Source organism: Nomascus leucogenys, chromosome 6 (genome assembly GCF_006542625.1).
Source record: "Nomascus leucogenys isolate Asia chromosome 6, Asia_NLE_v1, whole genome shotgun sequence".
Taxonomy (NCBI): domain Eukaryota; kingdom Metazoa; phylum Chordata; class Mammalia; order Primates; family Hylobatidae; genus Nomascus; species Nomascus leucogenys.
The window spans coordinates 68,683,764-68,827,942 of NC_044386.1; the positions used below are offsets into that span (position 1 = coordinate 68,683,764).

Genomic DNA, 144,179 nt, shown 5'->3' on the forward strand with positions numbered 1-144,179 from the left:
ATGTAGCTGATACCTGATTCCTCAGGAGACAGGCTTTTGGAAGCAAACTGGAACACCAAATAGATGCAGTCCCACAGATGTTGAAGTTAGAAGAGAAAGAAAAGCATCTATTTTTCTGCTGCTATTTCTGCTATGAGAGATGGTAGCTGCAGGCAGACTCACCATTCTTGTGTCAAGACAATGACTTTGGGAGTGCCACACATCAGTGGTAGTGGTGGCAGTGACACCAACCACTCTTTCCTGACCTCTGGATTCCAGCTATGTGGGTGACCTCGAACTGGTTAAGCCCAACTGTGGATCCCTGCCTCATGCTCCTCCACATCTTTAAATAATTTTGTAAGCACATAATTCCTTGCATTAAATCCCTTTCGTATGGAAATATCCAGAGTAAAGAGTTTGTTTCTTGCACTGAAATCTGATGAATCTGAATTTGGCGTCTAAATCGAGGTTTAACACAGGTATTGTATTGCAGGGAATTTATCTTCACATCAATATGATAAGGTAAGTATTACCTTTCCCATTGGTTACATGAAAGAACTAAGGTTTAGTGAGGAGGAATTATTTGCTCAAGGCCACACAACTTGTAAGTCACAGAACCCAGAGTCAAATGCAATTCTAATTACAAAGTTTTTGTATCGAACTACTCTGTTCAACTGTGATGCCATGGGATCAAGTGTGTAATAATAGTGGACAAATAGCTGAATATTTATGGTTGCAAATGTGCTTTAAACTCCATGAAGGAAGAGCCTATATCTTATACCTCTTTGATAAGACTCCCCAGTCCCAGAATATAGCTCAGTATTTGGCACATAGAATAGATCCTTGATAAGTTACTGCTGAATGAATAAATGAATGGTATTGTGATGAGTCCTGTCAAGGAAGGTGACAACATATGATGGCCACCTTGTGGAGAAGTCACTGTAGTTTCCAAATGGCCTTTATTAAGATGCTTCTCACTCCTCAGGTGTTCAGTTGCCACTGCTAAAAGCATTACAAATATTTTTGTTTCCTGTGTATATAGTTATGGTTTCTGTTGGGAAGAATGGCTTATCAACAAGTTCTACTGGCACATAACATTCGTCAAACAATAGAACATTCAGTCTATTAGGATGGGCTGTTAGGTCTTTCTAACTCAGCCCATCTTATAGCAGCTCTTTTCTTTTCTTTTTTTTTTTTTTTGAGACGGAGTCTCTCTCTGTCGCCCAGGCTGGAGTGCAGTGGCGCAATCTCGGCTTACTGCAAGCTCCGCCTCCCAGGTTCACGCCATTGTCCTGCCTCAGCCTCTCCGGGTAGCTGGGACTACAGGCGCCCGCCACCACGCCCGGCTAATTTTTTGTATTTTTAGTAGAGACGGGGTTTCACCGTGGTCTCGATCTCCTGACCTCGTGATCCGCCCGCCTCGGCCTCCCAAAGTGCTGGGATTACAAGCGTGAGCCACCGCGCCTGGCCTATAGCAGCTCTTTTCTAAAAGAGTCTTTCTTTTGCAACTTATAAGTTAATAAGTTTTTAAACCCAAATTCAAGGACGTGGTTCTACAAGAATGTTTGCAAACACCCTGCCTTTGCCTGTGGACTTGGGAAGCCGATGTGTGACACCCATAAATTTCTTACCAACTTTCTCCATGGATTCCTCTGTGCCCATTTGGAATCAAGTTTTCTTTTACTATATAGTTATGATAATTTTCAGTGGCCCTTGCCTTCTCACGGGGCTTTCTGGCCACCAAATCTGCTATATTCTACACATTTTCTTTTAGTTGCCAAACCCATGTGTATTTTAGCAGGAAATTTGATCCGCCTGTTTCTGATTCACCTACAGTTAAGTCACCAGACAATTTTGGAAGAGCAGCCCGATGGCCAAAAAGTCTTGGTAGAGTCTCTCTTTCCCTTTAGAAACAGGAAGTTAAGTATGTGAAGTACAAGCTCCCCGAATCCTGCCAGGCCTAGGCTGTTGGTAAAACCCAGGCTTCAGGAGGCTTCAAAGAATACTACTTTCTCAAGATATACTCCTGGCTAGGTATGCCCACTGACTTTCTAAATTATGTCCCGGAGCACTTTGAAAGTTGATGGCCTGGATACTTCCCGGACTTTCCTCCTACCCTCCAAGCTTGCTCCTCATTGAGTGGCCAGTGTTTCCCCAGGTTTCTCTGTTCTAATCCCCAAGGCTGTTGCCACAGCACATGATACCAGTGAAGGGCTGGGATATGCCTTCTGCACTGCCCATGTGGCTATCCCATGGTCAGAGAGGGAACACTGGTTGATGAAAACCCACAGCAGAACCCAATGCTCTGTCTGCCCACAGATCTGCCTTGATGGTGAGCAGGGCCATCCCACCCATTTGGTCTGTCTCCCTAATAAATGAATCATGCACAACCATCATGGTGTGCAGCAAATTGAGATATTTGGCAGGAACTCTGTGCCTTGACACTTCCTGAACAACCAACATTTGGGCAGTGACTCAGAAAAGAAGTGGGTAGTTCTACTGGCTGATTCTATGAAAGACTTGAGGGCCGGGCGCGGTGGCTCACTCCTGTAATCCCAGCACTTTGGAAGGCCGGGGCAGGTGGATCACAAGGTTGGGAGTTCGAGACCATCCTGCCAAACACGGTGAAACCCCGTCTCTATTAAAAATACAAAAAAATTAGCCAGGTGTGGTGGTGGGCGCCTGTAGTCCCAGCTACTCAGGAGGCTGAGGCAGGAGAATGGCGTGAACCCAGGAGGCAGAGCTTGCAGTGAGCCAAGATCGCGCCACTGCACTCCAGCCTGGGTGACAGAGTGAGACTCTGTCTCAAAAAAAAAAAAAAGAAAGAAAAACTTGAGAACCATGTACACAACTTCACATCAATCTGTAAATCCCACCAAAGTGAGAGGTAATTCCACCTTTCGCTCTGTACACAGTCTAAGATGATTTACCTTTTATGACTTCTTTAAAACATTCCATCATGCTCATTCATTCAGCAGTTATTCTTGCCTTTGTTAGGCCGCGTGCAAGATATCAAGATAAAAAGAAAAACGAGACACAGCCTATGGCTTCAAGGAGCTTATAACCCAGTTGAATGAGGCACATACATAATAAGTAAACAAGTATTGGGTGTGCTAAATTAAGTTCAGCCCAAAGCTGCCTCCTTACATAGTGAAAGCTCGGCCTAAAGTTTTCCCTGTACGTAGCAAACTGTAACCTAGCTGGATGTGTAAACAGGCTATAACCTACTCTTGTGCCAATCACTGAGATTCGGCCAAAGGTGGCCAACTGTTCAAACCACGTTCAGATAAGGCAAACACTGAAATGTAACCAATCCGGCTGTGGCTGTCCCTCGCTTTTGTTTGGCATACCTCACTTTCCTTTTGTTGTCCATCACTTGTCTTCAACCACACGGCAGTGCAGAGTCTCTCTGAACCTATTTTGCAAATTGTTCTTTACTCAGTTAAAGTCTGTTCAATTTAATTTGTCTAAGGTTCCTCTTTTAACAGGTGGTGGTGTGGTACAGGGGAGAGTATCTACTGTGGAGTCCCAGAGACCTAAATTCAAGTTCTAATTCTGCCATTTACTAGTTGAGGAGTTTTGGTTAAAGTCATGGAATCCCTCTGCCTCAATTGCTTCATCTATAAAATGTAGGGAGGGATGTTTAAATGAACAATGTATACGAGCTTGTTATGTATATAGAGTAACTCTTATCATTATGCCCTGTTACAGGGACTATGTGAAAGTATGCATGGGGTCCCACAGGAACACAAAAAGGGATCATAAGAGAGAAGTAATTAACCATGTCCTCCCCTCCCCACTCTCAGCTAGAAGAATGAGTTCCTCTAGCTGACAATCTATTTTATTTATTTATTTATTTATTTATTTATTTATTTATTTATTTATTTTTGAGATGGAGTTTTGCTCTTATTGCCCAGGCTGGAGTGCAATGGTGCGATCATGGCTCACTGCAACTTCCACCTTCCGGGTTCAAGTGATTCTCCTGACTCAGCCTCCCAAGTAGCTGGGATTACAGGCATGCGCCACCATGCCTGGATAATTTTTTTTTTTTTTTTTTTTTTGTATTTTTAGTAGAGACAGAGTTTCACCATGTTGGTCAGGCTGGTCTTCAACTCCTGACCTCAGGTGATCCGCCCACTTTGGCTGGATCACAAAAGTGCTGGGATTATAGGCGTGAGCCACTGTGCCTGGCCGATAATTTACTTTTAATAAATGTTCCCATTTTCCTGGCTGTCCTGTCCCCCTGGCCAAGGCAGTGGCAGCTTAGTGATCACCATGTGATCCTGTGGCAGATAGGGGACTTGGAGGGTTTCTTTCTCCAGGCCCTAACCCTGTGGCTGGTATCCGTGAGATTTATCTGTGAAGCTTGGTATCTCTAAAAGATTTCAAAGGAAAGAGGAGGAGAAAAGATGTTTCTGCTGTTCCTTTGTGCCTAGCTGAATAAACAGGAAAGGTCCTCCTCGCAGGCTTGCCAAAGAAATAGAATTCTGTTCCAGGAGTCTTGGGAAGTGTGGAGTGGGGGTCATGCTGCTTCTCATTGTGTGGCAGTGACCGTAGAACTGTGGATCAAGTGGATGACTCAGTTTTCCAAGGTCATATCACCCCCAGGTAGCTGCCCAACCCAGCAGACAGACCCCCAACTCACTGGCAGAAACACTTTCAACTCTGAATTGCTCCCTTCAGGAATCTCCAGGTGTGTTCTGGAACACTGCATCATTGGGTGTAAATACATTTGGAAGAGCCATCCCTAGAAGACTCAGCCTGGTGACCTGGCACGTGACTCACTTTGAAGGCAGTGGGAGGGGAGGGTGGCTTTGCACAAACGCTGTAGGAAACACTCAACAATCTATTTTCTCTCTCTCAGTAGCAAGAAGAGAGGAAATTCTCTTCTAGAATGACCCCATTGTAAACCCCTCCTCATGCTGTGTGACTGCTCTGAGGCTCCAGCTGGCTGTGTCCACAGTGGGAGTTCAATCAGGATGAATGGCTGTGGTGCTAGCACCATCCTCTTCTTTTGTTCTCCACATGTCCCTGGGGTGACTACAATCACCTTCCTGGTTTCAAAGATCCTCAGCTGGAGCATTGTGGAAAGACTGAGACAGGAGGTAATGACCCTTTCCAGCCCCCAGGCAAAGCCCTCTGTCTCTGCTGCAGATGCCCAGCTGACTCCATTCAGAAAGAAAGGGCCTTTCTGAGGCTGTCTAATGGAGGTTCTCCTTGTCTCCTGCCTCTAAGTTTCCTACTGTTTTTTCCAGGAAAATCCCTTCTTCTCCCAGCCACTCTGACTTCACTATCTAGTTCATCACCACTAGCCCCAGCCAGATTTTCTCTCCCGTGGATCCCTCTGCTACTTTCCTAGCACCCTGGGACAACTCTTCATTCATCTTCCTTTTTCGCTTCCTCACATTGTCCACAGCCTTATGTAGCCTTATTCTACCTTGTCCAACATTGCTATTTCCAGGCCAGTTTTTTTTTTTTTGAGACGGAGTCTCACTCTTGTCACCCAGGCTGCAGTGCAGGGATGCCATCTCAGCTCACGGCAACCTCCACCTCCTGGGTTCAAGCAATTCTCCTACCTCAGCCTCCTGAGTAGCTGGGATTACAGGAGCCTGCCACCACACCTGGCTAATTTTTGTATTTTTAGTATTGACAGGGTTTCACCATGTTGACCATGCTGGTCTTGAACCCCTGACCTCAGGTGATCCACTTGCCTCGGCCTCCCAAAGTGCTGGGATTACGGGCGTGAGCCACCACACCCGACCCAGGCACTTCTTTTTTTTTTTTTTTTTTTTTGAGACAGAGTTTTGCTCTTGTTGCCCAGGCTGGAATGCAATAGCATGATCTCAGCTCACCGCAACTTCCACCTCCTGGGTTCAAGCAATTCTCCTGCCTCAGCCTCCCAAGTAGCTGGGATTACAGGCATGTGCCACCACACCCAGCTAATTTTGTATTTTTAGTAGAGACAGGGTTTCTCCATGTTGGTCAGGCTGGTCTCGAACTCTCGACCTCAGGTGATCTGCCTGCTGTGGCCTCCCAAAGTGCTGGAATTATAGGCGTGAGGCACCACACCCGGACTCCAGGCCAGTTCTTACCATGATCTACTCTTACTTTTTAACCATTAACTGTGGTTCTATTGTTGAAATTTTCAAATACATACAAACATAGAAATAAGAAGTGCAAGCCAGGTGTGGGGGCTCATGCCTGTAATCCCAGCACTTTGGGAGGCCGAGGTGGGCAGATCACTTGAGGTCAGGAGTTTTGAGAGCAGCCTGGCCAACATGATGACACCAAGTCGCTACTAAAAATACAAAAATTAGAGGGCGTGGTGGTGGGTACCTGTAATCCTAGCTATTCTGGAGGCTGAGGCAGGAGAATCGCTTGAACACGGGGCAGAGGTTGCAGTGAGCTGAGATCATGCCAGTGCACTCCAGTCTGGGTGATACATCAAGACTCTGTCTCAAAAACAAAAAAACAAAGCAACAAAAAAAGATATAAGAAGTACAAGTAACTCCCAAGTACCGTTGACCCAGCTTCAACAGTTATCAGTGTATGGCCAGTCTTGATTATCTATATCCCCATTCCCTCCTGGCCCTCCACCTCATCACTACCACTGGATTATTTTAAAGCAAATCCAAGACATCATATTATCTGTAAATAATTCAATATTTGTCCCTAAGATGTAAGGGCTCTTTTAAAAAAATAGCCATAATATAATACTATGTAACACTTAAATCATACCAAAATATTCAGTCACTACTCAAATTTCCCTGACTGTCTGATCAATGCTTTTCTTAATTTGATTTGAGTCAGGATGCAAATAAGACCCACACACATTGTATTTGGCTCATATGTCTCTTAAGCCTTTTAAAATCTATGATAGTACCCCACCATTTTTCCCTCCTACCATTTATTTGTTGGAAAAAGCTAGCCTACTTATCCTATAGAGTCTCTTCATGCTGGATTTTGCCGATGATTCCCAACGGTGTGTTGAATGTATCTCAGTGTGTTGAATGCGTCTCAGTTCTACCATCTGTAAAATGGGGATAATACCAGACCCATTAAGTTCACAGCATTATTGTTAGGATCATATACTATCATGTATGTAGATCAGGTCGTTCTATTAAACAAAGAAATTGTTCTTTATAATGCTTTAAAAAGAAAACTTCATATGCCAATGCTTGCATTCATGTTTATTAAGACACAGCCAAGTGAAATGTGTCAGCTCCTCTTCTTGAATACAGCCGTCTTTACTGGTGTATAACAATGCCCAAGGGCTGGATGAACTACATAATCAAAATCAAATGGCAGCTTTTTACAGACTTGGCCAAAATAGTACAACCTCAGACACCATTTTAAACTGCAAGAAATCTGAGCCTTTCATAGTCTTGCTTTTTATTGTTGACATTCACATTTTAATTTTTATGATCATTGCAGATTCACATTTTAAAAACCCAAAAAACAAAAAAGCTCTTATTCTAATTTAGCAGAAAGCAGAATCATCGATTTGAAGACAATACACTATCTACATACAGCTGCTTTGTATCCATAATTATCTATGTAAGAAACATGCTGTCATTCACAGGGGCTCCATTAACACGTGCACATAAGCCATGCTGAGGCCTAACAGGTAATGTGGGTTTTTGTCTAGCATCTTCTCTTTACTCTGGATCCTTATCCTCATCTGAAAAATGAGGGACAGACTTCTTTGCAACAACATTATCCAGTCTCTGTCCTTGTAGATATGGATTGACACTCTGAAAAACAAACAAACAAAAACCATGTGGTTTGGTGTTATATGTGAACATCAGATACAGACATCTCAGAAAAGAAATGAACAAGAATTGTTTCTGGGGCCGGGCGCAGTGGCTCACGCCTGTAATCCTAGCACTTTGGGAGGCCGAGGTGGGCAGATCACGAGGTCAGGAGATCGAGACCATCCTGGCTAACACGGTGAAACCCCGTCTCTACTAAAAATACAAAAAATTAGCCGGGCGTGGTGGCGGGCACCTGTCGTCCCAGCTACTTGGGAGGCTGAGGCAGGAGAATGGCGTGAACCTGGGAGGCGGAGCTTGCAGTGAGCAGACGTCATGCCACTACACTCCAGCCTGGGCAACACAGCAAGCTTCTGTCTCAAAAAAAAAAAAAAAAGAAAACAAAAAAGAAAAGAGTTGTTTCTGGCCTATTGGGTTAACAACAATGTACCAGTGGCACCTACCAACTACCAAACAATTACTCCAGTGTACTAATTAATACCTCAGTGGCCTATGAAACATTTTCTGACTGATAGATGTCTCTAATTGTGTTTTTCACACGACTATAGAGCTCTTTATCAGATACAATGTGGTCTTTTTAAAAATCATTATTTTTGGTGCAAAGATTTGCGGTAAACCAGCTCATAAGTCCTTGCTGCTGACTTAGATACCAAGACCCATAAGAAAGATAATTATTATTCTATGGCCCTATTTAGGTAGGAAGGGGAATCTGAAACGCATTAAATTATATTTTGCAAGAAAAATGTTCTAAAGGAGAAGAGTAGGGCCAAGTGGGAATCAGCATCTGAAGACTGGTCCCAGATCATCCTGTTGCTGGGACTGATTCTTCCTCACCAGTATTTTACTAAGGAGAATTCATTAGGGGCTCGAGCAATCATTTCCACCTTCCTTCAGTCAAATTCAAAAACTGAAGCAAAAAAGGAAGCTTCCTGGAAGGGTCCTTTGTTTTTGACTCAAGACTCCGTACTTTGAAATCACTTTCATGTGTTGGTATTCTTAATGAGTAAATATTTTTCCATTCCTTCTCTAATACATATCTATTTATTGAGGTTTGGATTTGAACTAGTAATTGAAACTTTACAAAATAGTATTTAGCAAGCAGAAAAAAAATTCAAAAGTTTTGGAAGATGTTTGTTTATTGAAGTTGCCTTCCACTAATGGAACAAAAATATAAGAAAGAAGCTGTAGCCAGGCACGGTGGCTCACGCCTGTAATCCCAGCACTTTGGGAGGCCAAGGCGGGTGGATCACAAGGTCAGGAGATCGAGACCATCCTGGCTAACACGGTGAAGTGCCATCTCTACTAAAAAATACAAAAAATTAGCCAGGTGTGGTGGCGGGCACCTGTAGTCCGAGCTACTTGGGAGGCTGAGGCAGGAGAATGGCAGGAACCTGGGAGGCGGAGCTTGCAGTGAGCCGAGATTGCGCCACTGCAGTCCAGCCTGGGCGACAGAGCAAGACTCCACCTCAAAAAAAAAAAAAAAAAGAAAGAAGCTATAGTTACAAACGATCAGCAATCCCTGTTGCATGCTCAATCCCCATGTATGAATGGAGGCTGTTCACAGGTGGAGCTCTCTTGTCCATGATATAACCTGCCATGACTCTTGAAAGGTGAGCAGACATTCTTCAAAAGAGAAGGAATGAAACCTCAGTTTAGCATTTACAAATGTTCTTTCACATTCTGACCTCTAAACGCATGAATCGTGAAAGGTCCGACTCACTCTGCAAAGATGCATCACAAAGTAGGTGAGAATTACAAAGTGAGCAATGTCCTCAGACATTTGAAAAGTGATATGTCACAAGACGACACCTTGCTGAGAATTCATCTTAGAAATATTTAAAATAATAAAAATTCCTTTTATCAATTACAGTGGTTTGGCCTACCCCAGGGGATCATATCAGAATTTTGTTTAGTAATATTTATTCCAAAAATTCTAATATGTTAAAGGAAGATATGAGAGGTTCAAGTTTATCAAATATGAGATTAAAAGGTTCATAAGCTGTTTAAATAAGATCAATAGTAGAGCTCAAATATTAACAAGATACAGCTTAAGAATTTAAAAGTTCACAGTCATTTAAAGGTAGATTGACCTTTTATTTGTGAAGCAACGAGGAATTCAGTTGGATTTGGGTGAGTACATAAAGTTGCACAAAGCCATATGGGGCTTGGTTGCAACTTTGAGGAGAATCTCTCTCTCATGGGAGAAGTCCTGCCCAGACCTGCAACATGCAAACATTGGAGGGGAGGGGAAAAATTAATGAGGAAGTAAAAAGAGGAATCAGGTGAACTTTTTTGATAAATATTTAACTGAGTATTGAATCCAGCACTTAGGAATAATAATAATGAGCTTTGGATTTGTTTTTGTTTTGTTTTGTTTTGAGATGGATTCTCACTCCATTACTCAGGCTGGAGTGCAGTGGTATGATCTTGGCTCACTGCAACCTCCACCTCCCAGGTTCAAACGATTCTCCTGCCTCAGCCTCCCGAGTACCTGAGATTACAGGAGCGCACCACCACGCCCGGCTAATTTTTGTATTTTTAGTAGAGATGGGGTTTCACCATGTTGGCCAGGTTGGTCTTGAACTACTGACCTCAGGTGATCCACCCTCCTTGGCCTCCCAAAGTGCTGGGATTACAAGGGTGAGCCACCATGCCCAGCTGAGCCTTGGCTTTAATTGTGCTCTGAAAAACTCAAGGCACTTCTATATTTATCTTCTCTCACTTGGGCAAGAGACTGGGTGGGGCACACAGAGAACATGATTCCCATTTCACAACTGGAAGAACCACTGGGATTGGATCTTTGCTTACGATGTCCTCTGGAAACTCACAGCAGATGCTGAGCTTCATTGAAGGAAGACTTCATTGTTCAAAAAAGAAAGCTTATAGTTTCTTTATATTGATTCATGCACTGGGGGTGGTGGTGGGGCAGTGTTAATGTCTTCAATCAAGATGGGAACATCATCTGAGACCTGATGACGGGCAGGGCCAACGTGCTTCCTTATCAATCCAGAGAGGCCCATGGTTTATGGCATGAGAATGGGTCTTTGTAGATGCCAAAGAATAGGAAGAATTTGATATCTTTGGGTCAAAGTGACCCTTCTTTTCCTAAATTCTAAGCCTTTCCTATGTGGAGGAAATTGAGGCTAAAGTAGAATCCTTTATAACATGTGTCTTAGCCAGCATTCTGAGTTTTGGTAATCACTAGTCTCATGGAAAAATGACCTAAATCGTGACCCATGGTCATTCACTGAGTCAGGGCAGAAGGAATGGTGGGCCAGGAAGTAGAGACAATTAAAGCTTCAAGCTAAGTTATTCATTTTGGGTCAGTCATTGCTCTTATTTGGAAATGTTCTCGTTGTGTTGTAGGGAGACATTCAAGCCGTGTTACTGGTAAATTATGTGTATTTTGAGCTCCTAGAATAGAATTTCTTGATGTTCCCTCAAGACCACATTATACCCTTTGGACCCTTTCTGTCACCATCTGCTATTGGAAGCTGTAATCACCAAGAAAAACCCCTAATAACTCCGTTAACTCTCCTCAAAAAAGATTTGTTTCCAGAGGTAAAAATTTTCTACTTCTTGCATAGAAAATTGTTGTATGTCTTCTGTGTTTTGTCAGGCAGTACAGGGGCTTGGAACCTTCTGTTGTGGGGGCCTGAGGACTGATGCTGAGGCCAGAAAATCCACACCTCTTGAAGCTCTCTCTGACCGGATTTTGCAAAACCCTTCAGAATGGCCACAATTACCACTGCCCAGATTCTCAAATTTTGTGAGGATCCAGGCACTTGCTCTTCTGAATAAATAGTCAGTGGCTTTGAGTACATGCTTAGGTTTGTATGTTTTAATTAAAATGGTCGCTATCTCCTAGCATTTTACCATGTAACAGTGGGGTTGTTTTTTCTCCCACTTTCATCTGATCAGATAAAGAGGCAGGTAGGTGGCCAGGCTCTTCTGACTAGTAAGGTACCAGTGGATTAGCAGAATGGACCTTGATCCCTTATTAAGTCTTGATGCTATAAAATACCCTGGAAAGCCAAAGCAAATGTGACATTGAGTTTTACATGAGGCAACACTGTATATGAAGTAGCTAAATGTGGAGTATCTAGACCAAGTTCTTACCTTGGGCAGCCCTGGGATGGTTAAAAACTAAGCCTGCAGTAAATTCAACAGACAGCAAACAAATATTATAGATCGAGTAGATTTTACATCAGTCTGGCTAGGCCAAGAAAAAAGATATATAGGAGAAATTAGGTTTGTTCATCTTATCTTTTGCTCCCGAATTCCTTCAAAATTATTTCCTGGAGCATGCAGTTCAGCACTTCCCTGTTTCTGTCCTGTGTTTTTATAGAATTGATGCAGATACGTGATCAGTTTTCCCCAGTGGCCAACAGACCCTGTGAGGGCAGACAGACCCTCATGTCCCACACTGATGGGGGAAGCAATACACATTTCCTGAACGGAATGGGGTTGCTAGAATCACCACAGACTGGGCGTTCCACTAAAAATCATCTGCTAAAGCCTGGGGAAGCCATCGCAGAAACCAAGGACAGACTTTCTGGGTGTGGCCCTTGTCACACGGACCAGTGTTTCTCAGGACTACACAAGGGAGGATTCTGTGACTTCCCAACAAGCGAGGGTTTCAGCCTGTTCACTGCCCCACTCAGAAAGCTCCAAGCATCCCAGCAACAATCCAGCCAGGCGCGTGTTACCCTCCGCTTTCGTCTGTCTCCTCCTTTCATCTTCTCGTAAAGGAGTTTCTTGTTCTAGAATGGGGAGAAAAGAAAACAAAAAATGCAGAAGTATGGATCAAATTTGGTGAATGTCTATTTTAAAAGCTATACTTGGTGTGTCCCCTAGATATTTGCATACACATATTTTGGAAACAAAGCTAGATGAAAGGAATGTCGTGTCAGAAAGATAGACCACAAGAGAAAAGCTGGTGGTGGTTCGGCTTTTAATAAAGTCCTCTGCAATGCCCTGAGGCACACCAGTGTCATCAATAATCACATAAACAGGGAAATACGACATTTTAAAACATGAGGGGTGCTGGAAACCCATCTCCTCACTTTGAACAGCCTTTGTTTAAAACAAATAATTTTATCTCATTTATTTTTGTATCTAACCCCCTTTTTATAAACTGCTCTCTGGAGTAGTGTCTGACTATTAACAACAATCCCCTGTGTAAATAAACGAGACATTCTGACTTCTGCAACCATTTCGTCTGTGGCATAAGTCAGTGCCCCCAGTCAAGACAATTGGAAAACCATTTGGTCTATAACATTTTTAATAGAGTGAACCTTTTAAAAACTGCCAAAAAACTTCTTGGCAGAAAGGAAAGTTATGTTGGGATGGGGGGCAGGGCTCTGTTACCACAGTTTGTATAAGTGTTTCCACATATTGCTGTATTTCAAACACATAGTGGGCTTAAATGAGCTCTAGAATATCAGACACATGCTCAACAGATTTCCCTTCTATTGAGATTATAAAAGACAGAGCGCTTAACCTGAAGGCAGAAAGGGAGAAGGGGATTTGGTGGGGGGGCGCTTTACTTGTGTTGTTTTATTTATTTGATTTTTTTTATCTGGAGGAAAATGATGTATAAAAGAGGTGATTCATTTTGTTCTAAATAAAATACCCTGACGTTAAGAAAAAAAAAAAAGACAACGACAGAGTTCTGGTAAGGAACAAGTTTATACAACATGTATCCTCTGAGCTGTCCACTTATAAAGACTTATTTTTAGTGGTAGATTTGGAATTGAAAATGACAAATGCCAAGAATGAGCTTCATCATTTTTCACGTTCATTAAAATCTACCCCACCTGCAATTTACAATGCATATCTCTTGCCCAACCTCAACTATGCAAGGAGGCGCTGCCAGAGTGAAGGAGCTTCTACTGCCAAAAACGCCAGTACTGGCTACAGCCTCTATCTCCTGCTCACTTGGGGAATGAATCAATTTAATATGGAAAGGGAGAAAAGGCAGACTTGCAGATCATTTCCTTGAGGAATGAGGATATTGCTGTGAGGCTCATTCTCTACAGTCTGTGGTTGCCTTTCTGTGAACGTAAAAACTCCTGAGGCAGAGAATGTCCGTAGAGCTGGTGTTAGAGCTGGGAAGGCCGGGAAGGGGTGAGGACATGGCTTCTTCATGTGCACCATTGTTTTCAGCTTCCTGAGCTCGATGGAGTGTGGAAGAACCTGAGAGCTACTACCATGGGGTGAGACTGTCAGCCAGCCCTGGCAGAGTTCCACTGTGCCATCAGCCAGGTAAAGGCAGCATCACTGAATTCTTTAGGAGATCTTGGGGGCAGATCATACCCATAAGAGTCTTCATTCAAAAAGAAATGCGCCCCAGCACGTTGGGAGTCCGAGGCGGGTGGATCATGAGGTCAGGAGATGGAGACCGTCCTGGCTAACACGGTGAAACCTCATCTCTACTAAAACTACAAAAAATTAGCTGGGTCTGGTGGCGGGTGCCTGTAGTCCCAGCTACTCGGGAGGCTGAGGCAGGAGAATGGTGTGAACCCGGGAGGTGGAGCTTGCAGTGAGCCGAGATCATGCCACTGCACTCCAGCCTGGGTGACAGAGCAAGACTCTGTCTCAAAAAAAAAAAAAAAAAAAAAATGAAATGCAAAAGGCCTGGCTAATCTTCCTCTCAAAGTTGGTCCTCGTGTCTCCTTAAGAGCTAGGGTTAGGATTAGCAGGATAATGCTTCCCTACCCTTGCATGAAAGTGTCTGGGACATTCTTAATTAGCCCTATTATTGTATGGACTTGAAGGCATTGGCAGGTATGGTATGAGTAAGAGAAGCATACAAATTGAATGAAAAGAAATCAGCTCTCTCTCCTCACACCCATTCGTTGTTGATTCCTTGGGGAGTGGTGAGCCTGTTTTCCATGTGAGTAGCAGGTTAAAGTTCATTAAAAGGGCTTTCCATGCTGCCATCAAGATTTTGGACAACTGTCCAGATCCTGGTTTCAAATTGCACTCCTAAATAGAACCAGGGAGCTTCCTGGAGAAACATCTAATTCCAGGGCTAGAAAGGAAAGCACAAGGATGGGTGAAGATGGAATAGCTAATTAGGTCACAAAGTAAAGAAGTGCTCAGAAAAATCATGGGGTCTTGTCAAAAGGAAAGAAAAGAAAGCTTGAGGAGACTCCCACTGGCCAAATTTAGGACAGTTTGAACACCAAAATACATAATAATATCCATTATGGAATCCATGAATCCATACTTATACTATATAAATAAACACATTTATAAATAAATAAATAAATAGAGAAGCAGGGGAAACTCTTGCTTAGAATAGAATGTCAACTGGTAAATGCAGAAAGAATAGTGGAGTAAGAAAATCATCACTTTGTGGCTATCATCATTACCATTGAATCTGGTAAGCATCATCAATGGATGTTATATTTGTTGGTTAAAAGTTGAACGGGGAGCAGAATATTTACACAGCCCCAAAATTTCTTCTCACAGATTAACTATTAATTTCTAAGGGAATTTTACACCAGAGAAACCTGGAGGGCAGCGCCTTAACAAAGTGAACAAAGTGAACACTGCCAGTCATGAGACAAACTGACATCATGTGCTTCCTGATGTAAAATACTAAGTAGGACGTAAAATACTAAGCAGGTCTAATCACATAGAAACCTGAGTCAAATCCACACTGAAGAGCATTCAACTCATCAAACATGTTAAGGTCAGGAAAGACAAAGCAAGTCAGGGAGGGGCCTGGTCCCTCATATCCCTGTGGCTCAGGCTCTGGCTGTGATCAGCTACTGATGAAAAGGTGTGAAAGCATTTGGAAAGGAAAAATATTTGCTTTTTGAGACAACTTTTTCTTAAGTAAATAACACTCAGCAGTTAATGTGTAAAGGGGGAGTGGGTAGCTGACATGTACAGTAGCCAGCCTTTGGTGTGGTCACCACTGTGTAGTCACACACATTGTCTGGAAGGCAGCCAGCCCTCAATAGGACTCAATGGGACTACCACACAGGACACGTTAGGAGCAATGAGCCATGAAAAGACAGGGGACGTATTCAGCTTGTAAAGTACTCTGGAGTCAGATGATGGGGTTCAAATCCCAGCTCTGTGGGCTGAGCAGGCTCCTCAGCTCCCCAAGCCTGCATTTTCTCATCTGGAAAGTGAGAATCACAAGGATGGGCAGATTGAATAAGATTAATCAGTACTTAGAAAGGAGTCTGGCATATAGTATGTGGTCAATAAATATTACTATTTACTATTGTATTATAGTATTATGTGTTATGTAATACAATTACTATTATCATTCATCTTTGTATTCCCATTACCTAACACAGGGCCCGGAAGGCATATGATGTGCTGTTAATAAATGTGTCTTGATGCTCTAACAAAGAGAGAGAAATGCAGGAAACAAGACAGACACTGAAATGTGTAATATGTGAATCATTGTTAAAGATGCAGCTCAGCTCCAGCTATTGTCAAAAACAAGGAAGCGTTATTAGCAGATAAGGAAGCAGGGTCTTTGTGCTGTTCTATCATGAAAGATGATGACTCTGTTAACTTAAAGGATGATTGGGCTGAAGACAAGCTTGAGACTGTCATTCCATATAAGCACTGAGGAAGGTTTGTGGTTCCCAGTTTAGAAAAGCAAGATATACTCAATTCACACTTCCGTGTGAAAACCAAGGAAACAATGTTTTACTGGTAGGTGGTAATGAGAAAATAAACAAGGAGACCTAAGTTTAAGTAAACACATAATTGCAGATGATAAAAGGTATCTGAACATTGTTCCTGGTCATTGATCTCTAATATTTTCCTTTTACATTTGGTCCTAGATTCTAGTCTTTAGCTCTAATGTGGACAAAGAATAGGAAAGACTGAGAGAAACTCAAGTCAGTGTTTCGAGAAGGAAGCACAGAGAATGAAGGACCGTGGTTGGCCTCATACTGGGGCACTGGAAGTGAGTGGAATTTGGTGAGAGAAATCTGTGAAGATTTTCAAGAAGAGATGAGGAAAGCTGAAAAGAGATGTTTTCATCCCTCCCACCTCATCATGCCACCAACTGGGCTCCTTACCTTCACTCACACCTTGACTCATTCTCCTCCTTTCTTTCTCTCCTTTCTAGCCTACCAGTGAAGCTGATGACCTTCCCACCTGAAACTTCAGTGCTGCCCTCCTTAGTGCCTTTGACTTCCTCCATGGCCACTATCCCAGTCAGCCACACCAGTCCTCAGTTCTGGATCATCCTCTACCCTTGTCTTCCATCTTCCCTAATAATTGCCCCTGGCCCTCAGAATACAGACAAAACATGAAACGGAGTGGTGCTAAGTTGGGTTCATTTCATTTACATGCAATTCATCTCAACGACGGGACTATAAGCTCTGTGAAGACCAGCACCATGTCCTGATGACTCCTGTATACTGAGCATCTAGCACAATGCCTGGAACACAGGAGGCTCATTATGTTCTCTTTGTGCCTTATTGAACCTGGCTTTTGCTTCTGTTTGGCAATGCTTTGATCACCTCTTGTGGATTCCTTCCCAGTATTCCTCGGTAATCTACTCTTTCCCTCACTCTCTCTTCTCTTTTTTACATCCTTCCTCCCTCTATTCCTCTTTTCTTTCTTTCTAAAATGCACTCAGAGAAAAAGTTCATATTGTCCATTTCATACAAACCTGACATATCTCTTCTTTCCTCTTCATGTTATATTTATTCCACATACCAATTCTAGTTAGTTTTTCCCCCTTTAAAATGTCTTGGATTCTCACCCTTCTTCACTGTGTTCACAGTCATAACTGAAATGACTCCCCATATTTTCTTCCTGTCTAGGATTAGTCTCTTCTCCTTTTACTTCATCCTTTAATTTGCCACCCAAATAACTTCTTTTATAGAAGGCTTTTATTATTTCAGTCTCCTATTCAAGAGGCTATAGATGTTTTTCTATTTAATTCAACATGTTTAAGCCCTACTCCTAGGCTTGAAAGTGGCTCCACAAACCAATTCTTCCAAACAGAACTGTTTATGAAAAAGAAGGAAATGGAATAATGCAAATTGGAAGAAGCAAAATTAACTTAGGAATGTTGTTGCTTTGTTGCTTTAAGACAGTAAATGTGTGTATGTTGAAGACAGAGGGTACTGACGATGCATGTTAAAGCAAGATGCTGAAAAAAATAAAAGTGGTCGTTAATGAAGATTTCTCTAAAACAATGTAGGAGGAAGGGAGGGAGTTTAGTTTTGAAATTTCAGTATTCCCAGTGAAGCAGTAAGCAAGGCCATCTGCCCATAATGAGCTGAGAAGAGATGAGGACTTTAGAAGGGCTGAGGGAGTTGGAATATTTGCTCATTCACTCACTCATTCATTCCACAGACGTATTGGCCACCTACTGTTACATGTGAATGAACACTCCTAGGTATTTCCCCACTTTTCTCCCATGGCTTCAGCATCTGGCCCAACCACAGAAACACAGACATATCCCCACTCAATTCTGATCTTGTTTGGCTCATTGTTCTAGTCTCCTGGGATCTTCTTGAATCCCAACTCTGTCATCTGATGGTATCTCTTCCAACTTCATGTCATCCTCTGGGAATCTGATAAGTACATGTTCTATATTTTTATTACAAACATTGATAAAAATGTGGAGTGGGGTAGTGCTAAGACACACAGAATACCATGTGAAATTTCCCTCTCTATTTACATGGACTCTTTAACAAGCCCGATTTTGGTGATATCCTGTTGCCTAGGCTGTATCTCTCCACCTCTTCCAATAGGGGAACATAAAACGATCTTGTCAAATGCTTTGCAAAAGTCCAAATGCACCATGCCCACTTCATTTGCCTCATCAAGCTGGCAAATAAATGAGTAATGCTGGCAAATGGAAGAATATAATTAGATTGGCAAGACCTGCTTTTAGCACACCGATGCCAAATGGTCATGATTTCTCTTTCCAGGTGCTTATAAACAACTCCCTTAACTGACAGCTATACGCACTTACCTAGGACCGACAGCAATCTCACTGCTACACATCACGGAATTTTTTTTCTCTTTCTATAAAGCAGAATTATATATGTTGCTAAGCTCTGGCATCTTTATTCCCTTGATTCCGCAGAGATCGTCTCCCTCAGTTTAGAGATCAAATTTGCAAATTTTCTGTGTCACTTAAAAAAAAACATATCCTTTGATAAAATCCTATAGAGATGCATGAAACACTGGTGAAATTTAGGATGTGGATGACACAGGCTGTGAAGCAGACCAGAGTAGAAGACTCTGGAGACTACGGTCAATGTGAGGTTGCTGTCTCTTTAGATGGATTTGGTGTACTGCTGTCTCTGGACACATAAGTGTGGTTTTGAATAGTCATGACTTGAAGCTCTGTCAACCAGAGATTTCTGAAAAATTTGCTTCCAAATAATTTTTCTTCTCTCCTTCTGCCCGTATTGCTCATTCCTGCCATCAGCACCTTCAGAGTACCAAAGTGCAAAATCTACTAACAATTGAGATAGGACTTACCCACTTGCCTAAGCCTGGATAGTCATGTTCCGGATCAAACAGATGCTGGTGCAACTGGAACTCTCGACTGAACTCTGCGGTGTCAGGGGTGTTTTCTAGACATCCATCATCTGCTGCAAACAGCCAAAGGTTTTTGAGGAACGGCCAAGACATTTATCATTATTCTAAGAGTTAATTTATCAAAAACAACTAGGCAGCCAAAGGTCAGAATCTGTTCACATCAGGGGTAACTTAGAACACTAGCAGCCACCTTCCGTCTAGGATCCAGTTAGATAGGATTGCTCATCTCAAACTCCCACTCCTGTGCAGAGACTCATTGGCTGTTCACCAAACCCACTTCCCTTTCCTCCTTAGCACCCAGCTAGACTAATTTCCCAGCCTTGCTTTGCAATCACATGGAGTCATTTGCCTGAGTGGAGGCCAACAGAATGTGGGCACAAGTGATGTATTCCATTCCCAGGCCTGGAAGTGAAATACATCACCTAAAAGCATAAAAACCTCTCATACCATGCTCCACTTCTCCTCATTCCCCACCCCCATCTCCTGGTCAGCTTGTTACATGTTGCCAGGGCAACTGTGGGGGTCAAGTGTAAAGATGGCAGTCTGGGGTGCTAAACCATCCACCGCACCACAGCCTCACCTACCTCTGGCAGGACTTCACACGGGTGAAAAATAAACTTCTATTACGTTGAGCCGTAAAATGTTTTTATCTGTTACGACAGCAAGTGTTTCCTTAAGTAACATACTTCTATTGCACATGACCCACTCTGTTTTCTCCTGAGCAAGCAGTTTAGAAACTACCTTGGCTTCTTGGAGAAAGTACAATACACAACAACAACAATCTCCACACAGCACTTGATGTTGTGTTTTATTGTGATAACAGCTTAAGCTTTGGAGTCAGACAAGAGCAGAGCTCAAGGATCAAATACCAGCTCCTAAGACATAGATAGGCTTAGTTCCTTTGGAAAGTTAACTTGGTCTCTCCAAGTTTGTTCATGTATGTGTGAGATGCAAATAATCGAATACTTACCTACAGGATTGCTGTGAGGAATAGAGATGATTACATTTAGAACACCTGGCACATAATAGGTTTGCAATATGTTTTAGTTCCCTTCCCATCATCTCCCTTTAACTGACAGTTTATACTATGACTGCCCTTTGAAATCAAGCAAGTTTTCCATTCAAATCAAAGAAAGAAGTCTCTCTCAGATGCTGCTTTTATGTAAATTCTATCATTACTAGGCATGATGCTCTAAAAATGAGTCATTTTTCCCATGTCTAATATACTTTAGACAACAGCAATAAAAAGGGGTACAGAGGAGGGATTGTGAATTTTGTGCAGGGTTAGGGGGAGGAAGGAGGGTCTCATTTGAAAGACATCATGAGACATCAAAGTCAATGCTGAAAGGGGGGCTATTTACAATTAGCCAGGTTGTCTAGTTCTTGACACTGCTCTTAAGCTTTCAGTATACAGTCTCTCAGCTCTTAGCAGCATACAGCTAGTGTGGAAGTCATCAGCATTCTGAACAAATCCCTAATGCGGCTCTCCACTTTTCAGTGAGCTATTTATCTAACTTCCACAATATATAGCAATTAACATGTAGGAAAATATACCGATTCAAGAGAGTTCAGGCAATCTGCATATGGCACCTTTATAACCTTTCATAATTGTTTCTGGTGTACCTCTGAGTGGGCCCCGACTGAGATGCAGATAAAGCCTGCTCTAGGAACCGAAGGTGTCTCCAGGCCTGAAAATGTCCCCTAGAATTCACATCCTATCTCTGAGGCTGAGAAGGACTCTCTGAGCTCTGCTGCTCTATCCAGGGTGAGTGGGCCATGATTCAGAGGAAAGCATGGCATGAAAGGAGAAGTCGAGGTTTTATTCTTGGATTGCTCAGCTGTGCTGTGTTGTGTCATAATTCAAGCAATTCCTCACAAATAATGGCTAAATGTAGCAAGTGATTTCATTCTTGGAATGCAGATTGTGGCAGAACAAAGAATGAGGGAATATGTTAGTTTCATGGAAGAACAGCAAAGGAAATGGCAGACAACCTGTGACAAGAAAGTGTCTGGATTTGTGATTTTGTCCAATTCTACCAGGCCAGCTTGATTGCTGTCCTCTCAGAGCTCCTAAGTGCACAGACTAGAGCTTGATTCCATAGGTCTGTATGATTTTGTGTTTTTATTGTTTTTGTTTTCAGACAAGCTAGAACTACACTGTATGCTCTTTGGAGGCATTGCCTATGTCTTCCTTCCACAGGTGAAGAGATTAAGGCTGAAGAAAGTGAAAGTGGCATACTACAGTCAACACTAGAGCTCAGATCTCTTGGCTCAAACTCTGGACCTCTTTCCATTCTCCTGTAATATTCTCCAACTTCAGTGTGCACTAGAACCAAGAGGAGGACTAGTTACAACAAATTCCTGGGTCCCACCCCCAGAATCTTCTGATTCAATAGGTTGAATGCGAGTAGGACCTGCGAAGTTGCATTTTTAGCAAGTTTCCAGGTGCTGCTGCTGCTGGTGGTGGTCCTGGAATCACACTTTAAGAACCACTGTACTGTACCATATCCAGTGGATTTAACAGTGGAGAATGTCGCTCTCTAAACTCTGATCTAGTCTTTCTTCCTACCCATCCAAAACCCTACAAGCAAGTAGAAGGTGGCTGAAATGATTAGAGCCAGGCAGTGATTCAGGTTTTCCTGCCTTCCTGGCCCAGTAGCCACACATTGGCTTGGTCACATCCAACTGCTTTGGTTGTTCTGCCCCAAGATGGAAGCTTTGTGCCCCACGGAAAACAGAGGCCTCATCCTAAATGAAAGGAGGAGCATCTTTTTTAAGACAGTCGCTTTCAGAGACAGCCTGCACTGTGTTTAAGAAAAGCTGAGGTCAGACTAGTTATGGGTATCATGAGAAAAAAAAGTCTGGGTGTGGTAGCTCACACCCATAATCCCTGCACCTTGGAAAGCCAAGGTGGGAGGATTGTTTGAGCTCTGGAGTTTGAGCTTAGCCTGGGCAACATAATGAGACCCCACCTCTGCAAAAAATTTAAAAATTAGCTGGGCATGGTGGCGCACACCTGTTGTCCCAGCTACTTGGAAGGCTGAGGCAGAGAATTATTATAATTGTGCCACTGCACTCCCACCTGGGCAACAAAGTAAGACCCTATCAAAAAAAAAAAAAGAAAAGAAAAGAAAAAGAAAAAAAGTTGAGTAGTCAATGTTATCACAACTTTCAGAGCAACAGTATGTCCTGGTGGTTGAGTACACAGTCCTTAATCAGGTAGGCTTGGGTTTGAGTCTTGGTTCAGCTACTTGTTACCTGGATAACCTTGTGCAAGTTACCCTCTAAGTTTCTGTTTTCTTAATATAAAGTAGAAATAATATTAGATTGGTGCAAAAGTAATTGCGGTTTTTCCTATTGAAAGCAATGGCAAAAACTGCAATTACTTTTGCACCAACCTGATAAATACCAACTATTATTATTATTAGGCTTGCAGGAAAAGACTACTCTGGTGCTAGAAGCTAACACAAGCCCAAGGTAAGAGGTGCATTATTTACTAGGGGCAGCAAAGCTAATTATAATCAGGATGACATTTAAAGAGTCCTTACTCTGTGCTAGGTGCTGTGCTAAAATGCTTTACATGGATAATTTTATTTAATTCCCACAATGACCTCCATTTTGCAAATAAGGAAATTGAGGTACAAAGTGGTTAATTAACTTGTTTAAGGTCACACAGGTTGACCTGGTGCTTGAACTCAGGTAGTCAGAGTCTAGAGCCACTACTCTTAACCAGCAAGGTCAGCTGCTCAAAGCCGGATGTAAGTGAAGCCCACTCACCATTCTCTATGGCTTTAGTGGGTAGGAAAGTGGGTGGGATGCATGAACAACATAGGAAATTTCAACCTTCTTCCTTAACCAGCTTCTTCCTGAACCTCTTCTCTCCCATGCCACCTCCTGGCCCCCAAATAAACAGGATTTTAGGATAGATGCTAACTCGGTGTTGATGTGTGACACTGTTAGAATGTCGACTGTCATGATCAGTGACGAAAACAAACAGGCATGGATAATACACAAACTAACTACTTCCAAAGACATTAAAACTCAGCAGAAGTTGTATCATGGAAAAGGAAAAAAAAGTGTTTCCCCTTCCATTAAAAGAGTAGCAAGTGGAGGCCGGGCACGGTGGCTCACGCCTGTAATCCCAGCACTTTGGGAGGCTGAGGAGGGCGGATCACGAGGTCAGGAGATTGAGACCATCCTGGCTAACACAGTGAATCCCCGTCTCTACTAAAAATACAAAAAAAATTAGCCAGAAGTGGTGGCGGGCGCCTGTAGTCCCAGCTACTCGGGAGGCTGAGGCAGGAGAATGGCGTGAACCTGGGAGGCAGAGCGTGCAGTGAGCCGAGATCGCGCCACTGCACTCCAGCCTGGGCGACAGAGCAAGACTCCGTCTCAAAAAAAAAAAAAAAAAAAAAAAAAAGAGTAGCAAGTGCAGAAAAGTGCATCAATTCCCAAAGAAGGGGAGACACAGAAAGAAACTAAAGGCTTGGCAAGGGAAAATCCTATGTGGGTGTGTCTGAACACAGAGCTCACACAAAAATTCTAGAATAAATTTCCCCTTCCCATCTACTCACAAATACACAGGGGCTCATCAGAATGGAAATAACAATTTCTGGGAATATTTGTAGCTGATGTTAGAATTTCTGTTTTCCTTCCAAAGCCCCAACTTCCCATGGGAACCCAAGGGCATGTCCGTTACCTGTTTTTCCAACAGGACAGGGATTTGGAGGGTCTGGGTACCCCTGGTCCTCACTAAAGTCCTTAGGAATGTTGTCTCCAGTCAACTCTGCGACGATGTTGGGGATGTTGCCAAAAGGACCCAAATGCTGAAGTCCTTCATGAGCTCCACCTGTGAGGGAATCAGAAGTAGTTCACTGCAGTGCAATTCAATTAATTTCAACTAATATTTATTCAGGTATATCACACAGGAAAAGCCCTGTGCCTTCTGCTGTGAGGAGAGAAAAATAAATGAAATGGTTCTTGCCTTCTAGGGGTTTAGAAATTTAGTTGCAGAAACAGACACATACTGTACACATATTATTTCCATACAAGGCAAATTGTATATTATCCTGTAAAAGAAATCTTAATACAGCATCATGAGAGCATGGGAAAGGGTCCAGGCCTGGTGGCTCATGCCTGTCATTGCAGCACTTTGGAAAGCCGAGGTAGGCGAATCACCTGAGGTCAGAAGTGCAAGACCAACCTGGCCAACATAATGAAATCCCGGCTCTACTAAAAAAAAAAAAAAATGCAAAAACTAGCCGGGCATGGTGGCAGTTGCCTGTAATCCCAGCTACTCAAGAGGCTGAGGCAGGAGAATCACTTGAACCGAGAAGTGGAGGTTGCAGTGAGCCAAGATCATGCCACTGCACTCCAGCCTGAGTGACAGCGCAAAACTCTGTCTCAAAAAAACAAAACAAAAAAAGAGCATGGGAAAGGGAGAGTTCCATTTGGCTGATGGGATGGGAGGGCTTCTTGGAAAAGCTGGAAACTGAGTGGCATCAGCACAGATGGGTAGGGCTCTGGAAGCTGGGCGTGGAGCTTGGGCAGGACTTGGGGCAAGAAAGGAAGGCAATTGCCATCCAGATATACAGGCTGAAAGCACATTATGAAAAAAGATAAGGTCACTGTTATCCTGCTATTTTAGCTCAACCACTTAAAATTTGGTGTACTTACTCCAATTGTTGCTAGGTGTCTTTTTATCCTAAGTATATATTCATGTTTACTTAATATTAAAGCACAAGCATCTTTCCATTTGGCTGCATGGTCTCTATTCCTGTAATTGTAAATGGCTATGTAGTTTTTAGTCCAATGGCTGTACGACAACATATTAACCACTCCCCTATTGTGAGACATTTAATGTTTCCCAATTCATTTTAGACATTTAATGTTTTCCATATTTTGGATTAATTTTCCTCAGGAGAGATTCTCAGAAGTCAGATTACTGGGTCAAAGGCTATAAAACATTTTAATGACTCTTGATATTGTATTGCCAAACTGTTTTCCGAAAAGGAGGTGCCAATTTATAAGCCATCACCAGCAAAATATGAAATACGACTTTTGCAACATTCTCACCAGCATTGGGTTTTATGAAAATCAATTTTTATATTTTCTTTGCTAATTCAAATTTTTAAAAATTACTATTTTGAATGTCTTTGATTACCAGCTTGGTCAAATATCTTCCCACATGTTTACTAATTTTAATTTCTTTTATGTGAGCTGTTTGTTTATGCTCTTGGAATTTCAATGTTTTTCTTATCAATTTGTATGAACATTTTACATAATAAAGATACAAGGCCTTTGGCTGTTGCATTTTCTGAAAATATTTTCCGAAAATATTTTCCCATGTTGTCTGACTTTGAATTCTGGTTACTATTATAGTATTTTGCTAACATACGTTTTTAATATTATGTAGTCAGATTTGTCATTTTTATTCTCCTTTGTGATTTCTTCTTACTCTTCTAAATGCACAAAATCGTTGCCCCTTCAGAAGTACTACTGACATTTGGATCATTCTTTTAATTTTCTATTTGTAGTTAACTCTTTAATCCATGTTATTTATTTTAGTCTATGTAAAACAGTTAACCAATTATCCCACCAGCATTTGCTAAGTAATTCTGTCCTTTCCTACTTGTTTCATGTCTCTAACAAATACTTAAGTGTCTCATACATACCAAAACCTACTCTGAGCACCAAAACACAGCAGTGAATAAGAACAACTTATACTCCAAATTTTGTTTTACCAAGTTACCAAGTTAACATACCAATGCATGTTAATTTCTGGACTTTCTTTTCTTGTAGCCTTAACATCCTATAAGGCTCATGAAGCTTCCTTTTCCAGGACCACAGCAGATCATTTCTTAGAAGGATTTCATACTTACCAACTCCATGAGGACATAGGAGCCCCACACTCACAGTTCCCCTAATGCACAATCATGGTGTACGCAGACCAATACAGGACCGGCTGGTTTACAATCAAAAGGTGCCTTGGTGTGAATGAAATTTGAGCAAAATCAGGCAAAAAGAACACCATGCTTCCATCTTCTCATGAAGGAGGATCCTGCCACAGGCTGGATTAGTTAAGTCTAGTTGAATGAGGCTCCCTTGTCCCTGGTTGAACACTAGCACTTGCCTTTGTTGTTTTGGCTGAACCAGCTCTTCGCTGGATTCACACTTTTTTCCCCCCTTGGAAATGTTAATATATTCAGTAGAATCATGACTAGATCTCAGTGTCCTGGGGATCATATTTTCTCTCTGAAGTGACATTGCATCACTCTTGTCTTTGTGTGCTGTGTTGATTAAAGTTTAACCTTAAAAGACAATCTTACCTCTGCTGATTCTTCTAGCCCCCACATTCAGGCAACATCAACTGGTTATTTGTTTTGTTTACATTTATATTATATTTCATTGCTTTGTAATGAGAAGGATGAGAAGTATCTAGCCCAGATCTAGGTCACTGCTTTGTAATGAGAGAAAGTGTAAAATATCTGCATTAAAAAAAATGGTATTTCTTTTGTAAACTACCATATTATTTTTGTAAATTTTCCATGTGAATATGTATCATAAGGTATTTTATATAACCCATAAACATCTAAATATAGCCAATTTATCAATATTTTAATTATATTCTTTTTATATCCATATTCATATTTTAGTCTATCATAATCTGATGGCTATATGTTAAAATCTACTACTAACAATAAGTGACTGTCATTCTCTTATTTCTTACTGTTTTTATCATTTTGATGCTGTGCTAGTTAGCTTATCCAAGGGTATAAATGTTTCATTTTAATTGTGTTGGTAATTGGCCGCTAAATATAAACTGATAAATCAGATGTTGATTTATAGTTCTATTAGCTTGCCACTCTCACTCTGTTGATTTGTGTTTAATTGGTAAATCTTTGATTATCCTTTTATTTTTAACCTTTCTGCATCTTTCTGATGATTCATCCAGTTCATTTGTGATAGCTACCTTCACAGCTAGTGTAGGGATATATATGATTCCATTAACCCAATAGATGCAAAGGTTAGACATATCAGTATACTTGGTATTGATATATTTGAAGCTTTATATAATGTTGGCACTATAGACATCACTGTGCTTGCTATAGGGCAGGCTCTCTGGTGTGTCAATACATGTCTCAACTTTTGAAAGCACCCTAGCATTAAGTGCCAGGAATTATCCAACTTGGCTCAAGGCGGAATGCGTGTCTTAATGCTCCATTAGTAATTAATGAAGGAAGCAAACAGTTTCCCTTATGGAAGGTCTGCCAAGGCTCTGTTTACCTCTGTGCACCAGTGCCATTAAAATGAATGCAGCACTTGTTAGGAAGCAACAGATGTTTAGCACTAGGCAGATAGATTAGAACACAGACTCTTTTTAAACTGCATTTAATGATGTCGGATCAAGAAACACTCACTGAGGTAGGAACTGAGGGAGATATGCAGAAGTAAAAAATGCTGTCCTTTGCACTCCAGGAGCTAGAATTTTATAGACAATTAAACAGGTATAGAAAATATAATAATTTTAACATTATACAGTTGCAAAGGGCCAAATGCCAGTTATCTGGTTCATTATAATATTTAGGTTATATTGATCTATTGTACCTGAAGCCAAGTCAAACAAAATAATATGATGCTATGGATGCCATTTGGTCTATTCATCCCAGCCCCCTTAACTATCTTACTGCACTAACCAACAACAAATAACTTAATCTAAAAATATGTATTGAGCACATAATATATAATCAAAACCTGGGCTAGGTACTAGAGGGTCAATGACGAACCAGATAAATGTAGGCTCTGCTCTCATAGTTCATAGAGAAACAAAAAGAAACAAACATAATACAGCCAGTTGTAATGCACCGATAATGTAACCTGGATACGGCAGTGTGTCACAGTTGTGTAGAGGAGAAGTATCTAGCCCAGATCTAGGTCATGGAAGACTTCCTGTAGCAACATACTGTGTAGCAATAATTGTTAGGTGCTATAGAAGACATAAATGTGAAAGACATAGTTCTTGTTCTCTAGTTCGTTCTTCATTCTAGTTGGTTACCCATGACTAACACAATAAGCCAGTAGTACATAATAAGATACATTCCCAACATAATGTATTATAGTATAGACAATAGATGGTGGTATAGAGAACAGACCATTGTACAAAGCTAGGTTGGAGAGAAATTAAGAAGTTCTGCTCTAAGAGTGTTGCTGAAACTCAGGAGTGAAGTGATAAGGATTGGAATTAGGGTGGCTGCAACATGAGTTAAATAAGATTTCTAGCAGTGCACAGGAGAGAGATGAGTCAAAAGCTTGTGAGGTTTCAAAATCTGATTTGAGAAAAGAATACCATCAATAAAGATAGGATCTTTCACTTACAGCTTTGAAATTATTTCAGGCAATTAATTAATCCTGTCCTGTGATGATGTTTTATTTATGTTTCCACCACAGCCACGGCACTCTACAAATGTCTCTAGAATAAATGGAAAATATTTAATTCTTGCCAAATGAGTTTTAAGCCCAGTTGCGTTTATATAAACTTTGCTTTATATAATAAAATTGGTACCATGCAGCTGTTTATTTCTAAGCTCTAGATATCAAATCATTGGTAGACTTTCTTTGTATTGCCATGGCAATAAAGTTGCACTCAGATGTAATTGTCAAGGGAGTGAGAAAGAAGGAGAGTTGGTCTTATTTGAGTCAGAACTCTTAAATCTCTTTCTTGGCCTGTGCTGGAACCCTCCATAAAAATCTGCCAATCTTTTGACCGCATCCTGCTCTTCTCTGCATTCTCACCCTCTGCTATGTGCCTCCAATTCTCCCTTCGGTACGTATCCCTTTGAGGTTGGCAATTCAGTTGGGAAGTTGACCTGGTTGGTTTCAGTCTCTCCCTGGCCTTGGAGATCTGATCAACCTCAGCTCCAAGCTTTGCCACTCACGGTCTTGTTCGGTGTCAACAGAGCCCCCAACAGCACTCCCAAGGACAAGCAGCTGCAGTCTAACAACTCCAATGATTGCTTGTCCAGAAGAGGGCACTAACTTTTCTAGTTACTTAAAAACTCCCTTGGGTTTCAAATCCATTTTCCTGTCTCTATGATTTTGAAGATCAGTTGTTAGTACCTAGTAAACAGAAATATGAAAATTAAATCTTTCTGACCCCCAAAGTTTTACTTGGCTCTGAACAGTCATGGCCTTTTTGTTGCACTGGTAGGGTTTTTTTTCATTGTTTAATTTTAGAGTAAATCTATGTTATCACATTTTATCATGATATAATTCGATTCTCCAAAATGTTGTGCATAAAAAACAAAATCTGAATTAACTGAGGTTTCTGATTTTAGTACCATCTCACTTATCTCTTTAGAGAGAATGTGCTGTTTCATGTAGTATTCAGATCACTGAAGCATCGGTTTAAGATCAAGATTTATTTAACCATTTTAAAGGAGAATTTTCCACTATGAATATTAGGTAAATACTTTAAACAGCAGGAGAATATGACTTTGCCTGTTCTTGATAATTTGGGACTATTACTGGGAATATCAACTACTATACAGTGTTGTAACAGTGTATTCTCAGAGTATTAAAGGGCATTTGGATATAAAACTATATTAAATGGGCCGGGCGCGGTGGCTTACGCCTGTAATTCCAGCACTTTGGGAGGTGGAGGCAGGTGGATCACAAGGTTACGAGTTCAAGACCAGCCTGGCCAAGATGGTGAAACCCCCATCTCTACTAAAAATACAACTACAGGCAGGCGCCTGTAATCCCAACTACTCGGGAGGCTGAGGCAGGAGAATCACTTGAACTTGGGGGGTGGAGGTTGCAGTGAACTGAGATCATGCCACTGCACTCCAGCCTGGGTGGCAAAGTGAGACTCCGTCTCAAAAAAAAAAAAAAAAAACCTATATTAAATGGTCCCAGATGCAATAGTTTTTAATGTTCTTTGTCACCTCACTCCTTCTAAGTTATTAATTCTAGTCATCCCAAATCCTTTCCATAATGAAATACAACAAATTGAGAGTGCACCTAGGCCCTGCAAGTCTCTTCTAATTTTACCCTCCCCCGCACAACACACACACACACACACACACACACACAAGGGGATCTTATCCAAATGTGGATTCTGATTCAAGGTGAAGAGTGGGGCCTGAGATTCTGCATTCCTCACAAGCTCCCAGATAGTGCAGATGCTGTTGGTCCATGAGCCACATTTTCAGCAACAAGGGGCTAGAAAATGAGAGAGCCAGGCTTATTAGAATTATATATAAAATGAGATAAAATTAGCTCCAAGAGAGTGCCTTGGTGATCTTGCTTTATGGAATTTGTGACATCGGTGTGGCTGCTAAGAACCTTCTTAAAAGTCTGCAGTTTCAGATAAAGGGGCTGTCACTGCCATTGCAGTCCTTTTCCTTAAAGTTTTACTCTACAGAGGCACTTGCTCACACTTTGCAAGGAAAGGCTCATGCTGCCCCATTTCTTACTTACACTAATTCTGTGGGAATTAGAGGTAAACACCTCCCTTGAACGTGAGTTCTCATAGTATAAGTGATGTCCTTTGCAGAGCCTGATGACGTCCCACCACGATGCAAGGGCTCTCCTGGCTGGGGCTAGTGGAGGCAGTTCTGATGGAAGTTAAGGTTGGTCAGAAATTAACAACATAAATGGGAACTGCGTTACTTCGCCACTCTTTTTTTTTTTTGTAATGTTATGGTTTCAACAATTTCAAAGTGCTTTCACCCTTATTAAAAACGTCCTAGTGAGGTCAGTAGGACAAGAATCACTATTCATCATTCTAAATGAGAAAGTGAGACCTGGGGAAAGGTTTCTTGCCTAAAGCCACTCAGCAAGTTGGTGCTATTTTGGATTCCAGCCCTGTGTCCACTCTGCAGTGGCACTGTGAGAGCCCCAACAAGGCCTTCTGCGTCTATTCACACCCTTTCCAGTGCGTTTCCGTCTTCCAAAGATGAGCTGCAGCTCCACAGCCACAGTTGGTAGAATGACCTGTCGGGGTAACTGGGGTCTCGCATAGTTTCCAGGTCACTCAGGGGATCTCCAGTGTCAGTGACTACTGCAGAGCCAGGCCCCGGCAAAATGGCTCTGAGATGCGACGCCACCTGTCGGCCTCACCACCATGGTTCCTTCGCACCTGAGTGCCCCCCTCACGCCGGAGGTTTGGAACATCCGGACAACCCCTGCCCTCCAGACTCTGCCACACAACTGGGGAACACCCTGACAAGCCCGCAGCCAGCGTCGTCCCATTCGCACCCCTCATGCTGCCTGCAGCCCTGGGGACTCACGCAATTGGGCACTGGCGCTGGGCAATAAAGGAGAATTGTGGTGGGGCAGCCTGGTGCCAGGGAGCCAGTCGCCCATCTCGTAAAAAGGGAGTTCTGTGAGGAGCGTCTGGCAGGGAGTGGGCATACTCCCCTGAATACCAGCCATTCGGCTGAAGGGAACGGGTCCAGCAGTTTTCACTTACGTTACCACAAACAGCAGTTGCTAAAAATACACTGCGGTCTCGATACATCATTCAGAAAGCGACGGACCAGTTTTCCTTTTGTCAGCGGTCTGGGAGCCTGAAGCAGTCGGATGGGGCACTCCAGACACCGCCTGGCCTCCTTTGGTTTCCCCTCAGACTCTGACAGAGCTGAAGGTGCCAGCGCGAGAGAGCCCGAGGAGACCAGGAGAGAAGGTGGAGAGGCGGCAAGGCTCCCCAGGCTAAGGGAAGGCAAAGCGGAGTGGGGCGAGGAAGGGGCGGGGTGGCTCCTTCTGGAGGCCACAGAACAGCCTAGGACTCCCTGAGGCGACACCGGCCACAGGCACCAGGCACTGGGGGCTAAGAGAAGCCCCGAGACCCAGAAATCTCCTTCCTAAGGTCCAACTTGCCCCAAAAGTTTTTTTTTTTTCGCAACTTGAGGCAAACACATACACAATTTTATAAAAAGCACAATCACTTGTCCACAACCAGAGGGTTCATCAGTCAGCTTCTGTACAATCTGCGCTTGGTTTCTCCTTCTCAGTAAGCAATCAGGCAGTTCCACCACACGTTAGTGTCTCCACAGGAAAGAAGAAGACAGAGGCAAGGAGAAACAGCAGGAGAGGGACAAACAGATTGGCCCCTAGGAATGGGGAAAGGAGGCTGAAAGAAATGGCCAACATGAGGGTGGAACTTCACATTTTAGATGTCTGACTCCCAGTTTCTGCTTCCTGCATCCCAAGTAATTGAAGTAAGATAAAAGAAAAGAACGGAGTCATTTCCACACATCCTTTCGCAAAATTCACTCTATGTATTAAGACCTTTTGGCCTTGACCCCTGGTGAGAAATGAGGGTCCCAACATTCAAACCTATTTAAGAAAAGCAACTATTTTCATTTACTGGGGACCTACAGAAATGAGAGCACTTTTTATACAAAGAGGCTTTTATAGCTTCCTGTTGTTAGGGCCCTGAGTTCAAGTCCACATTCTGCCACACACTATGGGATTCTCATAACCTCCCAATCTCACTGGACACCAATTTCTCCCCTTTTAACCTGGGGATAACATGCTTGTGAGAGGATACAAATCGGATACTGTATGTAAAATGCTTACCTCAGTACCTGGTATGTAATAAGCACTCCGTGAATGTTAGCTGCTTTTCCTATCTAGTCAACATTTCCTAATAGCACAATTAACAGAGCCGAAATTAATGATCCTGCATATTTTTCATTGTGGTGATCATGGTCCTGTGTTTGAGGACAGGGCTCAGGACATCTGAGCTTTTTACTAACATCGGTGCCTCCTCATCAATTCAAAACTAAATAAAGTCATGCTTTGCCTAACAAAGTTACAAATCCAGGCAGCATAATCCCTTCTCCCAAGGAGCTTGCTCTTCAATAATAGGGGACAAAATATGTCCACATAAACACACATCTGATGTTTGTGCCTGGTGGAAGAGACCATGAGCACTAGCGGAGAAGAGAAATTTGACTCCCATAATAAGAAAATGAACACATGATCGTTTATACTTAGAGATGGATATTATCACCTCAGCTCTCCTCCCTAGGAACAGAATTTAGTTTAAGCTGTTTAGAATGGTGAGGGTTTATGTTGCAATATCCACATTCTCTAAACTCACACGACAAGTGACCCCAAAGCACACAGCATTTGGTAATTGAGAAAAACAAAGGAATGATTCTATCTGTGCTGAATTGGCTTATTCATTGACTTGCCTCAGGGCAGAGGGCTGGCCCTGGCAGTTTGCTAGAGTGATCCTTCTGCTCTGAATTCGAGCCTGGTCTCTCACAGGGACTGCCCCACATAGCCGGCAAGGGCAGACACCCCAGCTGGCACTATCCTGTCCTTGTAGGAGAGATCTAATTTGGGTTGAGCCTGTTGGCAGATAAGCAAAATGAAACCCATTTGGATATTTTGTCTTGAAAGGCATTTGTTTTCATTCCTTCTCTTTCTTCTTCTGCTTTCCCCCCTCATACTAGGATCTAAAATACTCAGGCTCCTTGGGGACCAAAGCCAACATTATCATCATCTACTCAGAGGCACGCAAACAGTGAAGGCAGAGACGCAAATTCTGAGTGCACTGCATTTGTAGCTTTCACATCTACATGTGGTCCCAATTTAGGATCACAAGCAGAGTTGTTTATTTTAGAAAAGCTTTTTAGTTCACTTTTAAGGTATATTGCTTAAGCATTGCTTGCTTTTCAAAAGGCGAAAACGTGTATTTTTTTTTTTCTGAAGTGGTGTTTGTTTTGGCTGTTTACTCATTTGCAAAAGTTCAAATTTTATCCTATGAATTTAACTAATTTTTCTGTAGTCACCACAAACCCCACCCCCTCTAACACATACACGCAAAACCCCAGAATAAAATAATTTGGAAATGAAGCATTTTTAGGAGAGGTGTGAATGTAGCAGGTTTTGAAAAAGCCGTTTCAAATAGGTAATTTGCAATAGCACTTTTAGCTCCTTCATATAACTTTTATTTGCTGTCTGAAATGAAGTCTCAACTTGGCAATTTGTATGAAGGCTAAGCATGTCTTTATACTAAGGTTAAGGCTCATGTTTGTCCTTTAAAAACTTTATTTTATAATTTTTGCTGAAATTATATGGCTTAGCTGAGGGTCAGAGTGGAGCTTAAGTTGAGGTATCAGTTATTATTGAAAAAATAACGGGATATAGAACTGTGGTGGTGGTTGGGATTCGGTGAGGATATGGACACAAAACTGTGAACAAGTAAAAATACGGACTTGGGCTCTCTAGCATCTGGTTCCATATACAGGCCTACCGCCTCCAATTATCTAAAGCTCCCACTTCATCTTCCTTTCTGAAACTATGCTTACTTATGACATCATTTGTCCAGAACCTGAGCCCCACCTCTCTGTTCTCAATGACATAGCAGGTCCTATGTATCACTCCTTTGGGTAAGCTTCTCTACTAACATGATAATGAGTGCTAATTAACATGTGGTACTCTGCTCCTGTATGATTTGCAACTTAGAGGATTTCTGGGATAATTCTCTTAAAGTAGTGACTTCACCAACAGGAATTCCAGGCCCCCTGGTGTGCCAGCTCAAGGGATAAGCGGAGTATGTCAGGTTCCCAGGTAAGGAAAAGGGGCAATGGCAATGACAATCCTGCAGGCAGAAATAAAGACATTAGGGACCAAACCAGAGCCAGGTAAATGCATAGGAAGTTTATAATTAGTGACCCAGCATCCAAGGAGATAGCTTCCTACATGAAAGAAACAAGTAAGAGATCTGCAGAGCTTAGGGAAGAGAGAAGCAATGAATGGCTGAGCCAACAGATGACATTAACACCAAGACACCGTGATAGTGGAGGTGACCCTCCGCCCCAGACCCAAAGCTCTCTGATAGTTTCCGTTGAGGGTCACCTTCCAGTCAGCCTGGGCTTCACAGAGGAAGCAGGTCACTGGGGACTATGGTTGAGGAGGTGTGGATAAGGGTTAGCAGGAACTGTGTTGGGCCCATTCTGGATGGGATGAGGTGGGAGTGGCAGGGCCTGGCAGCGCTGTGCCCATTCAGAGCTCGTTCCGCCAGCTGACCCGGTTCCGCACTGGCCAGGGGAGTGGCCCTAGCACAGATTGGGGGTACACGGCTTGGGAATGTAATTATTCCATCATGTCACTTCCCTCCATATGTCTGTAGACTAAAACGAGGAGACTCCATTTGGGTCTGACCTTTTTGTCTGGCCTTTTGGGCCATGACAAAGAACGTGATTCTCACTTGGCCTTACAAATTCGTACCTGCATCAGTTACCATTCCCCTACTTCTTTTTCGCTATCCTAAGCTGCTGTAAATCCGTAAGTCTTCTTTATAAATGGCTAAAATAAACATTCCTTTTAGACAGTAATCTCGTAGGAAATTCTTTTCTGTTTCTGAGTTCCCAGCAGCTATTACTATTTTTTTGGCAGCTGGTGGTGGGGTGAGGGTTAATTCTAGCCTCGAGAGGAGAAGGCATGTGGTGTGTGTGTTGGGGAGGGGCGGTGCTCAGACTAAATCCTCTACAACCCTTTGGGTAATGCTTTCCTGGCGTGTGGTTTCCCATCTCATACAAATATTCCCAGTTTCTCTCTTTTATATCCATGTAACCTCTGTCTGGCAATAGGTATTAAGAATAAAGCGGGCCCAGTGGCTCATGCCTATAATCCCAGAAGTTTGGGAGGCCGAAGCGGGCGTATCACTTGAGGTCAGGAGTTTGAGACCAGCCTGGCCAACATGGTGAAACCCCATCTGTAATAAAAATACAAAAAAAATTATCCAGGCATGCTGGTGTGTGCCTGTAGTTCCAGTTACTCGAAAGGCTGAAGCAAGAGAATCACTTGAACCCAGGAGGTGGAGGCTGCAGTGAGCCGAGATTGTGCCACTGCACTCCAGCCTGGGCGACAGAGTGAGACTCTGTCTCAAAAAAAAAAAAAAAATAAAAAAAAAAAAGAATAAAACTACAACAAACTAAACAAAACAGTATTCACTACTTATTATCAACTTTGTGCCAGGAACCATACCTGGAGCCAGAACCCAATGTTATGTTAAAAGAGATAGACTCAAAGGCGGCCACAAAGCTGTGTGGACAGTGGTGAGCAATTCGTGCCTTAAAGTCCAAAAGAGGTGCCTCTGGCAATACACTCAGACAGCTGCAGCACTACACACAGACACTGGAAATACACCTCACAGAATTCTTTTGATTCTTAAAAATGGCAAGTCTCTTACCCACACATGGTAAAAGGGGTGAAGAAAGCACACATAACTCAAATTCATAAAAACACCAAACTTACGTTTAAAAATGGGCTTCAACTTTCCCATCCACCCACTTCCAACCAAATTTTTAACTAGAACTACTGATGAAAAATAATGTTGGCCTGAGTCAGTTCTAGTCCCCTTTATATATTATTTTAAAATAGGATATAGCAGTGCTGTTCTATAGAAATAGAATATGAACTACATTTGTAATTTTAAATTGTCTAGTCTTCTCACTTCAAAAAGTAAAAAGAAATAGTGAAATTAAATTTAATAATTAATTTTTTATCCCAATATATCCAAATTATCATTTCAACATGTAATTGATATAAACAATTGCCAATGAGACTTTTTATATTCTTTTTTGCATACTGTCTTCCAAATAGGGTGTGTGGTTTATACTTAGAGCACATCACAACTCCAGCCAGCCATATTTCAGGTGTTCAGTAGCCTCATGGGCGTGGTGAATACCAAATCAGTCAGAGCAGGTGTATAGAGGAGGCTAGACATGGCGACCAAAAGTGCAGCCTGCAATCCAGATGCTTAAGTTTGAATATTGGCTTCATCACCCTAGCTGTATGACCTCATCTGTAAAACAAGAATACTTAAGTAATACCATCCTTAAGCTGTTGGTATGAGGATAAAATAAAATAGTCCTTGTAAGGCTTTTTGTAAGAATTCTGGCAAATATTGTGCTTAATAAATGTTAGCTAGGGTGGTCACTTTATAATGCATGAGCTCTATACTTAAAAACATATGTGGTCCTGAACAAGTTATCTTACCTCTTTGAATATTAGTTTCCTTCTCTGTAAAACAGGGGTGATAATAATACTTCATTGAGAAGATTAACTGGTACAAACACAGCACTTAATAAATGTTCGTTTCTTTCTCCTTGACTTTAGGTGCCAATGAACAGAGAAATAGCCAAAGGGCTCGCTGAGTGGGAGCAGAGGTAAATGGGCCCGGATAATTGGAAAACTGGATAGTCACGAGGTTAACTATGCCATAGGCAAGAATCCAGATGGTTCCAACCTACCTAGGCCAGTGTGAGAGTGCCCAGTAGATGTGTTTCTTTTGTAGTTCCTTTACTAGAAGCTTTATAAGAGCAGGCATGGTCACTGTTTCACAGGCTAATAGAAATAAAGTATGTATGTGCATCTTATGTAACATATCCCTACGTATGTATGCTGAATTCAGTAGGCAGCCATGTTCAGTATTTTAGAGCTGTAGCCATCACTCAACTCCCTTGTGTTGATAAGAAGAAACATTCAGGGAAAAGAAGGCCTATTTGTTTATTATAAGATTCAAAATCTCTAAAGGTAATGGCCTTTATTGCTTTCCTACTCAGAAGTTTGTTTTTTCCTATTTAATAGCTCATACAGGATTTTGAAAAGGAAAACTTAAAAATTTTAATTAGAACCATATCCTAAATATCCTTCTGCTCCTCTGCATGTTTGTTTATTTTTTCTTAGGATTGATTTGTTCAGAGTTTTGAAATTACCAGGGAAGAGCTTTTGAGGATGTTTGAGATCCATGATTCAATACAGGGAGGGACACATGAGTGGCAGGTGACATCAGAAGCCACCAGCCATTCCTCAAATTGCCAGCTCTGGAGCCCTCCAACCTGCACTCGAAGGAGATACTGCAAACCCTGCCAAGGTGTTCATGCTTCTTGTGCTTTAACATTTCAAGAAGCTCAATTCCCAAAGACAGTGAAACTGCCACGAAAAACAAAATGAACTCTGGATGACAAGGAGGCCTAGTCATTTCTCCTATCAATGGAAAGGGCAATTTTGATTAGAGACAAATAGTCCTTGATTTTACCTATAGGGACTTATGACTTATTCACAGCTCTGACTCCTCTTCTCCACAGGAATTCAGTAATGTAAGCCTAATAATACAAAATGACATAAAATGAATGTAATGAGAATACCCTAAAACTAGTTTCCCTCCTGGCCTATCTCCATGCTGTATCTTTCAGAAAGTGTCAGAAACGAGACTTAAACAAACAAATAAAAAAAAACCACCCCAAACCAGAACCTAATGCTGATGTGATCATTTAAATAATCTAAACACAACTGGATAAAGAAGCTGTTTTACAAAAATAAAAATAGAAAAAAATTTCTTGACAAGAGGCATGGATTATTCAGGATCCCTATGTTATTCTAATTGTTTCAGTGCTATTAGGTGCATTTTAGGGGAATGTGGCCCTGATGGATAAATGCATCTTTAATTCATTTCAAGGCAGTGATGTGAGATATGAGACTTTTTTGGGTAGGCACAACCCCAAAAATGTCATGTAAATCTTGAAAAGTTTTTCATCCAAAAACCCCAAAGAGTTTACTCATGTCAACATCTGCATTTGATAGGCAGAGGGAGAAGAATGACTATGAGAGGAAGATTATCTGAGACCAAAACTGGAGACCTCCTAGAGGCTGGGCTCCCATAGGCACCCTGGCCCAGACCACAGCAGGGAGGGAATTCCTCCTTTCTGCCTTTGTGCCTCATCTCCTGAGTTAGAGACGGTAGCTTATTTTCCTTTCTTGGTTCCCTTCAGTATTCCTTACAGATAAAGAGACGTTCAATACATACGTGTTGGCAGAATGGCCTCCATTTTATAAGAGTGGAGGTGACTTAGCTGGACACATGCTATTTATACAAACAGAAGAACCTAGCAGCACACGTGAGTAGGGATCTCTTTATTATTGTTCCTGGAGGTGGATTTATAGTGAAGTGAATGAGGGCCCCTCATGGGCGCAGACTGCTTCCAAGGCCTGGAACCTAACTTTTCATTTGCAATTGTGTGTTACTTTTCTTGAAAAAAGTTTTCAAATTGCATGAGTTTCAGGCCTCACAAAACTTGAATCTGTTGTGGATTGCTATTAAAAGCGGTATACAAATGCCATCTTGGATTTTTCACTTGTCATTATTTTAACTCCTAGTCATCCAAAGCAAATATAAATCAATTAGCTTTGTAGCTAATGAGGCCTGGGTTTCCTCCTTTCTGAAAATGAAAGGTGATTGAATATGATTCCTCAGATCCCAAAAGAGAGCAATGTAGGGAAGGAGGGCACAGTGAGAAACAGAAGGAGGCAAAGGCTAGGACACCCTGGTGCTGGCTACACTACTAATAGCTGGCGTATGACCTTCAGTGAAGAACTTTACCTCTCAGGGCCTCATTTTCTCTACTATGAAATGAGGCAGGCGGACAAGACATTCTCTAAAGTCCCATCTTGTCCCATGATTCCAGTGCCCTGACTTGTGCAGTGTGTCACCTCTCATGGCCACTCTCACTGGGTGCTCACAGTAGCCCTGAGACTAGTCAGTGGAACACTCTGGTGAGCTTCAGAATTCAAATTCAGTGCTCTTCTTACTATACAAAATGGGAGATATTTTCCAGCTGAACAGTAAACAAGGCTAATATCATTGGTTTGATGGCCTTCAAATATGCACTGTTGTCATGCCGAGTCAAAGATGATAGTCTGACATGAACCAGCGTTGCGGTGTAGATGTGGCGAATGACAAGGGTGTGGCTCCTTTCCCACAAGACGCACTGGACTTGAAGCTGCAGCTGGTACAGCCCATCTGCAGGGAAATGCCATTTTCTTCTCATGCCTCTGTTCAAAACTTGAGTCCCACTGCTTACAGCGAGACAATCATTAGAATCACTGGTGACACTGAAAAAAATCCCAAGCAGCTCAGACTCCCTGGGACTACTATATTTGAATTCCTGGAGAGATTCGGGGCCAGGAATCTTTCATTTTAAGCTTCCCCGGTAATTCTGATGATCCACCAGGTAGGAAAAGTATTGTTCTAGGTAGTTTTCTCTGTCCTAGCCAGCCTGGAAATGCTGTTTCTTTTAAAACAGTAAGTCTATCTGGATACCCTGATGCCTCCTGCCACAAAGTCAAGCTGGTGTAGCATTGGCTAGGACAAGCAGCGACAGCCACAAAAGACCACATATTCTATGATTCCATTTATATGAAATGTCCAGAAGAGGCAAATTCACAGACATAGAAAGTAGAGTAGTGGTTTCTAGGGTCTGGGGAAAGGAGACTGAGGGAAGGAGTAAGGAGGCAGAGATGGGGGGAATGGCTAAGGGGAATGGAGTTTCTTTTGGGGCAATAAAAAAATCTAAAATTGATTGTACTATGTGAATATACTAAAAACCATTACATTGTATACTTTAAATTGTTCAATTGTATAGTATGTGAATTATATCTCAATAAAGTTGCCATTCATATATAATACATGTTATATATGTATATATGTATGCATATGTGTATATATATAATATAACATATTATATATAAGATATTATATATTATATATACCTATATTATATATATATTCTTTTTTTTTAACAGCCCTAATCTTCTCTTTCCCGCTCTACACACAAACACACGTGCACCAACTCATGATCATTAACAGGTTAATTACAGAGGCCCAACTAATATCCCACATGTATGAATGGCACTCCAATCACCTGGCTTGTGACCACCTTATTAATACTCTCCCCAGCTCTCCAGCTCTCCTGCACCAGAGACATCAAATCGTCCCGGGCGGATGGCACCACCTGGTGGTCATTACAGGAAATCCTGACCGCACACCTCTGCACTACCTCCTCTCTCGCCATTCTTCCCTCTTCTTCCAACTTCAGGGCTCAGTTAATTCTATAGTTGAGGTGATCTCCAATTTATACAAAAGCACTCCCTTTCATCTCTCCTCCAAACTTGCCTCAAGTCTTCCTCTACTGCTGCTAAATAGCTTAAAGAACTGTAGTTTTAAGTCTACATGTGAAAATGGAAAGGAACAAATCTTAAAGTGGATAAACACAAATTAGATCTAATAAAGAAGCAATGCATCGTATTAACAAATATTTCAGAGACTAAGAAAAGCAAATAGCTATATAATAGGAAGAGATGTTCTGTTTCATTGGTCATCAAATAAACACCAATAAAACAATGAGATGCCATTTTTGCCTATCAAATTAAAATACTTTAAAAAGGTAATACTCAAAGTTAACAAGTGAGACAAGATACCCACAAACGAGTGAGAGAGAAAGCACAGCCATATAAGGCCAACACTTACAGAAAGCAACCTGACAGTATGTAGGAAATGCAGCCTAAACAATAGGTACAGAGCTTGACCCAATTATTCTTTTCATAGAAATATATACCCCAGAGAATTTATCAAGACTGTACACAAACATTTATGCACAAATATGTTCATTGAAGCTGGGCTTATGATGGGATAAACTGGAAAAACTCTAAATGGCCATTTGGAAAAATGCTTGAATAAATTGAGGCATAAACATACAATACAATATAATGCAACTACTAAAAATAATTACATTGATTTTAATATAGGGATAGGCTCTTGATATAATATTAAGTATAAAAATAGAGATAAAAGATTTACTGTATGATTTTAAAAACTATCTATGTGTGCACAGAAAACAGACTGGAAGAAAACATAGCCAAATGCAGAAAGTGGGTATCTCTAGGTGGTACGATTATAAACAATCTTTTTATTTTCTAAATGATCCACAACAGCTTTTATTATCTTCATAAGAAAAAATACTGAAACATGTTATCCATATAGCATCCTTAAAGTTACCCCCCCAATTTCCCTCCGAGTGTGTGATGGCAGAAAAAACAAAGTCGCTAGAGCGTGGGTCCCCACAGGGGTCTGATTTTGACCGTCAGAGGACATCTGACAATGTCTGGAGATGTTTTCTTTCTTCTCTCTTTTTTTTTTTTTTTTGAGACAGAGTTTCGTTCGTTGCCCAGGCTGGAGTGCAATGGTGCAATCTCGGCTCACCGCAACCTCTGCCTCCTGGGTTCAAGTGATTCTCCTGCCTCAGCCTCCTTAGTAGCTGGGATTACAGGCATGCGCCACCACAACCGGCTAATTTTGTATTTTTAGTAGAGACAGGGTTTCTCCCTGTTGGTCAGGCTGGTCTCGAACTCCTGACCTCAGGTGATCCGCCCGCCTCGGCCTCCCAAAGTGCTGGGATTACAGGCATGAGCCACCGCACCTGGCCTGGAGACATTTTCTGTTGTCACAAATGGGGGAAATGCCACTGGCATCTAGTGGGTAGAGGCCAGGGATGCAGCCTCCACCACAGAGAATTATCTGACCCACATGTAAATGGTGCCGAGGGTGTAAACCCTGCTCTGACTTGAATCTGGGTTCTATGCCCCTTCTGTTCCATCTTGGCATGTTGCTCACCTGCTCTAAATCTCAACTTTCCCTTGTAAAATAGAATCATCTGCATATGATTTCTGAGGGCAAAATACAACATATAAAGTGTTTGGCACATAGTAGACACAAAATAAATATTTGCTTCCTTCTCCTCCAACACTATTACTCAATTTTGTATTTCCTTTTGCTAGTTATAGCAAACTTTTGCAGTTATAGAAAGAATATATTCTACCCTTTAAATTATATCTCAATTATCCATTCCAAATATAATTGTGGAGTCAGTCAGGTAAGCTTTGCTGTGCTCTTCCCAGATTCTAGAGCTTTAATATCAGATTGATACCATGAAAAAGTTAAATTACTGGCTGTACAACATTGATTACCAAAAACTCATGAAGGCAAATGTCTTAAGTACTAGGAGTAAACAAGGTGAAAAGCTCATCTCCTTTTGGGGTCTGCCCTACAGTCAGAAGGGCTGAGTCTGGAGAGCACCTGAGAGGGGTGCAGGTCACCAAAGAACAGGAGCATGGGTATCATGCGTGCATCTCTCATTACCCACCAAAGCTACATGTGAATGACCTAGGCTCATGCAGTCATCTGGGTTAGTTGGATCTTTTTCCTCGGCTGAATGAGCTCTATTAATAGATCTAAGGTAGGCTCATTCTTACTGCTTCTCCATCAGAATAGTGCTGGATACCTGATACCTTTGGGTAGACTGGAGAGAGACTGATGGTCATTCACGCAGTCTCCTTGATGTCCAAACCGAATGAGGGAGGTGATCTGACCTGCCTGGGAGCATGGACACATTGAGGCAGTGTCAGAAGATGGCCTGGGTGGGTAGGCAGGCTGCAGGAGGAAGCTCTGTAGGTACTGATAACTCTCTCGTCAGAGTCACATATCTGGCAAGCTGAGAGTAAGCTGATCACTCCCTGCCTGCAGGTACATCTTGCCTGTCCACAGCCCAGACCCCTAGGCACCAAAACTCTGACTGTAAAAAAAGCCAGAGGTCCTTACCAGGCTCCAGTGTGCTGTATACAGACCTAGTTAAATGATAGACGACTGCCAAAAATTCTATTCACTGACCACACAGGGAAAAAAATAATCCTTCCAATATTAGTATTATGTATCATTTACTGTCAGAATAACTGCTCTTTCCTCTCCTTCCTTTGCAAACATTTTCAGACCATAGCACCTGCATTGTTGCCATGTTTTTGCACACTTCAGTGAAAAAGGGCTATTCAGAGTCTGGACAAACTCAGCAAATAGTTCCTCCCATCATCTGCTGAGGATTTTTTTTTAAAGGAAAGCAAGCAAGATACAGAGAAGGGACCCGCTGGTTCAATTCAGGAGCCAGGCGTCTTAGGTAGCTCACAGCAAAGGGATTCTTCCCAGCAGGCCCATCCATTCCTGCTGCTCTGGAGGGAAACGTTAGTCACTCACATCTTGTCCAAACCGTGCAGCACTTGTTGACACAGGCCTGCTGAGCTGTCGTACCAGAAAGATGGCATCAGGAAGGTCCCCTGGGCTTCTGCAGGGCAGGCTAGCCTCCTGGCCTGGCTGTTTCCTCAGCCATAATCTCTGTCTCATGCAAAGAAAAACTTGAACAGGCCTCTGGGGGAAATGACTAGTAGTGCCAGGAGCCTGCCACAGATCCCTTTTGGCAAGGCCTATTGCTGTGGTCATTTTAGGCCCTGGATAAGTATCACTCTGTCTTGGTCAGACCAAAAGCCAGCAGGAAACTTTTCCTCCTGCCACTCACTGCACTGCCACCCACTGGGCACCTGGGATGGTCTAACTTGCCATGAGAGGTCCACGTCTGACACTCTGGGAGCTTATAATCAAGTATGTCCAAGTGAACAATCACCTGGAAAAGGTGGAGCTCCCAGAGGAAAGATCCATTTCACAGATGATCCAGCATATGCTGTGCAGTGCGAGTGCAGGAGGCACATTTCTCCTATTATCTGACAGTTTTTTGGGGTTTTTTTGTTTTTTTTTTTGAGACAGAGTCTCGCTCTGTTGCCCAGGCTGGAGTGCAGTGGCACGATCTCGGCTCACTGCCAGCTCCGCCTCCCGGGTTCACGCCATTCTCCTGCCTCAGTCTCCCAAGTAGCTGGGACTACAGGTGCCCACCACCACACCCAGCTAATTTTTTGTATTTTTAGTAGAGACAGGGTTTCACCGTGTTAGCCAGGATGGTCTCGATCTCCTGACCTCGCGATCCACCCACCTTGGCCTCCCAAAGTGCTGGGATTACGGGCATGAGCCACCATGCCCGGCCCTCTCTGACAGTTGTTAAGTGCTGAGTGACTGAAGAAATACCTACCTTCATCTCCAGAGATCCCAGTGGTGCTGGTGCCATCTGTGCATGTATTTGACCAATACAAAGGGAAATATCCAACCCACCGTCCCATCCAATGCCAGTGCTACTACCCCTGCCGCCATCGAGGGTATTGCTAGATTTGGGGCAGCCTATATATCTGCAAGGACAGAGAAGTGTTACAGAACATTCTGCGGGCAAGGTGCAAAAGGGAGGCTGGAGCTTCCCAGGTGAGCTTAGGGCCCTGAGTAATATAGACCATGTGTCACTGTGCCCAGATGCTCTTTACACAGAAAAACTTGGCGACAGCCTTAAATGCATCTAGCCTTCCCTGCCACCCTCCCTTCCCCATAACCACCCTCCACTCGACACACATCGGTTAAAAAGTATGTTTCTTTTCACTTCTTACTGCCTAAAGCTGAATCTTTATCATCTACATCCTACCCCTCCTCAAGGAAGTCTAGCTCAAGTTTGATCTGTGACATCTTCTCTGGGGGCCAATGCCTTATCCCTCTCCTGAACTCCAGTAGTGACTGTCTGATCCACATACAGGGTTCTCAGCTTCTATCTAGTAGGTTGCAGCTGTGCTTTTTAAGTTTGATGTCCCTTTCACCCACCTGGACTTCAAATTCCTTAAACAAGGGCTGTGAGTCATGAAAAGAGATGACGGACAGGTCCAGCTACTCCTCTTTGCCATTCTCTGGTTAACAGTTTGCATCACATCCTTTTAGCCAGCCCACCTCACTGGGGTGAGGCACTGCATGAAAACACTTCGTTACTCCTAGTCTTTGTTGTGTTTGGTTATTCTTACACCTCTGGATGCCTCTAGACTCAAGTACCAATGGAACATGCTGTAAGGGAGTGGGAAAGTAAGGGGAAAAGCAGTCTAATTCTGTTCCATCCCTGATTTTCTGGTGAGAGTTTAACCTTCACTGGAAAGGTTAAAAGAAATAGTGCCTGATGGAGATCCTATATAAATAAGTTAGATGCATGTTTATGGGTTTTGAAACATATCAAGGCCACAGTTCCTGGCATGTAGTAGGCACTCAGTAATTACTCATTGAGTAAATAAAAGTAGAAATGTATTAGGTAATATTTTGATAGGCTATTTGGTTCAAGGAAGTGTACCGATCATGGGCTGCCAGAGACGCCCACAAGAGGACAGTGTGTTCTCAAACCACGGAGAGCAAGCCTTTCAATTCTGCACATCTTTCTTCCTCTGACATCTGTTATATCCACATGGACAGGTTTCATTTTTGGTTTGGCAGCTGAATCATAGTCTCCTTCACTTTAAACCTGCTTCTATAACCTATTTCATGGCAGAATACAACATCTGTAAAGTCACAAGGGCAAGAATGGAACAGAGCAAATTTCAGTATGAAAAAGTTGCTATTTATGAGTTTTTAGAAAGCATCCATCCTCGTTAGAGTCACATGTTTCTCATACCTAAGGTCAACACCAATACAGAGCAGAGCACTTGAGGCCAGGTGGGAAACTGATTCTGGCAAAGTTTAACATGAAACTACTGGGGGCAGTTTTCTGAGACCACATGAAGGACACAGGGAACCTAAGATTGAAAGATATGACTATCTTCCAATCCCAAAGCCACTTACACGTGGAAATATATATTATAGGAGGATGAAAGAATTAAGGACCATGAGAATGATGCTTTGCACCTGTGTACCATTTTATACTTTCCAAAATACGTTTATATATATTATTTAATTTGACTGCCCTATCAACCCTGTGAGATGGATTGGACAGTTTATCCCCATTTTTAGATTGGGAAGCTAAACTTTGCGGAACTGAAGGGACTTGTTCAGTGCCACGCAGCTGGTATGAGCTAGGACTAGAATCCCAGGGCATCCTGCCTCAGTGCTCTTCCTGCTATGCTGTACAAACCCAGTCCCCCCATCCTCCACCGCCAGTGCCCCTTCCTCTACTAACATCACACAGCACACCATGGTCAAAAGTGCACGCTCAGTTATATTTGCGGTGCGAAATTGTGGTCTGCTAAACCCTTCCAGCCGCCTTCAATAGTTCTCTTTATGAACTGTGGTGCCCAAGGTATTTGCACCAATTGGTTCCAAGAGGGCAGTTTGTCAGAACATTTGCTTCCCGAAGCGGCACGCCTCTGAAACACCATCCACCCAAATCCACATGTGGTTTACCACGACTCCCAGCATCATTATAGTTTCTCAGCTAAATATCACAGGATTGTACAAGTCTACCAGGATAGAAGACAGCTGGTTGGGGAGATGCATTTTAAACTAACACAGCTGTCCTGCCAACAAGACATTTAACTCGTAAAGCTTAAGTGGTGTGATTGTGGGCAATGTTAAACATTTTTAACCTTTTTAAAGGCTGTATCAAATGAGACAGAATATAGAAAAGTATTTCTGCAAACCATAAAATATATAAAATTTAGTTACCACAATTCCACTTCCTACATGTGCCTGATCCACTTTGTCAATTACCTGTGGGAAATTGTTGATTGTGGCTTCCCTGGTGACTCAGCATGCTTCCTGTTGCCTCCCCCTTTTTCCAGATGACATGAAACAAGGTCCCAGCTTGAACACTCTGAGTTTTGGACAGATACGTCTGGGAGGACATCTGCCAGAAGCCTATTTGCATGAGGAACTTAGAAACCTCCAGGAGAAAGCTCAGACTGAAGAAAAGAGGAGTCTGGCTTGCCAACTGCAAGGCACCAGGCAATAAATAATGCCTTAGTGGTCAATGGAAAGGTTGGGATTTTTTTTATATATATTTTTTTTTATTAATTTTTTTTGCACACAAAACAATAAACATTTTCTAAAAATACATACAAACAAAAAGATGCATATCAAACATATTAGGAAGGTTGCACATGGGAAGATGGGGAATAGAAATGGGGGTGGGAATTAAAGAAAATAAATGAGAGAGGGACTTTGTATGGATGGATCAATGATAATAACTCAATCCTCTATTTGACAAAGAAGAAGGAGAAGGAAGAGGAAGAAAAAGAAAGTGGGATAAAGGATCAGAAAGGGAGGAAAATAGAAAAAATTAGAGTATGACTCCAGGGTAGACCTGTTTTGTTGTCGCTGGGTTGGTTGATTGGTTGGTCTGTTGTATTTTTCACATGTTTCGCCATGTTGGCCAGGCTGGTCTCGAACTCCTAGCCTCAAGTGATCAACCCGCCTTGGCCTCCCAGAGTGCTGGGACTACAGGCGTGAGCCACCACGTCCAGCCCCCACATTGCGTCTGGCCTCCGTGGTAGACCTCCCAGACGGGGCGGCCGGGCAGAGGCGCTCCCCACATCCCAGATGGGGCGGCCGGGCAGAGGCGCTCCTCACTTCTTCCCAGACAGGCTGGCCGGGCAGAGGCGCTCCTCTTCTTCCCAGACGGGGCGGCCGAGCAGAGGCGCTCCTCACTTCTTCCCAGACGGGGCGGCCGGGCAGAGGCGCTCCTCACTTCCCAGACGGGGCGGCCGGGCAGAGGCGCTCCTCACTTTCCAGACTGGGCAGCCGGGCAGAGGCGCTCCTCACTTCTTCCCAGACAGGGTGGCCAGGTAGAGGCGCTCCTCACTTCTTCCCAGACAGGGCGGACAGGCAGAGGCGCTCCTCACTTCCCAGACTGGGGGGCCGGGCAGAGGCGCTCCTCACTTCCCAGACAGGGCGGCCGGGCAGAGGCGCTCCTCACTTCTTCCCAGACAGGGTGGCCGGGCAGAGGCGCTCCTCACATCCCAGACGGGGTGGCCGGGCAGAGGCGCTCCTCACATCCCAGACTGGGCGGCCGGGCAGAGGCGCTCCTCACTTCCCAGACGGGGCGGCCGGGCAGAGGCACTCCTCACTTCTTCCCAGACGGGGCGGCCAGGCAGAGGCGTTCCTCACTTCCCAGATGATAGGCGGCCTGGCAAAGGCACTCCTCACTTCCTAGACGGGGTGGCGGCTGGGCAGAGGCTCTCCTCACCTCCCAGACGGGGCAGCCAGGCAGAGGCACTCCTCACATCCCAGACGATGGGCGGCCAGGCAGAGACGCTCTCCACCTCCCTGACCGGGAGGCGGTGGGGCAGAGGCTGCAATCCCAGCACCCTGGGAGGCCAAGGCAGGCAGCTGGGAGGCGGAGGCTGCAGCGAGCCAAGACCACGCCACCACACTCCAGCCCGGGCAACACCAAGCACCGAGTGAGTGAGACTCCGTCTGCAGTCCCAGCACCTCGGGAGGCCGAGGCAGGCAGACCACTTGAGGTCAGGAGCTGGAAACCAGCCTGGGCAACATGGCGAAACCATGCCTCTAGGCAAAGGACAAAAACCAGGGAGGGGTGGTGGCGCGCGGCCGCAATCCCAGGTAGCCCGCAGGCCGAGGCAGGAGAATCATGGGAGCCGGAGGCAGGGAGTCTGCAGTCTTACTCTTAGCTTCACATTATCGTCTCACGGGATTTTTTAGAACCTATGGTTCCCAGTGCTTAGCTTTGTCTCCATGTCCAACACCCCCATGTGAATCCTACAGAAAGTTGTGGGGCAGAGGGGCAAAAAAAATAAAGCTATGTTTCCCTAAAAACTCTCTAGTATTTAGGGATGTCAAGGCACACTGTCTTGGTCCATTCAGGCTTCTGTAAAAAAATGCTTTAGAGCAAGTGATTTGCAAACAGCTGAAATTTATTGCTCACAGTTGTGGGGGCTGGGAAGTCCAAGATCAAAGTGCCTGCAGATTCTGTGTCTGGTGAGGGCCTGTTCCTCATAGTGGCTCCTTCTCACTGTGTTCTCCCGTGGTGGAAAGGGCAAATGAGCTCCCTCTGGCCTCTTTCATAAGGGCATGGATCCCATTTGTAAGGGTGAAGCCCTCATTGCCTAATCACCCCCAAAGACCCTATCTTTTAATACTATTGCAGTGGGGATTAGGCATCAACATATGAATCTGGGGGAGACACAAACATTCAGACCATAGCATACACTGAGGGGATTTCCCGTTGCCCTCCCAAGTCAGCACCCACTACAACAGAACACCCTGAGGCTGCACAGCTTGGGGGCACCCACCAGCTGTAATGGGGGACAATCATAGCTGAAGGGCATGGTGGTGCCAAACTTAAGGGGACAAGGGGAGGAAAAGGGGAAAATGGGTTACTGTCCCATGGAAGTGGACCAGTTCATTATGCTCAGGATCGTATATGGTGTATGCTCTACGATCTCCAGAAATTTTTTTTTGGTTTTTTTTGAGATGGAGTCTCGCTGTGTCGCCCAGGCTGGAGTGCAGTGGCACAATCTCGGCTCACTGCAAGCTCCGCCTCCTGGGTTCACGCCATTCTCCTGCCTCAGTCTCGTGAGTAGCTGGGACTACAGGCGCCTGCCACTATGCCCGGCTAATTTTTTGTATTTTTAGTAGAGACGGGGTTTCACCGTGTTAGCCAGGATGGTCTCGATCTCCTGACCTTGTGATCTGCCCGCCTCAGCCTCCCAAAGTGCTGGTATTACAGGCATGAGCCACCATGCCCAGCGATCTCCAGAAATATTTAGAGCACTTTTCAGGAAATTGCAGTCCTAAGTGACCAAGTGTGAGAAAAGCCAGTGACTTTTAGGTTATTACCGTCAAAATGCTCCAGATATATTTACATGTTGTGAAGGCTGGATAATCTTGACTGGAATAACACGAGTTCCACTTGCTGGTGTCTCAGAGGTCAATGGCTGTTTCAAGGGAGCAAATCTGGCGAGGTTGTTTCAACAAATATTTAGTGGGTGTTATTTGCCTGGCCTTGTCTAGGCACTACAGACACAAAAAGCGAGGCAGATATTGTGTGCGCATTTGCAAATCTCATAGTCTAGTGAGGAAGGCAAGCCATTCCTCATCATCAATGCCAATTCACAATGAGGCTAAAGAAGCAAATACAAAGAAGTATCAACAATGAGCCCAGGAGTGAGGATCATCCTTAAGGATAAACCTTGTGGTCAAGGTTTAACCCTTTCTGCATCTGTACAGTACCTATAATCAACTAGATCAACTAGCCAAAGAAGCAGTGTGATGTGCTGGACAGACAAAAGAGGAAAACACCAGGTCCAGCTCAGGCTCTGATCCCGCAAATACTAGCTGGGCTATGGATGGAATGTTTGTGTTCCCCTTAAAATTTACATGTTGAAGCCTAATCCCCAATGTGATGGTAATAAAAGAGGCCCCAGAGAGCTCTCTCATTTCTTCTGCCATGTGAACACAGTAAAAGACAGTCACCTATGAAGCAATCTCTCCCCAGGCATGGAATCTTGCCAGCACCTTGGTTTTGACTTCCCAGCCTCCAGAACTGTGAAATAAATCTTTGTTATTTAAGCCACCTAGTCTGTGGAATTTTTGTTATAGCAGCCTGAACAGACCAGAAGACAAGCTGTATCCCTAGATAAGTCTCATCTCTGAGTTTCTTTTTCCACATTTGTAAAAGGTGGCAAGGAATACTCACCTCCTTGCCTGCCTCCAGTAAGTGATTGTGAGGGTAAGCATGACACTGTGCATGAAGACAATTTGAGACCCAGACTCTATTAGAGAGAGATTCAAAAGCAAAATACCATATTTACGTGGATTATAATAATTTTCCTTAGAAAATGGGGGCTTGATGACAACTGTGTTAGTTAATTTTATTCCCCAACACCCTATTAATTTCATGTGTCAGACTGCCTAAGTTATAGTACCCAGTTGTGTGATCATAAGCCAACACTAGATTTTTCTGTGAAGGTATTAAAGTGAGTAATATTTAAATCAGTGGACTTTAAGAAAAGCAGATTACTCTCTATAATGTGGGTCGACTTCATCCAATCAGTTGAAGACCTTAAGAGAAAAGACTGAGGTCCTCTGAAAAGGAAAGAATTCGGCCTCTGGACTGTCTTCAGACTCAAAATTATCAACTCTTGCCCAAGTCTCCAGTCTGTCTTACAAATTTTCAATTTGCCAGCCCCCACATTTATATGAGCCAACTCTTTAAAATAACTATCTCTGTGTCTCTCTATACATTCTATTGGTTCTGTTTGTCCATTTCTTTAGAGAACCCAGGATTTACATCTGGTTTTAGTGACGTCCATGAAAATACACTGGGGCTCAGACTTGCCCAGGCTCCAACCCATATAGAAGTGAATATTTCACAAGGATTATTCTACAGTCAGACAACTGGCAGTGCAATTAGTAGTTGCCATATAGTAAACTTAATTTCAGGAGTTGTTATCTGGTTTTCTGTGTCCCTCTTTGACATTCTAAGATAGTTACATTTTATTTAAGGAATGGACTAAAGATCTCACTCATGATTGAAAAGTCACAAAATTCAAGAACAATCCTAATTGAGGATGATGACAAATTCTACTGATCATTGTTTAGAATTACTAAGCCTACTACTTTGAAATTGTGATTCTTGACAAATTGTTATTTGGGGTAGATTCACATTATTTCACATTTTGTGCATGCAATAAGACTGTGCTAATTTTTTACATTGTACTGTTTCAAAGACACATGAAGTGTTCACATAAAATTCCCCAACACCCTATTAAGATTATTTTCTATTTTTGTTCTAGGTTTATGCTTCACTAAAATATTTATTACTGTTAAACAAGATATAAAATAGACAAAGATGACACTTTAGATCTTTTGATCTACAAGACATCTAGGAGTTATAAAAAGTAAATATTAAAAGTTTATACTATAACTAGTAAATAACTAATAGTTATAGTTGTAAAAGTTAAAAATAGTGCTGTCCGAAATTTTAAAACATCAAAAGACATATCAGTGAAGTGTATAAATGTATAAGCTGGCAAAGAGAAGAGATTTCGGAGACTGCATTTCATTCTTGTATTCTTATTTTAATTGAGAAGGTGGCTAGAATTAGTACAGGGCTTGCAAACACCTGAGACCAAAACCTCCAAAGCTCTGTATCCCAGCACACCTTTGCCATTTTCCTTTTTCCCCAACAGAGGAAGGAAAGACCTAAGAAGCAGGCCAACACCTGTGCTCCAGTCCGCATCCTCTCCCACCTCCTCAGTTGCTGCTCCCCATCCCACATCTTCAACTCTCCCTCTTTGCTGGTTCTTGGCAATTAGCACTTCAGCAAGTTCAATTTCTTACATCCTAAAACAACCTTAACAGAAACCGTCCTCAGCTCTAAATCATTCACCCTTCCCCCAATCCTTCCACAGCTATTACTCATCTCCCCTTTACCTGACATTCTGGGAACACATTTATACGTTGTATCTTCTTCCTTGTTTATCCCCTCAATGCCCTGCAGGTATGGTGGGCCCCCACTACTCCCCAGAGCCGGCTCTGCCCAAAGCCTCCACAAAGTAGTAACTTCTGTGTTGCTACCCCCAGTGAACACTTGACACCCAGTGGTTTTTACCATTTCATGTGACCTCTCTGCTGATCCTGACAGTGGTAACCACTGCCCCTTCTCAGAACACTATTTCCTTGTTTTCATTACACTCTATCTTTCTGGTTCTTCTCCTTTCTGGCCGATTTATCCCAGTTTACTTTGTGGATTCTTCTTCATCTACCTGGCCTTTGTCTTAGGTGCCCTGTTGTTCTCAATACCCACCCAGGGTGACCCCATCCACTCCTACAGTATCAGCCACCACTAACACGGGGATGACTCTGAAACCCTTCCTTTTCCCAGACATCTCTCCTGTGCCATATACATCTAAGTGCCTTCTGGATATCCAGGACACCGTAAACACACACAAACATGTCATCATGTTCATCTTTCCTATCCTTTTCCCCTCCCAAAAAGAACCTCCCCCTGTTTCTTTTGAATTTCTCATTACTATCCATGCAATTGCTCAACAGAGAAAACTGAAAATCATCCAGAGACTTTAAGGATTGAAGTTCAAGATGAACAAAATGCAACAACCTCAAAGGCATGGGCCCAATGCGGGGGGGTCCCAGTCCATTCATAGATGGCCTACAAAACCAATGTTCTCATTGGTTCCTCCAGGGTGAGGATAATCTAGAAACAGATTTTAGTCAAGATATATAAGAGTCAGCTGCACTGCTTTCTCCAGCTGCAGAGAGAGACTAGCTAGAAGCCGAGAGTCCCCTACTGTTGAAGGTTTGCTTCAGCCTGCCATCCTCAAATGGGAAGCAACTATTGCCACCCTGTGACAAAGTGGAAGCACTGCAGCTCCTTTACGAAGGCCAAAGCTTGGCAGAGTAGAGGATCCTAGGATCTGCCTCTTCAAGTAGCCTATCATCCACAAGACTCTTTCTCCACTTGACGTTTATTAAGAAAATAACCTTGGGTCTCTATTTCTAAGTGAAAAATTTGAAGTCCAACAGTCAGTGTTATAAAAAAGAACGTATTTTATTTTATTTTTTTTTCTGAGATGGAGTTTCACTCTTGTTGCCCACGCTGGAGTGCAATGGGCAATCTTGGCTCACTGCAATCTCTGCCTTTAGGGTTCCAGTGATTCTCCTGCCTCAGCCTCCCGAGTAGCTGGGATTACAGGTGCGTGCCACAATGCCCAGCTAATTTTTTGTATTTTTAGTAGAAATGGGGTTTCAACATGTTAGCCAGGCTGGTCTTGAACTTCTGACCTCAGGTGATCCGCCCGCCTCGGCCTCCCAAAGTTCTGGGATTACAGGCGTGAGCCATTGCGCCTGGCAGAACGTGGGTATTTTAATGTTTGGCAATATGGATTTAAAATTACTCAGAGCCATCAAATGCTAATGTTTATACATTTCTATCTTAATAGCTAGATACCTGGTATTATCACAGTGCCAGATAGCTGGTGGCCTAGAACTTTGTGGGGAAAATGAACAGCTGGCACTGAGGAGCCCATCTTTTACCTGAGGCTGTTAATGTTCTGAAAACGAAAGCACATTTTCTGGTTGGATTCATCCAAGGCCATCCAAGGCTATCATCAGTGTCAGCTGGCACAACCAGTTCTGACTCCCAAGAGCTCCCGTCTCACAGCACATGGTTCTCCGAATCAGTCCCCTGGACAGTGGGTGGCTTTATTTGTTTCTGGGGATAATACAACAACAGTAGCCATTTAGCTATGTCTTGGAGACCAGTGAGTAACCGTGGGCTTGGGAGAAGACGGTTACTGCTGAAATACATGGTGCACTGAAGCATATCTGAACTGTATTGCTAACTGATGAGTAATCAAAAATAAGACTGGGGCGCCAGGCGTGGTGGCTCACGCCTGTAATCCCAGCACTTTGGGAGGCCGAGATGGGTGGATCACGAGGTCAGGAGATCGAGACCATCCTGGCTAACACGGTGAAGCCCCATCTCTACTAAAAATACAAAAAAAAAAAAATTAGCCGGGGTGTGGTGGCATGCACCTGTAGTCCCAGCTACTTGGGAGGCTGAGGCAGGAGAATGGCATGAACCTAGGAGGCGGAGCTTGCAGTGAGCTGAGATCCTGCCACTGCACTCCAGCCTGGGTGAAAGAGCGAGACTCCATCTCAAAAAATAAATAAATAAATAAATAAATAAATAAATAAATACATAAATACATAAATAAATAAGATCGGGGTAAGCCATTAAAGATTGAAAACATGTTGTTGATAATCCACAAAGTGAGAGGAGGAAGGCCTGCAATTCAGTTACTAACGGCACTCACTGATTGCATGTAAGAGTAGGCTGGAAACCCCATTTTATTTTATTTTTATTTTTCAAACACCAACTTGAACCAGACAAGCCCATTTTATTTGGGCCCATTTTATTTGAGAGAACTATGCTTAGAAAGTTGCTAAGATTACACATAGCTAGAAAATAGTATGGCTACGGCTCAACCTGAGTTCTCTGCCATAAACATACACACTCTTTTCTTCATGTAATGCCAAGTAGGTCCCTGTTTGTCTTTATGTTTTTGTTTGCTTTGGACTAAGAATTTACAGATTTGAAAGATGCTCCTTACCAAGCTGTTTTTAAGGCACCCATGGAGAAGTTAAACATAACCCCCAATCCTCTCTGGATGTTTTGGCAAATGCTTCTACCCCAGTGACCACTTAAAGCTATTAAGGACCAAGAGGCTGGCTACCAGGGTTCAGGAATCTTCCAAAATAAACTTCTAGTCTAGTTGGCCCTCTGCTGGTTTAGTCCCAGGACTGCAAAAAGTCCTTCTAGCTCCTTGGTAGGCGCTGTACAAAGGGCACAGTCATAGTCAATTCTAGATAACAGACATTTTTGCTAGCATATTATCACTAAGCTCATGGCAAGAACTTCTAGGCAGAGATTTTTAAAAACACAGAATAGAAATGGAATATTTTCCTTGGACTAAAAGGCAGAAAGTCTTGACAGATCCAGATGTAAAACAGTATTTACATACTTATTGCCATTAGGTATATTTATTTCCCCTTGATAGTGTATATTAATTCCTCAAATATTTACTGAATGCTTACTATGTGCCTGGAATATAATGCAGTTAATAAACAGATATAGCCTCATGGAGCTTACATTCCAGTGGAGAGATAAACAATAAGCAAGAAAACAAACAATGATTATAAATGACAAAAAATGCTATGGAGCTTAAAAAAAAAAAAAGGCTGGACACGGTGGCTCACGCCTGCAATCCCAGCACTTTGGGAGGCCGAGGCGGGAGGATCACGAGGTCAGGAGATGGAGACCATCCTGGCTAACACGGTGAAACCCTGTCTCTACTAAAAACACAAAAAATTAGCCGGGCGTGGTGGCAGGCGCCTGTAGTCCCAGCTACTCGGAGAGGCTGAGGCAGGAGAACGGCGTGAACCCGGGAGGCGGAGCTTGCAGTGAACCGAGATTGCGCCACTGCACTCCAGCCTGGGCAACAGAGTGAGACTTCGTCTCAAAAAAAAAAAAGGACACTGCAACAGGGAATGGAGGGGGTGCTACTCAGACAGCGCAGTCAGGCAGCCCTCTCTGAGTGGGTGACTTTGAAACTCACTACACAAGGAGTGGGAGGAACAGCCTGTGTTGATAGCCTTGAGGTGGGAAGAGGCCAGTGTGACTCAAGGCCAGAGTGCGTGGAACAAAGTAGGGGGTACGATTGACTGGAGCTGTGGATCCTCGTAGTCATGGCAAGAAGGGTTATTTTTATTGAGGGTACGATGGGAAGCCACCAATGGAATTGTAACTATGGAAATGACACTAATATGGTTTAAACTTTTCAAGTTTAACTCTGCCCTTCCTGTGAAGAACAATCGAAAAGGGATCAAGAATAGAAACAGGAAGATGAGTTAGGAGGCGATTTCAAAACTCCATGCCAGACACGATGGTATCTTGGACCAGGGTGTTTGGAGTAGAGGTAGAGAGAAGCAGACAGGCAAATTGCAGATGGATTTTAGAGATAAAAATGAAATAAATTACTTAAAATTGAGGCATGAAGTGTGATGGAGAAAATCAAGGATTACTGTAGGTATTTACTTTGCATATATGGCTAAGTAGGGGCACTACTCATTTAGACAGAAAAGACTGATATAAACAGGTCGGGAAAGGTGGTGGTTTGAGAAATCAGGATTGAAACCTGGCAATTTAGCAATTAGTGTAAGCCTATGGATATGCAAGAAAGAAATGTGGGCTGAAATACAAACACCCGAGTCACCAGCCAAGAATTGGATTGAGAGTCAAGAGAATGAATGAGATGAAGTAGATACAGAATTGACGGAAATAAGAGAAGTGGACCCAGCACTGAGCCCTGGAGAACTTAACATTTAAAGGCCGCCAGAGAAACCTGTAAACGAAACTAACAAATGGGTAAAGAAAAAAAGGAAAAAAGGAAAGCCCAATACTTATTTGTTTATTTAAGGACTACATTTCCTCGCCCTGCTACTTTGCTGTTCACGTTTATTTCCTCAGTACCTAAAACAGTGCCTGGCACTCAATAAATACTAGTTGGTTTGATGAATGAGTGGTGAGAACAGTGGGCTACAATGGACCAGGAAAGAATGAGAGGTGAAGAAGTACAATTGGCATGTGAGGTAAGGTTGCTGTGAAAGGCAGCAGAAAATTGGAACAGTAACTAGAAGGGATATGGAATCAAAGAAGAAATGTTTTTTTAATGGGATATATGATACTTCACTGACCTAACATTATTAATTTATACTGATACTATATTCTTATACTAAAAGGCCAATTTATAATTCTATATTTGAGAGCAAACATACACATTTGTTAAGATCCATTGATCATACAATTAATTTATTTAAGTAGACAAGATAGATATTTGTCTTCTATGTACCATGTGTTGGGCAGTGAACAACTCTGCCTGCAAGGAACTTAACATCCAGTAATTATCTAAAGTGATGATGATGATGATTCGTTTAGAAATGATTTCATCGTAGTACAGTTATCCATGCTAAAACTTTATTTTTGCTTCTCTGGACTGGAACATTACCTGCTTACTAGTAAGTGAATTTAAATCCTACCCCTAAGCTAAATAGAAGGTTATAGGAGTTAAGTAACTTGTCCAAGGTCACATTAGTAATAAATGATGAAGCTGGCATTCAAATTCGGGTGTCTCTGACAATGGTTTGTGCTCATAAGCACCATGTTAAATGTATTTGAAATTCACACCAGAATACAGTATTACCATACAATATGATAATATATTATGTGTATTCTTTCTGTAACAATTAAAAATGAACTTTCCCAACTTGGTTCTTCATAATAAAATCCTAAAATCAATGTTGGAAGGGTATGGAAGATACTCCATGTATCTGTCGAAGGGAATCAGCATCAGGGAGTGTGAGCAAAGATAATGCAAATAAATGGATGAGGTAAAACAATAACTAACTCACATGAATAAATGATCAGACCACCCAACAAATTCAATGTCAAGGTCCCAGACTGGAAAAAACCCAGGCTTCTTATTTTGTTGTTTTTGCCGCAAGTATCTTTGGACTAGTCTCTTTGTTAGTTTTCATCCTAGCTATAGTGGACAATTCTACGATGACTCCCAAGATTCCCACCTGCTGGGAATATAATGAGATATCAGTCCCTTGTTATATGAAAAAGGTCATGCGATAGTCACTCCCAGGATCATATTACATTATAATCAGAAGATTAAAGAGATATTCTCCTTCCAGCTATGAGAAGGCATGTGGCTTACAACCTGAGGCGGCCTCTAATTGCTGAGAGGGGCTTTGGTTGGCTGATAGCCAGCAAGAGAAAGGGAACTCAGTCCTACAATATAATTCAAATGGAATTCTGCCAACAGCCTTAACGAGCTTGGAAGAGGACCCAAGCTGCAGCCAAGACGACACCTCTGGTTAGCACCTGAACACTAATCTGCACCAAACTCCTGAGCAGTGGAAAACTCAAATAATAAATGAATGCTGTGTGAAACTGCTAAATTTGTGGTAATTTGTTATACAGTAATAGAAAACTAAAATTCAAGTCAGTATTCATCCCTTCCACAGACACTGATAGGGGAGACTTAAGATTGCTACGTTAGGCCGGGCGCAGTGGCTCACGCCTGTGATCCCAGCACTTTGGGAGGCCGAGGCGGGTGGATCACAAGGTCAGGAGATCAAGACCATCCTGGCTAACACGGTGGAACCCCGTCTCTACTAAAATACAAAAAATTAGCCGGGCATGGTGGCAGGCGCCTGTAGTCCCAGCTACTCGGGAGGCTGAGGCAGGAGAATGGCGTGAGCCCGGGAGGCGGAGCTTGCAGTGAGCTGAGATCGCACCACTGCAGTCCAGCCTGGGTGACAGAGTGAGACTCCATCTCAAAAAAAAAAAAAATTGCTATGTTAGCACATTATTCCAAGGGTAATAAGGGAAACAGAGTTTTTAATTCTGAATTGTCCTAATCCATGATCATTCATGTCTCTATGCCTTTTTTTTTTTAGTTTTTGTGGGTACATAATAGTTGTACCTCCATGCCTTTACACTTATGGTTCCCTGATGAACTCTTACTCAAACTTCAAAACCCAGGTCAAATTGTTGCTTCTTCAAAGCAGCATTTCCTTATAGCCACCCCATCCACTCCTAAGCAGACTAAATTACTCCTCTTTGCTTCCACGGCAGCAGCTTGTGTCTACATCTATCAAAACACTTGCTGGGATGCACTGTCATAACTTTTGATGTATATCTCCGCTTCCCTCTCCACTCAGACTGTGAATCTTTAGGGCAGAGCTGCACCAGTCTCCTGCCTAGTGCCTGGTATATAGTGGGTACTAAATAGTTGGATACTGGAGGGAATGGAGTCTCTGGATAAACAGAGGCTTTTGATGCCCTGGGAGTGGCTGTTTCTTTTCCAGCACAGCTGATCAGGCCTCAGGTATTAGTGGAAACTCAGAGAGCTCCATGACAACAGCTTAGGTGAATAACCAAGCACTTCCTGCCTTAAAAAGGTAGATATTTATTGTTTGTCTCAAAAGAGCTGGCCTGAAATATATAGGTGTGCTTGAAGTAACAGGTGACAGATGCTGAGAAGGACTGAGATTCTCCCCAAAAAGGATGACAGGAAGCTCTGTTGGATTTGTTCTAAGTCAAGCCGTGTGCTAGCTTTGCATGCTTGCCAATTCAACGCATTTGTGTTAATCCACTCCTGAAATCAAATGTCAACCAAACAGACTACCATCTCACCGAATCAGTTTTACTCAATGGCTTAAAACTATGGGTAACAAAACAGAAATGAGAATCATATATCAACAATATTCATGGCATTCACAGAACCCTGGGGCAGATAGCATTTTTAGAAAATCACAGACTCAGGCAAAATAGTGGATAATCTGTAGGGAACAAACAGCATTTGGTTGGTAAGCTTTTAGAGATAATTCTCATTTTCCTTCGGACCCACTCCATGGGCAAATCCTTGAACTATAAGGAAATGCTCCCTTGCATTTAACTTAAATTAACCACGATACTTCTTTAGGATTCTGCCTTAGTGGAGAAGGAGATCATTAGAATCAGAGGATAAAAAGCAAGGCATGGAAATAAGGAATCTGTCTAATGCTGCATCACCAGCTCACAGGAGCTAGATTCTCTTTATAAACAAATCATTAAACAACAAACAAATGAGGTACTGCTTTCTAATACAAGTATTATGACCACATTGCCAGAAACTTGGAAAACTTCAGGGGGAAAATGGTCTTGCCACCTTAAAACAATTTAATTATTCTTAATTTATTATTTAATAAAATTGTTATATTTTTAAATATTTTCAAAAGCTTTCAGCATAAATAATGTCAGTACCTCTTTTGTCTCCTCTTGGGTATACTGGAGTCATTCCTAGGAATCAAGTCAGATCCTGTAGGTTCTACATTTTGAAGCTCTTTTACAAGTACTGGCTGGCATTGACTCAAAAGGCAGCTATCTGATGACACAATTTCCCTAAGATGAGCAGTGAGGAGAAAACATCAGGTCTGGGTTCCAAATCTTTCTTTAGTGATAACACTAGATGCTCCTTCATTCATTCAACAAACATTAATCGAGCATCTATTATGTACCAGACATTGTGCTAGGTGCTAGGGCTACAGCTATGAATTAGATAGATAAGGTCCCTGCTCTCACAGGACTTATATTCTCATGTGGGTGCGTATATGTAAGTATGTAGACACTGTGTAGAAGAAGAAAGGGAAAACCATGAGAAAGTAGTCTCTTAAAAATTAGCTTCCTCCTCTGAAAAAAAAATAGGATAATAAAAGCATCTACTTATAAGGTTGTTGTGCGGAGAAGTGTGCAAATATATTATTTAAAATGCTAACGGAAACTTCAAACCATCAGAACACAGTAAATACCTTCAATGCTCTGGGGGCCCACAAGATTCATGGCCTGGTGAGCTGGATATTCCACTCGGGGCCTGGCTATGCCCAGTTGCTCCATAACGCCATGAAGCAGCCTCTGGATATCTGTTTCTGAGACCCGGTCAGGGGTCCGGGGGCTGTAAGCAAATGCTGGAGTCCATCCAGATGCCAGCCAAAACAGTAGGCCAGATAGCATGGTAGAGACCATCCTGGAGACCATTGTTAACCTGCAGATAAAAGACCAAATGTATACTGATAGGCTACAATCGGCAATTGTGATAATACAATTATAATGATGCACCCACTCCAGGTTGTGGTTCAAGGACCACCCAGAAAGGGGTTGTAATAAAAAATCCTTAGGAGGTTGCTTTTGTCTTAAGTTTCCATGCTAGGCAGAACAGGCAGAACATCATTGCAGAAAGGTATTAAACAAAACAGTTGCAGGTATCCAATTCCCTCTATTTGCATTCTTGAGAAAGCTGGGCTGGAATGGCCGTTCTCACTCATAATTTTTATCCTCCTTGTAGCTCCCTGAAAGCTCTGCATTACTCCTAACTTCATCACTCTCTCCCTCGCTTACTAAAACAAATAAACCAAACTCGCTTAAATTTTGAGAAAGAGATAGTGGCATCTTGGGTTTTCCCAGTTTCAGGGAATAAAAGGCTAACAGGAGGGAGTCAGGAAGACACAAATGGTCAAGAAGCTCAGGAAGGTTGGGAGTGGTGGCAGGAAAACATTTTAGTTTAGCAAACATCCAATACGTTTGAGATCCTGAAAGGAAGGAAAATGTTGCTTAGATCCCGCCCTGCAATCTGCTAGGGTAGTCTGAGGTATGTTTGCTCAGTTTCCTCCTCTGCAAAACGGAGATAATTAAAGCATTTACCTTTTAGGGTTGTTGTGAGGGTGTGTGCACATACATGTTAAGAGTGTTTAGGACAACGCCAGGCACAGAATGAGCCCCTGTACTGCTATTATTATGCTGGTAACATTGCCTTAACAGTTCTGGAGGTTAGAATTTGGGAAGGCAGTGGTGGTGAGAGGGAGAAAACTAGCCTGGGGGTGGGAGGGTCAACCTGTCCTAAATGTTGGTTTCTATGGGTATGTCTGCAAAACAAGTGAACATTATCCTTGCAGTTTACCCCACAGCTGCTTAACCTGTTTGGATGCATGCTTCAGGCAGCGGCCTTGCAAACCCATTTTTTTTGTTTGTTTGTTTGTTTGAGACAGAGTTTCACTCTTGTTGCCTAGGCTGGAGTGCAGTGGCGCCATCTCCACTCACTGCAACCTCCACCTCCCGGGTTCAAGTGATTCTCCTGCCTCAGCCTCCCAAGTAGCTGGAATTACAGGTGCCCACAACCAAACCCGGCTAATTTTTGTATTTTTAATAGAGGCCGTGTTTCACCATATTGATCAGGCTGGTCTCGAACTCCTGACCTCAGGTGATCCACCTCCTCCCCTCAGCCTCCCAAAGCGCTAGGATTACAGGCGTGAGCCACCATGACTGGCGCAAACCCTCCTTCTAATCATTCTACTGAGGATGGGGGATGGAGAGTTGGAAGGAGGCAAAATCGTGCATTTCCTTTACTGAAACTAAAATTTTTATACCCTCCAATTTTCTTTTTCTGCAAAGAAAAGGCCTTTTCTAGCCACTAGATATAAAACCTCGCTCTCCAAAGAGCTGAGAGTAGCTGTTTAACAGCAAAATCTGCAATTCTGATGGAAAAGGCTGGAGGCAAGCACGAGGCTCTCCATCTCCATCTTTCCCTTGTCCACTCTGACTGCAGGATGTCTGTTTCACTTCCATCCCAGCAAACGCCGCTCTGATTTGATGAACTACCCAATCTCCTCCCTCAGTACTCCCTTCCCCTTACCGATAGCCAAACATTCTAATCCCCTACCCATCCTTTGTCTGACCCCAGCCTCCACCTCAAGGATTTTAGCAGGACGCCCTCCCCCCACTGGCGATACCAAATCTCGGGTTGGCGGCAGGCGGCCGAGCCGACATCAAAGCTGTACTCACCGAAGGGCAGCCCGAGGAGCCTACTGCGGTATGGGCCTTGGTGGGGGTCAGGCCAGGAGCGGGCGAACTGGAGAGCTCCTGCGTCACCCTCCTCCGCATCTTAGCTCCGCCCCAGCCCCTCCTCCAGCAGGTGGAAGTTGCCTCGCCAGGACTCCCCAGACTGCATCCCAGATAAGTGTGCCTCTCACCAGGAGACGCACAGCTCTTCAACCCACACATTCTGCATACAAACCTCTTGACTATGACATTTCCTAGAGACCCTCTTCAACTCCATCGACCTCTGTGGAAGTCATTCATCTCCTTTCTCAGTCTCAATTACAATGTGCCAGATCACCACTATAGCACACCTTTAATTTTGTCAACTTCTAGAATATGTTTTTTGTTTTTGTGTCTAAAGTCTTTCGGCTTCAAGAGGGAAGAGGCAATGAATGGTAGAGGGACAAAAGATGAAGTCTTAAGAACTTTTAATGGTGGATATGGTAAGGTATACCCTGCTCTGAGGGGCCTCTTACTGATCAGGAAAACTATGGGGATATTTAATACAAGAAGCCAGAAACTTTCATTAAAGTGATAAACTTGAAAATCTGTAGAAATATCAGCTCTGAGTGTTATTTCTAAACTTCCACACAAACCATCAACTAAAATTCCACTTTGGCCTGAAGAGAAACCATACTCCCAGCATACTGCAGAAGTATGTCCAGGTACTCCCAGATTTTTTTTTTTTTTTTTTTTTTTGAGACGGAGTCTCGCTCTGTCACCCAGGCTGGAGTGCAGTGGCGCAATCTCGGCTCACTGCAAGCTCCGCCTCCCGGGTTCACGCCATTCTCCTGCCTCAGCCTCTCCGAGTAGCTGGGACTACAGGCGCCCGCCACCACGCCCGGCTAATTTTTTGTATTTTTAGTAGAGACGGGGTTTCACCGTGGTCTCGATCTCCTGACCTCGTGATCTGCCCGCCTCGGCCTCCCAGAGTGCTGGGATTACAAGCGTGAGCCACCGCGCCCGGCCCCTCCCAGATTCTTAAATAAGGGTTTATGAAGCACCTACTATGTGCAATCTTGAACACTGAAATTTGTTCAAATACTAAAATCAAAATGTAAAGCCATACAATAAATATGGCACTGCAAATTTGATCAAGATGGAGGATGAGTAAGGAACCTGGGGTCTCAAAACAAGTAACCTGATGAGGTTAGAATCCAGATCTATTTATCTTAGCTCTAGACGGCAAATCCATTATCATCTACAGCAATTTTTATGCAATGAATAGAGGCTGGCAAAATTCATTTATGAGACACATGGCCTTTCATTTTGAAGCCAAGCCTCTTTCCCAGTACTTTTTCTTCCATGGATGCTCATCTGCTTCTTGCTTCTTGTTTCAATACATGCTAAATCAACAGGACAAACACTATCCATTAAATGGCTCTAGGCTCACTGGCCATGCTGGAGTTAGTATTTATTATTGATGCAGAGACTTTTCAATTGTGAGTTTTACTTTAGCTTTGTTCATTGTTGTCTTCATTTTGTGCTTGAAAAAAATGAAGTCACTACAATTTACTGCTTTTGTGTTGAATTTAACTGAAATACATCAAAATGCCTATGCTTCATTTGAAATTTGGTATTTCAAAAATAAAACTTCATATATATTTAAGAGATCACAGAGGTTAGGTGCGGTGGCTCACACCTGTAATCCCAGCACTTTGGGAGGCCAAGGTGGGAGGATCACAAGGTCAGGAGTTCGAGATCAGCCTGGCCAATATGGTGAAACCCCATACCTACTAAAACTACAAAAATTAGCCGGGCATGGTGGTGCATGCCTGTAGTCCCAACTACTCAGCAGGCTGGGGCAGAAGAATCGCTTCAACCTGGGAGATGGAGGTTGCAGTGAGCTGAGATTGTGCCACTGCACTCCAGCCTGGACGACAGAGCGAGACTCCGTCTCAAAACAAAAAACAAACAAACAAACAAAAAAAGATCACAAAATTGTTTGAATTCTGCCACAATTAAGAAAAACATGACTATTAAAATCCTACATTAAGTTCTTAGTGATCACATTATAGAATGTGGCCATGCAGTCTACTAAGTTCTATGTATTAAGTTGTTTGTTGCTTATTAGATAACCAAATTAATATTAGATCTTTATTTACATTTATAAGACAGTGAGAAGAACCCATGAGGTGACTGCACATGTCCAGACACTTTCATATCATTTCCTCAAATATCCCATGAAGTTAGCAACATTATCTCTATTTTGTATAAGAAAAAATAAAAACACATTAAATCAAGTCTAAAACAAAACTTTTCTGACTCTCTAGTTACCGTATCTTCAAGCTAGTCACCTTCACATTCCTGGAAGACTCTGTATTGCAGCTTTCAGCTAACAAAAATAGTAGTCACATGGTAGTTTTTAAAACAGACATTTTTCATTATTGATTCATCTCTCAGAAAAGCCAGTTCAGGTAGTATGTACAGTTAAACCCCTAGGACTTCTTACTGAATTAGTCTTCAAATTCAACATTTCATCCTTCCCTTGATGGATATAAAAAGACATTAATGCATTTTTAAAATTTAAAAATTGTTTAAAGCAGACAACATATATCTGAGTATATGAATTATTTTGTCTCTACTTACAATTAGAAATGCCATAAACATCTACAAAACTATTTGATATCAAATAAACAAAGAACCTAGCCAAGCAAACATCTGATGATTTGAAATTCCTCGTACATACTTATGCTGTAAGTCTGGTTGCTCCGAGTGGCATGAATGCTGCTCTAATCTGCTCCAACATCTAAACATGACATTCTAACAACCAATCTGAAAAACTACCTTTAGTGGTTGATTCTGTCTGCTTATTCCTTCCTCTACAACCTAGAGAATATGTTTTATTGTTCATAATATTCTTTCCTCAAAGATGTGTAATTTGTAATAATTTAAAATATAAATTTAGACAGATTTACTTGACGATTTGGTGCATGTTCTAAATGGCACTTTGAATTTCATGAGAGCCTTAGTCAAGTCATTTTCCAGAGAGTTATCTTTAATGTCTATGCTAAATAAATAACATTTACACACAGGACAAAATAATCATAGGTTTTTATCCAAGTAAAAAAGGTAAAGAGGTGCATCTACTATTTCAAATTCCAAAATCGAGCATCTAGATATAAGAAATCACCTTGGTTAATTTTTTTCAAGATTATCCCTCTTTAAATAATTGCCAGATCTATATTGGACAAAACAGACACAAATGTGTTTGTGCAAATTATCTTTAAAAACATAGTATGGCTTAAAAGTTATCAATTATTTCCACATCATAATATATGAACATATTTTAGTCATTATTCCGCCTTAACCATTGTTCTTAGTTCGAGTGAACACATGGTACACCTACCGGCACTATAAATGAAATTACTCTGCCCCAAATAAAAATAGGGTATTAGGATGCTATTGAAGGAAATTAATTTCTAGGAATTTTGGCAAGGACAATAAACATTAATATAATTCCAGACATAAGATTTGCAGAGTTTATCTCTACCCTTTACATGCTAGAAATTTATTTATTTTAGAAACCTTATCTGACTTGGAGGAAATAGGCACAACTTGCCCCATTCTTCCTATCACACAAAAATATTATGTCATTTTCGAAAATTAACTTCTCATAAATCCAGTCAACAATTTATTTAGAAAGGTAAAGTCTAGCTGGGCGTGGTGGCTCACGCCTGTAATCCCAGCACTCTGGGAGGCTGAGGCGGGCAGATCACAAGGTCAGGAGATCGAGACCATCCTGGCTAACATGGTGAAACCCCGTCTCTACTAAAAATACAAAAATTAGCTGGGCGTGGTGGTGGGCACCTGTAGTCCCAGCTACTGGGGAGGCTGAGGCAGGAAAATGGCATGAACCCAGGAAGCGGAGCTTGCAGTGAGCAGAGATCGTGCCACTGCACTCCAGCCTGGACGACAGTCAGAAAGGTAAAGTCTAACCTCTGCTTTAAGAGATCACAATAAAATTAAAGTTTAAAAATTGCCATCATTAAGAAAAAGAAGTAATTTGTACAAATAAAAATCCAAGTTGCTTGTGCAGTGAAATAAAAATGTTTCAGAGCAAATCTATTGCTTAACAATCATCCTGAGCTACGAACTAACATGTAGATTATCCTGCAAGTCATACCAATTGCTCACTTTATTTACATTAATGACAAGTATAACATTTATCAATTACAAATCTACAGGTTTACTTGTTGGTAGTAATTGAGTTTTTCCGATAGGATGTTTTGGAGAACCTTTGTACCAGGCCCTTTCTCTTTCTGATGGTCTCCTAAGGACCCTGTTATTTATCCCAGAAGAAATGCCCATATTGTTGTTTACAACTGGTTTTACTATATCATGATTAGTCAGATCATCCAAAGGAACCTTAACTTGGCCATCAGATAACATCTTCTGTTTACAAACTGTAGTAGACCTAAGAGAAGCATTCACTGAATCTGGGTGCTTCCTCATCTTTAAGAAAGATTTCGAAGGTAACTCCATGCTTGACTTTGAAATTGCAGCAATATTTGACTCTTCACATGACATGGGCTTCTGTTCTTTAGGACCTGATTTGATACATGAAACAGAGGAATCTTTTGATGCACTTTCTATACAAGAGGAAAGAGCACCGTCACAGCTCACTGATTTGACCAGAGGAGAAGCTGTATCACCAAGACTTGCCAACTTACGGCCTGTAGGTTGTCTGCTATACTCCAACAAAGAATTAATTCTTCTGACGGACTGACGAACAGGAGTACGCTGAAACTTAAGAGGTGACTTGACTTTTGTTCTATTTGGTTCATTTAGAGAAAGCTTGTTAAACCACTGTATGTGATCAGAAACCTTTCTATGTTCTGTCATTTGTAAACTTTCAGAAACTGTTTTCTCACATGTTTCCAATGACTGCTGTTTAGTGATTCTCATAGGCCTAGGTTTTGACAAGTTTGTTATAACACATGTACTCTGCTGTGAGAAAGAGGATCTAGCCTCGTCCTTGCTATGTGCTGCACACTTCGGTAAGTTACCTTCAATCATATTCTCATTCTCCTTTAATTTATTATTTAGTTTAATCTTTGGGGACTGCTGTTTCTTTATTTGTTCATCACTGGAGAATTCTTGCTTGCTTAAATAATCTTTTGGCATATTTGAATGAATGTCTTTTTCATGTTCCATCTTCATCTGAGTTGAATAACATTTTATAGTTGCTTCTCTATTAAATGTTTGAGTTTGAAGGGGTGAAAAGTCCCTCTCTGAAAAACATTTTTCACCTTTACCAGTGTGGTGTTCATATTTCTCCTTTGATTCTACTACAGTCAAATCATTAGTTTCAAATAGATTTTCCTCTGGGCTATCTTCTAAATAAGATGATTCAGTTAATTTTACTTTCCCCACATTAGTTACTGATGACTGCCTCTGATTCATCAATGAGTGAAGATTACTTCCAGATTCAGAAAATGCTTTTTGAACTTTCACCAAAGTCTCTTTGGTCACGTTATTTTCATCCCCACTAAGAGGGCTACTTGTTATGTTGCTATTATGCTTATTGTTTAAATTGGAAGGGGTGAGTTCACATGAAGTAGCAGGTGACTTTTCTACCATAATATCAGGCTCCAAAGAGTTTTCTACCTCAAGATTTTCCACCATTGAAGGAGCTTCATTTGCATCTACTTCTTGAAAACTTGAATTATTAGGTCCTGTCCAAGACATCCGGTAATTTGTTCCAACTAGTCGCTCTGGAGTTAGTAAGTTTTCCTCAGACTTACTGATCTTTTCTGAACCTAAAATAAAGCAGTTCAGTGCTTAATCCTTTGTATTTAACCTTGTTTTTAAATAATATCCAAGCACATGGCAAATAAGTTACTAAGCATTTAATTCTAATAAAGTATTTGTGTTACAAGAAATAATTTTTAACATAAGAATGTCAAACATTTTCATATTTACATGTATAAGCATTTCCCAATTGTTGATAGAAAAAAACATTGCCGGCCGGGCGCGGTGGCTCATACTTGTAATCCCAGCACTTTGGGAGGCCGAGGCGGGCGGATCACGAGGTCAGGAGATCGAGACCACGGTGAAACCCCATCTCTACTAAAAATACAAAAAATTAGCCGGGCGTGGTAGTGGGCGCCTGTAGTCCCAGCTACTCGGAGAGGCTGAGGCAGGAGAATGGCATGAACCCGGGAGGTGGAGCTTGCAGTGAGCCGAGATTGCGCCACTGCACTCCAGCCTGGGCGACAGAGCGAGACTCCGTCTCAAAAAAAAAAAAAAATACATTGCCAATTCTAATATTTTCACTATTCAAACATGAACTTTTAATCTCTAGAACAGTAAATTAATTAATGTTTTACCATTAAAAAAGCAACTAAAGCAGGATTTTTAGGTAAAACTCTAACAGTAGTATGTAAATGTACCTTTCTTTGGTAACTTTTCATTAACATCTGGGCTAAAAAGCAAACCTGTTTTTACAGATTCAATTCGATTTTTTAAACTTTGTTGATTTGCAAGTCGCCGACCAACACTTTCATATCTATTGACACCAGAACATCCATTCTGTACAGAAAAAAAAAAGTTTTAGTTAAGAAATAAGCCTAGTTAATTCAAAATATAAAGACAGAATAATTTTTTTGTAGTTATCAAAATCTTCAGCTGATTTAAAAAGGGATATATAATTGAGAAACAATTCTTAACAATGACAAATATTCTTGCCTGCTAATGAAAACTGTAGTCATTTGATTTTGCTATTAGTTGATATTTTATGATCTATTTTTAAAACAGTCTCACCTATTAATTAAAATAATTTTTGTATGTGTTCTGACTCTGTGCTAGGGCCTGTTCACAAATAGTTGGGGCAGTGGGGTACCTAGACCAAAATCTTATCCTTATGTAATTTACATTCTATTTAGATGGGGAAATTTAGACTTAAATAAGATAAACAGTAAATTATATTGCATAAATACAATACACAAGGTGAAAAGTGCTATGGAGAAAAGTAAAACAGGGTAAAAAGGATATGGAGTGGTGAAGAATGGAGGTTTAGTTTAAAACAGGGTGATGAGAAGATAATTTGTGAGTAAAACAAAACAAAGGCGAGAGCCATGAAGATTTAAGAGGGAAGAACACTACAGAAAGAGCAGAATGCCAGTGCAGTCTCTGAGACTGGAGCAGAGTGAGCAAGGGGGACCGGAGGAGAGCTCAGAAATGCAGCCTGAGAACAGATCACGTGAGGCCTTGCAGGTCAACATGAGAACTCTGGCTTTTATTCAGAGTGAAATGAGGAGTCACTGAAGAGTTCTGAGCAGAAAACTACATAACCTAACAGATTTTAAAAGAGCAATTTCAACTACAGAACTGCGGCAAGGGTAGGAGAAGGAAGAACTATTAATAGGAGTTTACTAGAGTAATCCAGCCAAGAGATGACAGAACTTAGAGAAAATGGGAAAAGTAGTAATAGTGAGAACTGGTCAGTTTGGAGATACTCTAAACGCAGAAGTTAGACAAGATTCTCTAATGGATTAGACATGGTGTATCAGAGAAAGTGAGGAATCAAGGATGTGACCATGGTTTTTGGCTTAAGTGACTGGAAGAATGATTTGCCACAACTGAGATAGGGAAAACCACAGGTAAAAGTGTTGTTTGGTGCAGGGGATAGTGGCAGCAAAGATGCATCTGCTTGGGGCAGGTTACATTTGAAATGCCTATTGGATTAGATATCCAAGTAGGACAGTCAAAAAAGCAGATGTTAAGAAACAGCCAAGTCGTTCAGAAGAGGATTTGGGACTGGAGAACATAAACTTGGAAGTTGTAAGTAAATACAGGTGGGGCATTCCAAATCTGAAAGGCCAAAATTCTGGATGCCCCAAAAATCCAAAGCTTTTAAGTAGTTGACATGATGCTCAAAGAAAATGCTCACTGGAGCACTCCAGATTTTCAGATTAGGGATGTTGAACTGGTAAAAATAATGTAAATGTTCCAAAATCCCCCCCAAAAATGGGGAATCTGAAATACTTCTGGTCTCAAGCATTCTGGATAAGTGCTACTCAACCTGTATATAACGTTTAAAACTGATGATCACCTTGAGTGAGTGGGGAGAAAAAAGAGCAGTCCAAGGACTAAGCTTTGGGTACTCCAATGCAAGGAAATTTGGTATTAACTCAAGTATAAGAGTTTTATATAAAAAGAACAGAATGAGACAGTCACTGGAGGGAAGGCAGGGCTATGAGTGTTTTTTAGTATCAAGTTTATAGCGTTATGCTAATATAAAGATCAATAAAATGGTAAGAAACTTACTACATCTCTGCCATTTTTCCCTAGATTGAATTTCAAACGAAGAGATCTTCGAACCTTTTCTTTATGGCTGATTTTAGGAGAAAAGCAGCCTGCTTTTCCTGATTCCACTCTAGAAGAAGTGGAATTAAAAATGTCAGTTTATAGTATGAACACCAGAGAAATACTTGAAATATGAAATTTGAAATAAAGTCCATAGCAAATCATATTGATAATAATTGGGTGGCTTAATAATTCTTTAAAAACAGTTCAACTTTAAGATACCACATATGAACACATTGCATTTGCATATAAAAATCTGTTAATCTTAAAAGTTATTTAGTCAGTTATAAATCAGAATTGTTAGAATAGGCTAGCTTTTTAACCTAACAGGAATTTTTTTGTTTGTTTTTTATTTTTTGAGACAGGGTCTCACTCTGTGGCCCAGGCTGGAGTATAATGGCATAATCACAGCTCACTGTAGCCTTGACATCCCTGGGCTCAGATGATCCTCTCACCTCAGCCTTCCAGGTAGTTGGGACTACAGGCGTGTGGCACCATGCCTGGCTAATTTTTGTACTTTTTAGTAGAGATGAGGTTTTGCCACATTGCCCAGGCTGGTCTTGAACTCCTGAGCTCAAGTGTTCCACCCACCTCAGCCTCCCAAAGTGCTAGGATTACAGGCACAAGCCACCGTGCCCAGCCTCTAACAGGAAATTTTAAAATTACACCATCAACATAAAATAGGATTTTAAGCAAGCAAAGTGGACTCAAATTAGTAATTTTTCTCTGATGGGTATTGAAAAGGCAATTGATTAATAAGACTATAAAGGCAGAAGGGATTTTAAAAAATTATGACTCAAATATGATGCTTGACAGAAAGACAAAACATTATTAATTATGTGTACACCAAATATTTATCCGATGAAAACAAAATGTCCTGGATAAAGTACCTGCAAACTTTTTTGCCTGCAATTCTTTTACTTCGCCTTGGCACACCTGCAGTGATCAAATGGTTTCCACCAATGGGTACAGGAGAGAGTGAACTCTGAGATGACCCTTCTGAGCTTGTATCGATGTGAACTACAAAAATAACCACATGTAATATACCACGCATACCTATTTTCCTTTCAAAGTATAAAATAGTTATAGCAGCAATTAGATTCAAAGCCTTAATTTCTATCCCAAGCAACAACCGAAATCACTTAATTTCGGGTTAGAAACTTCAGGTGTCAAGTAACCCAACTCAGCTAAGAAAAAGCACTCATTTCTTACTTTTCACTTGCTTAAAGGTCAGACTAAGCATTACTTTCATATTAGAGCTTTTCTTTATACTCTTTTAATAATACAAGGCAGGAGTAGGTACCATTGCAGACTGGAAAAAGAACAAGATTTGGAGACAGGCTTGAGTTTGCTCCATCACTTACTAAATGGCTTTAGGCTCTGAAAACAGACTTCTATGATGAATATTACTGTTAGTATTTAGTCAGTATCTAGTACATAATACTAATTAATGGTATTATAAAAAATAAGCTATTGGCAAACAAGTTGGAATCTGAGTATTTGAGATATACCTGCTGGCCAACTGCTACCCACCTGACTCCGGAATGTAATTTGTTCAATATTTTTGGCAAGTAAACAAAAACTAATTATTCTATAATACATGCCTAATCACTTGGCTGCTGCTGTGTTCCATGCAAATAATTATTGGTACAACAGAAGTTCAATTATTTAACACCATTTATATTATGAAATCAATTACAGTAAACAATTATGAAAGAAGTAAAATAGTTATGAACAAAGGCTCCATATACACTTATGTTTGAATCACACCCAGAACACAGTCAACAAACATGAACCCTCTCAATTCATCTGAGTTATTAATAAAGAATTCACAAAGTTTCCCAGAGACATTCACGTTTTTTCAATTTTGAAAACGGAAAAAATACAACCACCATAGAAACTTCTGGGTGCATTTAGCTAAAGAAAATTTTGGAAGCCAGTATTATACACCTAAAGTGACATAAGTAGCTTTATTCTAGGACTGCAGTCTAGTCACTTTAAAAACGTATCCGGCCAGGCATCATGGCTCACGTCTGTAATCCTAGTATTTTGGGAGGCTGAGGTGGGCGGATTGCTTGAGGCCAGGAGTTCAAACCAGCCTGGCCAACATGGTGAAATCCCATCTCTACTAAAAATACAAAAATTAGCTGGGTGTGGTGGTGCATGCCTGTAATCCCAACTACTCAGGAGGCTGAGGCACAAGAATCACTTGAACATCGGAGGTGGATGTTGTAGTGAGCCAAGATCATGCCACTGTACTCCAGCCTGGGAGACAGAGCGAGACTCCGTCTCAAAAAATAAAAATAAAAAATGCGTCAACGGTCGCAGGAGGCACAGTCAGAATATATGGAACAATGCAAATTTATCACATACATAAGAAAATTATGGCCAGGCATGGTGGCTCACACCTGTAATCCCAGCACTTTGGAAGACCAAGGCAGGTTGATCAGCTGATGTTGGGAGTTCAAGACCAGCCTGGCCAACGTGGTGAAACCCCGTCTCTACTAAAAATACAAAAGAAAATTAGCCAGGTGTGGTGGTGGCCATCTATAATCCCAGCTACTTGGGAGGCTGAGGCAGGAAAATTGCTTGAACCTGAGAGGTGGTGGCTGCAGTGAGCCGAGATCGTGCCATTGCACTCTAGCCTGGGCAACAAGAGCAAAACTCTGTCTCAAAAAAAAAAAAAAAAAAGAAAATTAGACTACAGACTAATGTTGCCTTTATATATTTTAAAAGCATCATATTTGTTATAATCTAAACTTAGAAATCAATCTTTTCAATTTTGCAAATGGAATTTGTTGAATTGTGGCTGAAAAAGCAGGGTCAAAGAAAAGTAGTGTAAAAATAATATGATTACTGTTGTTGAACTTTTAAATTTTTTTATAAAGAAAATTCACTGATTAGGCAAGCTCAAACTAAAAATAGCACAAGACTGTTTAACCTCTGTTTTGGGAGCTTGGAGGAGGAGAAGAAGGAATCACTATGTTCATTCCTTGAGGAAAATGTAATGCTAATAAGCAAAGGCAGGTAGAACTACAACTCCCATTTGCCATTTGAAAAAAGTCCTCTAAACTGCAAAGGCTTTTAAATATTCAAAAAAAAACAAAACTGAACTATGTTACTTAAAAAAGTTTAAGTCTCCAACCTGTGAACACTGCAAAAGCTACAGACATAAGCTTCAGAGTTACTATCATCACATTTCAATGAGCCCTAGAGAACCTGTGAAGAAGTGGTTTTTTCTGGAAAACCTCAAGTTGCTATTCTGTTCAACTCTCAATAAAACAAGTAAGAACGCTTTTGGACAACAGAAAAAAGACAGAGGCTTTGGGAAAGAACTCATAACTCAGATAATGAATCAAAAATGAAACTTAACATTGTCTGAAACCAACAAAATAAAAATCTAAAATAATCAGAGATCACTCACATTTTGACTAAATGTAAGATAAATGAGATGGAGGACCCTGGGCTTAGAGTTTCATTTCATTTTTGGTTGATCATAAGGTTAGTATGAGCCAACTTGAATTTTGTATATGCTAAAAGAGCCAATTGAATCTAAGACCCAGACTAATCTCCGGATTAGCATGATCATACTCTATTATTCTCTGAAGGCTCTGGTTGGCCACATTAGAACTTGCAGTTAATATGGAAGAAAATGGCTGGGCTGGTAAGGGATCTGGAAGCCATGGCACAAGGAACAGCGTCAACAAAGTTCTAAAGCTTTTACAAAAAGTACTTGAGTCTAAAACTTTAAAAATACCCTCATTTTCAAACCATAACCTGCAATAGTAACACTCCCACTTGGGAATCAGACATGATCAAACAACTGGCAACCTCAATTCAACAAATGACAGCAATAAAGCCACAGCTATAGACCCAGAAGTAACTACAGCAGGATTCAGGATGTCTAATCGCATAAAACCTAAGCATCAATGCTATCACCAGAAGCCCCAGCTACTACTCTGGGTTATCATAACTTTCAATAGATGTTGTCATAAAACACACACACACACTATATTGAAACAGTGTCTATTTTAAAAGGCAGGGGGTTTTATAAAAATTCATAGGTTGGATAAAACAGAACAAAGCTCTAGTTCCTAAGGGTGGTATTATTAACATGAATTTTAATGTTTACAATCCATTTATATAAATTCTATTTGCTACCTGATACCGGTGTAGAACTGCTGTTGAAGAGATTACTTGGCAACAGCTCAAAGTTAAAATTGTGCTTGATGGACTTCCTTTTCTTACTTGAGAAACCATGAGAAGAATCTACTGGCAATTTACGCTTAGGATTTGGTGTAAGAATCACTGGTGATTCAGATAGCTGGGCTGAAAAAATATCAAAACAAAACCAACTTGTTTCTACTGCAGAGTTGACAACATACAAAAGCTTTATGTAATTTCTTCTTATAAAGCTATTACTTAGAGCTAAACAAAAAATGAGAATATATTTACATCATCAGTTAAGTAGATGTTGTTTAACTAAAACACTGTAATTACTTAAATGAAAATAAGGAAGTCGCAGAGGCAAAACTCTTAAGAGACAGCAGTTACTTAAATCTAAGAGACAGCAGTTACTTAAATCTAATAGACTAAAAGATGCATATGATACACATCAAAGAATATTAATGTAAGGAAGAAATTACAATCAAGGAGTTGAAACAAAAACTAATCTAAATATTATTTTTGCTTTTCATCATAAGTGAGTATTAACCAGTTCATTTCTTCACTCTAGAAAACAGAAGATCATGTTGACTCTTACTGGCTGAATAATTTCAGCCACAAGCAAATTAGGATAAAAAATTGAAATATACAATAACGAACTTCTAGTCCTAAGATAAAAATGAGGTTGAACTATTTTCACACGCTCAATAGCATGTAAATTACAAACAGAAGAGCATGATTAAGAAGATTAAAGACATAAGAGACTAAAAAAATTTTTGCCTACAATTTTGGGTTCATTATAGCCTATGTAATTAGCAATGTCACAACATAGTATATATAGTACAGTATGTCTATTAAAAATAATATTTGATTTGATTAAACTAAATTTGATTTCTAAGTTAGGTAATTATTATTGTAATTGCATTTTATAGAACACTATACAAATTTTAATTTAAATAAATGCATATAATAAATACCTACCAATTCTTTCTTGCTGAGGTGTAATAGAAGGTGTTCTGTTAGATTTAAATTTATTTAGTGCTCCACTAACAAAATCTGAAATGCAAGGCATAAGCAATTATAACTTAACATTTACTTGTCTTTCACCAATAATTCATATTAATATTTGTGGTCTTCTTTCAACATGTAACTTTACATCGGCTTATAAATTTTAAGTTATTTAAGAGGAATTATTTCAAAATAGGAAAAATACTAAAGGATATATTTTTATTCCATTCCCCACTTATACTTCCATATCCCTAAAATAAAAAAGACACAATACAGAAAGAAATGTAATACAAATACATATAATGTACAGTAAGGGTAGGGAAAAAGAAATCATTACATGTTAAGGCAAAAGATGAAGGTCTGAACTGAGGCAAGAACCATGGAAATGGAGGCACAAATAAACGTATTTAAAAGATCAGTAGAGATGGAAGTAAAAACATTATATCAATAAATAATGTAAGCAAATGAATAAAAGTGTCTGGAAAATAAATAACATAGTTTGACTAAAGTTGCTCAAAGACAGGAAATAGTAGACAGGTATGCTAGAGCAATCCTATGAAAGACCTTTAATGCCAAGCTATAAATATCACTATTACCAATTAAAACTTCTGAAGGGTATGTGTGTGAGATACTTGAGTAGAGTTATACATTTAAAATGTAAGCCTTGGCCAGGTGCAGTGGCTCACACCTGTAATCTTAGCATTTTGGGAGGCCAAGGCAAGCAGATTACTTGATGTCAGGAGTTAGAGACCAGCCTGGCCAACATGGTGAAACCCCATTTCTACTAAATAAACAAAAATTAGCCAGGCATGGTAGCATGCACCTGTAATCCCAGCTACTTGGGAGACTGAGGCAAGAGAATCGCTTGAACCCAGGATGTGGAGGTTGCAGTGAACCAAGATAGCATCACTGCACTCCAGCCTGGGTGACAAAGACAGACTCCGTCTCAAAAAAAAAAAAAAAAGTGAGCCTTAATAGCAATATGTAGGGTAGATTCAAGGAGGAGGCATAAAGACCAAGAAGATTCTCTTTTTAATTTTTATTTTTGAGATGGAGTCTCGCTATGTTGCCCAGGCTGGAGTGCAGTGGCCCGATCTCAGCTCACTACACCCTCCACCTCCCAGGTTCACACCATTCTCCTGCCTCAGCCTCCCGAGTAGCTGGGACTACAGGTGCCCACCACCACACCCAGCTAGTTTTTTATATTCTTAGTAGAGATGGGGTTTCACCGTGTTAGCCAGGATGGTCTCGACCTCCTGACCTCATGATCCACCCGCCTTGGCCGCCCAAAGTGCTGGAATTACAGGCGTAAGCCATCGCGCCCAGCCAAGAAGATTCTTACAGTAACAATGCAATAAACACTACAGAGACAGAATCTTACACGACATGAAAACTGTCTGATTATAGATGGTAGAGGAAGATGTAGAACCCATGGTTAAAGCCTGAGTATCTAGGGAATAGTGGTACTGTTAGAAGAAAATGGAATTGACACAGAACCAGGATAAAGAGGATGAAGATGGTCATTTCAAAACGTTAAGCTTAAAGCACCAATGAAAAGCAGATGTGATGAGGTCTGCCTAGCAAGCCATTAGTAAAGCGGAACTGACATTTTCAAGATAACGGTGGTACAGATGTGGTGGCTGTCTATTTAGATGTGAAAACTGAAACTACAGGACTGGGAAAGAGGGCAATAATGATGATCTGCATCTGAGAAATATCTTCATTTGAGATAGAAGTTTTATGGGTTGCATTGTGTTCTCCAAAAAACCTATGTTTAAGTCCTAACCCCCAGTACCTATGAAGATGACCATACTTGGAATTAGTGTCTTTACAGATGTACTCGAGTTAAAATGAGGTCATTTGGGTGGGCCCTAATCCAACGTGCCCTGTAAGAGGGAAGTTCTGACACAGAGCAACACCATGGGATGACATAGGCAGGGATTGGAGTGACGCAGCTGCAAGCCAAGGAATGCTAAGGACTGACAGCCACTACCAGCAGCCAGGAAGAGGCAAGGAAGGATTCTCCCCTGCAGGTCTCAGGCATTCTGCCAACACCTTGATTTCAGACTTCTAGCCTCCAGAACAGTGAGACAAATTTCTGTTGGTTTAAGCCACCTAGTTTGTAGTACTTTGCTACAGTAGCCCTAGGAAAATCATACCTAAGTCATCAGTATTATCCTATCTACAAAGGAGGTAAAGAAGAAACACAAGTATGCAATAACAAACCAGAAGATGAAAAAGGGATTGGGATAGTTAGTAACATTCTGATATTCCAAAGATAAGAAATTTCCTAAAGTAATTGGAAGAATAATGGCCTCTGATTTCTTGATCAAGGAGATTGCAAGTTTTATTACCAACTCCACCATCATAAAACTTTTGGTCTTTCTGATTCTTCCTTGATAATATTTCCTTCATTATTTAGTTCGTACTCCTAACTAACTAATCCATGTCACTAACAAGCTCAAACAATAATCTCATGCCTGGATTACTGACACACATTGCTGACCATTCTCCCTACTTCCAAGTCTTAATTCTTCAAATTAGTAATTTTCTAAAATTTTTTAATCATATAATGCCTTACATCATAAATCTTCAATGATTCACCAACACCCAGGTTAATATTCTAATTCTTTAGCCTGGCATTAAGTTTACCATAATACCATCCTTTATCCTTATGCTGAACACTTTGCTCAAGTCATACTGCTCTATCTACATTAGACATAGGTTACTTCTTCCCTACACAAACCTTTCTTTATAGCATCCTTCTCATCTAGAATAGGATACAAGTATTCTGATCCTCCACCCAATCCCACTAAATTCTATCCATTATTCTAGAAGGTTCAGTTTGGCTCCTCTTTGACAAGTCCCTGATCATTACAACCCAGGGAACTTTTCTCCTTTTAACACATTTTATGTTTGTGCTAAAGATTTAGCACTTAAACATTAGATTTTACTATCGCTTTAACTTTTTACATGCATACATCCTGTCTTTCCAGCTGTGCTTTAAGCATCAAAAAGGCACATACCACAGTTCATGCTTCTTTATGTGAAATGTACTTTCGATTAAAGCAAATCACTGTACCTCCATAAAATGGGACTGCCACTTACCTCCTACACTTTGTCTTCTCTTTCTCTTATATTCACCAGGAGTTTCATATTCACCTTCTTCAAAGCCTTCCAGTGATGGAGTAGCACAGAGACCATCAATACCCAACATGGCTGGTATCTTTTCCAGGATAAAATCTGGTACACGCCCTAAATGAAAATGTTCACAAGTAAGACAATTAGTATCTTTCCTCCACTCTTCCCCAAAAATGTTTAGATAGTAATATACCAATTTCTTTTCTTTTTTTCTTTGCAGGAGGGGCCGGTACTGTAGGGTGGGGGTGAGGTCAGTAATATACCAACTTTCTAACAGTTGCCTTCATAGTTCCTTTGGAAGAAACAGAGATTTTCCTCATTTAAGCAAATTCTGTTAATACTGCAACTACATCTTACCAATATCTGATGCATAATCGATAAGAGTCTGTACTACTGCAGCCTGTAATCGTAGCTTCTTTTCTGTGTTAGAAGACATCTTTTCATGTCCTTCACTTGTCTGAAGAAGATTTGGTGCAAATATTACTGCAAGATTGCTGCTATCCATCTTATTCTCACTGGATCTTAAGTGAATAAAGGCTTTATTAGATGGAGCCAAAGGTGAAAATACAGAAGAGTTAAAATAACATTATGCAGTACATTTTGAAGACCTTTTATTATCAGTCACACACAAGTCAAAATAGTTACCCTTCATCTACATGATTGGCTTGAACACAAGAAAGAACCAGAAATATATAGCCTCTCTATATTTAAATATGTATTCTAAAAACCATGCTAATCTTAGAGTTCATACTTTGCTTTTCCACACAAATTGAACATCTTTATCTGATTTTCAAACCTACACATAAAAAGTTGGAAGTATCAGAAGGCAGCAAGTATGTCTAGAATAAGCAGGCTCACTGAGAGCAGGGAGAGGGAAATTTTGAAAAGCAAAACAGAAATATTTTAAAAACCCAGTAAACAAAGCCTTTCAGTGGACAATGAATCTTATAAACACCAATGAACCATTAAGGCATTCATGATGATGACTTTAAGATAAGGAAATATTAAATCATTTGGTATGCTGTTTCTTAAATTAGACAGAGTATACTCTTTATACTAATGAAATATGTAATTTTTAAAGAAAAATTTCCATTCCAAATGAAATTGAACATACCTACAAGCATAAAACGTTAGCTGAAAAATTCAACTATTATTTGCCAGGAGTTTTAACTACCACTTACCTAAGAGAAACATTCCTGAGAAAGTTAAAGAAGTATCTTAATACATGAACTGTGTGGTCATCCAGAAGACAGGAGAGCAACAGTGTAGCTTTATTCTTTTCCTCTGTGCCTAACTGTTGAGCTTTCAAAAGTGCTTCATGCAAATCAGCCGGGAGAATGGGCTCTGGCAATTCCCTAAAAAACTGCTTAAGAAGTCCCGCAATATCACAAGGAGGTGCAGAAGATAGGCAACCTTCACCATGATCCAGTTTATTCTGAAATAAATATAATAATCTTGAGTATTTTGGCAACTTAAGAGTTTATTGCAAATAAAGTATCTTTTGTTATACTCTAATTAGTTTTCTTTAATAAATTTCTCTGAACTCTTATTTTAATATGTCACTACTTTATTTTTAGTGATTTTTAAATTTATTTTTATTTTTATAGAAATGTGGCACAGACTATGTGGCCTGGGCTGGCTTCAAACTCCCAGGCTCAAGCAATCTTCCTGCCTTAGCCTTCCCAAGTAGCTGGGACTACAAGCATGTGCCACCACACTCAGCTATATCACTCCTTCTACAAGGCTAACAACAATACAACTTAACAAATTTTTTCATTTTACATAATACTTGATAGAGATAAGGACCATGAATTTAAAAGTACCCTATTAAATTTTTAAAGCACGATAGAAATAATATACTATTTCTTTTGGAAAAAAAAATTCTTCTGCCATGAAAAAAATGCAAATTCAATTTCTGTCAACTATTCATATTAATAGTCCTAAATATTTCAGTTTTAAAAACCAAATCAGAAAATGGTTCAAATGAAAAATTACAGTTCAACAATATGCTTACCTTTAGTGCTTTTAGGCGAATAACAGATCCTGATTTCCGAAAAAGCCCTTCGGTATGAATATGTTCTTCTAAAGATGTGCAAGCATTGACAAGAAAGCTGAAAGAGATATTTTTTCAGGTGGCTAGATATACAAATCAAATCCTATTCCTCTGCTAACATACATGAGCAAGCCAAGCACTACATACCTTTCAGAAGCGCTAAAGCCACAAATCTCTGTAGTCTTTGAGATAAAATGTTACTTTTAGTTGTCTACTTGCTTCCCAAATTCTTCTCCAAGGCCCATCTTTTTACTCATAACAACTCCAATGTGCACACTAAATTTTATCTTTCTCAATCCTACTTCATTTCTGCTTCCCTTCAGAGCATAAGACTTGTGTTTTTTTTCTGCCTCTACTTCTTCATATCTCAGTCTCTACTCACCCCTACCCAATCATTCTCAGACCTCATTACTCCAAAGAAATAGCTCTCTTCAAGCTCACTAACAGCCTCTGCCTTGCCAAATCCATGGTCAGTGTGTTGTCCTCGTATTGCTCTATCACCATTTGACACACCCGATCCCTTCCCTGTTCATCTCAAAAATACTTTTTCACTACTCTTGTAGTTTTCCAGCTATCTCCCTGCCTGCTCCTTCTCAAATTCCTTTTCTCACTCCTCTTATGTGAGACCTCTACATGCTAGAACCACCCAGGGCTCCGTCCAAGGCCACCTTCTTTTATCTACTATCTCTCCATGGGTGATCTTCTCATCTCCTACCCAAAAACAGGGCGAGGTTTTTTTTCCTCACCCCAACATTATCCCTCAGAAAAGTAGGATATATCCCAGTCCTTACAAGCCTTTTCATATTAAGGGAAGTGTGCTCAATTTCTTTATTTTGAACAATAATCTCAATGTTGGCTTTAGATACCTAGATATTGAACAGCTGGGACCCACAAATTAGAATGAATATCAGCTACAAACAACTGATACAGTTGTATTGGTGCACAGTGGCTGAATGTCAGCCTTATTTACAGAAGGTAACTGACAAAACAGTCTTTTTAATTAAATAAAAAGTAGGTCATGAAATTACAATGAAGATTTAGTCATTACTCCTGGGAATATGACTTCGCAATTCCAGACGCTGAAAATCTGTTTTTTTTTTCTTTTAGTTTTTATTTTGAGACAGGGTCTCGCTCTGTCACCCAGGCTGGAGTGGTGCGATCACTGCTCACTGCGACCTTTGCCTCCTGGGCGCAAGTGATCCTCCCACCTCAGCCTCCCGACTAGTTGGGACTATAGGCACACATCACTACGCCCAGGTAATTTTTCTATTTTTTGTAGAGACAAGGTTTCACCATATTGCCCAGGCTGGTCTTGAACTCCTGGGCTCAATCAATCCACCACCTGGGCATCCCTAAGTGCTGGGATAACAGGCATGAGCTCCTATGCCCGGCCTGTTAATTATTGGTCTATAGTAGCCCAAATGAACCCTACTTTAGATGGAGGGGAAATGAATTAAGGATAAGTTTCATCATATGCATTTTTAGATTATATTCTTTTTTTTTTTTTGAGATGGAGTCTCGCTCTGTCGCCCAGGCTGGAGTGCAGTGGTACGATCACTGCAAGCTCCGCCTCCTGGGTTCATGCCATTCCCCTGCCTCAGCCTCCCGAGTAGCTGGAACTACAGGCGCATGCTACCACGCTCAGCTAATGTTTTGTATTTTTAGTAGAGACGGGGTTTCACCGTGTTAGGATGGTCTGGATCTCCTGACCTCGTAATCTGCCCGCCTCGGCTTCCCCAAGTGCTGGGATTACACGCGTGAGCCACCGCGCCCGGCTAAATTATATTCTTAAAACATAAACTTTCCTAGTAATTTCTGATGCAGTTAGAATAGGCCAGCACAGTGGCTTATGCCTGTAATCCTAGCACTTTGGGAGGCTGAAGCAGGTAGATCACCTGAGGTCAGGAGTTTGAGACCAGCCTGGCCAACATGGTGAAACCCAATCTCTACTAAAAATACAAAAATTAGCTAAGTGTGGTGGTGGACACCTGTAATCCCAGCTACTCGGGAGGCTGAAGCAGGAGAATCACTTGAACCCAGGAGGTGAAGGTTGCGGTGAGCCGACGTCATGCCATTGCACTCCAGCCTGGGCGACAAGAGCAAAACTCTGTCTCAAAAAAAAAAAAAAAAAGAACAAAAGGTTATTTATAAATAATAAGTGGCATAGAAAAGCTAAGTGATACATAATACATTTTCACAAACATTCTAATATCTTAGCTTAAATATTCTTTTATTCAATATTTGTTTTCAAGAGACAGGGTCTCACTCTGTTGCCAATGCTGGAGTGCAGTGGCAATGATCATAGCTCGCTGCAGCCTCAAACTCCTAGGGTCAAACAATCCTCTGCCTCAGCTTCAGGAGTAGCTGGGATTACAGGTACACACCACCTTGCCCAGCTGATTTTTTGTTTAAAATTTTTTTATAGATGGAATCTTGCTTTGTTGCCCAGACTGGTCTCAGAACCCTGGGCTCAAGCGATCCTCCTGCCTCGGCCCTCAAAGTGCTGGGATTACAGGCATGAGCTACTGTGCCCGGCCAATATTTTTTAAACAAACAAAAAAAAGTCAAAATTATTACCGAATTGGTAATTCAGTATATTACTTAATCTGAGCTGTGGCAAAAGAATTCATATAGAACTGAAAACTGACTTAACAGAACAAAAATTTTTTGTGATTTCTAACATTTACTCATTACTGGACTTTAAAATTCAATCCTGGGAATGAGTACAAATTATAAATTTAAAATATGTGAAAGTTAAAAAAATATTTTTAACATTATGAGAGATGAAATCATTTGCCGGTTTGAAACAAGTATGTTTTAATCAATTATTTCTTTTAAACTCTCTAAAACCAGTTTGAAATGTTTACTCTCTTCTTCTTCATTTCCCTGGCTAGAAGGCTCACTGTAGCCTCCACCTCCTGGGCTCAAGCAATCCTCCCATCCCAGCCCCGAGTAGCTGGGACTACAAGTGTACTCTGCCAAGCTAATTTTTCTATCTTTTGCGACGAGGTCTCACCATGTTGCCCTGGCTGGTCTTAAGCTCCTGGACTCAAGTGATCTGTCCACCTCGGCCTCTCAAAATGCTGGGGTTACAGGCATATGCCACTGCACATGGCCTTTTTCATTTCAAACTCTGCTTACCTTGGAATGTGTCCATATTCTGGTACAGCAGAATGGGGCAGTGCATTAAAAGGTACTCCAAATATTTTACCCTAAAATGACAAATTCAGTTACTCTAACACAAATATTAGGCATAATATCAGTTTTCTTAAACTTAGGCAAATTAAAGACCTCAGGAAATTTAAAAAAATCAGAAATAAATGATAAACTATCAATCAAGACAAAAATAATCATTTCAAGTGCATTCGATAACAAATAATTACTATATTAGACAGTATGCTAAGTGCTGGGAGTACAAAGATGGCCAAGATAATGTCATTCCCCTCAAATAATCTAGTAAACTCAACTTTCCAATCTGATCATAAAGTCAATTTGGTTAGTCAGTAAATTCTTAAAACAGAATTTGGTCCAAAACACTAACATTTACCCCAAAATACTGTAGGTTCCTTTAATGACCTTATAAATACTTACTATATACTTTCTTCTGGTCACCTTATAAATACTTACACAACAGACTAAGTCAATTGACAAGCAAAACAGTAATTCCTGTCATTCATTGAGTCTTCCTAAAATTATATCAGAAGAGGTTATTTTTATACCTAATATATTTTCCACCTTCTATAGAAGAGTGCTTTTCAAACCATGCCCTGAAGTAAGCAAGACAGGAGTGTGCAAATATTTAAGTCAAACTTCATTTAACTAGCTGGAAACCCATTTTTAAAACCTCACTTTCAAATTTTAATACATTGAAGATCCCAAGAGTAAAGCTGGGTGTTGGTTAACTTGAATGTTTTTGCACACTGAAGAATAAAGGATTTGCCACTATCTTTGCGCATGCATTCGAACCTCTTAAAAATGTGTGGCTTTCCACAGCACTGAAAGGTAAATTCAAGCCTGTACATGTCTGGTTATTCACACTTAAGTGGGTATGCATAATCTCACATGTTAATTTAGTTTACATGCATCTGCTCTGTGAATGCTGAAGTATTTTTTTTCGATGTCACAAGTTATCAACCAAGAAGTATTTATGTTTTATGAGCATTATATTTAACTTTATATTTACAATAAAAATCACTCAGCATTGTTAATGATGCAACACAGTAACAAAATTTTACTAATTCTCTTTCAAGCACCTGGCTCCAATTAATTCACAAATATTGTAAGCTGAAAAGACAGTATAGTATAGTAAGTACTTAAGAGAGTAGACTCCTAAAGGCAAAAATGCCAGGTGTTTTTTTTTTTTTTTTTTTTGAGACGGAGTCTCGCTCTGTGGCCCAGGCTGGAGTGCAGTGGCGCGATCTCGGCTCGGCTCACTGCAAGCTCCGCCTCCCGGGTTCACCCATTCTCCTGCCTCAGCCTCCCGAGTAGCTGGGACTACAGGCACCCGGCTAATTTTTTTTGTATTTTTAGTAGAGACAGGGCAGGGGGTGGGGGCGGTTTCACCGTGTTAGCTAGGATGGTCTCAATCTCCTGACCTCGTGATCCACCCACCTCGGCCTCCCAAAATGCTGGGATTACAGGCGTGAGCCACCACACCCACAAAAATGCCAGGTTTTAAATCTTGACTCTTGTACTTAACAGCTGAGTGACCTGGATCAAATTAACATTCTGTTCCTCAGTATCCTCACACAGATCCTAAGTCATAGAGGTGTAGGAAGAATTAAATAAATTAAAACATACAAAACACTTGTATCAGTGTCTGACATAGAGTAAGCATTCAAAAAATATTTGTTAATGTTATGATCATCATTTTAAGCTGAACTATTTAAAAAATGTTAGTATGGGCAATCCCTTTATTGGGTAAATCAGAATTTTCTTGATACTGTGCAACCAAACCAAATGTAAAAATAAACCAGATACTTAAGCTGGTAAGTCTACTTCTGTTATATATAATTAGAATTCAACGTGTTTTTTTCCTTAAGTCTTATTATTTAGAATAACTGGCTTCACAAGTAACCACTATAATTTAATCTCATAAAATGTTTTTAAAATTTAAAACTACAGTTAGCTAACAAATACCAGTGGGCTAAAGAAACTGTTTTCAAACAAACTATCCCATTAGATCTCATAACACAATGATCTTGTATATTTCTTCACTAGAATATTCTTATAAGTGTTTCTAGCTGAATTTATATGGCATGATTACCAATTAGGAGGCAGACCACTGATATGACAACTATCATTAGATGAAGAAGTGGCATGTGACACGCACTGTGCTAGGCCTACATAAAGAGCTTCACTTTTTAAAAATCCCTAAACAATCCAAGGAGAAATACGTTCCCACTTTATAAATATAAAACTGAAGCTTAGGGAAATCAAACAAGCAGCCCAAGTTTACAGATGTAGTAGGGGTGGAACAGGACTCAAACCCAGGTCTATCTGACTCTGAAAGCAGGCATCAGTTTTTCTTGTTAAGGGGTGAAAAGGCCGGGTGCGGTGGCTCACGCCTGTAATCCCAGCACTTTGGGAGGCCGAAGCGGGCGGATCACGAGGTCAGGAGATAGAGACCATCCTGGCTAACACAGTGAAACCCCGTATCTACTAAAAAATACAAAAAATTAGCCGGGCGTGGTGGCGGGCGCCTGTAGTCCCAGCTACTCCGGAAGCTGAGGCAGGAGAATGGCGTGAAACCGGGAGGCGGAGCTTGCAGTGAGCCAAGATCGCGCCACTGCACTCCAGCCTGGGCGACAGAGGGAGACTCCATCTCAAAAAAATAAAAATAAAAATAAAGAAAAGGGGTGAAAAAAAAGTCCATATACAAACTCTTCCATATACTTACAAAATCAGCTACATTTGAGATCTTGGAAAGCCAGTTTTACAATTAGAAGAAATCACTGCAGCTTTTTAAATATAAGTACATGTATTGCCATTAATTTGCTATCAACAAAAATAACTTCTCTAAAGTTTATCAGCGATTAAGAGGTACACATATTACTTTTGTTAGTGGTTTTCTTCTCCAGCACTTTTTTTTAGAAACCATAAACTATTAAAAGCAATGTATATTAATTTTATTAGCTTGTCTCCAAGTACTAGGAAGTACCATATAAATTAGGCACATACACTTAAAATGAAATGCTTTACATTCGGCTTATTTTTCACAATGGAATTCTTGATAATGTGGCAGAGCTATTAAAATCTCATTCAAAATCCCTTTATCTCAACCACCAAAACATCAACGACTTCTCAGTTATTCCACTCTGGCTTCTCAATTTACTCATATAAAAAAAATTTGCTGTCTCAAAAGTATGACATGGCCAAGCAGCAAATTTGTTTCCTAAATTAGTGAATATGCAGTTATCATTTGAAGCCTATTTCTAATGTTCTGTCATACTTCATCTACGGATTCATGTAGGAAATGCACTGGTCTCCCTTGTCCCTCTACAACCTTACTCTAAAACAAGGGTGGAGGGGTAGAGTTTTTGTCCCTCCCAACGTACTACCTGTTCCAAATACAGTAAGCTGGCAATATCTGGAGACATTTTTAACTGTCACAACTGAGAGATGCTACCAGCATCTAGTGGGTAAAAGACAGACATCCCGCTAAACATCCCACAATTCACAGAACAGCATTTCGTCTTCCCCTAACAAAAATTATCTAATCCAAAATGTCAATAGTGCTGAAGTTGGAAAATCCTGCAACTTTCTCTCAATGATCAAAAATCCTTGGGAAAAAACAAACAAACAAGAATGTCACTTTTTAAATATCAGCAATCGACCATCTGAACTGAATTACACACCTAACCATTCTTTTTGATACACAGTGAACATTTTATTTTAGCACGATCTGGTAATAAGTGATGATAAAGGGTGTGCCCTTTCTTTTAAATCTAAATCCCTTTTCACAGAACTTACCCCTGTTTCCGTGGCTGCTGTTTCATGTCTCCTGCGATCGCACTGCCCACGGACACCCTTCACCTTAATACCATAGAAGGCCCGCAGATGCTGCAACAGGGCCAACCTCACCAGCCTCTGATCCCACATTCCGGACACGTCGATAACTCTCTGAGGCAGGATGCAGGTCCTGACACTCGTTCGCCACCAACTCTTCCAATTTCCAAACGCTCTCAAATTTGAACTCCGCTCGGCTGCCTTCCGGCCCCGTCTGGCACTCCTGCGGCCCCGACCCCCGGCCACTTCCACGGCTTTTCCTTGATCCTCACTCACATCCACTTACACAGACCCTCTTCTCTTAGCCCTTTGATCCAGCCACACCTCACTCTTCCTTCACTTACACCGACCTTCTTTCTGGTCACCCAATCCTTTCAGCTACTCACATAGACTTCTCTTCTTTCTGATTCTTTCTGTTTCTCGCCTATTGCCAGATTCTCTCCACTTCCGGCTACTTCCAACGATCCCCCTTCCCCCAAACCTTACTGTCCCCGTCTGGTTAGCTCTGAAATGTGAAGAGGACCCTTCTCGCTCCTCCAACCCCAGCAGGCTCAATTGGGCGCTCGCCCCCGCCCTAGCCTGGCCGCCGGACCAGCCGGCTGCTCAGGCAACTCTTCCAGTCCCGGTGCCCGCCCGGGCTGGTCGCCGCCGTCACCCCGTCTCACAGGTTGCTCGTTCCCTCCCCCATCAGCCTGCCTCTACCTCCCGGCCTGCACATCCCGGTGCGCTCACTGAAGCCAAGCCGTTAGCCTCATGCTTCCGCCCCCAGCTCCTCTGCAGACACCCGGAGCCACTTCGGCCGTCACACCGGCAGTTTCAGCCCAGGCTCAAATGGCAGCGCCAAACAGCGCTCCACATCTGATTGGTCCACTCCTCTTTTCAAAATCAGGACCCCCGGAGGGTGGCCGAAAGCTGCCTGTCTAGGTAGGTGCGGGCGAAGGGGTGTAACGGACAAACCCAGCAAACATGAAAAGCAGGATGAGTTTCACTTGTTCCTTCAAGGCCAGTTTTTTGGGCGGGGGAATACTGTTTAAAGGCTATTTAAATACACCAGACCTGCGCCTCAGACCATTCATAGTATTTGAGGAAATGTAAAAGACACCTTATTCCCGTTTTTTTCCGAGCTCCGCTGTCGCTGAAGGCCCTCTTACGAAGAAGCCATTCTACGGAAGCCCAGATGAGACAACTTGAGACAAGATTCAGAAACGCTGATTTTAGTAACCTTAACCCATGGGATGTAAGAAACATCCCAAGGCGGGATTTAGAGCGAGAGATTTGGACTCGATTTAAATACAGACAATATAGTATGCATTTACTAACACCACATGTCACCCCCACGAAACTTGGTAAGGGCAGCAACAGAACTTTATCTGCCATATGCACTCCTGTATTCCCATTACCAAATAGTGCCAGGGACTAAATGAATATTTGCCCAATGAATGAGTTTTAAGTAGGAAACGTTTGCATAGAATCATTTTGTTTCTTTTGGAGTTCAAGTCTTCGGGTATTTTACCCTTCCCAATCCAAAGAAAAGTCTCTGAGTGAAGAGATGGGAACAAAATGTAAGTTAAATATGTTGCTTTAACAACTGTTTATTGAACTCCTGCTATATACTATAGAATGATGAGCAAAACCAGGCACAATTTCGGCCCTGGAAGAGGAAAGGCAGGCGTATATTTATCAAGTAAGTACATTAATGGGGGCACTTATCAGTTGAGAGAAGTGCACTGAGGAAAGGAATATGATTCTACGATAGCGTATAATAAAAGATCCTTGACCGGGGAGGGGAAACGTACCAGTGATTAACTGATCTGAAGAATCAGTATAAATTGACTTGGTAGAAAGTATACGTGGATGGCTGAGTGGGACCATCATTCAGGAAGCAAATGCCTGCAGAAAAAAACATCAATTTTAACAAGAAACGGTGTATCAGAGATGAAACTGAACCTATTCCTTGTCTTTTCTTCTTGCTTCAGACGTAACTTTAAAAAATTGCTTAAGCTGTCTTTAGCCACATCTCTTCCCCAAACGTTAGCCGTCTCAAATTTCCTTTTCTTAAAGACCCATGACAATCTTGAGTGTTGTGTCTTTTTCTACGTCGTAATCCTTTTTTAAAGCTGAGCTCTTTTTGTTTATTGTCTCTTTTCTCTTAAGATGAAAATATTGGTTCTTTTTTCCTACACACAAGGAGGCAATGTAAATATTGGTTCTTTTCATTGCCTTAATTATTAATATTAACAAATATTAACATAATGGTTACTTGCTTCATCTACCTATATTCACAGGTATATAAAAACAATAACAATAATAGCAATAACAGGATAAAGAATAAAAATATCAATGGTGATATTGCTAACATTAGACAGATAAATGAAGTTTAACTTTGCATGTACTTCCTTTTTTCTAAAATTGTATCCAACTAGGGATGTACAGTCAAGATACTGTGTTTTAAATGAACTGGACATAATTATTCTTTTTGGTTATATATGGATGTACCGTAGTTTATTTAGGCAGGCCCCTACTAGTGGATATGTGGACTATTCCCAGTCTTTTGCTATACAAAAGTTTCCTTGTGCATATATAACATGCTTTTGCCAGTGGGTCTTTAGCATAGATTTCTATAAATGGGATTGTTAGGTCAAAGGGTAAAAGAACATGTTATTTTGTTTTTGTTTTTTTTTGAGACGGAGTCTCGCTCAGTCGCCCAGGCTGGAGTGCAGTGGCGCGATCTCGGCTCACTGCAAGCACCGCCTCCCGGGTTCACGCCATTCTCCTGCCTCAGCCTCTCCGAGTAGCTGGGACTACAGGCGCCCGCCACCACGCCCGGCTAATTTTTTGTATTTTTAGTAGAGACGGGGTTTCACCGTGGTCTCGATCTCCTGACCTCGTGATCTGCCCGCCTCGGCCTCCCAAAGGGCTGGGATTACAAGCGTGAGCCACCGCGCCCGGCCGTTATTTTGTTTAATACTGCCAAATTCCCCTTCATAGGGGTTGTGCAATTTTGTATTCACACCAGCAGCATTTCCTGTTTCTCTGCAGCCTCTCCAACAGAGTGAATTGTCAAACTCCTAATTGTTTGCTAAATCGATATGTGGGAAATGTTATCAAAGTACAGGGTTTTTTTTGTTTTTTTTTTTTTGAGGCGGAGTCTCACTCTGTTGCCCAGGCTGGAGTTCAGTGGCTCCATCTTGGCTCACTGCAACTTCTGCCTCCCAGGTTCAAGCGATTCTCCTGCCTCAACCTCCTGAGTAGCTGGGACCACAGGAAAGCACCACCAAGCCTGGCTAATTTTTGTAATTTTAGTAGAGACAGGGTTTTGCCATTTTGGCCAGGCTGGTCTCGAACTCCTGACCTCAAGCAATCCATTCACCTCGGCCTCACAAAGTGCTGAGTTTACAGGCGTGAGTGACTGCACCCGGCCTTCAGTATAGTTTTGTATTTATCTTTTCGTCAATGAAGTGGAACATTTTTTCAAATGATGCATGCATACGACAAAGTATGAAGCTGTTAAGGAATGTGGAAGATACATGACTATGATGTGAAGTGAAGTGAAAAAGCAAGGCACAAAAGAGTGCATATAGTATGCTGCCTTTGGTATACGGGGTGTTAGAGATACATATACAAACGGATACTTACTTATATTTTCAAAAATAAACAATAGAAAGGTAAACCAAAATCTAATAAAAATGGTAAACAATAGGAGAAGATCAAGAACAGGTGAAGGAGAAGATAGGAATGGAAGCTAGACCTCTCCGAATATATCTTGTTTTATATATAAACTTGGAACCCTGTAAATGTGTAACATGTTTAAAATAAAAAATAAGGCCAAAATAAGGTGGTGGCTCACGCCTGTAATCCCAGCACATGGGGAGGCCGAGGTGAGCGGATCACCTGAGGTCAGGAGTTCGAGACCAACCTGGCCAACATGGTGAAACCCCATGTCTACTAAAAATACAAAAATTAGCCATGCGTGGTGATGCATGCCTGTAATCCCAGCTACTCAGGAGGCTGAGACAGGAGAATCGCTTGAACCTGGGAGGTGGAGGTTGCAGTGAGCCAAGATCCAGCCACTGCAGTTCAGCCTGGGCGACACAGTGGGACTCCATCTAAAAAAAAATAATAAATAAAATAAAATGTAAAAGCAACTCCTAAAATGGAAAACAAAGTGCAATATATCAATCTTTTCACCTGTTTAAGGGCTATTTGTACTTCTTTTTATTTAAATTGTCCATCTTTTACTTACTTTCAGGATGGTCTTTAAAAAATATTTTAGAAGCTTTTTATATATTAGCCCGTCATGATATAAGCTGCATATATTTTTTAGACTTTTTGCCTTGCTTTTTTGTTTGTTTAAATTATAGTTAATCTCTTCCCTTAATGCTTCTGGAGTCTGATCATAGGACTATTTTCCCCACTTCTGGGTTATAAAGGTATTCACTCTTGTGAATTCTAGTACTTAATTTTCTAGTACTGCTATGTTTTCATTTTTTAATATTAGATCTCTGAGGCTGGAGTGCAGTTATGCGACCTCTGCTCACTGCAACCTTCACCTCCCGGGTTCAGATGATTCTCCTGTCTCAGCCTCTTGAGTAGCTGAGACTACAGGTGCATGCCACCATACCCGGCTAATTTTCGTATTTTTAGTAGAGACGAGGTTTCACCATATTGGCCAGGCTGGTCTTGAACTCCTGACCTTAGGTGATCTGCCTGCCTTTGCCTCCCAAAGTGCTGGAATTACAGGCATGAGCCACCACACCCGGTCATTAAATTTGGAATTTATCCAGTATAGAAAGAATGGATCCAATTTTATGTGCTACCCCACACAGCTATCCAGCTGTAGACATTGTAATTTTATTTCATTTAGTGAACTCCCACACCTACTTCTAAAAGTAGGAAAACACTACTGAAAACCTCACTGAGTTCCCTGACGATGAAAAGGGCTTTTGCTTTTAGTGCCACTAGATGGCACACATCCTTTTCCTTAGATGTTAGCTCACCTAGCTCTCATTTCTGTGAAATCAATCCATAAAGTGTCTGCCAAAGGGCCTTCCTGAACCTTTTACCTGCATCCCTGCTTGAAATAAGATGATATGTGCAACTTTCAAATTAGGTCAGAGTTTTTTTTCTGTAAAACGAAAATGATTGTTCCTAGAATCACTGCCTCTAGGGCCTGGCACATTCCACAGACACATTGTTCCATTTATTTATTTATTTATTTGAGACGGAGTCTCGTTCTGTCCCCCAGGCTGGAGTGCAGTGGTGTGATCTTGGCTCACCGCAAGCTCCCCCTCCCGTGTTCACGCCATTCTCCTGCCTCAGCCTCCCCAGCAGCTGGGACTACAGGCACACGCCGCCACGCCCGGCTAATTTTTATATTTTTAGTAGAGATGGGATTTCATCATGTTAGCCAGGATGGTCTCGATCTCCTGACCTTGTGATCCGCCCGCCTCGGCCTCCCAAAGTGCTGGGATTACAGGCGTGAGCACCGCACCCGGCCACATTGTTCCATTTATTAATAAAACAGAAATATTTGAAGAAATGTCTATCATATTCTGTCCTAAATGTGGACTAAGATGGAAAATAGTACAGTGATTTCCTGAGGTCACTGGGGCTATCCCCAGAGTGGTAGACACTGTGGTGCTTCACCTAGATCCCCTCCAGGCTGAGGTGCTCACTCGCCCCACTTGCAGGAGTGCTGGTTCCTCATGAGTCACAGCAAAGTCCCCCTCTGAGAGCTGCTCCATGAAAAGGACCTGCCTCACCCCAAGTGATGCCTTCCCCTGGGCAGTCTACATTCCGTGCCTGGTTAATATGGGGTTTCATAGGCCTGGCCCCCATATCTCAAGACAACAGAAGGACCTCCCAGCTCTAGAGCTTCCTGAAGGAGCAGCTGAGATGGTGGCAACTGTTTCATAGGCTGCCCAATCCTGTTTCTTTTACTCCTTTACTTGTGTTGTTCCAAGAGCTTTCCCAAGTAAGCCTCCTGTGGGGAAATCCCCATCTCAGTACCTGTTTTTCAGGCAGCCCAACTTGAGATATAGGGCTGATGGTTTTCCCTAAACGGTGCTCTAAACTAGAGCATTGCTATTCAAATATGGCATAGGCCTGGAAACTATAGCCATGTGTCTCTTAGTGACGGGGATACCTTCTGAGAAATGCATTGTTAGGCAATTTTGTCATTTGCAAACATCATAGAGTGTATTTACATCAACCTAGATGGTGTAGCTGACTACACACACACCTAGTTATGTGGTATAATCTATTGCTCCTAGGCTACAAACCTGTACAGCAGGTTACTGTACTGAATACTGTAGGCAACTGTAACACAATAGCAAGTATTTATGTATCTTAACAGATTTAAAATTTATGATATAACATTTAAATTTTTTTCTTTTTCTTTTTCTTTTTTTTTTGAGATGGAGTCTTGCACTGTCACCAGGCTGGAGTGCAGTGGTGCAATCTCAGCTCACTGCAACCTCTGTCTCCCGGGTTCAAGCAATTCTTCAGCCTCAGCCTCCCGAGTAGCTAGGACTACAGGCGTGCACCACCATGCCCAGCTAATTTTTGTATTTTTAGTAGAGATGGCGTTTCACCATGTTGGCCAGGGTGGTCTTGATCTCTGGACCTTGTGATTCACCCACCTCGGCCTCCCAAAGTGGTGGAATTACAGGTGTGAGCCACTGCGACCAGCCACAGATTTAAAATTTTACCTGCGTAGGGTACTTATGAGTGGAGCTTGCAGGACTGGAAGTTGCTCTGGGTGAGTCAGTGAGTGGTGAGTGAATGTGAAGGCCTAGGACCTTACTGTACATTGTTATAGACTTTATAAACAGCGTATACTCAGGCTACACTAAGTTTATAAAATTTTTTCTTTCAGTAATAATGTTAGCTTACTATAACTTTTTAATTTCATCAGCTTTTAAATTTTTTTAACTTTTGACTCTTGTAGTAACAGCTCAAAACACAAACACATTGTACAGCTGTACAAAAATACTTTCTTTCCATCCATATTTGATAAGATTTTTCTATTTTTTTTACATTTTAAACTTTATTGTTAAAAACCAAGACATGGCTGGGCGTGGTGGCTCACACCTATAATCCCAGCACATTGGGAGGCCGAGGCAGGTGGATTGCTGGAGTCCAGGTGTTTGAGACCAGCCTGGACAACATGACGAAACCCCGCCTTTACAAAAAAATATGAAAAATAGCCAGGCATAGTGGCACACACCTATAGTCTCAGCTACTTGGGAGGCTGAGGTGGAAGGATTGCTTGAACCTGGGGAGCAGAGGTTGCAATGAGCTGAAATCGCACCACTGCACTCCAGCCTGGGCGATAGAGCAAGACCCTGTCTCAAAAACAAACAAACAAAACCAAATGAAGATACAAACTCACACATTAGCCTAGCCCTAGGCAGGGTCAGGATCATCTATATCTACTGGTCCCATAAGATTATAATGGAGTTGGGGCCGGGCGCAGTGGCTCACACCTGTAATCCCAGCACTTTGGGAGGCCAAGGCAGGCGGCTCACGAAGTCAGGAGATCGAGACCATCCTGGCTAACACAGTGAAACCCCGTCTCTACTAAAAAATACAAAAAAATTAGCCGGGCGTGGTGGGGGGGTGCCTGTAGTCCCTGCTACTCGGGAAGCTGAGGCAGGAGAATGGCGTGAACCCGGGAGGCGGAGCTTGCAGTGAGGCGGAGCTTGCAGTGAGGCGAGATTGGGCCACTGCACTCCAGCCTGGGGGACAGAGCGAGACTCTGTCTCAAAAAAAAAAAAAAAGATTGTAATGGAGTTGGAATATTCCTATTGCCTAGTGATGTTGTTGACGTAGTAGCATCACTGTAGCACAGTGCATTACTCACATCACATATTTGTGCTGGTCTGTGGGGAGCTATTCCAGAAAAAAGCCTTGTTATCATAGGAGATGATAGCTCCTTGTGTGTTATTGCGCCTGAAGACCTTCCAGTAGGACAGAATGTGGAGGTGGAAGACAGTGATATATATATGTAGTCCATTGTTGACCGAAACATTGCTATGTAGTGCATGAAAAGAAGTAACTCAGGGCCAGCCGCAGTGGCTCACGCCGGTAATCCCAGCACTTTGGGAAGCCGAGGCGAGCGGATCATGAGGTCAGGAGATCGAGACCATCCTGGCTAACATGGTAAAACCCCATCTCTACTAAAAAATACAAAAAAATTAGCCGAGCGTGGTGGCGGGCGCCTGTAGTCCCAGCTACTCGGGAGGCTGAGTCAGGGGAATGGTGTGAACCCAGGAGGCGGAGCTTGTAGTGAGCGGAGATCGCGCCACTGCACTCCAGCCTGGGCGACAGAGCAAGACTCCGTCTAAAAAAAAAAAAAAAAAACAGAAGAAGTAACTCAGGCCCCACCCTAGACCTACTGAATCAGAATCTGCATTTTTATGATTCTCAAAAAATTTGTACATCAAGATTTAAGAAGCCCTGGTCTAGGCTCAAAATATAATGGCCTAACTTCAAAAATGTTTCTTACTCTGGCGTATTAGGTGGAGAAACCAAGCAATGTTTTGTCGTGCTTTATAATATGCAAATTAAACAAACAAAAAGTAGAAAGCATCCAGAGGAGAAACTTGATTATCTGACTAGACAATTTTCAGTATCCTAGTCTCTTCAGGTAACGGGGGTTTCTCTTACTCTTGAGGTTGCCTTGTAGGCTGTTCTGGCATCCAAAATAATAGGCCAGGACTTATGAAGAGTCAAATCTGAAATGACTGACAAAAAAATGTCAAACATAGGATAATAGCCTCTGGGACTTGCGTGTGAAAGAGATATAAATATATCTTCTCTCTCTCTCTATATATATATATACACACACACATATTTACACACACACACATTCTTGCTGAAGCAAGAATTTCAGTTGCTTTTATTGGCAGGTGGGGAAAATAAGATGAAAAAATGATAGATAAACCAAAAATGATTAAATAAAAACTGTAAGTACATAAACATTTGAGGATTTTTCTTTCTTTTACAAGGCTAAGAAGTAGACAGTAGAAGCTGGGTTAGATAAATTACCGTGTACCAATTATATATGTGATATCTATTTATTGATTGGAAGATGTACAGGATATAACTTGAGGAAAAGCAAGACACAAAATTGCATATATAATTGTTGTACTTTATATGTGTATATGCAAAGAAAAATGGAGGGATATTAACAGTGGTTATCTCTGTCAGTAACATTGCAAGTGATTTTTATATTCTTTGTGCTTTTCTGCTATTACCATCTGAACTTTTTATAATAAGCATATTGTTATGAATTGAATTGTGTTCCCCAAAAAGATATATTGAAGTCCTAACCCTCAGCACCTCAGAGTGTGACTTTATTTGGAAATAAAGCCTTTGCAGATGTAATTAATTAGTTCAGTTAAAATGAGGTCATGCTGAAACAGAATCAGCCCCTTAATTCAATGTGACTGGTGTCCTCATAAGAAGAGAAGAGACACAGCCACAGGAAGGGATAATGTCACGTGATAATGGAGAAGATTAAAGTGCTGCATATGTAAACCAAGGAACACCAAGGATTGACAGCCACTTCCAGAATCTAGGAAGAGGTGAAGGAGGATTTGTCTCTATAGGTTTCAGAGGCAGCATGGCCCTGCCACACCTTGATTTTAGATTTCTGGTTTCCCAAACTGTGAGAAAATAAATTTTATTGTTTTAAGCCATCCAGTTTGTGGTGCTTTGTTATGGTAAGCCCTAGTAAACTAATACATATGTTATTTTATAATCATTAAAAAGTAATGATGCTTTCTGCTGGAAGCTTTCTCCTTTTTGTTTGTTTAATTTGCATATTGTAAAGCACAACAAAACATTGCTTGGTTTCTCCACTTAAAAAGCCAGAGTAAGAAATACATTTGAACTTAGGCCATTCTCTTTTGAGCCTAGCCTTTTCCATTTGGAAAGTAAAATGGAACTATAGGGAGGGAAGACGACACTGGAAGGCTAGCACAAACGTGGTTTTTCCCATAAAGCCTTCCATCCTAGTTCTGAGGCAGAACAGCAGGCCCCTTATCAGGAGCAACCCCTGTTTAGTGATCTATTGCACACCTTACCTTTCCATCTCTAGGTCTAAGTCCCTCCAGAGGGCAGGGGCCAGGTTCATGTTCACTTCCCACAGAGTGTAGCCCAGCACTTATATAAAGTTCTTAGTGAATTTTTTTTTTTTTTTTTGATGGAGTCTCACTCTGTCACCCAGGCTGGAGTGTAGTGGCATGATCTCGGCCCACTGCAATTTCTGCTGCCCGGGTTCAAGTGATTCTCCTGCCTTGGCTTCCCAAGTAGCTAGGATTACAGATGACTGCCACGGCGCCTGGCTAATTTTTGTATTTTTAGTAAAGGTGGGGTTTCACCATCTTGGCCAGGCTGGTCTTGAACTCCTGACCTTGTGATCCACCTGCCTCAGCCTCCAAAAGTGCTGGGATTACAGGTGTGAGTCACTGCGCCCAGCCGTCAGTGAATTCTTTTTGAGCAAATGACAAATTCTTATTAGCAAGGAAAGCTTCCAGCCACCACTCTTATAGAGTAAGGTAAACAAACAAAAAATGCAAGAGAACACCTTGAGGATAAAAATTAAAAGATTCTAGGTTTAGGATCAGAGAAAGGCAGGGGTACCTAGAGATCAATGTATCTCCATGCGTTGACTCCAGATTCCCAGTTCTGTGGGATGTTTAAAAGCAGGCTCTTTGTCAAATAAAGAGGGGTACTTAAACCAGTTTCCTTGTCATAGGTCTCTAGGAGCCTTTAATACTCAATTGTGCATTGGACTTTCCAATAAAAGGATGGTATTACACTGTACTTCCTAGTATCTGACTGCTGAACAACAAGTGCTCCTCAACTTATGATGAAGTTACATCCTGATAAACCCATTGTAAGTTGAGGCCGGGCGCGGTGGCTCACACCTGTAATCCCAGCACTTTGGGAGGCCGAGGCGGACGGATCACGAGGTCAGGAGATCCAGACCATCCTGGCTAACATGGTGAAACCCTGTCTCTACTAAAAATACAAAAAATTAGCTGGGCGCGGTGGCGGCTGCCTGTAGTCCCAGCTACTCGGGAGGCTGAGGCAGGAGAATGGCGTGAACCCGGAAGGCAGAGCTTGCAGTGAGCCAAGCGTCCAGCCTGGGTGACAGAGCAAGACTCTGTCTCAAACAAACAAACAAAAAAAGCCTATTTTATAATACTGTTGAATAGCTCATGTAATTTTTCAAATACTGTACTGAAAATGAGAAACAGAATGGTTTCGCACCATCATAAAGTCAAAAAAAATCCGTAAGTTGAACCATCATGTGTTAAGGGACTCTATTTTTTTCCTAATTATTTCAGAGGACTTTGGTGCTGGTGTTTGGGGAATGGCTTTGGTGTACTCTTTGGTGTGTTCATATAAACCCACTGAGAATATCCTTCAGGGCTGCTCTTCTGACACTTGGTGGGCTTTCTTTGTATTCATACTGTGTGTCCAAGCTTTAGTCAAACAGGTTTCTGTTTGACTAAAACAGATCTAAAACATTTGTATTTAGTTGTAGATCATATATGTTTTGCATTAAAAGAATGAGAAGATAGAATGGATATGAAGGAAATAATAGTTTGAAACCATCAGAACACCTTCTAAAGACAGGTATTCCACCAATCCAAAATGTCACTGGCAATTCTTGCTTGACCCTTGGAATAAGCAAACAAGGATAGAGTTTTATGCCACTCTCCAAAATAACGCAGGACTAATGAGCTGTTTGGTCCCTCAAAAAGCAGATGCCGAGACATAATTAGATGTGCAAGAGGTGCTGGAAGGAAATGCTGTGAAGGGTACAGGAAGGTACAGAAGTAGGCAGGGAGAGCCTTAAGATCATGATGTAGCTCAGACATCGCTGAAAAGAAAAGGAAAGGAAGGAGGATTGAACCTCAAACTACAGCATCCTTCTAAGAAATTTTGGACAAGTTGATAGGGAATTCCCCACCAAAGTCCCACGTTAGAGTTCTGCATCCCACAGGAATGGACCAGCACTAGTAACCCTCAGTCATTGGCTGGGAGCAGGCCAGAGTGCAAAGGCAGTGATGGATCCAGAGATGAGCAGCTAGGTCTTTCAGTCAATGATGCTCCTTGCAGCAGGAAATCTGACTGGTACATTTTTTTTATGGCCGCCATGGGGAATGAAGCCAGATGACCTGGGTTTGAATTCTAGTTCTACCACTTAAGTTTGGAAAAATTATCTAATTTGTCTGAGCCCCAAATTCATCAGCTATAAAATGGAAATTATTATTATTATTTTGAGACGGAGTCTCGCTCTGTCGCCCAGGCTGGAGTGCAGTGGTGAGATCTTGGCTCACTGCAAGCTCCGCCGCCCGGGCTCACGCCATTCTCCTGCCTCAGCCTCCCGAGTAGCTGGGACTACAGGCGCCCGCCACCACGCCCGGCTAATTTTTTGTATTTTTAGTAGAGACGGGGTTTCACCGTGTTAGCCAGGATGGTCTCAATCTCCTGACCTCGTGATCCACCCGCCTCGGCCTCCCAAAGTGCTGGGATTACATGCGTGAGCCACCGCGCCTGGCCGAAATGGAAATTATTAAGGTATCTGCCTCAAAGAGTTGTCATGTGAATCACATGAACCATATAATATTCTTACTTAGATCATGTTATTCTCAGACACCTCAGTATCAAACACCTCAGTAAACTTTTTATTATAGAAAATTTGAGCTGATACAAAGTCAGAGGTCTCAGCCCTCAGGAAATGGACCAGCACTAGTAACAGCTGGCGAAATGCTGAAAGGTAGCAGAAAGCCTATACTGTGTGTACCATATACAGTGCCACTAAAACTCTTCTCCAGGACCTTTTGAATGTGATTGTTCTTGCTTCTCAGGCAAAAAAAAGCCTTATCTGCTGGACTTCACCTCCAAATGCTTAACGCCAGGGAAAAGGACAATAGCCTCATTTACCTGCCAGATTGACATAGCTAGTGTGGGGACCCTCATTTGCAAGTTTTTCTTGCAGAGTTTAGTGTGTTTATCTATTTATTCTGTGTGCGTTTTGCAGAGGTCAGTGATGCTGTGAACACAAGACAGTTCCAGGATCAGTCAAACAAACGACAGAATATTGAAAAGGTCATCACGGTAAATAAAGTACATCATTTTAATCCACAGAATATATGAGGCATTCCATTCCTAATGTGTCAACTTTTGATCAGAATTTATAGAAGATGACAAAAATGAACTACCTCAAAGCATTTTCACCACCAAAATTAAAATACAGTTAGATTCATTCAGCCCCTGCCAGCAGTCTTAGCTTTATTGAACTACCTTCTGTGTTCATGGAATTCTGTCTCTATGGAACTTGATAAGATGGGGAGGTGTTATTGCTTTGAAACCCTTCCTGAAGACTTAAGGAAAAACAAGAGATAAGTGAAAATTGAACCAGCTGGTGAGACTTTACACATTTGAAACCAGCCTGATGGTTAGGGTAATGCTGATGGTTTCTCAAGAATATTGGTTATATAATTTATGGCTCCATGATGTTGATGGGCTCAAAAGCATGATCTGTCCTTCCATTAACCATGCAGCAGGGACATCTCTGCTGAGACTCTGTTCCTGTGTACCACATACCAAGCAGAAGTGGCTGTTAACTAAAATAGTGGCTTCACAGCCTAGGAAAAGAGTGGACAGAGGGAAACATATGAAGCTATGTGGACACCTCACATCTGGAATAGAGTGCTCTATACCTACCTATAGGAATTCTGATGTGAGGCAGCTCTGGGACCTGATTTGGAGACATTTCTAAGAAACATTCCCTAGGAAAAATTACCTAGGAAAGAGCTTATTCACCTGTATAACCTCATGACTGAAATTATTAGTGGTGTTATTGTCTAATCTTTCATAGAACTTAAATTACTTTTCCACCTGAGAAACCCCATTAAGGGAAGAGGCAGTAAGTATTTAGCATTTATTGGATACAATATGCCAGTAATATGCCTCACAGCGTACCTATGAAGTGGGCATTATCTCCATTTTACAGATAAGAAAGCCAAGGTTTACAGAGGTTAAGAAAATTGTACAAGGTCCTAAAGTGTTAAATGGTAAAGCGAAGTTTCCAGTCTGGATGTGCCTATCTCCAAAATCCATAGTCACACACACACACACACACACACACGCACACACACGCGCGCACACACACGCGCGCACACACACACACACACGTGCTGATTGCCATACCCTTCCCATCGGGGACACTGGTGACCTTTGGAGAAGTCTTGAGAGCCATTGCCTTTCGATTTAGTAGCAACTGAAAATCTTATATAAAATGCCTCATTCAGTGATCTCCATAATTTCCTATTAGGGGCTGGTTGCTTTGGCTTTAGTTCTTTCTTTTAAAATGCAAATTACCCTGAGATATGAGACACCCATTGTGAATAACTGTTTTATGTGTTTTATTTTCTAAAGAGAGAAGTTAATAGAATTAGACCACGGGCTACCTGAGGAAGAGAGAGAGGGGCTCAGAGAGAGAAATGGTTTAAAAAAAAAAAAAGGAACATTTGGAGGCAACAAATCTATTTCAGAATTTTACTTGGGGCTGAGCCTAGTGATTTTTTTCTACTTTTTAGAAGAATAAAGCTCTGGATTTTAGAATGTGCATACCTATCTCATGGTACCGTTGTGTGAAATAAATGAGACATGTGAGAATGTTTCGTAATGTAAATATCTTAATATAAACAAAGTATGGTGAGGTACTATTTCAATTTGTAAATTAATTCAGTTTTTTTGTTGTTGTTTTTCTTTTTGCCAAAATACACCTCCTTTTCCACCTGGCTTCATTATCTTGACCATGTGTCAAGTATAAGGGGCAAGGGGGAGGACCCTACCAAAAACATATCTGGACACTAGAAACAAATTTTTCAGATCAACGACCTGCTCTAAAAAATAATGTTGAAAATTTCAAATGGAAAGAAATGGGTTTTGGGATAGACTGAGTACATTTTTGTGATGTTCAACATTATTTTTTCTTTCTTTTTTTTTTTTTTTTGAAATGGAGTCTCACTCTGTCCCCCAGGCTGGAGTGCAGTGGCGCAATCTCGGCTCACTGCAAGCTCCGCCTCCCGGGTTCACGCCATTCTCCTGCCTCAGCCTCTCCGAGTAGCTGGGACTACAGGCGCTCCCCACCACGCCCGACTAATTTTTTGTATTTTTTTAGTAGAGACGGGGTTTCACCATGGTCTCGATCTCCTGACCTCGTGATCCGCCCGCCTCGGCCTCCCAAAGTGCTGGGATTACAAGCGTGAGCCACCGCGCCCGGCCCTATTTTTTCTTACAATTTTAAAAACACAATTGATGTTTCTATCAATTTCACTTAAAAAAATTAAGAACTATATTAAAATTTACCAACAGAGGGGAGTGAAGGAACACAAAACAACTTTCAGTTTAGGGTAATTTTTGTGCATAGACAGGGCAGCTATGCCCTCAACTCCATTCTTTTTTATTAGCCAGTGAATCCATGTGAGCTCATTAAATGTTATTAACAGCTCAGTCTATAATGGAGGGCAAATAAACAGGCCTGTAGGTCACAAAGGTATTGACTTTTGATCAGAAGTTCCAGGGGGCGAGGAGAATGAACCACCTCCATGCAGTCTTTTTTTTTTTTTTTTTTTTTTTGAGATGGAGTCTCGCTCTGTCACCCAGGCTGGAGTGCACTGGCGCGATCTCAGCTCACTGCAAGCTCGGGTTCACGCCATTCTCCTGCCTCAGCCTCCCGAGTAGGTGGGACTACAGGCGCCCACCACCACTCCTGGCTAATTTTTTGTATTTTTTAGTAGAGACAGGGTTTCATCGTGTTAGCCAGGATGGTCTCCATTTCCTGACCTTGTGATATGCCCGCCTTGACCTCCCAAAGTGCTGGGATTACAGGCATGAGCCACTGCGCCCGGCTCCATGCATTCTTATGGCTACATTTTTCCAGTTTGAAGTTTCATTTTCCAAGTTTCTTGAAACAATTGTGAAATCAGTTTTATTACACTAAAATCATTTTATTTTCTTATTTTTGGATATCTATTTAAAAATACTCATTTAGAAGGACATTCCAATGAAATACATTTTTAAAGGCTATTCTATGTCACAGGGATAACAATTTGACTTTCACATACTGTATTTCAGATGTACAAGGTCTTCATTTTGATGAAGAGGGGCTGTGGGAACATAATCTGATGCCTGTTCAAAATGTACTAGACCTTCCTCCAAAGAAGATATACAAATAGCCAACAATCACACAAAAAGATGTTCAACATCACTTGTCATAAAACACAAATCAAACCCATGAGATACTAACTTCACACCCATCAGGATAGCTGTTAGCAAAAAACAAAAACAGAAAACACTAATGTTCATAGCAGCATTGTTCACAATAGCCAAAAGATATAAACAAGCCAGTGCCCAACAACAGATGAAAAGATAAACAAACTTGGTATACACATACAAAGGGATATTATTCAGCCTTAAAAAGGAATGAAATGCTGACACGTTAGTTACAACATGGATGAACCTTGCAAATGAAACTAGCCCAATTGTCCTATAGAACTGATGTTTACAGTCTTTTAAAATAAAGATAGAAATTGACCCTCCCAGTCTTAAAACTTGAGAAAGTTACATTTGTCTTATTTGAGTTCCTTTCTTGGAAAACCAACCATCAGGCCTCCCAGATAGTTATCAAGGAAGTGAAACTTACCAGATCACCACGTCTGGACCATAAGACACCAGACCACCTCACCCATCACAATTGCCTAACCAACTACCTGCTTCCTGTGGACCAACTCCTCTTCCTCACCCTTCCCTAACTCCTATTTTCCCATACATGGTTACATTTATTCCCTCCTAAATAAACCCCTGGTTTTAGTCAGTCGAGGAGACAAATTTGAGATTGATTTCCCATCTCCTTAGCTGCAGCACCCAATTGAAGCCTTCTTCCCTAGCAGCACTCATCGTCTCCGTGATTGGCTTTCTGTGCTGTGAGCAACAGGACCTAGACCAAACCCCTTGATGTTTCGGTAGCAATATGAAGTACTCACCACAAGCAAATTCATCAAGATAGAGTAAGTAGAGTATAGGTCACCAGGACTGGGGAAGGGAAAGGGGAAGTTATGTTTAATGGGTAAAGAGCTTCTGTTTAAGGTGAGGAAAAAGTTCTGGAAATGAATAGTGGTGATGGTTATACAACAATAGGAATGAACTAAATGTCACTGTACACATAAAAATGGCTAAAATAGAACATTTTAAATTATGCATAATTTACAATTAACACTTTTTTAAGTTACACTATCACAATATATGAATTATACCTCAAAGTTGATTGGCAAGGATAAAAGGATATACAATTTGATAAACACTCAATGTTGGAAGTTCCAACAAAAGGCATTTTAAACACATTGACTGGGATTATCTATTGATACAATGTTTTCCTAAGAGTATTTCAGCAATTTTTCAGAAGTCACAAAGATATTTACTGCCTTCTACCCATTTGTTCTAATTCTATGAATCTTTCCTAAAGGGAAAAAGAAAAAGCAGGCACAAAGATTTAATCTCAAAAATGTTCATCAAAATGTTGTTTACAACATTATAATACTATCCAAAAATAGTAAACAAAATGATCAGATATTCACAACATATAGAAAGTTTACCTTATTATGTATTTTATTTTTAAATGTTAATAACATTTAAAATACCTAATATATATGTTATGGGGGGAAACAAACATAAAAAATTATATCATGTGATTCTAATTTTTTATATGCAAAACAAAACTAAGTATCTACTTCAATAATAATTATCTCCCAGACTAAGTTAAGGACCCTTTATCATATGCTATCAAGGTAATATAACCCAAGGTCAGAGAAAACCTCGCTGGAAGTGGCTTTGAATGGAGAAAGAGAATAAAGGAAGATTCCTACCAGAGAACCTGTCTACCTCAGTATCATTTTATTCAAATTAAAACTGTTTTACAATCAAACTTCAATTTTTAAAAGTGGGGGAAAAAACAGTATATGTGAATTTTAGTATCCAAGGGGATACTAGAACCATTCTGGCTGTTACAGAGGGATGACTATACTTGGAAATGATTTGGAATGTCTGTTTGAAAATGTCAGCAGAGAGCACCCCATTCAAGGATATAACACGTTTTAAATAAAAGTGTTTAAATACGTATTTCATTGATTCATTTTTAATGAGCATACCATAAGCCTTCTCAAAGTATTAAATGCTCAACCATTACCTAAAAATCCTACTTTCTATTACCAGATTTTTCTTCAGGAGAGTAACATTAGAAGACGTATAATAAGAATTACCCTTATTATTAACCATTTTCTTTTCTGTTTTTTTTGAGACGGAGTCTCAGTCTTTCACCCACGCCGAACTGACGTGGCGCGATCTCGGCTCACTGCAAGCTCCACCTCCCAGGTTCACGCCATTCTCCTGCCTCAGCCTCTCCGAGTAGCTGGGACTACAGGCGCCCGCCACCATGCCCGGCTAATTTTTTGTATTTTTAGTAGAGACAGGGTTTCACGGTGGTCTCGATCTCCTGACCTCGTGATCCGCCCGCCTCGGCCTCCCAAAGTGCTGGGATTACAAGCGTGAGCCACCACACCCGGCCTGATCTTCTGGTCTTCTAAGCTTTGCACGAGTGTGGGTTTCCTGTTAACCGTGGTCTTGCCATTGCCCTGCTGGCCGTGGTCATTGTCACCCCAAGCATACGCCTATTACAAGGGGAAAAATGCTTATAATTTTTCAACATTTCAGGACATTTTTTTAATGTAATTTTTACTTCAAAATGCTTAACGTGTATGCCACGGTAGTTGAAAGAATTGAGTTCTTAAAAGTAAAAACAAACCATCTCACAATCTTACAAAATGGCATCAGTGTACTACAATTCTGAAGAAAATCTAACCATGAAAATGCTTGCCAATAACCATAAAAGGAGTATTTTCTTAATATTAATCCAATTAATTCTGTTTCATTGCAAGACACACAGAAGGTCCTCTCTTCAACTAAGTGCAATCATTTTTTCCCTTTTACTTTGCAAAGAAAAATGACCAAAAACAATATGCTCATTTTTCAAGTAAGTTGCTTCTTGGCCTTATAGAATTATAAAGTATAATTCATTTTGACTAAAAAACAGTAATGGTAATTTTGTTTTCATAAATAAAAATTTAAATTGAATATCCACAAGCCGGTCATAGCATATGCTTCTCCAAGCAGAAGAGAGTGTAACACTTGTCAGGCACTAGCTCTGTCTCTGAAATGAGGCATGGATCCCTCCTCGCCAGGTAGCAATTCTCTAAAGCAAAGTCTTGCTAATACCTTGCAGTAGGAGCATCTTCAAGAATAACAATCTATTGGCTGGGCGCGGTGGCTCACGCCTGTAATCCCAGCAATTTGGGAGGCCGAGGAGGTGGATCACGAGGTCAGGAGATCGAGACCACCGTGAAAGCCCGTCTCTACTAAAAATATAAAAAATTAGCTGGGCGCAGTGGCGGGCACCTGCAGTCCCAGCTACTCGGGAAGCTGAGGCAGGAGAATGGCGTGAACCCGGAAGGCGGAGCTTGCAGTGAGCCGAGATCGCGCCACTGCACTCCAGCCTGGGTGACAGCGAGACTCCGTCTCAAAAAAAACAAAAAACAAAAAAAAATAACAATCTTTCCACACACTTTTCACGCGGACTTCAGAGTGGGAACGCCTCTTTTCTGAGGACCCCGCCCCCAACCCCTGCTGCAGAGCAGGCAGATACACCAGCGGGCAAAAGGGATGGGTCCCGCCCTCAGCTGATTTCATCAACAGCTGCGATTTCAACAGGAGGAGGGCTGTGTCATGACCCTCAAGTCCCCCAAGTCAGGATGGCACGTCACCCCCAGGCCACCTGCAGCCTTACCTGCCCTGAGTCCATGACCGCCAGACAGTGCTGGGCCCCGACGGCCACATGCACGATCTTCTTCCCTCTCAGCCCCTCCACCACCTGTGGTTTCCACACGTGCACGTCAGAGCCGTGGCCCAACCTGAAGTAATCCCCCTTTCCCCTGAGAGAAGGCCAATGGTGCAGTGTTACAATACGGTTATGGTCTGATGATGCTATACAAGAAGACACTCATTGTCTCACATCTTTCACAGCCAGCTCAATGACATCACACACAGCACCCAAGGTCTTCAAACTTATATTCAAAATCATACACCATTAATTCAAATTAACTTATTTAATTTGAATTAAGTCAGCTGGGAAAAACGATAATACCTTAATACATGTTTTACAATATTTAAGTTACTGTTGTAGGTTTTCATATACAGAGACTGAAAATAAGACACACTACTGCAAACACCTATCCAAAGTCCTATCTGGTATACATCTTTCTCAAAGTGCCAATGTTGGCCAGTTGCGGTGGTTCATGCCTGTAATCCCGGCACTTTGGGAGGCCGAGGCAGGTGGATCACGAGGTCAGAGACCGAGACCATCCTGGCTAACACGGTGAAACCCCATCTCTACTAAAAATACAAAAAAATTTAGCCGGGTATGGTGGCAGGTGCCTGTAGTCCCAGCTACTCGGGAGGCTGAGGCAGGAGAATGGCGTGAACCCGGGAGGCGGAGCTTGCAGTGAGCTGAGATTGTGCCACTGCACTCCAGCCTGGGCGACAGAGCAAGACTCCGTCTTAAATAAATAAATAGTGCCAATGTTATGACCAGAGGCAGCAAGCAAGGCCTGACACACCATCCAAGGCCAGTCCGGACACCTGCTATTTTGTACATTAATATAATAAGCTTTTACAAGAAATACATGTTAACTTTTTCAGGATCGAAGGGTTCAGAAGGCTATTTTGCTCTCATTTTATCCTTAGGCTTCAGCAGAAGAAACCCTTCCTATAAATCTCGCCCAAACAGGAAAGGTAAATGGCCTAAAATTTTTCTAGTATCTTCAAAATGACCCAGTTACAATAGGAAATTTCTTCTTTTACTATTGTCACTAATCCCAACTCAATATCCTTTAAAGGACAAAGATGCATGCATAAGTAAAAATATGACAGGTCACAATCATGCCGGAGTGGTCCTGGGGCAAGGCCCAGGTTCCCTGCATGCGCCTGCACAAGCACGCACCTGTGATGGGGGGACGTTTATGTACCACGTCCACACCACTCCAGACTTGGTGAGCGCCAGTAGGAGCTGAGCTCCACACTCAATCTGGCACACCCCCTGTCCATTTAGTCTCTCAGTGTTCTGGGGAATGTTACAGCCTTTACTTCTGCCCCGGCCCAATTTTCCAAAGTCACCATCACCCCAGGAAAATACCAAACCTAGGTTTAAAAATAGAGAAGGGAAGGGAAGGGAGAGAAGAAAGGAAAGCCCAACCTCCTTCCAAAATGTCATGAGAATCTTGAGCACATATGGTCCTTGGCATGACCACATGACCTGCAGAGCCCCTGTTATAGAACTCATTTTTATATTTTCCTTAATATAACAGTTAATATAATATGTCATTTTTGTTAATAGTGTCTTTTTGTCATTTTACTTTTTAAAAGATTTTATTGAAGTATACATACAGGAAAGTGCATCTATCATAAGTGTGCAAATTGATGAATTCTAAAATCTTTATTGTACCTGTTCAGCACCCTAGATTGACACTGAACATAACTAACAACCAGAAATCTCCTTGTACTCCCTTCCTGTAACTACCCCTGCTCCCGACCAAATCACTCTCTTCTAACAGCATAACTTTGTGTGACTAGCTTTTTTAATGTAAAAGAATGAAATCTACAGAATGTATTCATTTGCATCTGGCTTTTGCCACCCAACATTATATTTGTGGGATTCATTTGTACAGTTGCATATTAGTTTGCAGATCCCTCACTCTCATTTCTATATGGTATTATATTGCATAAATGTACCACACTTTATCCAACCTACTGTTAAATATTTGTGCATTTTCTACTTGGGGGCGATTTCAAATAGTGCTGCTATGAACATTCTTGTAAATGTCTTTTGGTGAACATATGCAACACATATATGCGTTGTTGTTGGTTCCCAGGAGTGGCATTCCTGGGTCATAAACAATGCATGTGTTCAGGTTTAGTATCGTATAATGCCAAACAGGTTTCCAAAGTGTCTGTGCCACTTTACACACCCGCCATTATTGAAAAAGTTCTATTTGCTCCACATTGTCACCAATACTTGATATTTTCTGTTTTTTTTCTTTTAAACCATACTAGTAGGTGTGCAGTGATATTGCAATGTGGTTTTAATTTGCATCTTCCTTGTGACAAATTAACCTTGATTACTGTAAGCCACTTGGAAATGTGATGTAAATTCATATAAAGATATAGTAGCAAAACACATACTAGGTTACTTTCATGCCTGGAAAGTTTAGATAGAATGATTTCTATGTAAGCTTTTACAGTGTAGTCTGAGTCCATAAATATTGATTACAAAAAACACATCTGTAGGTGAGTTACAATACCTCACTTATAATTCCAAATTCATGTTGTGTTAGCTCAATATTTTTCAAATATATTTTTGCATGCAATTTTCACCTTCTTTCTGAGTAGTTTCAGATATTTTGCATGGTTCCAGCACAGTCAGTTAGGTTGCCATTGTTTGGAAGCACACATCCACGTATCTGCACCATGATGATATGACACGCCCATACCCCCCATTTCACATTTTGTCAGAAGTGCATAGTTATCACTGACTAACTTTGCCAATAGAAATGTACTCCCAATTTCCCATATACTTATCTTGAATAATCTCTCAACTGAAGCATAACAGGTTTTGAATTCTGTTAGAATAGTTGTTTTTACTATCTTTTAATTTTATTAAAATTTCAAAGTTACTTAATACCTTTATTTAAAAAGTGAAACAAAGCTTTTCCTCTCCCTTACCCACATGATAGCCCAGCAGAGGGGGAAAGCATTGGCCCCAGGCCAAAACCATAAACGCTTTCAATTAACTAATAATAATTGCTGGCATGTTGCCATTAAATATCCTTGTCTCATTATCTCTGGTTGCTTTATCAAAGCCATAGGTCACTAAAGCCCACTTTTGAGACAAAGACTATTTCTCCCCCAAAAGTCAAGGGAAATATAAAAAATGAAATTAGTGATTAAGGATAGAAGTCAATTAATACAATCATTTTGTCTTAATTATTTCAAGTCCAGTTTTTTTCCTCCAGCAAACCTGAAAATACAGTATCCTCCAGCTATCAGAATTATATTGAGATCTACTCACATTTATGATGATGTTCAGAGATTCATCACTGGGAAGGAAAATGCACACGCTTCGGCGGTCTTGCATGACTCTGCTGTTGTGCAAATTCAACTTGTTCATCGTGTTTTGGGCTCTCTGGGTGGTCAGGGCTGGGCTCTGGGTCTTTGGCAATTCCTCGGGTTCCCAGCACTCCAAAGCCAAGCTCACCTCCTCATCACACGCCCTGCAGGAGAAGCATCAGGGTGTTCGACTACGTGGGTTTCATAGCTGTGGAAAAGCCAAAGGGGAGACTCCTGAAGAAAGGCGGTGAAGCCTGTGAAGAGCGGGTCAGGAAGATGAGCACAGCACTGCTACTCCTGTGGGCACAGGGACAGCATGTCTCCAGCCAGCGCCACCTTGTCTAATACATGGGAACTCACTGAAATTCGTTCTGTATTTTGCCCACAAAGTTTTACAGCTTTCATCCACAGTCAGGAATTAAACTTATACCAATGAGAGCCCCACACATTCAAGGATGTACTAAGCACTACAGGCCTCACAGAAACAGAGATCCTGTCTTGGAGTTTTCAGTCCCACATGGGAGATAAAGGGTTTTATGGCTCAGGGGGCATCACAGAACCTGCCGACATGTGATGTCTCCCCCGGACACCCAGCTTTAAAATTTCTCTTTTGTACTCTTTCCCTTTATTTCTCAGACCGGCCGACACTTAGGGAAAATAGAAAAGAAACTACGTGAAATATCGGGGGTGAATTTTGCCCGATACACCTCAGCCTCCCAAAGTGCTAGGATTACAGGCGTGAGCCATCATGCCCGGCCAATAACTCCTTTTTTTTAAACATTGAAACAACATAAGTATGGAAATGAACTACTCACATATGTTATTATATTGCCCATATCCTTCTGCAGCTTGCCTTTTTCACCCAAAGTTTTCTTTGTGAGATTTACCCATGTGAATTCTTTTCAATCTAGTATGTTCATGTTTAATTGCTGTATAATATTCCACCACATGGATATGAGTTTAATTATCCAATTTCTTGTTGGTTAACTTACATTCTGCATCATCTTATGTTACTGCAAACACTACCATGATAAACAGTTTTTCCAAATTTCTTTGTACACATGTATTTTTTTGCTCAGCTATGTGCATCTTCAACTTCATTAGCGATTATAAAATTGCACTCCACTTTACCTAGCTGAGTTTCCACTGGCCCATATCTCTGCCAGCAATTCTGTCAGACTTACATTTTCACCACTCTGAAGATGACAGAATAGTCATTTTAACTTTCAATTTATCCATTAGTTTCTAGTTCAATTATCTTTTCCCATGTTTACTGACCACTCCAATTTCTTCTTCTATAAAGTAACTCTTCATATCCTATGCCCATTTTGTCTTAAGTTTTCCTTTTCATTATTAGGCTATTTTTCATTTCCTGGATACTAATCATTATAAAAAGTTTCCCTACAACAAGATCACAAAGACAGGTAAATTTTCTTTGAAATTTTTTCTAGTTTTCCTTTTCATATTTTAGTCTTATAATGTCAGAAAAAAAGACCTAACACTCAAATGTCAAAAAAACCTAACTGAATAAAAATGTGGTACATCCACACTACAAAGTACCAATTTAAAAAAAGATGAAGAACATTTCTATAAACAGATATGAAGTGATCTCTGAGAGAAGTTTAAAAAGGTACAAAATGGGCCGGACGCAGTGGCTCACACCTGTAATTCCTAGCACTTTGAAAACACTCTGGGAGGCTGAGGCAGGTGGATCGCCTGAGCCCAAGAGCTCGATACCAGCCTGGGCAGCATGGCAAAACCCAGTCACTACCAAAAATACAAAAAAATAGCCGGGTGTGGTGGCACACACCTGTGGTTCCAGCTACTCTGGAGGCTGAGGTGGGAAGACAGCTTGAGTCTAGGAGGCAGAGGTTTCAGTGAGCCAAGATCACACCACTGTACTCCAGCCTCAGTGACAGAGTGAGACCCCACCCCAGGTCAAAAAACAAATAAAGTGCACAATGGTGTATGTTATCTTTTATCTAAGGGAGGGAGAAAATATTCCTGTCTCAGCCTCCTGAGTAGCTGGGATTGCAGGCGTGAGCCACCATGCCCGGCTAATTTTTTTTTTTTTTTTTGGTGGAGATGGGGTTTCTCCATATTCATGGGGCTGGTCTCAAACTCCCAACCTCAGGTTATCTGCCTGCCTCGGCCTCCTGGGGTGCTGGGATGGGAACAGGAATTAAAAGAAATTTAAAAATGTGTAAACAAAAACTCAGTTTTATGTAAAAAACCCAATTCCCCCTGAGAAAGAGAAGAGCTGGAGTCCTTCAAAAAAAACTACTACCTGTTTTTCTATGGCTAGTGAGCCTTATCTCTCCTCCCTTCCAAGGCATTATAAAAACCCTAATCCCCTAACTGTACAACTGCAAGGTCATTAAACAAACTCAAGTTACAAAACATATTTTTCCTAAAAAAGGAAAAAATAATGTAATGCATGATTCAATTAAACAATTATCTTTGTTTCTCACTTCTATAATATGCTTCACCCTGCACAGATCTACCCCCACCCCATAAAATGCTTAAAAAATGAGTCTTTGTTCAGAACTCAGTGCTTTAAATGTTAATCCAACTGGGCCGATGCACATAAATAATTAATAATCTCCTAAACCCCATCAGTGTCTCTAATTCCTTAAAAATCCCGCTACAGGATTACAAGCGTGAGCCACTGGGGTGCTGGGATTGCAGGTGTGAGCCACCGCACCCAGCCCAATTTATTAATCAGAAAAGAATAGATCGGCCTGGTGTGGTGGCTCACGCTTGTGATGCCAAGAATTTGGACAGCCGAGCGTGGTGGATCCCTTGAGCCTAGGAGTTCCAGACCAGCCTGGGCAACATGGTGAAACCGGGTGACTTTTTTTTTGTTTTTTGTTTTTGTTTTTTTTTTGAGGCGGAGTTCTGCTCTTGTCGCCCAGGCTGGAGTGCAGTGGCATGGACTCAGCTCGCCGGTCCTCCGCCTCCTGGGTTTGGGTGGTTCTCCTGCCACAGCCTCCCTAGTGGCTGGGATTGCAGGCGTGAGCCATCGTGCTTGACTCTTTTTTTTTTTTTTTTTTTTTGGTAGAGATGGGGTTTCTCCATGTTGGTCAGGCTGGTCTCAAACTCCTGACCTCAGGTTATCTGCCCGCCTCGGCCTCCAGGGGTGCTGGGATTTCAGGCGTGAGCCACCGCGCAAGGCCCAATTTATTAATCATAAAGGAACTGATCGGCCTGGCGTGGTGACTCACGATTCTGATCCCAGGACTTTGTATGGCTGAGCGTGGGGAATCGCTTGAGCCTAGGAGTTCCAGACTGGCCTGCACAACATGGTGAAACCTGGTCTCTCTCTTTTTTTTTTTTTTGACGCAGAATTTCACTCTTGTTGCCTGGCTGGACTGCAGTGGCATGGTCTCGGCTGCCCGTGGCCTCCGCCTCCGGGTTTGGTTTGTTCTCCTGCCTCAGCCTCCCAAGTGGCTGGGATTGCAGGTGTGAGCCACTATGCCTGGCTTTTTTTTTTTTTTTTTGGTAGAGACGGAGTTTCTCCATGTTTGTCAGGCTGATCTGGAACTCCCAATCTCAGGTGATCCGCCCATCTCGGCCTCCCGGGGTGGCGCGATTCCAGGCGTGAGCCACCGTGACAGGCCCAGTTTATTAATCAGAAAGGAATAGATTGGCCTGGCGTGGTGGCTCACGCTTGTGATCCCAGCTGGGACTTTGGACGGTGGAGCGCGAAGGATCGCTTGAGCCTAGGAGTTCCAGACCCGCCTGGGCAACATGGTGAAACTGGTCTCTTTTTTTTTTTTGAAGCAGATTTTCGCTCTTGTTGCCCAGGCTGGAGTGCAGTGGCCCGGTCTCGGCTCCCCAATGCCTCCACCTCCCTGGTTTGGGTGGTTCTCCTGCCTCAGCCTCCTGAGTGTCTGGGATTGCAGGTGTGAGCCACCATGCCCAGTTAGTTTTTTATTTTTTTACTTTTTGGTAGAGACCGCGTTTCCCCATGTTGGTCGGTCTGGTCTCCAGCTCCTTACCTCAGGTGATCTGCCGGACTCCGCCTTCTGGGGTGCTGGGATTGCAGGCGTGAGTCACTGTGCCTGACCCGACACCAGGTATCTTAACGGAAAAACAAAACAAAAACCATAAAAATTAGCCGGGTCTGGTAGGCCCGGTGGGTAGTCCCAGCTACTCTGAAGGCTGATGTAGGAGGATTGCTTGAGCCAGGGAGTGGAGGTGGCAGTGAGCCATGATGGCGCTGCTGTAGTCCAGACTGGGCGGCAGAGTGGGACTGTGTCTCAGGAGAAGGGAAAGGAAAAAAAAATAACGAAAAAGTATATAAAGTTGCTGAATCAACGAACAGCTTGACAGTACATTATTGAGAGAAATAGAGGCAAAGGTTAGCAGACATCAATGTTCACTTAGTGGAACTGCAGGTGTTCCCAGACAGGAGGCTGCTACTTTTCCAAAAGAAATCCACTATTGACTAAAGAAAAAAAAAAAAAAACTTGCTTTGTTACAATATACAAATAGCTAAACTTTATATAGCCCCCTCCCTCTTCTAGCACTGCTCTAAGCCTTTTCCTGCTCTGAAATAGCTGCTATTGTTACCTCCATTGTAGAGAAAACAGATGCCAGAGGTTGTTGTGGAAGGACCACGGAAACTCTGAAATTTACCTGTAAGTTTCAGACTTAAAGGTTCTTCCTACACTGCTCCTTACGCTGCAACATTTTAGTTAACATATCTCTTAAAATACTGGTCCTTTCTATATTTGGAGGGACTCATCTTGCAGTTTGAAGTTTTCTCTTGCACTAAGCATTTGGTCATAAGCTCATTTGCATTTTATGTCAGGTTTAAGTACCTCTTTAGACATTGTTCAGTTAGGAATGTAAATATGAGCAAACAGGTATCTGATTGAAATAGATAACCTAGAAAAAAATCACTTATGAGAAAGTCAAGAAAATGTGAACTCTGGATTTGTGACTATTTTCAGAATGTATTAATTGTTTGGTATTTAATGGCATTGTGAGTATATTTATTTTTAAAAATTTCTTGTCTTCTACAGATACATATAAGGTAATTAAAAAATGATATGATGTATAGGTTTTACTTCAAAATAATTCAGAGGAAGAAGGAATGTATATAAATGAAGTGGGAATACAAATGGAACAAAACAGGATGTGGCCAGGTGCGGTGGCTCACGCCTGTAATCCCAGCACTTTGGGAGGCCGAGGTGGGTGGATCACCTGATGTCAGGAGTTCAAGACCAGCCTGGCCAACGTGGTGAAACCCCATCTCTACTAAAAATACAAAAATTAGCCGGATGTGGTGACGGGTGCCTGTAATCCCAGCTACTCCGGAGGCTGAGGCAGGAGAATCACTTGAACCTAGGAGGCAGAAGTTTCAGTAAGCCAAGATCATGCCACTGCACTCCAGCCTGGGCAACCACAACAAAAGCCCACCTTTAAAAAAAAAAATAGAAAACAAAAACTGGCCATGCCATGAATGAAAAATTGTTGATGTTGTATGTATGTAGGACAATTATATTATTTTTCTCAACTTTTTTTTTTTTTTTTTTTGAGACAGAGTCTCACTCTGTCGCCCAGGCTGGAGTGCAGTGGCGCAATCTCGGCTCACTGCAAGCTCCGCCTCCCGGGTTCACCCCATTCTCCTGCCTCAGCCTCCCGAGTAGGTGGGACTACAGGCGCCCACCACCACGCCCAGCTAATTTTTTGTATTTTTAGTAGAGACGGGGTTTCACTGTGTTAGCCAGGATGGTCTCGATCTCATGACCTCGTGATCTGCCCGCCTCGGCCTCCCAAAGTGCTGGGATTACAGGCATGAGCCACTGCGCCCGGCCTTCTCAACTTTTTTTAGGTTTGAAACTTTTTATTGAACACATGCACATGTCCCTTGATAACTGGGGCTGCTTCCCCATTATTCTCTTAGTAGCCCTTCTGATTTTCACTTCATCTTCATTCTTAGAGATTCTGGATTTTTTTTTTTTTTTGGCAAGTTCAAATATGTCTTTGCAAGGACTATCCAGCATGTCTATTTTATGAGAAAGGCTTTGCAGAGTACCTACTCAGCCATATTATCAGAAACAGAAATATTTTCCAGATTCTTGTCTTGTCCTGTTTAGGTTTTTTAAATTCCAAGAACAGTCACCTTCTTCTACCAGACACTCTGATGTTGGAAGACAAAGCATATTTTGTAAGTGGCATGATTTCTGGACTCCAGTTTAGAACAGAGCCACAGCTTTCAACAACCCAAAAATAACTTACTGTGACTCACCAAATTTAGAAAGATGGAGATTATTAAAAAAAGAAAACCTTAATTTACTATGTGACCTCTAAGTATCTGGGCTGAAAATTGTAAAGATAGAAAGGTAAATCAAAAGATATAGAGACTGTAATCATGCACTTAATGAAGCGCTAAATCAAAATATTTTGGGCATACATGAAAGAGTTTAATTTTATCACATTTTTTACTGGCACTATAGCTATTTGCAAGTACATATAAAACCACAGTGTTACATATAAACTATCAAAAAAGAACTTTTTAAGAAATGAGACTCATCTAGCAACTTTATTTAAAAGTTTATCTTCAGGGAATAATTAAGGATGGCCGTACAAAAGGATTTAGCCGTGGCGTGAGAATGTTCTCCCTGGCAAACCAATGGAAATTATTAAATGTGCAAAAGGGAACTGTTGGAATAAATTGTAATGCCTTCATATGATCGTATATTTAATCTTTTAAAATGATATTGAAGAGTTGCATAAACTGACTTAAACACACATTTGTAACACATCACTGAATAGGAGAAATATGGGCCAGCAAAGAACATAGAGTTGGTCCAATTTCTACAAAAAAAAAGAAGACTCTAATAGCATGACAGCAGGGAAGGGGGAATATGTCAATGTATGTGTGTATATGTATGTATATGCATAGCAAGTATGAACTTGAAAGGATATATATCAAATTGTTTACACAGATTACCCCAGAGAGGTAAATAACTTTGGCCTTTGGTGTTCTGTATTCCACATAATGTGAATTTTCTTTTTTTATTTAAATAGAGATGGGATCTTACCCAGGAGCAGTGGCTCACACCTGTAATCCCAGCACTTTGGGAGGGTGAGAAGGGCAGATTGTTTGAGGCCAGGAGTTCAAGACCAATCTGGCCAACACGGCAAAACTCTGTCTCCACTAAAAATTGAAAAATTAGCCAGGTGCAGTGGCTCATGCCTGTAACCCCAGGTACTCAACAGACTGAGGCATGAGAATTGCTTGAACCAGGAGGCAGAGGTTGCAGTGAGCCGAGATCGCACCACTGCACTCCAGCCTGGACAACAGACCAAGACTCTGTCAAAAAACAAAACAAAACAACAACCACAACAACAAAACAGCAATAAAGAGAAAACCTAATGGACAGGAGCGATGTCTCATGCCTGGAATCCCAGTGCTTTGGGAGGCCAATATGGGAGAATCACTTGAGGCCAGGAGTTCAAGACCAGCATGGGCAACATACTAAGACCTTTTCTCTACAAAAAAATTTAAAAATTAGCCAGGCATAGTAGTGCATGCTTATACTCCCAGCTAGCTGGGAGGCTGAGGTGGGAGGATCACTTGAGCCTGAGAGTTAGAGGTTGCAGTAAGCTGTGATCACACCACCAGAGAGCCACGACCCCATCCCCGCCTCCTTCCTCTGTCCTATGCTGCAATAAATGTTTCCCACCCACAAATAATTATTAGAGCCTCCTCCCATGTGCCAGCTCCAACCACTGCTAGGTATGATACAGGGGCATCCCTACCCTCTGGAATATACAAAATGTTACACAGACACAGTATGTACACCGGGGAAGGGGGGCCACCCCAGCAGCCCATGCCCTCGCTGGTCCACAGTTAGCCCCACTTTCCTGCCTCAGCTATCTCTCTGAATAAGAAGATTGGAGCCCCCCTGAGGGAAAAGTGGCTATGGTGAGAGTAAGGGGGCCATCAGGCTTCCTCCAAACAAACCAACTCCACCAGCCTCTGGCTCTTAAATAACAATCATCATCATCCAGAAATTTAGGGACTCAGCCCTGGTCAAGGTGGCAAAGGGTCTGTTTGTCTTTCCCCATTAGACAGAGGTCTTGTCCTGCTACCCTAATTGTAAAGGGGTGCCTGGGAAGGGGTGGTAGGGACATGGTGGCGGTGGAGACTCCAGCCCCACTTCTCCAGGCTTTGCTGACAGGGGCCTGCTTTTAATTTTTATTTTTATTCCGTGACTTTTTAAAAAAATCCCGTAACTTCTTTTCCATAACCTTTTTTTGTAACTTTTCATAAAACTTTTTTCTACTTTTTTCCCACAAGTTGTTTTGCCACAACTTTTTTACATTGTTTATCCCATAACTTTTTCACCCCACAACTTTTTTAATCCCATAACTTTTTTATTTTGTGTTCTTTTAATAAACACTTGCATAGTTATATTACAATTTTGTAAAAATGAAACACATTATCTCATGGCAAGCATGCCCAGCATTTGCACAGTATCAATACCTTTAATACTATAGTTTTCAGGAAACGCAAAATAAAATTTTAAGGCAAAAACAACACTTTGAAACAATTTAATAATTTATTACATTACAGTAGCATCACACCAGCAGTCAATAATGCCACTCTAGGGAAAAAATCTTTCAGTATTTCCATTACACATTCTGTTTACAAGAATTCATAAATTAGTAAAATTCATTCTAAGAAAACTTGGCAAATAAAGCTTTGGACTGGAATTGGCATTTCTTTCTCTGCTTTTCCTTCCCACCGTCTCTTTTTCTTATACTACAGTATTCATATTTTAAAATGTTTTAACTTATTTCAGAACATTAAGATAGCAGTTACATTTTTTAATAGTTATATTATTTTAAAATAACTCTTCAAGATAAAGTTTTAGAGAAACTATATTATGGATAGGACTGATTTACATTTTCAAATTTTCTAAAATTCAGCTTTGGGTTTACAGCTGATATTTTTTCATTTCTGGAAAATCTATCAGGTTTAATCAAATACTTTTAAAATAATTATTACATACTGCAGTCTTTAAATAGGTGTTTTGATTTTCCTACAGAAACTAAAATGTATTCAGTGCAACTCACATTTTAAAATTCTATGTTTCTGATGAACTCTTAACCATCCAATGTTGCCTTCTAAGCAAACTGAGAGCTGCCTTACACTGAATGAGGAAGAGCACAAATACTCGGCTGAATGAGGTATCGCAAAAGACGGCATGCACTTTGAAGAAAGACTTAAGTTATTCTCATACAATTTCCATTCTTTTTAGCTTTTTCTTAAATATATGACAAATACCTACACAAAGAGTGGTATTTCAGTCAATATAGTAAATTTATTTTCCAGACTGACCTTCAGTTTAAATATGCCAGTGTGTGATTTAATCCATAGGCACCTGATGAACACATTATTGTCAGATTGGTTACAGATGCTAAAAGCTATCTGAAGGTCATTCCTAGTCACTGATATTTATCACGGTAAAAGTGAAGTGATTTCAAAGATAAAAGTACCTTTGAAATAATTTATCAATGTATTAGATAAACCCAGTTTCAGAATGATAAAAGAAAAAACGTTAGACCAAATAATGTGGCTAATTAACAGCGGTCTGATTTCTAGCCCGAGGGTTTAAAATGCTCTTAAAGTAACTGTCTTTAAACTGAACTCAAAGAATGCAAAAGCGGCAAGTTCAGAAAATAAAAGGCAAGAACAGGACTTTAAGTGCATTTTAAACCCACGGGCTAGAAATTGTACCACTCTTAATTAGCCGCATTATTTGGTCTAACATTTTTTCTTTATCATTCTGAAACTGGGTTTATCTAATACATTGATACATTCATAAAATTTGGAAGAGTCAGTTGAAGTCACAAGGACCGAATATTTGCCCTCGTTCAGTGAATGCCGGCAAATCTGTTATTCCATTGGTTAAATCATATTGTTGCTCTCCTGTTAATGTCATAGAAGTATCAGGAGGATGCCAAACGCTAAATCTGGAGATGGTCTAGTAACTAGAAATCCCCACCCCAGGGAGAACACATACATATCTCCCTACCTCCTAATAATGTGATGTGTTCTGGAACACAGACATTAGAACTTCATGAAGTTTGAACTGTTGAGTCTTTCCCAAGCATCATCAAGTTTTGATTTAGGCAATATATGACTGAAATGCATTCATTCATCACGCATAGGCACAGTCACATAAATATTGCACAAAACATGTCCCTAACTGAAACCGAGAGGTACAGAAACATATTTCACTCTTTGTAAAGAAGTTTGTGAGAAAATATAACTGTGTGATTGTATAGACACGTTTCCTGATAATACATCGACGTTCACAAACAGTAGATTGCACTGCAGTTTGTAAACATTTTAAGTTTCATAAACCTCCTTGATTTTCAAAGATAGTATAATACTGTCTACTAAAATTCCTTTTTGTTTCAACTAAGTACTCTCACACGTATTAGTTTATAATAATGTTTCTTATTATTTTTTAAAGTGTTTTCCATTCAAAAAGAAGTAAATTCCTATGTCAGAGTAACCAAGGTGGTTGAAGAATAGGTATTAGCCAGAGAGGTCTAGATGGTAAAATCAGTCTTCAAGCCTGAAAGAAGCTCCGTGAACAGAGAGGAATGCCAGGCGTCACACAGCTTTCCTTCACTCTAATTCATTCTTGGCTAGAGCCTGTATGCCTGTTCCAGGGACATTTGAACTCGTAAAGGATTTCTTATGATCTTCACTAAATACATTAAGAAGAATGCCAACCAGTGCCCTTTTGTGTACTGAGGCATGTAGTCATGTGATTTAAACAGGTAACATGAACTCTGACTTTAAAACGTATTATAGATACAAATGCTCTAAGCTAGGAAAGGTTTTCCACATCCACAGTCAATGATGGGAACCTTTCATTCCTCAGAAATCATCCTTTTTTAGGTCTTCGAAAAAGAGTACAACTGCTGCAGCTCATGATGCAGTATCTTCATGAGCCCAGAGCACATACAAATCCTAAGGGAACCACCATAATACAGCGCTAATTCTTGGCACCGGGACAGATGAAACACACTCTATCCTGCACATACCTGCCAGAGCAGGCCACTTTCCTCTTCTGTGAGATTTAAAAAGCTCCCCCAAAAGGTTATGACTCCCATCACCAATACACAGAAAATGGAGGAAAGGCTGTTTCCAGTTCTCGGCCTTTGAACAGCTCTAAATGTCAGTACTCATAGTGACATATTACAAAGTAATAAACAGTGCACACTTGGGGGCAGACCACATATTGAGCTAATGAAGAGCTCACTGTGATTTAGATCAAACACTAGCAGAACATAGGCAAATTTTATCTGAATTCTGTAATGAATATACATGCTGCAATAACATTAAAAAAGCATGGCAGCCTATTCCAAACCAATGAGAACAGTTTTGTGCAAAGAGTGGGTCTTTGCGTGTTTGAACTCCCACCACATAAGGGCAAACTTGATATGCATGCTAATGACCTACAATTATGAAATTAAAAGAGAAAAATACTAAAGGATGCCAGAGTGAACATCAGTGAAAGCCACAGAGACCCACTCTCTTTTAACATTTTACAAATAAACTTAAACTATAAAATAGAAACACAAATAATCATGAGTGGCTCTAACATTCAAATGAACTAAATGAATTGTGTCGGAGATTAACCCCATAACTTGGTTTCTTATTTAAAAATTTCTTGGCCAGCTCTTTGATGATGATGATGTTTATCTCCTTCTTCTCGGCAGCCAAGCCCAGCAAAAGAATGGAAGACAGCCATTGCTGCCCAAGCCTGGGTGCTCCTGGTGGTCCTGCACGATCGGCTGTGCAGTAGGGTTGTCACAGGGAGGACCCTCCCTGGCCTCTCCTTGCGCAGAGGAGGTGAGGCTCACCTCACAAAGATCTTTGGAGAGAGGGAGGCAGGGATCTGAGCACAGTGGGAGCCCCCCTCTTCCTGCCTGCCCACCCCGCCTGAGGGCTCTACTCACCACCATGCTTGTCTGCAGCCCCAAGCTCCTGGGGGGCTGGGGCTCCTGGACCGGGCTCATCAGCAGGGTTCTGGGCAGCGGCCAGGAATTTTCTGTGCCCATTGTTGTCGTCGCCACAGGCCCCAATACCATCTGCTGCAGCTCCAGCAGCTTCACCTGGAGGGAGGGGTGCTCAGCTGTCATGCCACTGCCTGCGCCCACCCTCACACCCGCACCCCCACAGAGATGTTGCACACCCTACCTTCATCTCCTCCCTGTCCTGGGCCAGCCTCATGATCTCCTCCTCCCAGTGCCACATCTTTGGCATGGCCCCCTGGCTCTGTTAAAAGGTGATGGGTTTTCCTGCGGGAGGACAGGGCTCAGACACTGGGGCCCCTCTGACGGCCCTGCAGCTCCCCCTGCCATGCCCTGGCCTCCCACTCACTGATGGCATCTCTCTCGCCAGTACTGGATGGATCGTATTTCTTGTTTCTTCACCAGCTCACTCAGGTCTGCCTTCTCCTCCAGGTGGTCCATAAAGCTGCTCTGGAGCCAAAATATTGTGGTCACATCTCGGCAGTGACCTGCCCTCAGGTGGCGTTTTCAAGTCATGGAGAAGGCGGAGGGGAGTCCTGGCGTGGGCCAGCTTCTCCATGAGTTCCTGCAGGACCCGGTGGGTCTCCCCACTCACAGACTCGCCCCCAGTCCCTGGGGCTGGGACCACTGCCTCTGGCTCCTTCTGGGCCGAGGCCACCGGGTGAGCCAGGTGCTGGCAGCACACCCTCTGCTCTTTCACCTGCTCTCGTAACCCTGCCTGCTCCTCCTGGGCACTGGCTCCAGTGGACTTGAAAAATGCCACCTGAGGGCAAGATGTGAGCATTCTTGTAGGGGCATACACAGAAGAAATGGGGCAGAGAGTTGGAGCGCAGCCCCTTCCCTTGGGGCCTCAGAGAGTGCACCTGTTGGTCACAGGTGAAATGGTGTCTGACCACTGGCTCTCGGAAGGGGTGAAGGTCCAGAGAAATCAGAAGGCAGGGAATCTAAGAGCATAAAGGGGTCTTGGAGGGACCACAGAGGAAGGTGGCAAAGTGGGTGCAGGGGGAGTCAGGCTCACCGTGGCCTCCCCGCTCTCCAGGTCCTCTGGGACGCTCGGCATGGGCTGAGGTTCTCCTCCATCTCCTGTGGGGGGTGGCCAGAGGGGTCCTCAGACAACCCAACAAGGGAGGTACCATGGGCCCACCTCTACCTCCACCCTCACTGTGTAACCCTGAGCCAGCCCCTCCCCAGAGAGGAATGAGCTGCTGTTCTTTATTTTTACTTTTAAGAATCAAAATCTTCCTATTCCGCCCAGGCACACTCCCACTACTGGTCGATGTGGGAGTTCTGACCTGCTCCCTTTCTGACCTGGGCCAGTTCAGCCATCCTTAGGCAACTTGGTGGCCCCCTGCTCACAGGAGGTCACCACACTGATGCCAGACTTAGTGCAGGCACCCGGTCGGCATAGTGACCAGCTGTTCTAAAGGTCTCTTCCAACTCCTCAATCCTATGCTGCTAACAGTCCCCCCTTCCTCCTGGGGCTCTCTCCTCTTCCTCTGAGCGGTCTCCCGTACCTTCCCCAGGGAGAGCCATGAGGCCCAACTGGGCTGTTAGCTGCTGGTTCTGCTTGCTGGCAGCTTCCAGGCGCTCCTAAGGGGCCAGGAAAGAGTGAGAAGGGATGGAGTTTGCCAGGTCGTCCCCCTCACCGCCCCATCCTTGCAGCTCCCTCCCCTGGGTCTCCTGCAACTTTTGGCGGGCCATCTTGGCCACCGCTTTGCCCCAAGCTTCCTGCTGCTGCAGCTGGTTCATTAGCTGGGTCTGCTGCAGTCACTGCCTGTGCAGCACCTCCTTCTCAGAGGTCAGCTGCTGATAGGTGGCCACCTGCTGCTGATAGGTGGCCACGTACTGCTGCAGGTGGCCCAGGTAAAGGTCTGGCTGCTGCTGCAGACTCTGAGCCTCTTGGCTCTTCAGCTCCACCTGCAGGAAGACCCTGGGTGTGCGGGCACGTGGTGGCTGGTTTCCAGATTCTGGGCCCATTAATAGGGTAGCGAGGGCACTGTGGGGGCTCTGTCGGCTGCCCAGGCCCCTGTCTCCTTACTCCAGGCCTAAGTGACTGCCTCGCTTTCCTAGAACCCCATGCCTCCTTCCCCAGCCTCAAATCTCATACCCTCTTCTCATTTAATCCTCAGCACCTCTGTAAGGAAAATGCTGACTTCCTTTTGAAATTAAAGAAACAGAGACTTAGAGATGCAAAGTACTTGAATGGTGACCAGTGGAACGGAGGCTGGAATCCAGTTTTAATGTAAGGAGTCTTTCTGTTTTGTTTTGAGACAAGAGTGTCACTCTGTGGCCCAGGCTGGAGTGCAGTGATGCAATCTCAGCTCACTGCAACCTCCACCTCCTGGGTTGAAGCAATTCTCGTGCCTCAGCCTCCTGAGTAGGTGAAATTACAGGCACGTCCACCATGCCCCGCTAATTTTTTTTTTTTTTTTGTAATTTTAGTAGAGATGAGGTTTTACCACATTGGCCAGGCTGTTCTCAAACCCCCAACCTCAAGTGATTCTCCTGCCTCAGCCTCCCAAAGTGCTGGGATTATAGGCATGAGCCACTGCGCCTGGCATAAGGAGCCTGTTATACCACTGTCTCTTACCCTGTGACTGGGGGGCTCCATGCCTCTAGCTGGGATGATGATGTCCAGACCTGGGAGGATCCCAGGGCTACCCACCTCTAAAAGTCAGAGGGTGGGAAGCAAGAAACAGCCACAGGAATGCCCTGGGGGGGTGCTGTGGTCACCAGCCCCCAGGCTGGAGCTGCCTCTGGCCTGGCACCTCCCCTCCCCAGAGGCTAGTGCCCGCCTCCCAGCCCTTCTTGGATGGGGTGGAGGTTTCCGTCTCCTTCACCTCATCCAGCTTCTCCTGTAGCTCCTTTACTTGCTGCTCCAAATGCAGGGTGCTCTTGTTCTCATTGTTCAGGACAGAGAAAAGGAATCAGCAACCACCCACTGCAGCTGGAGACCCCAGAACTTGGTGTCTGCCTCCCATGGCACGAGGAAGGGTGGAGACAGGTTAGAAAAATCATCCCCTCTCTCCCACAGCCACCTGGTTCACAGGTGCCTTTAGAAGTAACATTTCACGTGAGGGCTACACTGCCTGGTTTTAGAGGTGGGGAAACAAAGGCCCGGAGGGCTAGGGAGGAGGGCAGGCTCCCCAGCTGGGGCAACGCACCAGCTCCTCGAAGACGCTCTGTGGCTTGGCCAGCTGCTGAAGCCTCTCCTGCTGTTCCTGGAGCCTCTCCTCCTGCTTCTGAAGCCTCTCTTCTTGGACCCGGTTCAGGAGACTTATGCGCTGATTCTTTTCGACCTGGGCCTGGAGCTTTCCTGCCACTCTCTCGAGTTGCTTCCTCAGGTGCTGCAGCTCCACCTCAGAGGGCACTGCTGGGGGCTCCGGGGGCAGGGGTTCAGCTGAGAAAGGAAGCAGACAATAAGGGCCTCCGGATTCTCAAACAAAACAAAACAAAACAAAACAAAAACCCTCCTCTTGGTGCACAGCTCCTCTCAGGCTCCCCAAACTTGGCCTTGCTGCTAATGATTCCTTGCACCTGGATGGTAGCCTGTCTTCAAAGCCACTTTCAGATAGAGAGAACTGTGGGTGGCTGACAATGGGCCCCCTTTGCTGATAGGGACACTGAGGCTCATAGAGATGACGACTTGCTGTCTCCTGGCACAGACCTCTTTCCCTCTGCCTCCCTCTCCCTTCCATCCACCCACCTCCCTAGGGCATTCTAAGCCACCCCCACAGCCCTCTGATGCCAGTCCTGCTCCCAGGTCATGCCAGCCCCATCTTACCCATCTGATTTTTGAGTTTGGACTGCAGCTCCACTACCCGATGCGTATAGTGATTTTTTGACTTTTTCAAGGTGTCAATCTGCCCAAAGCACAGAGGGAAAGGGCCCTGGAGAGAGGGGCTGGTGGCTGGGCAGGCTCCCATCTCCCTCTCTGCCCCCACCCCCACAAAGCCCAGACCCATGACCACCTCTGGCCGTACTATTCTCATTTTACAGATGCCCAGAAAGATCTAGTGACCTATCTAAGGTGGGGTGGCTGAAGGGTCAGATCTCACCTCCTGCGACATTTTGCTCATCCTCTGCTGCCACCGGGCCCTCTCTCCTTCTATTTGGCAAGCATATTGATCTCGTTCTAATTGGACTTGGGTCTGCAACTCCTTCAACTGCAAGAATGGGCACAGAAGTTAGGAAGGGCTGTCACTGGTCCTCACCTGCTCCTGGCCACCTGGGGTCATCTTCCTTCCACATCCCTCCCTCTGCAAAACCTCACCCGTGTTAGCTGTGTTTTCAGCCGTGCCTTCTCCTCTGTGGATTTCTTTAACCGCCACCAGCTAAGTTCTCTACTGCGGCTCGAGAACTGGATGGTGAAGAGTGAGAAGTTTCGATCTGGGGAGCCCGGGATATTCCACAGAGTGCCCCTTAAAAGGGCCAGGGCTAGGCTCAATAAACAACTCGGTCAGTAAAGATCAAGGCATTTCCAAGCCCATAGTCTGGTTTTTAAAAGAACTCAGAAAAGTTGGAAGGGACAGGGAAAGAGATTGAATTTACAGCTGGCTAACAGAGGCCCAGAGAGATCAGATAATATTGCTATTGTTACTACTATTATTATGACCACTGTTTGAACCTTTATGGAGTGCTTCAACAGGTACCATGCTAGTGATCCCATTTAATCCTCACAACCACCATAGGAGACAGTTACTATGATTACCTCTATTGTGTATTTGAAAAAACATGGAGTATTTGAGGTTAAGTGCTTGCCTAAGATCAATTAGGCAGAGCTGGGATTTGAACACCCAGGTCTATCTGATTCTCTAAGCCCATTTTTCTTGCTGGGGGTGGGGGCACAGATAAGAAGGGGAAAATTAATCTTTATGTGCACTGTTTGAAACGATGATACATTCGCATAGTCCAAAACTCAGAAAGTACAGAAAGGAAGTATCTCCCAGCCACCCTGTTGCTGTCTCCTGAATTTTTTATGAACACTCTCAGGCATGTTTTATGTCTATTATCATAGTATGTACACAAACATGCACACACACACACATTTCCCCTCTCTACAGAAATGGTAACATATTAAAGGTACTCTTCTGTACCTTCACAGTACGAGTACCCAATACCCCACCCAGGACCTGGCCAAGACCACAGCCAGGTAAGGGCAGGGCAGGCACTTGGCCTCCAAGCTCTGTGTCCAGTGCTCACTCCCCACAGTGCCCCCCAACTCACCCACAGCAGCTGACTCAGCCCCATGCTGCCTCTAACAACCATAAACAAAAGCAGCGAGAAATGGCCATGCTGCCTTCTGGGCAGGACACTCCATCCTGCAGAAGGGACCTTTAGGCTCACTCCTCCATCTGTGAAGCCGGGCACCCAGAGGACAGGGCAAGTGGTTGAACTCACACTGATATCCTTCTTCTGTTTGGTGGCGACAGCAGAGAGAGCCTGCTCCAACTCTCCTATGCACTGCGATGAACATTCCAGGTGGCCTGCCAGATCCTTGGACTCTTCTGCAATGAGAGAGTTGAGATGGGGCCCAAAGGACTCCCCCTGAAGACCTGTCAAAGTGCCAGGTTGAAGGATGAAAGGGTGTCCAGATTCCTACCTTCAAAGTGTCTGAGAACACCTTTTGTGTGACACAGGTCCGTGTGGAGCTCATTTTTCTCTGTGTTCAATATCGTGATTTGAACCTTTGGGAGAAAAATCAAGCAAGTGCTGAAAGAGAAGGAAAGAAACATTCTCGGGAGGACAGGAGGAAACTTCACACCTTCCACTCACTTTTAGCCTCCATTCGGCCTGGTGTCTCTTCTTGTTTTCTTTCTTTTCCTATAGGAAGAGGAAGACAGAGCTCTTACCAGGGGAAGGCAGAGATGGCACAGCAAGAGACATGCCCCCAGAATGCCACCAATGCCCCAGGACAGGCCCACCCATGGGACCAGGTTATGAGAGGCCCTGTGGGGATGGGGTGGAATGTGAGGAGTGAGCCTTCTTCCCCAGGCTGGGAGTGGGTGAGATGAGACTGAGGCCTCTATGTCTGAGTGCCCCCCAAACCCAGCAGTCATGTCTCGAGGAAAGGAAATCACGTTACTTCTTCCAGTTGATGTTCCAGGTCTTTATTCTGTTGTTTCTGTGGGGAGAGTCAAATGAAGGTGATGGAGGGTGGCCCCTCAACTCTATTCCCCAGACCAGGAAGCGGTAGGCAGGGGCCAGGAATGGATTTTAAAGGCAAAGTTCTCAGACATAATGGGAACATGAACCGGTAAACTCTTCTCAAGCTCCCAAGGACAGAGGATTTGGGTCTTTGTTGGTTTTTGCCCACAGCCACAGAACTCAAAGTCTGAATCAGGACTCTCTTGAGAGGACAGTAACATAAACCCCTAGAGATGGAGTTTGAGAAAGGCCCCTCCTTCTGGCAGCTTGTGATTTAGAAAAGTGGTTCATTCAATAAATATTTACTGAGCACGTATGGGCCAGGTATGGTTCTTCACAGCAGATATAGGATGGAAAAGGACAGACAGAGCCCTTGGCCCTGAGGTTTCCATTCTAGGGGGCCTTTAAATCTCGGACTCTCAGAGCTAACAGAGACCTTTGATACTCACTACCTCCTCTGGAAACACAAGCCCAAAAAGGAGAGGTGGCTTGTCCAGAATCGAAGATCAAATTAGGGACTGAGTCACAGCAGAAATACAGGGCCCCTGACAACCAGTCAGGGTAGCAATTCCCCGAGAGGCAACAACCCCAGGGCGTGTGTAGCAAGGACTTGAGCAGGGATGTCTGGAGAGGAGAGAGTTGGCAAAGAGGGCAGCAAAAGAAAAGCCACGCTGCATGCTCTGGGGTCCCTCCAGGTGAGGCCTGGGCACCCCAGCTCCCTATTTACCCTTGGCACCAGGGGCCCCCAGCTCTTTCTTCAGGGCCCTAAGGGGAAACCAGCCCAGGATTGGCAGCATGGAATCAGGGGACCCCACTGAACTCTTACCAAAGATTCGATGGTGTTCTTCAGTTCATTGACTTTTACGGACCTTGAATCCCAGACTACTGCCGGTTCTCGGCACGGGCTCTGAGGCGCATGCAGAGAGGAGGAGGTGGAGCAGGAGTTTGGGGAGAGGTAGAGAGAATAATCATTAGGGCTGGGGTGTGTGGGCTGTCTCAGCTGGCAGAGGAGTACCCAGTCCCCTCTGTGTGAGGAGGTTGGAGGGCTGGCCTGCAGGGTCACTGCACCTCCACCCAGAGCCTCTTACCTCCAGATCCTTCAGGGTAGCCGATGATGTAGGGCCCTCTCCGTGGAAAGCTGTTGCTGACTACAAGAGATGAGAGTGCATATGGAGATGTTCTGTCCCCCTCAGTGTCTGAGCCCTCTGACTTCCTTTCTTCCCCATCAACTGGCAACATTTTCTTTTCTGCCTATCTTGGACCTTTGTCCCATAACTCTGTGCCAACTTCTCTCATGGTTCTTATCTCCCCACCATCCCACCCTGGGGCCATTTCAATGACTCCTGATGGCAAGTGACTCTTCTCATTGTCCTGGCTTCCCCTTGAGACTGGGGATGAGGAAAATCAAACAGCAATGCTGGGTGTCCTGGGTGTTTACAGCAGGCCATGTACTATGTACTAGGGATTAACATAAAAACAACAATAACAAATCTCATTTAAACTTCACAAATGGAAGTCAAACAATACCACCTCTGTTATACAGATGTAAAAAGAGAGGCCCAAAGAGCTCAAGCAACTTGCCATAAATCATATCCCTCCCAGACGGAGAGGCGGAGAGGCAGGATTCAAACCCAGAATTCCTTTTTTTTTTTTTTTTTTTTTGAGACAGAGTCTCGCTCTGTCTCCCAGGCTGGAGTGCAGTGGCACAATCTCGGCTCACTGCAAGCTCTGCCTCCCAGGTTCACGCCATTCTCCTGCCTCAGCCTCCCGAGTAGCTGGAACTACAGGCGCCCGCCACCATGCCTGGCAAATTTCTTTGTATTTTTTAGTAGAGACGGGGTTTCACCATGTTAGCCAGGATGGTCTCAATCTCCTGACCTCGTGATCTGCCTGCCTCGGTCTCCCAAAGTGCTGGGATTACAGGCGTGAGCCACCACACCCGGCCAAACCCAGGATTCTTAACCAGTACCCAACAGTCCATCCACAATTTTAACAATTACCCTCTACTGCCCCTTGGGCCCCCTGTCCCCAGGAGCCTGGCCAGCCAAGACTCACATCCCCAGGTGACTGGCAACCACCAAAAGTGGCTGTCTCAGGGATACTGCCATTTGTTTTCCTGTTCCTCTTCTCTCCTGCTGTAACTCTACGGCTCTTTCTCTGCCAATATTCTTTAAACTGTGGGAAAGAAGAGCAGTAATACTCATGAGAACTGTCAGCCCCTACAGCCACATCCTCCTTTACAGTTTTTACAAAATACTCTTATACACCATCTGATGTAATGACACCAACAACAGTACAAGGTGTTGTCACAATCATTTAGTGACTGAGAGGGACTGATATCATGGCTAGAAAAAAGAAAAAGGCGATACTGGGACTTTGAAACTCAGTCTTCTGACTCCAAGCTCTGAGGTTTTGCCAAGAATCAGCAGCTGCCAGGGGCCAAAACCAGAGGCAGAGGTAGAAAAGTAAACATTAAGTAGGCAGGAACTGTATGCCATGTGGTTTAGAGTCAGACATTCTCACACGTCTGTTAGTGTGAAGAAGTGCACCAGTACCTCTCAAACTTTTATATCAATGTGTCCTCATGGCAGAAGGCAGCCTTTTTGTTAAATCTGGGAATTTAGCAGAAAGAGGACAAACCAAGTCTCATTTCAGAGAGAAGTCTGGTATACTCTTAGAAACCTATGTGACTGTCATCCCTAAGTACATTCATGTTTTTTCTCTTGATCTCAAGAGAATCAAGGGAAACTGATGCTTCAGAAAGATGTCCCACATTTATCCTGTGGCACTCAAAGTACCCAAGGTGGAGATAATATGAGCAAGATTCAAGCTGTCAAGTTCAGTTTCCCAAGATCTATTCCACAGAAGATGAGCAAATCTCACTTCAGAGACCACTGACTGAAGGGCAGTCTGGTCCCAGAACCATGGAGAATTGGAATATGAGATAGAGAACTGAGAAAACAATGTTGAAATATCTCTGGAAAGTAGAAGCCTGGGAGAAAACCAAACCAAACCAATTCTCCCATTGCCACCCAGAGACACTGTGAACCTTTTGAGCTCATGGGGGAAGTGTAGGCTTTTCCCACTGTCAATGTCTATGTTAAGGGAGTGAGGCAGCCTGAAACCTCTTGCTCCTAGGTCCCATCATCTCCATTCCCTTTGCAGCTGGAAATTTGTGCTGTGACCAGAGGAATCAGAAATGGGGTGACAACGCTTAGGGGACTGGGTCATAAGATCAAAGGCTGGTCTTGCAGTAACGACAGTTCCTAGGTGGATTGTGACATCACTACATTCCACTCCTCCTGGTCGGGGGGAGGGACCACATCAGCACAATGTCCGAGTTGCTGCTCCACAATGGGGGAGGGAAACACAGGGTTGGGACCCAGCTCCTTGGAGATGCCAGCGCAAAGAGCCCAGGGAGGTCCACCTTGAGGCAGCAGGAGGGGAGGGCAGAGTCTGCAGCAGGGAGCGCCAGGCGTCACCAGCCCAAAGTCCCCCAGGGATGCCTGGCGCGGGCGGGGCCTGGGGCTGGGGGACCGAGGTCCTTGGAGACGCGAGCCCAAAGAGACCAGGGAGGTCGAGTTTGGGGCGGCAGGAGGTGAGGGCCCAGTAATGGAGCGGGAATCCCCAGGAGTCACCCACCCGAAGTCACCCTGGGGTGACTGACGAGGGCAGGGACTGGGCTGCTTGCTTAAGGGGCAGGGCTGACTGACAAGACTTTGGTGGGTGGAGCCCAGAGGCGCCAGGGTTGGGGGCCCAGTCCGGTGTGCCTCAGGAGTGGTATGGACTCTGGCAGTGGTCTTGTCATCGGAGGGGATCTGTGGCTGGGTTGGGGGGTGATGACCTGGTGCATTTTTACCTTTGTCTTGGCTACAGCCAATTTGCTCTGTCGAGTTTCTTCTGCCATCATGGGGTGGGTAGGGAGGCAGGGTTGGGGCCACGTCAGCGAAATCCCAGCGAGCACTAATCAGTGCTTCCAGTCGCCTACCAGGCAGCTGTGTGACTGAGCCAGAGGAGGCATAACCAGGGCCCCAGTAGAATGCAGAATAGGGGTGTGGCCTTAATGCTCCAAGCCCATTGGTCAATGACAAAGATGAAAGGGAAAGGGGGGGTGTGGCTGGGCCCCAGTGTGTCCAGAGGGACCTGTGGCTCACAAGGAAAGCTGCCCATGCAACCGCTGCCCTGCCCACTCTGGGAGAGGGGAGGGGCCAGCTTTTGCTTTAAAATTTTTAAAAATGTTATGTGTGTATACTTTATATATATATATGTGTGTTTCTGTGTATGTGTATCTATGTGTTCCTCCAGAGCTGTCTTCATTACCCAGCTTCTATGCAAGGTCTATGATTTTGGCCTATATTTTTCATCTTCAAATACAGTAAAAAAATTACCAGTACTACCTTAACTGAGATACAGATCCTATAAAAATGGAAAATCCATAGCATGCTTGATCATTAATGAAGCAGACTATATTATCCAACATTCCAATAAGATAAAATAATCACAATGATTCTCTTTGGTGGAAAAACGTTTATCTTATTCTCCTATGTTATTGTTAAGATTTTTTTTCTTAAACAAGAAACATGTCTAATATCTGTAGAAACACAAAGCTTTGGGGGTGGGTGCAGTGGCTCACGCCTGTAATCCCAGCACTTTGGGAGCCCAAGGCGGGTGGATGACCTGAGGTCAGGAGTTCGAGACCAGCCTGGCCAACAGGGTGAAACCCCATCTCTACTAAAAATACAAAAACTAGCCAGGCGTGGTGGTGGGTGCCTGTAATCCCAGCTATCGGGAGGCTGAGGCAGGAGAATCACTTGAACCCGGGAGATGGAGGTTGCAGTGAGCCAAGCTCACACCACTGCACTCCAGCCTGGGTGACAGAGCGAGACGCCATCTCAAAAGAAATAAAATAAAATACAAAGTAAATTTTAAAAGTTTTCAATTTAATAAGCACTCAAAGCTCTTTACCAATTTAAAACAAATACAAGGTCCATTTTTCTAGAATCACTTGGCTTCTCTAAGCCTTGCAGATGAAACTGAATTTCTCACTTGATACTTGGCTATGACTTGCAATCATGAAAACCAAGAATTGTGTTATGTCACTGTGTACTGCTTGTTACCTGTATTTCACATGAGGCTGGGATCAAGGGTCGAATCTTTCATGATTTGCTCCATAACCTGTGCGCTTCTTATCCCAGACCAAACTAAGCTTTTGTTTAGAGTTCTACAATTTACCGTTAGTAGACAAGAGTGGTTCTCAGTAATGTAGTCTCTGGACTAGCAGCAGCAGCAGCACCTGAGAACTTTCTGTAAGTGCAAATTCTCAGGCCCTACCCTGGACCTGGTGAATCAGAATCTCTGGAGTAGGGCTCAGCAATCTGTGCTGCAGTAATCCCTCCAGGTGCTCAGGAACCTCTGGCATATAGCAGGTAGAAAAATGTGTTTCCTTTTGTAGGTCCAAAGCCAGGGATACTATATGTTCTACCTCAATATGAAACAATGACATGCAATTAAAACACTCAACTCTCCTTCCTACTCCCACCCTCCATCCAATGTGTTTTATTTTTATGAGTTCAATAAGAAAACAAGTGGCAGTCAGAAGTTTAGTCTAAAAAGTATATTTACAAGTATTAGTTCTCATCCAGCCTGACCTCATACAAAACCATTTACATCCTCTTACAGCTAAAATTTTTAAAAAGTATCTTCACATTGTAAGTCTCAGGCACACTAGGAGTTCTATAATAAAACACCAAGTAGATTGGAATGTCCAAACTTACTAGAGAAGTGGAATCATTGGCTATATTTTCAAATTGCATTCCAAGGAAATTTAAGTTCTGAAATTTTTTCACCTTCATACTTCCAACTTAATAGAATTCAACCAGAACACTCCATTCCTTCAAAGCCTCTAGCCAGGCAAAGTTTTACCGTATTACTTCTTGCTTTCAATGGATATAAAGCAGCATCCTGGTAGGCACATTTTGTATGCCTGCAAAGATGCAGAACTAAACAGTTCTATCTGTTCCATGTTAAAACAAAAGTCCTGTAAACCTTGGATGGTGAGTGTAATACTTCAGAACTAGCACCAAAGCCTCAAATATGAAAAGATACCAAGAACAGCACTAGCAAAGAAAACTAAACTCTCAGCCAGGAGCAGTAGTTCACACATGTAATCCTAGGACTTTGACAAGCCAAGGTGGGAGGATTACTTGAAGTCAGGAGTTCAAGACAAGCCTGGGAAGCATAGAGAATTCACATCTCCACAAAAAATTTTTAAAAACAGGTGGGCATGGTGGCACACACCTGTAGTCCTAGATACTCGGCAGTAGTACACACACACACACAAAATAAACAGAGATACAGGACAAAGACATACTTTGGATTCTTCTAAAAAAAAGTTATATTCTTGCTTTTCAGCCAGGCGCAGTGGCTCATGCCTGTAATCCCAGCACTTTAGGAGGCCAAGGCAGGCAGATCATGAGGTCAGGAGATCGATAGCATCCTGGCTAACACGGTGAAACCCCATCTCTTACTAAAAATACAATAAATTAGCCAGGCGTGGTGGCAGACGCCTGTAGTCCCAGCTACTCAGGAGGCTGAGGCAGGGGAATGGCGTGAACCCGGGAGGGGGAGCTTGCCGTGAGCCGAGATAATGCCACTGCACTCCAGTCTGGGTGACAAAGTGAGACTCAGTCTCAAAAGTAAATAAATAAATATATATATTATATATATATTTTAAAGTTTACAGAAGTTGTTCATTTTACAAAAAGGAGTTTTTCATATTTACGTTCGATTTCATTATTTTCTTAATATTATAAATACATTTCATATAGATAGAGTGTGGATTTTTTTTCTGGTGTAATGTGTATTCTTCATTTTTGTTATTTATTGCTCTTTAAAAGCATCAGATTCCTATACAAAGAAGCTTGCAATAGTATAATGAGAAAATTAATGGAATTTATGTAAATATAAATACATGAATTGATTAAAACGTAGTTATTGTAGTAACAGTAGATGCCTTTTGTATTGACTATAATTCATTCTATCTTTGAAAATTGAAATAAAATTAAAAATATTTTAGCTTATCCTAAACTTATTTCATTTATTTTTCCTCATATAACCATATACAGTATAAAAGTGAGGGATTTTTAAAAATTTGATTTCCCATTAATTCACCTTTTTGCTTCTTGATAATCTAAGTGGAACCTCAGAGAAACATATATTGGTATTCTTCCAAAATCTCTTTAAGCATAACTTAATTAGGGTTCTCATCAACAGCAGAGAAAGATACAGAATTCTGGAAGTTCTTTCTTACTTGATAATGACACACAAAACAAAAGACATATATCAAAATAACTTGCTTACATGGCTATGAAATAGCTATCCAGGATAGTAGATCTATGTAGTTTTATTGTGAATGAACAGAAGTCATTGCATATTGAATAAAAAGGTGAAGTGTAATTACATACAATGCTTGTCAAATTACTGTTGTCAATTTTAAAAAAGGAATTACAATTTGAGAACAGAAATTATTATTATTATTATTTTTTGAGACGGAGTCTCGCTCTGTCACCCAGGCTGGAGTGCAGTGGCGCGATCTCGGCTCACTGCAAAGCTCCACCTCCTGCGTTCACGCCATTCTCCTGCCTCAGCCTCCCTAGTAGCTGAGACTACAGGCGCCTGCCACCACGCCCAGCTAATTTTTTGTATTTTTAGTAGAGACAGGGTTTCACGGTGTTAGCCAGGATGGTCTTGATCTCCTGACCTCGTGATCCACCCACCTCAGCCTCCCAAAGTGCTGGGATTACTGGCGTGAGCCACCTCGCCCGGCCCATATTTTTAATATTATCTAGAAATATTAAATAGAAACATAATTTAAGCATGGGCATGCAGTATATTCTGCTGTAAATGGACTCTGTGACCACAGAACAGTCATGCTGTCTTGGGGAATGGAAGACTTTGGCTGTGTCCATGAAGACATGTTTGTTCCCTGAAGTTTCATTTCCCTATAGCTATCCCTTAGGTTCCATTACTAAAACTGAAAGAATGAGTCAGCAAATAAGCCTGTGGGCCTCATCCATTTCCATTTATTTCCATATGTTGATATGCTGCATATTTAATAAGGAAAAAAGTTTTTCTTAACAAAATAAAACTGTAGACTATAAGATCTTCTTCGTCCCTACTATTCTATTTTGCTAAGAATAGCAATAATTTACCACTCTGTTTAACTAACATGTTTTCAAGTAATGACATCCATTAAACAATGCTTCTGTTTTCATGTTAAGAAAATTCCAGACTTTCCAAGCTTTCTTACTTTGAAAAGATCAAGTAATGATGTCAAAGAAAGAAAAATGTTAAGATGATTAGGAAAGGAACCGCTATTAATTTTGCTTGCTTGTTTTATGGGGGGGTTAAACTCTCATCATTCCGTATGTCATTTTGTTATTAGTTAATAACTACTGATTATATAACTATTGATAAGGTGATAGAGGATGGATTTTCATCTGTGAGACACATTAATATACTTTGTATAAATTATTTAGATTGCTTGCTAAGAAATACTGTTCTTATATTCATTTGCATTGGTTTATTCTATTTCCAATGTTTACATCTGGCTACTTAAAGCTAACTTTGTGAGATTTTCTAAACACTGCTAAAAATAAATCAGAGTGTTTCTTTTACACAAAGTTTGGCTATTAATGGATGTTGTCATTTTTTTTTGTAGTAAGAAGAAATTTGCCTAATCTCATAAAAGTTACTATTATAGAAAGTTCTAATTTTATTCCAATGAAACTATTAGTATTTAAGATATTTCCCTTGAATTTGACATGTGTATCTGAACATTAATTGAATATGTGTAATGGCAGCAAATGTGTAGGTGAATTTGGTTCTGTAAAATAATAAAATAAGCTTTTGAGTTTGGTGAATAATGTGGACTATCAAGTTGCATATTAATGTTTTTATAATCAAGTAGTAAGTCTCAAATGCTATAATGGTTTGTGATCTAATTCTGATCTCATGTTCCAAGCAGAATTAAGATATTTTCCTTTTATTCTTTACTGTTTAAGAACAATTTATATGCAGTATAACATTCTGCAAACATTTATTGAGCACCTAATGGGAACCCCTAATTGCCGGAGATACAGTTATGAGTAAGATCAAATCACTGCCCTTGAAGTTTGGGGAGGAAGACAAGAAAAATGATTTTTCCTAAGGGCTCTTTAATATATAAATCTGCACACGAAGGAGATATAGTAAGAGAGTGGTCAATTTATACTTTCAGAAGCAAATGAAGAAAGACTCTCTGGAAGAGATAATATTCTTGTCCTGCTCCTCCTTACCAAATGGAAAGCAACACCGACTTAAACAGAATACACCAAATTTGTAGCAACCTAGCACCAACAGCTTGCTTCAAATAAATTTTCTAGTTAGGTTTATGGGTGAATGTCACGAAACCAAGTCCCATAAATCAGATAGTCATGAGATTCACTGCATTTGCAAGACCAGCTGGGTTTACATCATTATTAATAATCACATTCTCTTAATTGTATTTCTTACTAACTTAAAATGTCATGTTGAAGTATTTTTTGAAATCTCAGAGTATAATAGGTCCCACGAAGGAAAATGACAAAGTGGTTGCCCAAATCAAAATCACTCTGGGCCTACTGAGGATGTTATGGTGAGGATAAAAATGAGAGTGAAACCTTCTGAGAAATTATTTCCTCATTATTAATGAAGCAAATATGTACTATTTACTTCTACCATGCTTTGGGCCCAAGAAAGAAATTACTGAAAAAGTAAACCAAAAGAGAGTTTTGAAAATTAACTCTGCAGCAGATTTAAAATAAATAAATAAATAAGAACTTCAAACTGAGAATTTGAAGGTGAGATCAAAATCAGATGGTTCTCTTTTGAGCTATAATGAGCCATAAAAAGGACTTTTCCTGACTAGTAAGCTAAAATGCTTAATGATATGACATGAAGGAGTTTCGGGTACCATAAATGTTAGCATCAAAAGGTTAATGCATAAGGCTGGGCGCAGTGACTCACGCCTGTAATCCCAGCACTTTGGGAGGCCAAGATGGGCGGATCACAAAGTCAGGAGATCAAGACCATCCTGGCTAACATGGTGAAACCCCATCTCTACTAAAAATACAAAAAATTAGCCAGGCTTTGTGGCAGGCACCTGTAGTCCCAGCTACTCGGGAGGCTGAGGCAGGAGAATGGCATGGACCTAGGTGGCGGAGCTTGCAGTGAGCAGAGATGGAGCCACTGCACTCTGGCCTAGGTGACGGAGCGAGACTCCATCTAAAAAAAAAAAAAAGTTTGATACGTAAGAGTTCATGTAAAGACATTATTAATCAGAAATGATGTCCTTAGGAATTCCATGTACTAATAAATTGCTCTAAATAAATGGTATCTATAACTTTTTATTTACCTGAAAGTTATTAACGTTTTCATTATTTAAGAGTGACACTTTTGTTCAAATTGTAATTGCTCTAGGTACGTAATTAAATGAACCAATTTGGCTGAGAGAGAGAGCTGCCATTTTTTAATCAGAAGAAGTATGCTCCAGCTTTGGAATAAATATAGCTAAGAGTTCTTTATCACCATTTAATGGCTCAAATTTCTAAGTATAGGGACATGGACACAAAGGTTTTACGAATTATCTCTGCAGTGCTAGAACAAAACATGTAGCTCTATTTATAGCCAAAATGTTCACCGATGCCATTTTGCCACTTGTAATATGTTAGGCTATTAATAGGAAACTTATAGCCTGAGATTATTTCTCACTCTAAATAGTGTCTTTCAAACATAAGTGCATTTAAAACCATCTGAGAGTTTTTCAAATTACCAATATCTGGGTCCCACCCCTAAAGTTTCTGATGTAATTGGTCTGGGGTCCAGGATGGCCATTAGGACAGTGCAACTAAGGTTGACAAGCACTGTTGTAAAGAAAATTGAAACAGGAGAAGCTTAGATATTTTAAAAACTCAGAGGCAACTGAGTTGCAATAATTATGGCAAGATAAATGATGTATATTACTCAAAGATAGAACATATCAGGTAGAGCACATACCTAGAGGAGTGTTTCTTCAAATACATAAGTGTTTATCATGGATTTAAAATGATCCGTTTTTTATGCAGAGTATGAAAACAACAATTATAGTAATTCCTATGAATACAACAATCAACATAATTCTCAATAAAACCAATTGCGTTAATAATTTTGGTTCTGAAACTTTTGATAATGCAGAAAGAAACTCTCAGATCAATGTTCTTAAAAATCAAAATAGCGGTTTGAGAGCACCTGAAAGGTCAGTTAAATTAGATCAAATTATCTTTGATATGTGGTTGGGATCATTCACTTTTGTTCTATTTTGTTCTACTTTTTTTTTGAGACGGCATCTCGCTTTGTCGCCCAGGCTGGAGTGCAGTGGCGTGATCTCAGCTCACTGCAAGCTCCGCCTCCCGAGTGCACGCCATTCTCCTGCCTCAGCCTCCCGCAGTAGCTGGGAGTACAGGCGCCTGCCACCGCGCCCGGCTACTTTTTTGTATTTTTAGTACAGACGGGGTTTTACCATGTTAGCCAGGATGGTCTCGATCTCCTGACCTCATGATCTGCCTGCTTCAGCCTTACAAAGTGCTGAGATCACAGGCGTGAGCCACCAGGCCCGGTCCCCAGCTCTATTTTTTGTTGTTATTGTTGTTGTTGAGAGGGAGTCTCGCTCTGTTGCCCAGGCTGGAGTGCAGTGGTGCGATCTCAGCTCACTGCAAGCTCCGCCTCCCTGGTTCAAGCCATTCTCCTGCCTCAGCCTCACTAGTAGCTGGACTACAGGCGCCCGCCACCAAGCCCAGCTAATATTTTTTGTATTTTTAGTAGAAACGGGGTTTCACCGTGTTAACCAAGATGGTCTCGATGTCCTGACCTTGTGATCCGCCCACTTCGGCCTCCCAAAGTGCTGGCATTACAAGCATGAGCCACCGCGCCCGGCATCCCGCTGCTTTACTTTTTAAAAATGTATTAACCAAATAGTTATGAGTCTTATCTATCAAGCGTTCAAATTATTTTACATGCAATCTCCAATCTCCAGAAAATAAATGGGACCACAACAAATTTACCCTAATTTCTGCGGAGAGCATAAATAATTGTTTTCAAGGGATGCTTGAATGAAATTACTATCCTGACTGTAGGGTTGGGGCTTGGTGAAGATTTGTCCTTTGTGAGTAATGAGAAGAGTATACTTGGATATAAAAATAGTGAAGAAGTAAGTAGTTTTTAGAAAAACCCTAAATTCCATTTTTAGCAAAGTTAATGAGTCCCTAAATTCCTAAAGCTGAGTATTAGTGTGTAAATGAGTACTCCAAACCAATAGAGAGTAACCTTATAATTTAGGGACATTTAGCTAAAACGTCATATGTTCTTATCATTCTGTGTCTCCTAGTTTTAGTTCAAACAGATGTTTTCACTCCTAAAAGACTCAAAATTTCTGACAATGCCCTTTATTAATGTTGCTTTTTGAGAAAGCATTTATTAAGTAAAAATTAAATTTACATTTTTCAAAATTGCATGTTGGGTTAATTTACCAAATCTTTTATCTCTTTTGTGTTTCCAGTTAGCCATTTTTGTTTCTGATATGTAAATATTCAAAAATATTTGTTGAAATTACAAATTTTATTAATTGATTTTTGGGGGGAGTAGGGTGCATTAGTTACTTTTTATTTAAATTCTGTGGTGTTTTTGCATATTCAAATTATTGTATTGTGAATAACCTGAAAGACAGTAGCTATATGATCATTTGAGGTAATGGTAACAATACTCAAGGCTTGAAAAGATATGATTTTAAGTATGAGCTAAGGAGACTGCACTTTATGTAACTAGGGGATGATGTGAAAATCTGTTTTAACAGTATGATTAAATTGGGAATTCTTTTTTTGAAGTTTTGTAAAAGGGAGGCAGAAGTTTAAGGGAAAAAGTTGGCTAGGTAAACTTGGATACTTTTAGATCTATTAGTGACAGAATACTCAAGCTCTTGAAAATAGGAAAAGTTGTTCTTGTCATGTTAAAGGACAAGGGCTGTCATATGCTAATCACTGTATCTTTACTCAGATCCTATAAAATGATTTGTACAGAGAAGGGATTTAGTGAATCTTTACTAAATTAATGTTAGATGATGGAATGGATCATTGC

The 144,179-nt window shown here is 42.0% G+C and overlaps 3 protein-coding genes and 1 pseudogene across 9 annotated transcripts; all 4 read right to left on the minus strand.

Annotated features, from left to right (window-relative positions):
* Positions 1 to 7,148: 7,148 nt before the first annotated feature.
* Positions 7,149 to 63,912, minus strand: SCG5 (secretogranin V). 4 transcript variants are annotated; one of them, XM_012507423.2, is made up of 6 exons: positions 63,752 to 63,912; positions 61,726 to 61,958; positions 24,001 to 24,150; positions 19,242 to 19,351; positions 12,461 to 12,514; positions 7,149 to 7,733 (listed from the first exon to the last, which is right to left on the minus strand). In XM_012507423.2, the coding sequence occupies exons 2-6, from the start codon at positions 61,949 to 61,951 to the stop codon at positions 7,638 to 7,640; spliced, it is 636 nt and encodes a 211-aa protein (XP_012362877.1). In that variant the 5' UTR covers positions 61,952 to 61,958; positions 63,752 to 63,912; the 3' UTR covers positions 7,149 to 7,637. The 4 variants fall into 4 exon arrangements, with proteins under 4 accessions (XP_012362877.1, XP_003272827.1, XP_012362876.2 ...); XM_003272779.3 differs by having other exon boundaries at positions 19,242 to 19,354; XM_012507422.2 differs by lacking the exon at positions 7,149 to 7,733 and having other exon boundaries at positions 11,932 to 12,514.
* Positions 63,913 to 65,870: 1,958 nt separating this feature from the next.
* ARHGAP11A (Rho GTPase activating protein 11A) lies at positions 65,871 to 90,630 on the minus strand. Of its 4 annotated transcripts, XM_012507420.2 has the most exons (13): positions 90,174 to 90,270; positions 89,858 to 89,976; positions 85,605 to 85,675; positions 82,425 to 82,521; positions 81,592 to 81,845; positions 80,768 to 80,931; positions 80,378 to 80,524; positions 77,243 to 77,317; positions 76,259 to 76,426; positions 72,988 to 73,117; positions 72,059 to 72,167; positions 70,183 to 70,321; positions 65,871 to 69,549 (listed from the first exon to the last, which is right to left on the minus strand). In XM_012507420.2, the coding sequence occupies exons 6-13, from the start codon at positions 80,913 to 80,915 to the stop codon at positions 67,961 to 67,963; spliced, it is 2,505 nt and encodes an 834-aa protein (XP_012362874.1). In that variant the 5' UTR covers positions 80,916 to 80,931; positions 81,592 to 81,845; positions 82,425 to 82,521; positions 85,605 to 85,675; positions 89,858 to 89,976; positions 90,174 to 90,270; the 3' UTR covers positions 65,871 to 67,960. The 4 variants fall into 4 exon arrangements, with proteins under 4 accessions (XP_012362874.1, XP_004088327.1, XP_030670226.1 ...); XM_004088279.3 differs by lacking the exons at positions 89,858 to 89,976; positions 90,174 to 90,270 and adding an exon at positions 90,528 to 90,630 and having other exon boundaries at positions 65,875 to 69,549; XM_030814366.1 differs by having other exon boundaries at positions 67,908 to 69,549; positions 89,436 to 90,289.
* Positions 90,631 to 121,145: 30,515 nt separating this feature from the next.
* Positions 121,146 to 133,253, minus strand: LOC100599810 (golgin subfamily A member 8S-like; the record flags this gene model as incomplete). The annotated part of the gene is made up of 17 exons (XM_030814368.1): positions 121,146 to 124,687; positions 124,773 to 124,928; positions 125,014 to 125,114; positions 125,197 to 125,297; positions 125,866 to 125,930; positions 126,362 to 126,437; positions 128,012 to 128,247; positions 128,632 to 128,710; positions 128,906 to 129,013; positions 129,121 to 129,207; positions 130,248 to 130,354; positions 130,450 to 130,534; positions 130,623 to 130,670; positions 130,933 to 130,971; positions 131,821 to 131,901; positions 132,083 to 132,142; positions 133,050 to 133,253. Coding segments are annotated over 17 exons (1,809 nt in total), but the record flags the coding sequence as incomplete, so codon positions are not given.
* LOC115835493 lies at positions 133,175 to 134,802 on the minus strand (annotated as a pseudogene).
* Between the last annotated feature and the right edge of the window lie 9,377 nt (positions 134,803 to 144,179).

Excerpts from the sequence above, each read along its gene's own strand:
- ARHGAP11A (XM_030814366.1), bottom strand. The coding sequence starts at position 89,564 with ATGTGGGATCAGAGGCTGGTGAGGTTGGCCCTGTTGCAGCATCTGCGG. Across the intron at positions 80,525-80,767 it reads CGATTATGCATCAGATATTG|GGCGTGTACCAGATTTTATC; the intron begins GTAAGATGTAGT and ends ATTTTCATTTAG. Across the intron at positions 73,118-76,258 it reads CAGTTCTACACCGGTATCAG|TTCACATCGATACAAGCTCA; the intron begins GTAGCAAATAGA and ends TTATTTTTGTAG.
- SCG5 (XM_012507421.2), bottom strand. The coding sequence starts at position 61,951 with ATGGTCTCCAGGATGGTCTCTACCATGCTATCTGGCCTACTGTTTTGG. Across the intron at positions 19,355-24,000 it reads CTGTCCTGTTGGAAAAACAG|CAGATGATGGATGTCTAGAA; the intron begins GTAACGGACATG and ends GGCTGTTTGCAG. Across the intron at positions 12,515-19,241 it reads ATCCAGGCTTAGGCAAGTGG|AACAAGAAACTCCTTTACGA; the intron begins GTAAGTCCTATC and ends TCCCCATTCTAG.